Below are 144,179 nucleotides of genomic sequence, written 5' to 3'. Positions count from 1 at the left end.
GATAAAACTATGTTTTTTACTGGCAAGTTGCTAATAAAGTTTAAAAATTGTGTCCACAAAAAGAAACTGGTGATAAATTTTGAAATAAAAATTGAAAGGGGGTATTGGCGCCCGCGGGCAAATGATTTTTAAGGATCAAAAAAGAAATTTGGAAAAAATTAGAGTCCTTGGAATACTCAATGAAGACTGCAATATGTATTCTCAAGAAAAGTAAAAGAATGATAATTAAATTAGGAAAATTATGTTTTTTAGTTGAACATGATTTAAAAAGTTTGAAAATTGTGACCACATAAATAAACTAGAGCTAAAAGTATATTTTGAAAAGAGAAATGGAAAGGGGTATTTGTGACCGCAGGCAAATGATTTTTATGGATCAAAAAAATAAATTTGGAAAAAATTAGAGTCCTTGGAATACACAATGAAGATTGCAATATTTATTATCAAGAAAAAAAGGAAGAATAATTAAATCATGATAAAACTATGTTTCTTAGTGGCAAGTAGCTAATAAAGTTAAAAAATTGTGTCCACAAAAATAAATTAGTGATATATTTTGAAATAAAAATTGAATGGGGGTATTGGCGGCTGCAGGCAAATGATTTTTAAGGATCAAAAAAGAAATTTGGAAAAAATTAGAGTCCTTGGAATACTCAATGAAGACTGCAATATGTATTCTCAAGAAAGGTAAAAGAATGATAATTAAATTTTGAAAATTATGTTTTTTAGTTGAACATGATTTAAAAAGTCTGAAAATTTTAAACACAAAAACAAACTAGAGTTATATTTTGAAAATAAAAATGGAAAGGGGGTATTGGCGGACGCAGGCAAAGAATTTTTAAGGATCAAAAAAGAAATTTGGAAAAAATTAGAGTCCTTGGAATACACAATGAAGATTGCAATGTTTATTATCAAGAAAAAAGGAAGAATAATTAAATCTTGATAAAACTATGTTTCTTAGTGGCAAGTAGCTAATAAAGTTTAAAAATTGTGCCCATAAAAACAAACTAGAGGTGTATATTGAATATAAAAACGGAAAGGGGTATTAGTAATTATCTTTAATTTATTTTCGTTGAAAAGACATAGTGCAGTCTTAATTGTGTATTCCAAGGACAATTTTTTTTCCAAATAGCATTTTTGATCCTTAAAAATCATTTGCCTGCTTGTGCTAATACCAATACCAATACCAATACCAATACCAATACCAATACCAATACCAATACCAATACCAATACCAATACCTATACCTATACCAATACCAATTCCAATTCCAATACTGGCAAGTGGATGATAAAGTTTAAATATTGTGTCCACAAAAATAAATTAGTGATATATTTTGAAATAAAAATTGAATGGGGGTATTGGTGGCTGCAGGCAAATGATTTATAAGGCTCAAGAAAGAAATTTAAAAAAAATTTATACCCTTGGAATACACAATGAAGACTGCAATATATATTCTCAAGAAAAGTAAAAGAATGATAATTAAATTATGAAAATTATGTTTTTTAGTTGAACATGATTTATAAAGTTTGAAAATTGTGATTACAAAAATAAACTATAGCTACAAGTATATTTTGAAAAGAGAAATGGAAAGGGGCATTTGTGACCGCAGGCAAATGATTTTTATGGATCAAAAATATAAATTTGGAAAAAATTACAGTCTTAGAATACACAAGGAAGCCTTCACTATGTATTTTCAAGAAGAATAAATGAAATAAAACATGAAGGATTATTAAATCATGATAAAAATATGTTCTTTGTCTCAAGTGGCTAATTAAGTTTATAAATTGTGTCCACAAAACTAAACTAATGATATATTTTGAAAATAAAAATTGAAAGGGGGTATTGGCGCCCGCAGGCAAATGATTTTTAAGGATCAAAAAAGAAATTTGGAAAAAATTAGAGTCCTTGGAATACTCAATGAAGACTGCAATATGTATTCTCAAGAAAAGTAAAAGAATGATGATTAAATTATGAAAATTATGTTTTTTAGTTGAACATGATTTAAAAAGTTTGAAAATTGTGACCACAAAAATAAACTGCAGTTATATTTTGAAAATAAAAATGGAAAGGGGGTATTGGTGCTCAAGGCAAATGATTTTTAAGGATAAAAAATATAAATTTGGAAAAAATTACAGTCTTAGAATACACAAGGAAGCCTTCACTATGTAATTTCAAGAAAAATAAATGAAATAAAACATGAAGGATTATTAAATCATGATAAAAATATGTTTTTTGTCGCAAGTGGCTAATAAAGTTTAAAAATTGTGTCCACAAAAAGAAACTGGTGATAAATTTTGAAATAAAAATTGAAAGGGGGTATTGGCGCCCGCAGGCAAATGACTTTTAAGGATCAAAAATATAAATTTGGAAAAAATTACAGTCTTAGAATACACAAGGAAGCCTTCACTATGTAATTTCAAGAAAAATAAATGAAATAAAACATGAAGGATTATTAAATCATGATAAAAATATGTTTTTTGTCGCAAGTGGCTAATTAGGTTTATAAATTGTGTCCACAAAACTAAACTAATGATATATTTTGAAAATAAAAATTGAAAGGGGGTATTGGCGCCCACAGGCAAATGATTTATAAGGATCAAAAAAGAAATTTGGAAAAAATTAGAGTCCTTGGAATACTAAATGAAGACTGCAATATGTATTATCAAGAAAAAAAGGAAGAATAATTAAATCATGATAAAACTATGTTTTTTACTGGCAAGTTGCTAATAAAGTTTAAAAATTGTGTCCACAAAAAGAAACTGGTGATAAATTTTGAAATAAAAATTGAAAGGGGGTATTGGCGCCCGCGGGCAAATGATTTTTAAGGATCAAAAAAGAAATTTGGAAAAAATTAGAGTCCTTGGAATACTCAATGAAGACTGCAATATGTATTCTCAAGAAAAGTAAAAGAATGATAATTAAATTAGGAAAATTATGTTTTTTAGTTGAACATGATTTAAAAAGTTTGAAAATTGTGACCACATAAATAAACTAGAGCTAAAAGTATATTTTGAAAAGAGAAATGGAAAGGGGTATTTGTGACCGCAGGCAAATGATTTTTATGGATCAAAAAAATAAATTTGGAAAAAATTAGAGTCCTTGGAATACACAATGAAGATTGCAATATTTATTATCAAGAAAAAAAGGAAGAATAATTAAATCATGATAAAACTATGTTTCTTAGTGGCAAGTAGCTAATAAAGTTAAAAAATTGTGTCCACAAAAATAAATTAGTGATATATTTTGAAATAAAAATTGAATGGGGGTATTGGCGGCTGCAGGCAAATGATTTTTAAGGATCAAAAAAGAAATTTGGAAAAAATTAGAGTCCTTGGAATACTCAATGAAGACTGCAATATGTATTCTCAAGAAAGGTAAAAGAATGATAATTAAATTTTGAAAATTATGTTTTTTAGTTGAACATGATTTAAAAAGTCTGAAAATTTTAAACACAAAAACAAACTAGAGTTATATTTTGAAAATAAAAATGGAAAGGGGGTATTGGCGGACGCAGGCAAAGAATTTTTAAGGATCAAAAAATAAATTTGGAAAAAATTAGAGTCCTTGGAATACACAATGAAGATTGCAATGTTTATTATCAAGAAAAAAGGAAGAATAATTAAATCTTGATAAAACTATGTTTCTTAGTGGCAAGTAGCTAATAAAGTTTAAAAATTGTGCCCATAAAAACAAACTAGAGGTGTATATTGAATATAAAAACGGAAAGGGGTATTAGTAATTATCTTTAATTTATTTTCGTTGAAAAGACATAGTGCAGTCTTAATTGTGTATTCCAAGGACAATTTTTTTTCCAAATAGCATTTTAGATCCTTAAAAATCATTTGCCTGCTTGTGCTAATACCAATACCAATACCAATACCAATACCAATACCAATACCAATACCAACACCAATACCAATACCAATACCAATACCAATACCAATACCAATACCAATACAAATACCAATACCACAATACAAATACCAATACCAATATCAATACCAATACCAATACCAATACCAATACCAATTCCAATACCAATACCAATACCAATACCTATATCTATACCAATACCAATTCCAATTCCAATACTGGCAAGTGGATGATAAAGTTTAAAAATTGTGCGCACAAAAATAAAACAGCTATATTTTGAAAACAAAAATGGAAAGGGGCATTTGTGACCGCAGGCAAATGATTTTTATGGATCAAAAAAATAAATTTGGAAAAAATTTATCCCCTTAGAATACACAATGAAGCCTTCAATATTTATTTTTAATAATAATAAATGAAATAAAAAATGATGGATTATTAAATCATGATAAAAATATGTTTTTTGTCGCAAGTGGCTAATTAAGTTTAAAAATTGTGCCCACAAAAACAAACTAGAAGTGTATATTGAATATAAAAATGAAAAGGGGTATTAGTAATTATCTTTCATTTATTTTCGTTGAAAAGACATAGTGCAGTCTTAATTGTGTATTCCAAGGACAGTTTTTTTCCAAATAGCATTTTTGATCCTTAAAAATCATTTGCCTGCTTGTGCTAATACCAATACCAATACCAATACCAATACCAATACCAATACCAATACCAATACCAATACCAATACCAATACCAATACCAATACCAATACCAATACCAATACCAATACCAATTCCAATTCCAATTCCAATTCCAAATCCAATTCCAATTCCAATACTGGCAAGTGGATGATAAAGTTTAAAAATTGTGCGCACAAAAATAAAACATAGCTATATTTTGAAAACAAAAATGGAAAGGGGTTATTGGCGCCCGCAGGCAAATGATTTTTATGGATCAAAAAAGATATTGGGAAAAAATTAGAGTCCTTGGAATACTCAATGTAGACTGCAATATGTATTCTCATGAAAAGTAAAAGAATGATGATTAAATCATGATAAAACTATGTTTCTTAGTGGCAAGTAGCTAATAAAGTTTAAAAATTGTGTCCACAAAAATAAATTAGTGATAAATTTTGAATTAAAAATTGAATGGGGATATTGGTGGCTGCAGGCAAATGATTTATAAGGCTTAAAAAAGAAATTTGAAAAAAAATTATACCCTTAGAATACACAATGAAGACTGCAAAATGTATTCTCAAGAATAATAAAAGAATGATAATTAAATTATGAAAATTATGTTTTTTAGTTGAACAAGATTAAAAAAGTTTGAAAATTGTGACCACATAAATAAACTAGAGCTAAAAGTATATTTTGAAAAGAGAAATGGAAAGGGGGTATTGGCGCCCGCAGGCAAATGATTTTTAAGGATCAAAAAAGATATTTGGAAAAAATTACAGTCTTAGAATACACAAGGAAGCCTTCACTATGTATTTTCAAGAAAAATAAATGAAATAAAACATGAAGGATTATTAAATCATGATAAAAATATGTTTTTAGTCGCAAGTGGCTAATTAAGTTTATAAATTGTGTCCACAAAACTAAACTAATGATATATTTTGAAAATAAAAATTGAAAGGGGGTATTGGCGCCCGCAGGCAAATGATTTTTAAGGATCAAAAAAGAAATTTGTAAAAATTATGTTCTTAGAATACACAATGAAGCCTTCAATATTTATTTTTAATAATAATAAATGAAATAAAAAATGATGGGTTATTAAATCATGATAAAAATATGTTTTTTGTCGCAAGTGGCTAATTAAGTTTAAAAATTGTGTCCACAAAAATAAACTTATGATATATTTTGAAAATAAAAATTGAAAGGGGGTATTGGCGACTGCAGGCAAATGACTTTTAAGGATCAAAAAAGAAATATCTAAAAATTAGAGTCCTTGGAATATACAACTAAGACTGCAAAATGTATTCTCAAGAATAATAAAAGAATGATAATTAAATTATGAAAATTAAGTTTTTTAGTTGAACAAGATTTAAAAAGTTTGAAAATTGTGAACACATAAATAAACTAGAGCTAAAAGTATATTTTGAAAAGAGAAATGGAAAGGGGTATTTGTGACCGCAGGCAAATGATTTTTATGGATCAAAAAAATAAATTTGGAAAAAATTAGAGTCCTTGGAATACACAATGAAGATTGCAATATTTATTATCAAGAAAAAAAGGAAGAATAATTAAATCATGATAAAACTATGTTTCTTAAGTGCAAGTAGCTAATAAAGTTTAAAAATTGTGTCCACAAAAATAAATTAGTGATATATTTTGAAATAAAAATTGAATGGGGGTATTGGTGGCTGCAGGCAAATGATTTATAAGGCTCAAAAAAGAAATTTAAAAAAAATGTATACCCTTAGAATACACAATGAAGCCTTCAATATTTATATTTAATAATAATAAATGAAATAAAAAATGATGGATTATTAAATCATGATAAAAATATGTATTTTGTCGCAAGTGGCTAATTAAGTTTAAAAATTGTGTCCACAAAACTAAACTTATGATATATTTTGAAAATAAAAATTGAAAGGGGGTATTGGCGCCCGCAGGCAAATGATTTTTAAGGATCAAAAAAGATATTTGGATAAAATTAGAGTTCTTGGAATACTCAATGAAGACTGCAGTATGTATTCTCAAGAAAAGTAAAAGAATGATAATTAAATTATGAAAATTATGTTTTTTAGTTGAACATGATTTAAAAAGTCTGAAAATTGTGACCACAAAAACAAACTAGAGTTATATTTTGAAAATAAAAATGGAAAGGGGGTATTGGCGGACGCAGGCAAATGATTTTTTAGGATTAAAAAAGAAATTTGGAAAAAATTAGATTCCTTGGAATACACAATGAAGATTGCAATATTTATTATCAAGAAAAAAAGGAAGAATAATTAAATCATGATAAAACTATGTTTCTTAGTGGAAAGTAGCTAATAAAGTTTAAAAATTGTGCCCACAAAAACAAACTAGAGGTGTATATTGAATATAAAAATGGAAAGGGGTATTAGTAATTATCTTTCATTTATTTTCGTTGAAAAGACATAGTGCAATTATAATTGTGTATTCCAAGGACAATTTTTTTCCAAATAGCATTTTTGATCCTTAAAAATCATTTGCCTGCTTGTGCTAATACCAATACCAATACCAATACCAATACCAATACCAATACCAATACCAATACCAATACCAATACCAATACCAATACCAATACAAATACCAATACCACAATACCTATACCAATACCAATACCAATACCAATATCAATACCAATACCAATACCAATACCAATACCAATTCCAATACCAATACCAATACCAATACCTATACCTATACCTATACCTATACCAATACCAATTCCAATTCCAATACTGGCAAGTGGATGATAAAGTTTAAAAATTGTGCGCACAAAAATAAAACATAGCTATATTTTGAAAACAAAAATGGAAAGGGGGTATTGGCGCCCGCAGGCAAATGATTTTTAAGGATCAAAAAAGATATTTGGAAAAAATTAGAGTCCTTGGAATACTCAATGAAGACTGCAATATGTATTCTCAAGAAAAGTAAAAGAATGATAATTAAATCATGATAAAACTATGTTTTTTAGTGGCAAGTTTCTAATAAAGTTTAAAAATTGTGTCCACAAAAATAAACTGCAGTTATATTTTGAAAATAAAAATGGAAAGCGGGTATTGGCGCTCAAGGCAAATGATTTTTAAGGATCAAAAATATAAATTTGGAAAAAATTACAGTCTTAGAATACACAAGGAAGCCTTCACTATGTAATTTCAAGAAAAATAAATGAAATAAAACATGAAGGATTATTAAATCATGATAAAAATATGTTTTTTGTCGCAAGTGGCTAATTAAGTTTAAAAATTGTGTCCACAAATATAAATTAGTGATATATTTTGAAATAAAAATTGAATGGGGGTATTGGCGGCTGCAGGCAAATGATTTTTAAGGATCAAAAAAGAAATTTGAAAAAAAATTATACCCTTAGAATACACAAAAAAGACTGCAATATGTATTCTCAAGAAAAGTAAAAGAATGATAATTAAATTATGAAAATTACGTTTTTTAGTTGAACATGATTTAAAAAATTTGAAAATTGTGACCACATAAACAAACTATAGCTACAAGTATATTTTGAAAATAAAAATTGAAAGGGGGTATTGGCGCCCTCAGGCAAATGATTTTTAAGGATCAAAAAAGAAATTTAAAAAAAATTTATACCCTTAGAATACACAATGAAGCCTTCAATATTTATTTTTAATAATAATAAATGAAATAAAAAATGATGGATTATTAAATCATGATAAAAATATGTTTTTTGTCGCAAGTGGCTAATTAAGTTTAAAAATTGTGTCCACAAAAATAAACTTATGATATATTTTGAAAATAAAAATTGAAAGAAGGTATTGGCGCCCGCAGGCAAATGATTTTTAATGATCAAAAAAGATATTTGGATAAAATTAGAGTCCTTGGAATACTCAATGTAGACTGCAATATGTATTCTCAAGAAAAGTAAAAGAATGATAATTAAATTATGAAAATTATGTTTTTTAGTTGAACATGATTTAAAAAGTTTGAAAATTGTGACCACATAAATAAACTATAGCTACAAGTATATTTTGAAAAGAGAAATGGAAAGGGGCATTTGTGACCGCAGGCAAATGATTTTTATGGATCAAAAATATAAATTTGGAAAAAATTACAGTCTTAGAATACACAAGGAAGCCTTCACTATGTATTTTCAAGAAAAATAAATGAAATAAAACATGAAGGATTATTAAATCATGATAAAAATATGTTTTTTGTCACAAGTGGCTAATTAAGTTTAAAAATTGTGTCCACAAAAATAAACTTATGATATATTTTGAAAATAAAAATTGAAAGGGGGTATTGGCGCCCGCAGGCAAATGACTTTTAAGGATCAAAAAAGAAATTTCTAAAAATTAGAGTCCTTGGAATACACAATTAAGACTGCAAAATGTATTCTCAAGAATAATAAAAGAATGATAATTAAATTATGAAAATTACGTTTTTTAGATGACAAGATTTAAAAAGTTTGAAAATTGTGACCACATAAATAAACTAGAGCTAAAAGTATATTTTGAAAAGAGAAATGGTAAGGGGTATTGGTGACCGCAGGCAAATGATTTTTATGGATCAAAAAAATAAATTTGGAAAAAATTAGAGTCCTTGGAATACACAATGAAGATTGCAATATTTATTATCAAGAAAAAAAGGAAGAATAATTAAATCATGATAAAACTATGTTTCTTAGTGGCAAGTAGCTAATAAAGTTTAAAAATTGTGTCCACAAAAATAAATTAGTGATATATTTTGAATTAAAAATTGAATGGGGATATTGGTGGCTGCAGGCAAATGATTTATAAGGCTTAAAAAAGAAATTTAAAAAAAATTTATACCCTTAGAATACACAATGAAGACTGCAATATGTATTCTCAAGAAATGTAAAAGAATGATAATTAAATTATGAAAATTATGTTTTTTAGTTGAACATGATTTAAAAAGTTTGAAAATTGTGACCACATAAATAAACTATAGCTACAAGTATATTTTGAAAAGAGAAATGGAAAGGGGCATTTGTGACCGCAGGCAAATGATTTTTATGGATTAAAAATATAAATTTGGAAAAATTATGTTCTAAGAATACACAATGAAGCCTTCAATATTTATTTTTAATAATAATAAATGAAATAAAAGATGATGGATTATTAAATCATGATAAAACTATGTTTTTTAGTGGCAAGTTGCTAATAAAGTTTAAAAATTGTGTCCACAAAAAGAAACTGGTGATAAATTTTGAAATAAAAACTGAAAGGGGGTATTGGCGCCCGCAGGCAAATGATTTTTAAGGATCAAAAAAGAAATTTGGAAAAAATTAGAGTCCTTGGAATACTCAATGAAGACTGCAATATGTATTCTCAAGAAAAGTAAAAGAATGATAATTAAATTATGAAAATTATGTTTTTTAGTTGAACATGATTTAAAAAGTTTGAAAATTGTGACCACAAAAATAAACTGCAGTTATATTTTGAAAATAAAAATGGAAAGGGGGTATTGGCGCTCAAGGCAAATGATTTTTAAGGATAAAAAATATAAATTTGGAAAAAATTACAGTCTTAGAATACACAAGGAAGCCTTCACTATGTAATTTCAAGAAAAATAAATGAAATAAAACATGAAGGATTATTAAATCATGATAAAAATATGTTTTTTGTCGCAAGTGGCTAATTAGGTTTATAAATTGTGTCCACAAAACTAAACTAATGATATATTTTGAAAATAAAAATTGAAAGGGGGTATTGGCGCCCACAGGCAAATGATTTATAAGGATCAAAAAAGAAATTTGGAAAAAATTAGAGTCCTTGGAATACTCAATGAAGACTGCAATATGTATTATCAAGAAAAAAAGGAAGAATAATTAAATCATGATAAAACTATGTTTTTTACTGGCAAGTTGCTAATAAAGTTTAAAAATTGTGTCCACAAAAAGAAACTGGTGATAAATTTTGAAATAAAAATTGAAAGGGGGTATTGGCGCCCGCGGGCAAATGATTTTTAAGGATCAAAAAAGAAATTTGGAAAAAATTAGAGTCCTTGGAATACTCAATGAAGACTGCAATATGTATTCTCAAGAAAAGTAAAAGAATGATAATTAAATTAGGAAAATTATGTTTTTTAGTTGAACATGATTTAAAAAGTTTGAAAATTGTGACCACATAAATAAACTAGAGCTAAAAGTATATTTTGAAAAGAGAAATGGAAAGGGGTATTTGTGACCGCAGGCAAATGATTTTTATGGATCAAAAAAATAAATTTGGAAAAAATTAGAGTCCTTGGAATACACAATGAAGATTGCAATATTTATTATCAAGAAAAAAAGGAAGAATAATTAAATCATGATAAAACTATGTTTCTTAGTGGCAAGTAGCTAATAAAGTTAAAAAATTGTGTCCACAAAAATAAATTAGTGATATATTTTGAAATAAAAATTGAATGGGGGTATTGGCGGCTGCAGGCAAATGATTTTTAAGGATCAAAAAAGAAATTTGGAAAAAATTAGAGTCCTTGGAATACTCAATGAAGACTGCAATATGTATTCTCAAGAAAGGTAAAAGAATGATAATTAAATTTTGAAAATTATGTTTTTTAGTTGAACATGATTTAAAAAGTCTGAAAATTTTAAACACAAAAACAAACTAGAGTTATATTTTGAAAATAAAAATGGAAAGGGGGTATTGGCGGACGCAGGCAAAGAATTTTTAAGGATCAAAAAAGAAATTTGGAAAAAATTAGAGTCCTTGGAATACACAATGAAGATTGCAATGTTTATTATCAAGAAAAAAGGAAGAATAATTAAATCTTGATAAAACTATGTTTCTTAGTGGCAAGTAGCTAATAAAGTTTAAAAATTGTGCCCATAAAAACAAACTAGAGGTGTATATTGAATATAAAAACGGAAAGGGGTATTAGTAATTATCTTTAATTTATTTTCGTTGAAAAGACATAGTGCAGTCTTAATTGTGTATTCCAAGGACAATTTTTTTTCCAAATAGCATTTTTGATCCTTAAAAATCATTTGCCTGCTTGTGCTAATACCAATACCAATACCAATACCAATACCAATACCAATACCAATACCAATACCAATACCAATACCAATACCTATACCTATACCAATACCAATACCAATACCAATACAAATACCAATACCACAATACCAATACCAATACCAATATCAATACCAATACCAATACCAATACCAATACCAATTCCAATACCAATACCAATACCAATACCTATATCTATACCAATACCAATTCCAATTCCAATACTGGCAAGTGGATGATAAAGTTTAAAAATTGTGCGCACAAAAATAAAACAGCTATATTTTGAAAACAAAAATGGAAAGGGGCATTTGTGACCGCAGGCAAATGATTTTTATGGATCAAAAAAATAAATTTGGAAAAAATTTATCCCCTTAGAATACACAATGAAGCCTTCAATATTTATTTTTAATAATAATAAATGAAATAAAAAATGATGGATTATTAAATCATGATAAAAATATGTTTTTTGTCGCAAGTGGCTAATTAAGTTTAAAAATTGTGCCCACAAAAACAAACTAGAAGTGTATATTGAATATAAAAATGAAAAGGGGTATTAGTAATTATCTTTCATTTATTTTCGTTGAAAAGACATAGTGCAGTCTTAATTGTGTATTCCAAGGACAGTTTTTTTCCAAATAGCATTTTTGATCCTTAAAAATCATTTGCCTGCTTGTGCTAATACCAATACCAATACCAATACCAATACCAATACCAATACCAATACCAATACCAATACCAATACCAATACCAATACCAATACCAATACCAATACCAATTCCAATTCCAATTCCAATTCCAAATCCAATTCCAATTCCAATACTGGCAAGTGGATGATAAAGTTTAAAAATTGTGCGCACAAAAATAAAACATAGCTATATTTTGAAAACAAAAATGGAAAGGGGTTATTGGCGCCCGCAGGCAAATGATTTTTATGGATCAAAAAAGATATTGGGAAAAAATTAGAGTCCTTGGAATACTCAATGTAGACTGCAATATGTATTCTCATGAAAAGTAAAAGAATGATGATTAAATCATGATAAAACTATGTTTCTTAGTGGCAAGTAGCTAATAAAGTTTAAAAATTGTGTCCACAAAAATAAATTAGTGATAAATTTTGAATTAAAAATTGAATGGGGATATTGGTGGCTGCAGGCAAATGATTTATAAGGCTTAAAAAAGAAATTTGAAAAAAAATTATACCCTTAGAATACACAATGAAGACTGCAAAATGTATTCTCAAGAATAATAAAAGAATGATAATTAAATTATGAAAATTATGTTTTTTAGTTGAACAAGATTAAAAAAGTTTGAAAATTGTGACCACATAAATAAACTAGAGCTAAAAGTATATTTTGAAAAGAGAAATGGAAAGGGGGTATTGGCGCCCGCAGGCAAATGATTTTTAAGGATCAAAAAAGATATTTGGAAAAAATTACAGTCTTAGAATACACAAGGAAGCCTTCACTATGTATTTTCAAGAAAAATAAATGAAATAAAACATGAAGGATTATTAAATCATGATAAAAATATGTTTTTAGTCGCAAGTGGCTAATTAAGTTTATAAATTGTGTCCACAAAACTAAACTAATGATATATTTTGAAAATAAAAATTGAAAGGGGGTATTGGCGCCCGCAGGCAAATGATTTTTAAGGATCAAAAAAGAAATTTGTAAAAATTATGTTCTTAGAATACACAATGAAGCCTTCAATATTTATTTTTAATAATAATAAATGAAATAAAAAATGATGGGTTATTAAATCATGATAAAAATATGTTTTTTGTCGCAAGTGGCTAATTAAGTTTAAAAATTGTGTCCACAAAAATAAACTTATGATATATTTTGAAAATAAAAATTGAAAGGGGGTATTGGCGACTGCAGGCAAATGACTTTTAAGGATCAAAAAAGAAATATCTAAAAATTAGAGTCCTTGGAATATACAACTAAGACTGCAAAATGTATTCTCAAGAATAATAAAAGAATGATAATTAAATTATGAAAATTAAGTTTTTTAGTTGAACAAGATTTAAAAAGTTTGAAAATTGTGAACACATAAATAAACTAGAGCTAAAAGTATATTTTGAAAAGAGAAATGGAAAGGGGTATTTGTGACCGCAGGCAAATGATTTTTATGGATCAAAAAAATAAATTTGGAAAAAATTAGAGTCCTTGGAATACACAATGAAGATTGCAATATTTATTATCAAGAAAAAAAGGAAGAATAATTAAATCATGATAAAACTATGTTTCTTAAGTGCAAGTAGCTAATAAAGTTTAAAAATTGTGTCCACAAAAATAAATTAGTGATATATTTTGAAATAAAAATTGAATGGGGGTATTGGTGGCTGCAGGCAAATGATTTATAAGGCTCAAAAAAGAAATTTAAAAAAAATTTATACCCTTAGAATACACAATGAAGCCTTCAATATTTATATTTAATAATAATAAATGAAATAAAAAATGATGGATTATTAAATCATGATAAAAATATGTATTTTGTCGCAAGTGGCTAATTAAGTTTAAAAATTGTGTCCACAAAACTAAACTTATGATATATTTTGAAAATAAAAATTGAAAGGGGGTATTGGCGCCCGCAGGCAAATGATTTTTAAGGATCAAAAAAGATATTTGGATAAAATTAGAGTTCTTGGAATACTCAATGAAGACTGCAGTATGTATTCTCAAGAAAAGTAAAAGAATGATAATTAAATTATGAAAATTATGTTTTTTAGTTGAACATGATTTAAAAAGTCTGAAAATTGTGACCACAAAAACAAACTAGAGTTATATTTTGAAAATAAAAATGGAAAGGGGGTATTGGCGGACGCAGGCAAATGATTTTTTAGGATTAAAAAAGAAATTTGGAAAAAATTAGATTCCTTGGAATACACAATGAAGATTGCAATATTTATTATCAAGAAAAAAAGGAAGAATAATTAAATCATGATAAAACTATGTTTCTTAGTGGAAAGTAGCTAATAAAGTTTAAAAATTGTGCCCACAAAAACAAACTAGAGGTGTATATTGAATATAAAAATGGAAAGGGGTATTAGTAATTATCTTTCATTTATTTTCGTTGAAAAGACATAGTGCAGTTATAATTGTGTATTCCAAGGACAATTTTTTTCCAAATAGCATTTTTGATCCTTAAAAATCATTTGCCTGCTTGTGCTAATACCAATACCAATACCAATACCAATACCAATACCAATACCAATACCAATACCAATACCAATACCAATACCAATACCAATACAAATACCAATACCACAATACCAATACCAATACCAATACCAATACCAATATCAATACCAATACCAATACCAATACCAATACCAATTCCAATACCAATACCAATACCAATACCTATACCTATACCTATACCTATACCAATACCAATTCCAATTCCAATACTGGCAAGTGGATGATAAAGTTTAAAAATTGTGCGCACAAAAATAAAACATAGCTATATTTTGAAAACAAAAATGGAAAGGGGGTATTGGCGCCCGCAGGCAAATGATTTTTAAGGATCAAAAAAGATATTTGGAAAAAATTAGAGTCCTTGGAATACTCAATGAAGACTGCAATATGTATTCTCAAGAAAAGTAAAAGAATGATAATTAAATCATGATAAAACTATGTTTTTTAGTGGCAAGTTTCTAATAAAGTTTAAAAATTGTGTCCACAAAAATAAACTGCAGTTATATTTTGAAAATAAAAATGGAAAGCGGGTATTGGCGCTCAAGGCAAATGATTTTTAAGGATCAAAAATATAAATTTGGAAAAAATTACAGTCTTAGAATACACAAGGAAGCCTTCACTATGTAATTTCAAGAAAAATAAATGAAATAAAACATGAAGGATTATTAAATCATGATAAAAATATGTTTTTTGTCGCAAGTGGCTAATTAAGTTTAAAAATTGTGTCCACAAATATAAATTAGTGATATATTTTGAAATAAAAATTGAATGGGGGTATTGGCGGCTGCAGGCAAATGATTTTTAAGGATCAAAAAAGAAATTTGAAAAAAAATTATACCCTTAGAATACACAAAAATGACTGCAATATGTATTCTCAAGAAAAGTAAAAGAATGATAATTAAATTATGAAAATTACGTTTTTTAGTTGAACATGATTTAAAAAATTTGAAAATTGTGACCACATAAACAAACTATAGCTACAAGTATATTTTGAAAATAAAAATTGAAAGGGGGTATTGGCACCGCAGGCAAATGATTTTTAAGGATCAAAAAAGAAATTTAAAAAAAATTTATACCCTTAGAATACACAATGAAGCCTTCAATATTTATTTTTAATAATAATAAATGAAATAAAAAATGATGGATTATTAAATCATGATAAAAATATGTTTTTTGTCGCAAGTGGCTAATTAAGTTTAAAAATTGTGTCCACAAAAATAAACTTATGATATATTTTGAAAATAAAAATTGAAAGAAGGTATTGGCGCCCGCAGGCAAATGATTTTTAATGATCAAAAAAGATATTTGGATAAAATTAGAGTCCTTGGAATACTCAATGTAGACTGCAATATGTATTCTCAAGAAAAGTAAAAGAATGATAATTAAATTATGAAAATTATGTTTTTTAGTTGAACATGATTTAAAAAGTTTGAAAATTGTGACCACATAAATAAACTATAGCTACAAGTATATTTTGAAAAGAGAAATGGAAAGGGGCATTTGTGACCGCAGGCAAATGATTTTTATGGATCAAAAATATAAATTTGGAAAAAATTACAGTCTTAAAATACACAAGGAAGCCTTCACTATGTATTTTCAAGAAAAATAAATGAAATAAAACATGAAGGATTATTAAATCATGATAAAAATATGTTTTTTGTCGCAAGTGGCTAATTAAGTTTATAAATTGTGTCCACAAAACTAAACTAATGATATATTTTGAAAATAAAAATTGAAAGGGGGTATTGGCGCCCGCAGGCAAATGATTTTTAAGGATCAAAAAAGAAATTTGGAAAAAATAATAGTCCTTGGAATACACAATGAAGACTGCACTATGTATTCCCAAGAAAAATAAAAGAATGATAGTTAAATCATGATAAAATTATGTTTTTTAGTTGAACATGATTTAAAAAGTCTGAAAATTGTGACCACAAAAACAAACTAGAGTTATATTTTGAAAATAAAAATGGAAAGGGGGTATTGGCGGACGCAGGCAAATGATTTTTTAGGATCAAAAAAGAAATTTGGAAAAAATAATAGTCCTTGGAATACACAATGAAGACTGCACTATGTATTCCCAAGAAAAATAAAAGAATGATAGTTAAATCATGATAAAATTATGTTTTTTAGTTGAACATGATTTAAAAAGTTTGAAAATTGTGACCACATAAATAAACTATAGCTACAAGTATATTTTGAAAAGAGAAATGGAAAGGGGCATTTGTGACCACAGGCAAATGATTTTTATGGATCAAAAATATAAATTTGGAAAAAATTACAGTCTTAGAATACACAAGGAAGCCTTCACTATGTATTTTCAAGAAAAATAAATGAAATAAAACATGAAGGATTATTAAATCATGATAAAAATATGTTTTTTGTTGCAAGTGGCTAATTAAGTTTATAAATTGTGTCCACAAAACTAAACTAATGATATATTTTGAAAATAAAAATTGAAAGGGGGTATTGGCGCCCGCAGGCAAATGATTTTTAAGGATCAAAAAAGAAATTTGGAAAAAATAATAGTACTTGGAATACATAATGAAGACTGCACTATGTATTCCCAAGAAAAATAAAAGAATGATAGTTAAATCATGATAAAATTATGTTTTTTAGTTGAACATGATTTAAAAAGTCTGAAAATTGTGACCACAAAAACAAACTAGAGTTATATTTTGAAAATAAAAATGGAAAGGGGGTATTGGCGGACGCAGGCAAATGATTTTTTAGGATCAAAAAAGAAATTTGGAAAAAATAATAGTCCTTGGAATACACAATGAAGACTGCACTATGTATTCCCAAGAAAAATAAAAGAATGATAGTTAAATCATGATAAAATTATGTTTTTTAGTTGAACATGATTTAAAAAGTTTGAAAATTTAACCACATAAATAAACTATAGCTATAAGTATATTTTGATAATAAAAATTGAAAGGGGGTTTTTTGCACCCTCAGGCAAATGAATTTAAAGGATCAAAAAAGAAATTTTGAAAAAATTATAGTCCTTGGTATACACTATGAAGAATGCAATATGTATTCTCAAGAAAAATAAATGAAAGATAATTAAATCATGATAAAATTATTTTTTTAGTAGCATGTGGCTAATAATGTTTGATAATTGTGAACACGAAAATGAACTAGATTTTTTATAGTTTATTGAACTAATTTTGATCAGACTCTGATCATCAGAGGACGCATTATTTACTGTGATTGACATTAGTTCATATGAATTACTGGTATAACACTAATACTCGTATGGCATTAAAACCGTGATCCAAATTATGTCACTATTAATCAGGTATATATAATATTTTAAGGATTAAGTATTCATTATAAAAGCTTAAAAAAAAAGTACGTATAATTCACAAATATATAAGTATGATATTATATTTTAGTATAATTGTAGTATTAATATTTTCCTCGTTAATTTTTAAATATTTTTCTTCATTATGTCGACAATTTCGAATACCTTGTTAGTTAGTAAGAAAAGATCTATGCAAAGGTCACGACCAGTGATGATAGTCATCTATCATCACTTGAGCTCAACTTACCATTGTCGATAGGTACCTAACCTAAACTAACCTTCTGATGACTTATGTAGGTAACCATCTACTTGTCCGCGGGGAAGGCAGTGCCGTAGCCAGGGTTAGGATTTGAGGAGGGAATAAGTGTATACAGTACTATACACCCAATACCCCTCCGGAAGGCTGACTACGACACTGGGTTTAATAAGTATCAATCTAAAAGATCGTAGAACAATAAATGCTATTTGGGTAACGCGTGACAAACGGATGGTTAACTAGGACACTTTGAATAAAAAGATTCTTAGTTGATTTCCGATATAAGTGTTTACTTATCAAGTTGTTCTATTGATTGTTAACCTCATAGAAATAGCTCTTATTATTAAGATGTTGAGCCTCTTGAAATATTTTTCTCCCTACTAGATTTTTAGGACTTCGGTTCAACTGCTTCTTAGATAATATATTATGGATAGAGCCATGCCCATTTTTTTGGTGTATATAACTTAAAGCATATATTTATATGACGAGTGTCTGGCCGCGATGAGTGCATAAATGACTATACGTGATAGTACATTCTATTAAGTCCAATTTAAAAATTGTCATCTAAACTCGCAAGTATGATTGGATGTAAATTGTACAAGTAATAACTAATAATTATTAAAGATTTATGTGTTTGTACTGTCTCCGACTTACAAAAGTCCTGTTGAAGAAAATGAGAGTGCGACAGAAATGGTGTAATATCTAAATTATTTCCCCTTCCAACACACTAAAATTATAGTTATCATGCTTTTCCGGGAGCAAAAACGTCGGGTGGTACCATAATGGTAATTTTATTTTTATTTTTATATGGTACTTAATATAAACGACGCTAAACACCAGAAATTGAATTATTACGATTTTGAATATTTTTTAAAGAAACGATCTAAAAAAATATTTACACAATCTTTTCTACAATAAAATATTATTATTTATTATTTCAACATAATATTTTGCAGTGTGATTGGTAATCTTTACATCACAGTGTCTGTACATTTTTGTGACAAAGATCAAGTGTCCAAAAGAAAATTTAATCATCTAAAATATCTCAAATTACATACTTATTGTTAATTATTATTATTAAAAAGTTATAGTATGAAGTAAAATATCTCATATAGACTTAAACAATGTACAATTGGTTTCTTATTATTTTATTATTATATAATATAGGTTTTTTTTTTTTAACAAATCCTTCGGCAATTATATGTCCATATTGCGTGTGTTTGTTTAGAAACACGTGAGTATGTGGGGTAAGGATTCGTCACTAAGAACCCAGGTGGTCACCCATCCAGGAGCTAGTGACGCCAGGCGATGTTTGACCACGGCAAACCACCGCGCCACACCATACCCCAAAATACAGTATACAACTATAGTGTGCAGTGCATAAACCAGGCCAGAGGCAATTTTTTTGTTTTCAATATATCAACTGCATAACCTGATTTTACAGTTTGGTTTTAAACACATGTTAATAAGACGAGGATTCGTCACTAAGAACCCAGGTGGTTGCCCATCCGGGAGCTAGCGACGACAGTCGATGTGTTGACCTTTAGGTCCAAAATTTACTTTTTTAGCATATAGAAACCATATCTATAATATGAGATAATTCGTACTTGTACGTCTATTTTTTATCAAGTTCAAAAATGCTTTTATATTTTTATAGCTAATAATAAAAACAACACGTATGTCACTTAAAATATTGAATACCTTAGGTAATAAATACAACAAAAAAAATTTGTTTTTATTTCTAAAATCTAAAATTTAAAAATTCCATTAGACTAGTCGAAAAAGTATACGATTAACACTAGTATAGATTCCAACACTCAACTAAAATAATACTTTAAAAATGATTGTATTTCTCAGAAAAATTATCTATCACCAGATCTTATTTCTTCTTTCCAGCATTAGAGATTTGGATTAATTTTATAAAAACTAGTATTATAAATTGCTTTCAATTGCATAATAAAATTCTTTTAACTCTTAATCAACTACAAAAGTTGTTTTTCTTTTATCTGGACAAATTGCTATTACAAATTTTTATTTTAAAACGTTTTATGTTTTCTAGAGCAAAGACTTTTTATGCTTTTTATATATTTTTCTTTTTTATAAGCTTTATTGTATGCTTATTTCTAGGTTAGTAGTAGACAGTAATACACAGCATATTTAAAAACTTATGTGATAAAATTCTAAATGTTTTTAGTGCATCTTTTGATAGTTTATCGAAAATCAAGCACTTAGGTAAATATTTTTATGGGTCGAAATATAATTATATTAAATATGAAAAAAAATGAAATTTTTACCAGCACTTTAATTTTTTTTTTGTTTTTAATATATACAATATATCATGTGTCTCAAATAAGAGGGTACACTTTATTGCTCATTAACCTGTAAATATCTTTAATTCTGTTTGTTGGACATTAAACTAGACAAATTAATCATAAAATTATTATAAGTCATGTATTTCTTCATTCTTTTTAAATGGAAATCCCTATTTTAAATATCATTTTTGAATATCATGAAATTCTCATACAAGGAAGGGCTCATCTGATCATACCAATCTAGTATGTCAGACTAGAAAAAAAAATTTAACTATCAATAATTTAAAAAATAAATAATGTCATTGTACATTATAAAAAAAAACAAATTTACTGGAGACCAAACTAAAAAACTAAGAAGTATAAATAAAATATAAATAATCACTCAGAGATGTTTACATTCAAATAAAATAAAAATATATTATAACTGTATTATAGTCCAAATGATGACTAATAATAAATAAAATATAATCCAGAAATGTATAACACATTTTTTATAAATTAATTAAACACGTCATAGTTTTTAAGATTCAAATAAAATTAAAATTATAGTCCAAGCGTTGAATAATAATAAATAAAATATAATCCAAAGATTAACACATTTTTTATAAAAGAATTAAACACAGAGATGTTTAGATTCAAATAAAATTAAAGTTATAGTCCAAACGACGACTAATAATAAATAAAATATAATCCTAAGAAGATTAATACAATTTTTATAAAATATTTAAACACAGAGATGTTTAGATTCAAATAAAATTAAAGTTATAGTCCAAACGACGACTAATAATAAATAAAATATAATCCTAAGAAGATTAATACAATTTTTATAAAATATTTAAACCCAGAGATGTTTAGATTCAAATAAAATAAAAATATATTATAACTATATTATAGTCCAAATGATGACTAATAATAAATAAAGATCAAATAAATTTATTAATATAATATCAAATAAAATTAAAATTATAGTCAAAGCGTTGAATAATAAAAAATAAAATATAATCCAAAGAAGATTAACACATTTTTTTAAAAGAATTAAACACAGAGATGTTTAGATTCAAATAAAATTAAAGTTATAGTCCAAACGACGACTAATAAATAAATAAAATATAATCCAAAGAAGATTGAATAAACCTAACAAATGAATAATGTCATTGAACACTATTGCCAGAATCAATCAAATATTCCAAAAGTCTAAAGAAAAAGACAACAAAACATCAAATAAGAATAATACATTAGAGATTCTAATATCCAATCTCATACATATTAAGTACGTACGTCATAAAAAGACGTTCGATATTCTACTACCTACAAGTTATCAAGAGAAGGCATTTCTACGATAAATAATTATACCAGGAAACGCTAGAAACTAACTTCATCATAAATATAGACAACAATAACAACATAATATACAAATATTAAAAGGCATCTTCACAAATCTTACTCAACTTATCTCGCATATACAGCATGAAAATTAATTTTAAAAAAAAACACTAAAGATAATAAATTTAAAGAAGACGTAACATTTCATCATTCAATCACAACAACAAAATGCCTTGATAAAACCAAAATCAAAAACATTCAATGAAACATCACCATACTAAACACAGGACTTAACTTATCCCTACTATACCAAACTTTTAATTGGAGTATCAAAATATTGGCAAGACATTTTACTAATCTAACACAATATCTAAAATATTTAATTAAGTAATTTTTATAGTGTAATAAAAGAATGTAATTTTTTTTTAAGGCATATTTAACTGCATATATTTGATGAATTATTAGTAAGTACATAAAAGTCTTAGCCCTACAGTTATTAATTATAACTTTTACTTCCAATCATGCCTACTTTTTATTTTTTTAATCACAATCATAATACAATCTTGTAAAGTAATATTAAACAAAAGTATTCAAATATTTTATTTTGAAATTGAAGTCCTAAGATGAATATTTTGAGAATGAGAATTTATAATATTTAAATTTTTTTACTTATCAAGCCACAACTCTAATACTTTTATTTTATTGAGCATTTCAATATTTTTCATAATAAGACTATTAACTATAATATGTTTAATGAAATTGTAAATTTGTATATAAAAATAAGATTTGTTATTTTAAAGATAATATTCATTTGATTGATGTGATATTTTAACAAAATATGTAATGACAAATTCATACTTTTTACAAGACTTATAATAATGTAAACAATCACAATCACAATCAAGAGCTTTTTTGACTTGATAACACTTAAGAGGATGTCAGTGCATTTCTTTTTTTTCTCTCTGACCCACGCACAACATAGCAAATATTACGTTCACTATAATCATAATAATTTCTAAAATTAGAGTGAAATGGCCTCTTTTAAAATTTTAAGATACTTATGATTAATACCTAGAGCATCTTATAGGCTATATTTGAAGCGAGTTATGAATACTTTAAAATACTCATAACTCACTTAATAATTTAATTATAATAAGCCTATGATATGCCCTAGATAAAAATCTAACCATTCATTTTTCTCTAATTTTTGAAATTATTAAGATTATTGTGAACATAAAATTTGATATATTGCGCAAGAGTCGGAGAAAAAAAATTCCACTGACATCCTCTTGATCGGCCTAACCAACCTTCTCTTTTTATTCTATCCCATAAGTCGAAGGTTGTAAACCTTACCTAACCTGGTAGTACCACTCAAAGGGTCGAGTGACCTTTGCAATTTAAGATCCTTTCCTACATATTCAGAATTGTTAACATAACTATTCTACCTAACTATCTCCCTTCCCCCCACCTAACCTAATTCTCTCTCTCTGCCACTACCCCTCTTTCTTCCTATCCCTATCACGCCCTCCCCTTCACCTATCTCACTGTCTCTCACAACCTCTCACAATTCTCTCTCGCTTTTTGTTCTGTTCCCCCACCTAACCTTATCATCTCCCTTTGACACTACCTCTCTCTCACCCTATCAATTTCACACCATCCCCCTCACCTATCTCTCTCACACTCACTCGTCTGACTTTCCCCCTCTACCCGTTTTTCTCACACTTGCACCCTCTCATTCACTTTATCCCCTTATCCTTCATCCTTATCTACTTCTCTCACTCCCTCTCACACTATCCTTCTCTCGCCCTCTCTCTACAAGTCACTATAGTACCTACCTTACCTAACCTAACCTAGTCTAACCTTACCTCACACTATATATCTCTCTTACTATCCCTCCTTTTCTTTCTCACCCTTTTTCTCTCAATTTTTCTTCTGCTTCTCTACCATCTCTCTACACTACTTCTCACTATCTCTCTCTCTCTCTCTCTCTCTCTCTCTCTCTCTCTCTCTCACTCTCACTCTCTCTCTTTACCCCCTATCTCTTTATCCTTCTCTGCCCCCACTCTCAGACTCCCAGTCCCTATAGTACCTACAGGTCATCGTACCTGATAATTGGTGAAAATATTTAAATATTATTGAGGAAATTATTAAAAAAAAAAAATTTTAAATATTATACCTGACCAATTTCCTAATTTTAATCACGATTTTATTGATAACTTGAATAGTATTATACCAGTGGATACAAAACGAATAATTTAAAAATTGCAACTAATCTATCCCCTGATCAATTAATAAATTAATAAAATAAAATAAACCTAATGAAAAATATAAAATCACTTACCCAATATCTGAATCTACTATAAAAATTCATCTTCGAAACATTGTTAATACATTTCACACAGGCTTCACAACGAATATGATATTTAGTTGACAAATCCTCACTGACGAATACCATCTCTGAAATTCAATAAAATATTCAACAATATTTTCTGACCTATTCATTTTAGATTCTGAACGAAGTGATGAATGTATTGATTTTACAATGATGTGTGTTTTGTTTTTTTTGTTTTTGTGTCTATATACAGCATAACTAGTCGAAATAATGCTTCATATTCAAACTTTGGGGGTGGTTTCCGATGTAAAAGTGAATATCCTTGGTGCATTATAGAGGTCAAAAGTAATCATAGATTATTCTTATAGTGATTAAAAAATTATAAGAAAACATAGGCACAATTTTTTTTTATTAGCTTGAAGTTCAAATATTGACAAAAATTCGTCAAAACCATGAATATATTTATTATTTGTGTCTGTCATCACGTTTTGGGACAGTAAAAGTACTTTGATTTTTGACTTCAGTACCTTATTCGATCAGAAAGTGAATCTAGTTAGTACATTGGAGGTCAAAAGTATTCTTAATATTTTTCTAAATAATCGGGCTCAACAAACTAAAAATTATGGGAAAAACGGGAAATTTTACGCACAATCAGTTTTCGACAAAATCAATTTTAATTTTTAATGTAACATTAAAACAAATGACCATTGATACATGAAATCTTCACCGAATGTTTATATAAGTATATATAAGTATACTGATATAATATAAGTATTCTATCCACCATGAAATTTTCAAAAATTTTTTACTTCAGTTGAACTATTCATAGGTATATGCAATTTTCGATCATTATTAGTTTTTTTTTAATTAATATAGATAAAAAAGCGGGTAAGTCGTGGATGTCGCTCTGCTGTACTGTAGGTTACTGTAATGGATGGGATTAAATTTGAATGCAATGATAGGTATCATTGTATACGAAAAACGATTCTGAACGAAAATGATTGGTCAGTCTAGGATATATTTAAATATTGTCATATATTCTATTTTGAAACAAATATTTTATTTTTCAATTAAGATGCATTTTGCATATGGCATGGTTAATCAATTAGTGTTGTTATCACGGCTTAAGATAGAAGTCTTCTATCTTAAGCCGTGGTCGTTATCATCTAGTTATCATAATTCATAATACCTTATATTATCATAGATATACATGTACCTGGTTTGAGGATAAATCGTTATCATTACGCGATTTCATAAAAATTTAAAACTCAAACGCTCAAAACATTTTTCCTATAATGACGCTTCACATTTTCTCTATAGCTATTTGAAGCAAAACTTATGGAAAACTTGGTGTTAAATTTTATAACCTTAGATATAAATACAAACAATATTATGAATTTTGAACTACTAAATAATTTGCAAATATTCATGGTTTTGACGAATTTTTGTCAATATTTGAAATTCAAATGCTAATAAAAATTTAATTTGAATTTCCGATGGAAATTTTTTTTGTGATAAAGATTGACAAATTTGTAAGGAATGTAGTATTGAATTATCAAATCTTAGATTTAAAAACAAAATATTTATGAATTTCTAACTTAAAACAATTTGCGAATTTTTGTGATTTTTACGTATGTTGTCAAAATTAAAATTTTAATGCATGTAAAAAAAAAATGTGGGTATATATTTCTTTTATTTTTCAACTGCTATTGCAAAACTATATTATGAGCCTTGTCGTATTAAACTCTCAAATCTTAGAATTAAAAAGAAAAACTTTTATGAATTTCTATCTAAGATAATTTGAACATTGCCGTATTTTTTATGTATTTAATCAAATTTTGAACTGTAAATTCTTATAAAAAAAATTTGTGACTATGTATTTCTTTTATTTTTCAACTGCTATTGTAAAAATATGTTAGGAGCCTTGTATTAAATTTTCAAATCTAAGATCTAAAAAAAAAAACTTTTATGAATTTCTATCTAAGATAGTTTGAAAATTGCAGTAATTTTTACGTATTAAGTCAATATTTGAACTTCAAATGCTATAAAAAAAAATTGTGCCTATGTATTTTTATAATTTTTTAATTACTATAAGAATAACTTATGAGGAACTTTGTATTCAATTTCCAAGTATTTTGATAGGGCCAAAAGTTTTTATCGACACTTAAAAAAAAATTTTTCAGACATATTGAAAATTTCAGTCGCCTTTAAATATCTCAAAAAAAGTCAAAATATTTTGAAAATTAAATCATGTAAATAAAATGCCAATCCTAGTAACTGGTAAAATTTACAAGTATCTAGGACTTATACTTTTTGAATAATAACAAATATTTTAAATCGTTTCAGGATAAATCGTTATCGTTAAACTATTTCGTAAAAATTTAAAATTTAAACGCACTTAAAATTTGTCCTATAATGATGCTTCGAATTGTCTCTATAACTACTTTAAAGGAAAACTTATGGAAAACTTAGTGTTGTAATTTTAATCCTTAGTTATAAACACAAAAAATTTTATGATTTTTCAGCTTCAAAATTACTTGCAAATTTTCGCGTTTTCGACAGATTTCGTAAAATTTTGAACTATAAACGCTTATTAAAAAAAATCGTGACTTACGATTTTTAATTTTTTTTTAGCTACAATATGAACAACTCATAAGGAACCTTGTATTAAATTTTCAAGTTTTTTTGGTCATCCAACATTTTTTTACCGACACTTCAAAAAAAAATTCTCAAAAAAGTCGAAAATTTCATTGGTCTATACCTACATAACTCAAAAAAGTCAAAAATTTAGATAGCACTACCATAAACATTTGGTGAAAATTTCAAGTATTTACAGTGATTAGTTTTTGAATTACAACCATATAAAAAAATTGATTTGGTCGAAAACTGATTTTGCGTAAAAATTCCTGTTTTTCTGTCATTTTTTTTTTTTGTTTTTCTCGATTTTTTTGAAAAATGTTGGAAAATGTTTACTTTTGACCTCTATAATGCACCTAGGATCTTCAGTTTTACATCGGAAACCACCCCCAAAGTTTGAAATCGAAGCATTATTTCGACTAGTTATGCTGTACACAGACACAAAAACAAAAAAAAACACACATCATTTTGGGTAGAAAATCTTGAAAATTTAATACAAGGCTCTTAACATATTGTTACAATAGCAGTTGAAAAATAAAATAAATTCATAGTCACAATTTTTTTTATAAGCATTCAAATTTTGAATTTTGACAAAATACGAAAAAATCACAAAAATTCGCAAATTGTTTTAAGTTAGAAATTCATAAATATTTTGTTTTTAAATCTAAGATTTGATAATTCAATACTACATTCCTTACAAATTTGTCAATCTTTATCACAAAAAAAATTTCCATCGGAAATTCAAATTAAATTTTTATTAGCATTTGAATTTGAAATATTGACAAAAATTCGTCAAAACCGTGAATATTTGCAAATTATTTTGTAGTTCAAAATTCATAATATTGTTTGTATTTATATCTAAGGTTATAAAATTTAACAATAAGTTTTCCATAAGTTTTGTTTCAAATAGCTATAGAGAAAATTTGATGCGTCATTATATGAAAAATGTTTTGAGCGTTTGAGTTTTAAATTTTTATGAAATCGCGTAATGATAACGATTTATCCTCAAACCAAGTATATGTATATCTATGATAATACAAGGCATTATGAATTATAATAACTACATGCAATGTTTTTGAAAAAATTGATTAACCATGCGTCCATGCCTTATGCAAAATGCGTCCTGATTGAAAAATAAAATATTTGTTTCAAAATAGAATATATGACAATATTTAAATATAATATACCCTAGACTGACAAATCATCTACGTTCAGAATCGTTTTTCGTATACAAGGATACCAATCATTGCATTCAAATTTAACCTACTCTTGACAGAGGTCCACCCCACCCCCTAACCTGTACAGCAGAGGGACATCCACTTACCCACTTTTTTTTTATCATTACAGATAATATATAGCTAAACAATCCGTTTAATGTTATTATGTGTTTTGATTATTTTATTCAAGAACTTAATAATTTTATATGGCTATAAAAACATTATACCTACTGTATGGCTACAAAAACTCTAGTACCGATTCATTTTTATTTTAATAATTTTTTATACAAACTTTAATTATTATTGCGTATTTTAGTTTGTTTATTTATTTTATTTCAAGAATTCATGAATATTATAATTATTATTCTATAATGATTTTTGAAAGATTGAGTTTTATATAATGAATAAAAATTCGATTGCAATAAATTAGAGTTTGGTTATTTACCTAACCTTACGTCCTTACGTAACTTCATAATAAATAATGACTGTACAATTTTGAAGAAAATAATAACTCCTGTGTGTATGTATTAGGTAGATACACTATTTTAACAGATATTTATTATATGTATGATAACTAAGTTATAATATATTTTTCATAACCGCTTAGTTCACCACTCAGTGATCAATTCTTTTAGTCTTTTGGTCATAGGGCTTTATAGGTGTACCTACAATGTAATAACTTAACAAGTACCTATGATATTAGATATAAGATAAAGAATAAAGGTTATGAATAACTATAAATATCTATAATATACATAATTTATCAAAATAAAATATATTTTATTCTAAATTCCTGACTTCTAACGTTGGATTTGGAACAAATTACCATTTACGAATTTAAATTGATCCCTATGAGTTTTGGAGACTGGAGTTATCAGTTAAAACGGTTATTACAATTAACTAACTAAACAAAAATTGAAAAATGTCGATTACAAACACATACTTAGGTTATAATTATGAAATTATAATTATTATACGTCTGGCAACCTGAAAAACGACGCAGCGCGTTTATATTATTCGATCTCGCGTATTTCTTAATTTCGCGCTTAGAAATAAAATATGCGTCAACGATACTTGGAACTTGGGAATATATTTTTCGTGACGTTAAATATTTATTTAAAGCCTAACATAAGATTCGAACCTCAAAAGAATATGAAAATAAACTCACCTCAAACATCGACTCTTATTCGGGGTTATGGTGAAATCCGAGACGTGTATGGGTACACTCCGATACCGACGTAAGAACGCATCAGATACTTAATTGAAGTCTGAAAATATTATTAATTATGAAATTAAAATTATACGGAATACAGAATATTTTTAGTTCATGTTTGCTCTATAGTGTTCATTGAAATTATAATTTTAGAATTTTTAATCGACTGCCACTTCTGATTCTGAAAAGGCAATTGCCACAGATTATATTATGTTACGCTAATAGGATAAATCCAAAGATGTGTAATATTTCAATAAAACTTCTATTACCAAGGAGGTTCACGCTTATGAATAATGTCCATTTAAATAATTAAATGTGATACAACAATAAACAAAAAATATTTGTAATTTTAAATTTAAATTATAATATAATATATTATTTTTCTTAGCCTATTTTTGTTTGATTATTGATTACGATCATGCTTCTTTTATGCATTACAGGTATTATATATCTAAAATAATCCGATTAATGTTTAATTTTTATCTTCTCTACCTAGTTATAATGTGTTAATTTATGTTTTATTTTTTTTGAATATTTTATTCATGATCTTATTGTTTCTTCACTAGTTCACTAACCACAACGAGTTATCTACTAAAACTCGGATACTTACCGGTTCGTTTTTATTTTAATAACGTAAAGATTAGTTATAATTACTTGTATTAATGTGTATTTATTTTACTTCGATAATTTTTAAAAATATTATTCCAATTTATTATTTATTAATTTTTTGATATATTGTTTTTTTTTAGAATATAAATAATAAATGCAATTTTAATAAATTATTGAATTAGGTACCTACGTAAAATATAAAATAACATATTCATGAAAAAATCTAGACATAATTAATTTTTTAAGAAAAATATATTATATTATATTATATTATTCTATGTCAGTTGTTGGCTTATTGTATATATTTTGTATAATATTATATACCCAAATAAATACCGAATGTAATTCATTCTATTAATCATTTTCTGATAATTTCTAATGTACAGAACCTTATCAACCATAAATTTTAATATAATTGTGTTATTTTTCTATGAAAATTTTAACAGCTATTAAAAATGCAGAATTTAATATTACAAATAAAGTAATATTGGATGGTTAAATACTACTTCTTCAGTGATAAGTACATGAATATGAGAACAGTAAGTAGGTACTTAGCAGCTACACAGTTGCAATTTTTTACAAGCTATATTATTATAATATTTTTTTAGACGATTTACCATTGAAAACCACACATGACACATTCAAACAAATCAAATGAAAGTTCACAAAATTTCATTGAGCTAGTTACTAGCTGCTAGTAGGTGCCAATGGAAACTTAGTGTGATTAAATAACTGACTAATAATAAAGAATAATTTTATGTTGATCTCAATGATCTCGTGTTTATATGAACTTTATGTTACAACACAGTTTGTATTCTGTTTACAGATTTAGATGATAGTATTAAAGACAGGGACTGGAAGGAAAATAAAAGCTCAGGAACATCATAACAAAGGTCTAAAATCAGAATTTGATGACATTTTAACTAGAACAAGGTGTCATAGTAAAGATTTTTGTAACAACTTTAATAAAAATAATATCGGTCAAATGGTTTTATAGAGAGATATTAAATTAATTAAAGTTAAAAAAGAATTCCCTGATAAATTGTTTTTACAACAATTTAAACAACTTACGGGCAAGCAAATTATCAATAAATTATAGTTTTAAAGAAAAATAGAAATTCAAAAATAAAATTACCAAACATACATTACATATGAAATTTGCATTTATTGAAAAGCCTGGAATCTTACAAATAAAAAAGATTTAATTAATCAAAACTTATTCCAGATACTTATTATCATTTTTATAAAAACTTAAAAATATCTGAAATTGATAATACTTACAACAAATACTAATAAAATAATAATAATAATAAAAAACTATATGAAGATGGTGATTAATTTATATAATAAAATGAGACTTTTTATTTATTTATTTTCAAAGCCATAGGTAGCATAATATTATTAAACATAAGGCCATGATAATTATAAAGAGTACCTTTTTTTTTAAATTGTATTTCAAACAAGTATTACCTATATTATTAAAATAATAATAAATTATTCAAATTTGTACATAATGTTATAGTCTTGTACTCTTGCTGTTCAAAAGCATTTGATAATTTTATAGTCATTATCAGTTTAAAGTATATTTTTTTTTAATTTGTCATATTATTTGTTACTTTGATACATAAAAATAAGCTTATTGACTTAAAGACAAGTAGTATTTTATTTTTTATTTAATGTTTTATAATAAATTGTTTTTAAAGATATCGATTACATACCTACAACTATTAAATGATTAATTTTCATCCTTATATATAATATTACCTGTACAATTATAAATTATAACACAACATTTTAATCAAATTTCAAAAAAACTAACAGTTAATAATATTGTATTATTCATCAATACTGCCATAATTGGATATATGACGCAAAAATAAACATGGCTTAAATTCAATACTGCCATATTTTGGTATGTCTGAAAATCAATTTCTGTATGCAATACAGCCACATATCAAAATATGACAGTCTTGCATTTACTTAAAAAATTTTAAAAGGCCATAATAAGTCTGAATTTTAGGGTTCAAGGGAATATTTTATTATATTTGAAAAAGTCACAATATAAAGTATGTTTAAAGTACCTATTGTAGTTTTTAGTTTCAAATACATAGGTGAAGAACTCTTTGCAAACATCACCATTGTAAAAGTGTACGAACTTGTACCTCAATTCTTTTATAATATTAAGCCGCAAAAGAAATGGTATTAAAACAAGCTTACCTTAAATATCAATTATTTTGGGCTTTGTTAGAGTCCGCGACGTGTATTCACTCCGACGCTGAAATGGAAACGCATCGGATACTGCTGAAATGATGTCTAAAAATAATGTTATTTATCAAAAAAAAGATTAAACGGAAAGCAGGATGTTTTTCATTTATGTCTACTTTGCTATCTAATTGAAATGTTAGAATATTTAATAGAATGCGTCCTCCGCAACGACTTTGACAATCGCCATGGATTATATTGTACTAAATCAATAAGAGAAATCCATAGATACCTAGGTATAATATATTATAATACTACTTTTGTATCAACGATGCCCTTGTATACAATCTGTTCATTGCAGAGCATCGGCAATAATGAAATGAGATAACTATTCCGAAATAATGCATAACTTTAAATTAAAATTATGTATAACAAAATAAAGTACCTACCATGGTATTATTTTAATTATTTTTTTTAAATTTATTTATTTGATTATCGATTAAGAATATTTAAGATGGTGTTTAAATGTTAAAAGCACATGTATATTTTTACTAAAATATATTTCTTCATGAACTATTAAATAAACGTGATTACTGCTTTTTAAAGTTAAAATTAAGTTAAACAGTGTATACATTAATTTTCCGTGCCGACCATGTCGGGCGACAGCTAGTTTGTAAAATTCCAAGTCAAAAAGTTTCTCCGAATACGAAACTAATAATTAATTACGAATTTGTTATTTATTATAATAAATTAATTATCTACGGCAAAAGCCACCAATATGCCAATCATGTGCCACCACAATCTCATTAAACACATCTTCGTAACATAATAATATTGTTAATCATAAGGTCATGACAATTATAATAAGTAGGGTTAGGGTTTTAAAGCAAATACTTCTTTTTTCATATAGGTACGAGATAGAAATTATAATACCTACTGTTAGTATTTCTTGTCTGTAACTTTTAAGCCTAACTGCAAAGTGCAAATCATATATATATAATGTATATGTTACCGTAAATGCCCGATCACTAGGTAAACCTAGGTTTTACTAGTTAATGCTAAGTTTTACTGTTTGTACTCAGTAAATGCTGAAATTCTTAATTTTATTCGGGCTTTTACTAAACACGTTGTGTACATCCTAGGATATACAAATTGACTTGGTAAAAGCTGATCAATACACGACACACAACATTTAAGCGATAAGCTGCGTAAAACTTATGATTATATATATTAAAACAAAATGCTGATAGTTATTTTATATGTATATATATATATATATGTATGTATAGGTATATAATATATACATACATTTTTATACAAAATAAAAATGCCATAATAGTACATGTGCAAATAAATAAAATATTGAAATAATACATTTTTTTTTTTTATTTCTTAATTTTTATCTCCACAATCTGTTACATGAATTTTGAACAATCTGCTGATGAACGAACCCAAAACTCACCCGAAAAGAGGAGACGGTTCTTAACCGACTTCGCATAGGACACACCAGAATCACTCATGGTTTCCTTATATGTCAAAAGAGGATCCCCCTATTTGTCAAACCTGTGGTACTGCATTAACAGTAAAACATATAGTAGCCGACTGTCTAATTTACAACCAAGAGCACGCTGAACATAAAATATCATTCAACCTCGACTCCACACTCGGACCTATGCATGATAAAAACCTAAATATAATTAACTTTTTAAGAAAAACAAAATTGTTCAATATTATATAAAAAAAAAAAATGTTTTATCCAAATTAATAACTTTTCATTATATCAATACATATGTATTATATTATATAATCTCTGTAAATAAGTGTAACTAATGGCCTTTGTTGTCGATGTAAAAATGATCAATAAAAAAAAAAAAAATTTTGAACAATAAGTGAAATTGATGAATTTGATAATTATGGCGTGAAGGACGGATTAAAGATACCTTCCAGTGAAGGCACTTTTATAGTTAAAACATTTTTTAAAAAAATGATAAAAAATGTTAAACCACAATGTTAGGAGATATACCTATTAGAAGGGGAAAGATAAATAGGAATAACAGAAGTAGATATAGAAAGAAGAACAAAGGGTATTAGATTGGTCTAGACTAAATTATAAAAATTTAAATTATTATTTCTAACTACCCACCAGTTTTACTAGTTTTTATGAATATATAAATAATAATTCTGTTTTTAAATTAATTTTTATTTTGTATAAAAATTTAAATAGGTAACTGTCAGTAGTTTATTTTAATAATATATAATTATAATTTTTACGCAGCTTATCGCTTAAATGTTGTGTGTCGTGTATTGATCAGCTTTTAGTTTAAGTCAATTTGTATACCTAGGATGTACACAACGTGTTTAGTAAAAGCCCGAATAAAATTAAGAATTTCAGCATTTACTGAGTACAAACAGTAAAAGCTAACTTTAACTAGTAAAACCTAGGTTCATCTAGTGATCGAGTATATATTATAGCATACATATATTATATACCTAAATAGTATATATGTCCATGTTGCTGACATAATGTTTTAAATAATTGTTTAGTATGCTATCAACACCAAAAAATACTTTACTAGTAACAATCACTGATAAATAGATTTTAATCACTTGGAAGGATTTTAATTTTTCTTTGCTCTCAAATTTGACATCCAGCGTACTCACCAACCCCTAAATGTTTCACCAAACATGATTCAAAGTTATAACAGTAAATTATAAAAAACAGCAATTTATATAAAAATAAGTATAAAAAGCGGGTAAGTCGTGGATGTCGCTCTGCTGTACAATAGGTTACTGTAATGGATGGGATTAAATTTGAATGCAATGATAGGTATCATTGTATACGAAAAACGATTCTGAACGGAGATGATTGGTCAGTCTAGGATACATTATATTTTAATATTGTCATATATTCTATTTTGAAATAAATATTTTATTTTTCAATTAAGTCGCATAACTATGCATAAGGCATAGTTAATCAATTAGTGTAGTTATCATGTAGTTATCATAATTCATAATACCTTATATTATCATAGATATACGAATACCTGGTTTGAGGATAAATCGTTATCATTACGCGATTTCATAAAAATTTAAAACTCAAACGCTCAAAACATTTTTCCTATAATGACGCTTCACATTTTCTCTATAGCTATTTGAAGCAAAACTTATGGAAAACTTGGTGTTAAATTTTATAACCTAAGATATAAATACAAACAATATTATGAATTTTGAACTACTAAATAATTTGCAAATATTCATGGTTTTGACGAATTTTTGTCAATATTTGAAATTCAAATGCTAATAAAAATTTAATTTGAATTTCTGATGGAAATTTTTTTTGTGATAAAGATTGACAAATTTGTAAGGAATCTTTTATTAAATTTTCAAATCTTAGGTATAAAAGGAAAATTTTTTATGAATTTCTAGAATAAAATAATTTACGAATTGAAAATTTTTAATACACGGCAAACATTTTATTTTAATAACATTGCCATATGATTATAAAAAAAAAAATTTTTTAAATTGCAATACCTGTTGATATTATTTAATATTTTGTATTTATGACATTTATGTACATAGACAAGGAATTTCATTTGGTTGATTTTACATAGATTATTTTATACTTCTTACCTATTATTTTTATACTAATAATTAGGTTATTAGGTACAATAATATTACAAAATTGCTTGTTCATCGGTTTTGTTTTATATCATACATAAACTATATTATAAATTTTTATTGTTTGGCTTGGTGAGGCGCGGTCGTACGCTCAATCTTCGTAAACGCACTGAGCGTACGTACCGGCCGCAGTTGCTAGCTCCCGGATGAGTGACCACCCGGGATTTAAAGCAACATATCCTTGCCACACATACACAAACACGTGTTACAACCCTATCCACTTAAAACTTACAAATAAATATACAAAAAATAATCTCTACCGTACCACCCCACACCCAATGGCCTAGTTGTCACGAGTTCCTCTTAATAAAAAAAAAAAAAAATGTATTGTTATTTGTTTCACATCAGTCATCAATATTCAATACGTATTAATTACATAACAATATGACATAAAAAAACTAAAAATTTAATGAAATATTTAATTTTGGAGGCTAATATAGGCAATACGACTCCACAACCAACCATTGATTAAAATCAATGTAACCAACTGTCAAATTCTAGTTGTCGGCTAAAATACTGTCAGCTGTAATATTGTGGGCTGTAATATTTTTTGGCTAAAATATGTTCGGATGTAATAATTGTCGGATGAAATACTTTTGGCTGTAATATTTTTCAGCTAAAATATTGTCGGCTGAAATATTTGTCGGCTAAAATACTGTCGGCTTTAATATTTTCGGCTAAAATATAGCCCCTCAGCCCCTCGTTCCGCTTAGTTTCTAAAAATAAAATAAAAATTGATATTACTCATCTTATAAAACCGTTATAGGTTGTTATCACTGAAATTAAAAAGGTTGAACGCTTTTGTAAACAACTGAAGATTATTAAAAAGTCATTGAACTGGGAGTCTGGGAACGTTTTAATTTCACGAACATAAACCTGAAATTTGATGACCGACCATCAGGTTTGTAAGAACAATTTGTGGCCATATATAATATTTTTACCTTTTTTTCAATATTGTAATAGTATTTCGCCATTATAGAAATACAACAAAAATCATATGCATTTAATATTTTGATATGGATATAACGTTATAACGATATTATAGTTATAAGCTTATAACAAATTTAATTTAATTTGCTTAATCGTACCATCGTACATTTTTGCATTTTAGTCAATAATGACAATAATATTATATTATTAGTTTTGTACACGCAGTTGCAGTATCATGAAATTTGGTAGCTCTAATACTGCTATTACCACTATTACCAGGATATAGACACTGTAATTTTATTGTGCTATTACCTCGCTATTGTTCTGCGGTAACCTGAGTGCACGTACGGTTTGAACCGACTTGTTACCTAACGGTTCTACTGATACGTTCGTTGATAACGTTTGCTTTGGTCAACTTTTATCGTCTGCTACACTGACCACTGCCTAAAGGCTACAGCTACGAGTACATTCTACAGTTTGTACTTTTTATCATCACAACGACTACAATAAAATATGATATTGTCGAATTGTGGATTAGTTACTGGTGTTACTACTGTTACTTGCTAGCACCGTTATTCAGTTTTTGACAGCCTACTCTTTGTTTACTGTACTTCGCAATTGACCTTCTCGCTGCGCAAATAATAATATTCAATTTCAGAAATATTTACTACTACCACGACAACAAGGAATGATATGATGCTGGACCAAGAAAATCAGGTAAATTATTGTTGTTATTGACTTCGCTTACTCAATATGTGTTGCCATTATATGTTGTTTTTGTTAAATGCTGCAACGCCAAATAGGGCTAGGATTATGTCAACTCCGATGTCAAAAGGTAAGGTTAAGGAAAAATTATATTACAGCTGTAATATTGCAAAGCTTTTAAAGAAATATATTTATATGTAGCACTTTTTAATTATATGTTTGCATTCTATTTGGAATGGTGTCGGGTCAGACTGATTTGTTGATAAATCTTTAATTTATACTAGTGTTGATTACCTAAATATATTATGTCTCCTATAGAATTTGTTGTTTACAATAAAATCACAAATTATTCTGCCATTTACGAATATACATTTTGTGAATAAGATAAATATATATATCATAAGATCTTTATCCTATGAGGGCATATAGGTAGTAATGATGTGGCATAGATATTCCATACCTGTCGACTTGATCATGTAGGCGGATACACTTTTTTTTATCCATAACCTTATGTAGAGAATGTCATTATTCCATTAAAAATTCATTAATTTTACAATCACAAATTAAGATGCCATCGAACCAAATTTTATGTTTTTACTGAACACTACTATTAGTATTTAAGTTGTATAATATGTATTATTATACAACATAATCACTAAGAATATAAACAAAACATTGTATGGCTACAACTTGATTTTGAATAATATTATGGTACTTACATTTCAATTATTGTTAGAAGTATAGTACCTATTCTTTTTTTAAAAGAAATTTCATAAAACTGTGATAATTTGAGATAGTATATTGTGTTGTAGTTATGCTATGTTATAAAGTACATAATGTGGTATACTAGTAATTTTATTCCTTTATTACAGCCTAATCTTCCAAATGGAACAGAATCGTCTAACAGTTCATTTCAAGACAAGACAGTCATAAAAAATGGTAAACATTTACATTTTTTATCTGTTCTATAACTAACAAATATACATACAAAAAATGTTTACAGATGGTTCAGACAATATTTTCAGTAGTCATGAAGAGTATTTAGGTGATGTATCATTGGGTGGTTTTAACATTTCTCAGCTCACAAACAAATTAGAACGTCTTGCTTTAGCTACTCCACAAGTTTCAAGGATAAGACCTGATAGTTTAGTGATTGAAGAAGATTTTGATCTAAAAGAACGTCCAGATTCAGCTGATTCAGATAGCGGCAGGCCTGTAACTTCAAATGACAGTTCTATTTACAGGTCATTTGTTACAGATTCTGTTGAAAACCAACAGTTAGATAGTTTAGACTTTTCATCAACTATATGCAACGAAGACATTAATGACTCTGGCAGTAATATTGAATCAATACATGAAAATTTAACATCAGTAAATTTGGATTTAGTTAGCTCTGATTTTGAAGATTCTTCTCATAATTTAACTCCACATTCTTTCTCAAATAAATCATCTGAAGAAATATCACATCAATTAAATTCAGACTTGAACAATTCAGCACAGAAACTAAATATTTCGCTAATGGATGGTATAGGATCAGAAAACAAATTCCAGGTATGATTAATAATTAAACCTAGTATTATAAACTATAAAATATTAACAAAAACAAGTAACAATAGATAATCTACCACATTCTCTGATCGTTAAAACTGTTAAAAGAAATATAATTATATTGCTAAAATATATTCGATATGGTTTATTAAATTTGTTATTTGTAACTTCTATATACTGAATTAATAACAACTACAATAAATGCCAAATATATTTATAAATGATTGCAATGATTAACTGTATCTGTAATATATGATTTTAATTGGTTTATAATGCATACATTTTAAGGCTAAAAATTATCACATTTTTTTAAATGTTTGTCTCTTAGAAATCATTAAATTAAACATCAAACTGATCATTATTATTGTTAATATTTTTCAGTCAAATATTTTTGAAAGTGAAATAAAAAATTCTAGTGAAGCAGGACCTGTAATAGCTGAAGGTAATTTTACTTACTATTATTACAATTAAAATTGTAACCATGTTGTATTAACCATATTTTATATATTTAAATTTAGGTATTATTTGCTTATTTTATACTTATTATGTTAAGATATCAACAGGCGTATTGGTTAATTAAGTTGGCATGGACCAATTGCACATAAAACAAAATTTGTATTTTAGGGTCAATATACCAATTGCGCTGCATATATTTTAGGGTCAGTGTACCAATTGCGCTGCATACATTTCAGGGTCATTGTACTAATTGCGCCTCTTATATTTTACGGTTAGTATACCAATTGCGCTCTTTATATTTTACGGTCAATATACCAATTGTGCTTGTATTCAAAGTTACCTGATATTTATTGATCAATTGATTACTGGCTAAAGTGACTGGTATAATATATTTTATAACAGTATCAGGTATAATGGCTATTAGTTCCTCAAACTTGGGCTTAGGGTCAACACGCGGGTCATAGGTCATGAGTTAAATGCTCCATGATTCATATGTGGTAACTAGTGCAAATGTAGTAAAAAACTAGAAATCTCAATTACACATTAATACTCGCAAAAATATCGGTTAGTAACTAGCTAATAAGTTTTCCTTAGGTAATGTAAAATGTATAGAGCGCAACTGGTCTATCAACTCTAAAATTTTTAGAGCTCAATTGGTATATCAACCCTAAAATTTTTGAGCGCAATTGTTACATTAAAAGGTCATTTAAAGTGCAATTGGTAAACTTTCAATTTAGTCATCTGGTTTTATGATGTATCAAGTAACTTAAGTTGATCAATTTAAATTATCTGAATACAATTTAATAAAATCAACATTTAATACTTATTTCCATAAAATAATGTACACATTTTTATAAGATTAAAAATGAATCTTAATAATTTGATAGATATTGTAAAATATCATTCTAGTAATGTCTAGTGTAGTCATTAAATTATGTTTTGTTAATAGGTTTCAATTCATCTTCTGGGTTTAATTTTGATAATTTAGAAGCTCTTGAATCTGTGAGATCTTTAAATGAAGAGGATATTAGAAGGTTAACTATTTCTAGAAAATCTTTATATGTAGCGTTTGACCCTATTGTGAAAAAAGCTAACGAGGAGTCCAATGCACGGTGAGTAAATATGTCTTAATGTTGTGTTGATTATAATTGTATTATCTTAAATCATTCAAAGGAATACAAACATTTTAATCCTCTTATACACAATATATATGTCATATTTTATAAAGAAAAAAACTTAAAAAACTCAAGTCACTATTCTTGCATATTTATGATTTTTTAATGCGCCTCCCAATATGATTATTATTTTTAATTATTATTACTAATGTGTAAAATTGTTCTAAATCTAAAAATTAATTTTTTTTTTATTTAATTAATACCTACCTAATTAACTTTTAAATAAAAAGCAACTTATTCAAATTTAATACAATTTATGGATAATCTGAAATTAATTAAATATCCATTTTTTCTCACAGGAAAGAAGTATTTGAAAATATATTAGTCGCAGATAAAACGATATTGACTAATTCTCCACAATCTAGTAGTGGTTCTAACAAATCTCTGAATGTACGTAACCATATGTTAAATAAATATTTGTATTTTTCAAAGTGATGATAATTATTAATAATCAGTCAGTTAATGTCTTATACATTTTTAATTTTCAGATTTCAGATAACAAAATGAATCAGTCTATTACCAAAGATGAAAAGTTCAGTAACAGTTCCAATACCAAAACTAATGACCGAGAAAAATGTTACCAAGTATATAAAATAAATTTTGTTATAAGTCAATAAAATACTACCTTAAGCTAAATTTAAATTTAGTATAAATTATTTGAGATTATGTATATTATTACAAAATTATAGGTCTATCAACAGTTACAAACTATGCATATTCTGTAAAACTCCCTTATCTTTAGCTTTACCTATTAAAATGTCTAATATTATTACTGTTACTTCTTTTGTGCGTAGGATAAAATAGAAAAGTTGGAATGCGAAATCAAGAACCTAAAAAATGAATGTATTGCTGACAAGGAAAAAATAAAAAACTTAACCAACTCATTGATATCAGTAACTAAAAGCAAAGATCAATTAAGGTACATATAATTTAATACTTACATTTATATCTTTTTTACAATTATTTAATAAAGTTTGTATAATGGTACTATAATCTGATTAAATTATATATTTATGTGTAGTACTGTGATTGGAGAATATGAAAAAACTATTTCTGATATGGTCTCTAAAAAAGAAGATGTACATAAAGAATATGAAGCGCGAATTGCGTATATCGAAGAAGAAAGAGCAAAAATGGAACGTCACCTCCAAAATTCAGAAATGGCATTTAATGATGTTCATGAGTAAGGTTTATTTGCTTTCTAACTAGATTATGTAAAGAGTCTATACTATTACAAGCTAATTCAATTTTTAATTATTGTAGTTTGGGTTAGGTACATAGATAATAGTTATAGGATTTTGATACAATGTTTTTTCTTGTACTTGTAACTCAGTAAGTGGAAAATAAGTCTTAGGTAATTCAGATTAATCTAATGTAAACTTTATTTTTCTTATTTTTTGCCCAATTAAACTTTCAAATATTTTTTCAATAAATTAAAAATATCCTTTTTCTTTGAACTAAAAATACCCCTTTTCTATGAATTAAAAATAAAATATTAGTTATTACTAGTGCTGGGATTTTTATCAATATTATTGTTATAATAAAAATGTTAAAATCATGATGCATTACATACTTACATCAGTACATTTGAGTTGCTGTTAGTTTTAAGTTAATTATCATTTCAGATAAAGGAGCAAGTGTATAAATTGAAACTTATCAAAATAAATCATTTATTAAAAAATTACATTATTTAACCGTTTTTTACATTATTTAAATTTTCAATGTTTCAAAATATATTGACTCACTTTAAAGTATTTATAGATATTTTAAATTTGAATATTTTTTTGGTTTTTTTCATTAAGTCAAAAAACTTGAAAATTTTAAACAAGGTACCTTATAAATTATTATAATGACAATTAAAAAAATATTGAAGATCCATATTGACAATTTTTTTTTTATATAGCCATTTAAAGCTTAAAACTTGTCATAATTTATCTTGTTCTTACAAATTTATAAATATTTTAGTTTTTACAACTAAAGATTATGAGAATTTAAAGAAAGGCATCCCCATAAGTAGTTCATACTGTCACCAATATATATATATATATATTTACATTGATATTTTAAGTTCAAATTTAGACAAAATAAGATTACAAATGATCATAGTTATTTTGTTTTAATTTAAAAATATCATCATATTAAAGACTAACTGGTGAACTGTACCGCTCTGAATCATTAATTGTATACAATGATATTTTATCATTGAGTTTAAGTTTAACATTATCCATTATAGTGACCCATTTGTAACCAACTGTACATCAGAACAGTATCCACCTTTTTTCTTTTATATTTAAGATAAACATTTAATTCATTTTTATGATTATATAACGCCAGATCTAAGTGACTCAAAATGATATAAAAACTTATAATTTTTATAATATATTATATTATATATATATTATGAGATTATTTATTATACATTTTAAGTTTAGAAAACTGGTTAAAATTTGTTCACTGGCTCTGATGTAGGCTGCATGGACTAGGTGTATGCACTAGGTCTGGTTTTTAAGACCTAAAAAGTTTTTAGAAGGATAACATTTACAATAAAACAAGTTATTGTATTTTATTTGTATGGCTTTTAGTTGATAGTTTTTTCTTTGGTCTAAAGATGTATAATTAATTTGTACATTTTTTGAGAAAAGCCATTTAAAAAATAACTAATTTGTATTATATGTAAATTATACTAAATACAGTACTAATTTAAATATTTTTAATTTTGATAGTACATAAAATAATTTCTTAAATAAGTTCAATTAGTTTTATTTGACTTACATTTTTTTTTTTATAGAAAATATAATTCCTCAAAACAAGTAATTGAAGCAATGAAAGAAAATGAAACGAAATATAAAAACTGTATCAAAGAATTTGAAGAATCTCTCAAAAAGTATGAAGACAAATACATGAGGTTAAAAATACATGCCACTGAACAAATGAATAAGTAATAATATTAAAGTTATTGAAATTGTTGTGATTTTTTTAATCACTAAGTTTTTTAATTGTTGTGTATATTTTTTAGAGCCACCGAAGAAATAAATGAGAAGGAGAGGTCATTTGAGGCAGAGACTTCAAAAATGAGAATAATGAACAAACGCTTGGAAGTTAAAGTTAGATCATTACAAGAGTCTTTAGATAGGAAAGACGTGGAAAACGCTGAGCTTACTAATCTTTGTGACGAACTCATAGGCAAACTTGATAGAAACTGAAATACTTTAGTTACATCAATATAAAATTTTTTAGATCTATTTATCTTATTTTGTACACTTAATACTTCCTGAATTATTATTTACTCACTATGTTTTGTTAGTAAATGTAAATACATTTTTTATATTACTTTATAAACAAAGCGTAGATCACATACTAAACTATTGATTACAATTATAATTTTACATGTTATGTATCTGTTAAATTTAAATTTCAAATATATTATTTATTATTATTACAATACCTTCTTTTAAATATGATTTTTAAGAATGAAAAATTTTCATTTGTGTATTTATATATTGAATAATTTGGTTGGTAACAATCTATCAATTTAATTTGGATATATACAGTGGATTATGTTTTTTTTTTTTTTTTGTATTAATTTTACAATACACTTAAAAAGTGACATTTTATTGTTATTCCTCTTTCAACAATTAAATTATATGTTTTCATTGTAAAAAAAGTAATCATTATTATTTATAGTTTAGCTATAAAATATGTATAGGATTAAAATAACTGAAAATGGTTGTATGTCATATCTTTATTGTTTGTAATTCTCACCTTTAAAATGTTTGTAATTTTTAAATATTTTGAAGATGAGCTATTTTAATCAATGAGTTTAATTTGTAAATCAAGATTCTTGAAAATTAAAATATATCAATTTATTTTTAACTAAACTTATTATTATGCTTTCTAATTTTTGTAAGCAGTTATTTATAAATTATAACACATGCCTACTAACTTTGCATTAAGTGTTTCATTCTATAATTATTATTATTATTTGTTTTTTTTTTAAACTATATAACTTAGTGGATTTGGTTTTAACCTATCTTTATGTTAAACATTGTGTTTCTAACCCTTATATTATTCCATCCTAATATATAGTAAATTTTATTTTTAAATTTATCCAAGCAACATTATATTGTGTTATATATTTTGAGAATTAATTAATACAATACCAAGGCACGTGTTAGTTGTAATTGTTTAATTTTTTAACATTGTACTTTGTAAATATATCTAGTGAAATAAATAATAAAATAATATTGTAAAATATTCAAGTCGTGTTTGTAAAAATTCCAATTTTTTTCAGGCAGCGTTATGTTTAAGAAAAGTGGTCAAATTTTAATGACTTATGATTAAATATATTGTATTGTCTATTTAACTTTTTTGACTAACTTCTATTGTAATGTTTTATGGTTGCTTTTTTTATTATAAATGTAAATTTATAGAACATTTCCAACACTTAAGAGGGCATCAGCGCATTATTTGTTTTCTCTCATACTCATGGCCAATACTATTTTAAGACTTTTTATGGACTCCCGTGGCCAGTGTATTGAAAAAATTTAATCCATAAAAATAAAGTGGAATTTTGTAAGTTTGTTTTTAAAATCAGAACATAATATTCAAAAAAATAGGCCTTAAATTAGGTCCCATAAAGTCATAATAACATGGAACTTAAGCGCCCTCTTAAAATATCTAATAACGACGATACAGGTTCCTGACTAAGAACTTATTACGTATTAAGAGATCGCTATACTTGCATGTGTTGTTTCCGTCTTACAAGTTATAAGTGCGTACCACAGCAATTTTACGCTCAGAAGATCACGTTTAGCTCCGTCAGTTGAAAAATTAAAGTGAATTGACCTCCTATAAAATGTAAAGCTAATAACGTTATCCGTGTTCGTATATGTCGAGTTTTTACGATAGTTCAGTTTTGTGTTATGTGCATTTTTAATTTACGCTATGCTATAATGTTATATACCTACGCAACACTTCTAAAAAATTGAGCCATCGTAAAAACCCAATATACGAACACAAATAATATTCTTGATTTAAGTTTAAGAGGAGGTTAATTTACTTTAATTTTTAAACTAACATTATCTGCTGAGCATAAATTTAATATGTTACGCACTTGTAAGACGGAGATAACACACGTGATGGCTATAGCGTAGTCGTCTTAAAAAATATTGTAAAAAATTAAAATATTCACACGATAGCATATTTACATGAAAATCAAATTTAACAGCCATTACACGAGAAAGTCCTGTGCTGTCACGTACCTACGATGTACTTTGTACAATTGGTTTAACATAAATCCAATTAAGGTATTCGAGTTGTATATATAAGTCTATCAAGTTTTCGCGCTCAAAATTTGAAATTACGTATATAATATTATAATGTTATAATGCAATGCAGTAAGTTGTGTTTCAATCGAATTCTATCGACGAACGTTTTTGATAACGACGATAAGTGTGTTGTTATCGAATTAATGGTTCGTCTTAATATGTCCGGTTTATAATTCTATGCGAGTATTCGATAATAGGATTTATTATTGCTAAGACGGAGTTACAATATAATAATTATGATATGTCATCATGCACGTACTCAAATAACAGTCTTGTCGCAGTTGAAAACGAATTCCCGATAAAAGCGATCGGGCTCTGACCATGGCAAATTTATCATCGACGCGGTAAGTGAATAAAAGTTATTTTTTTACCTAAACGAAAAATAATCCGAAATTATTGTCATTTAAGTAATAGTGATAATAATATTATATTGGTTGACGTATCGATCGCGTTTTGCTCTGCAGGATTGCAAATAATGTGTTCGGAGGACGATCGTTTGGCGGAAATGAAGAAATACGTTGTGAAGGTTTTCGAAGAATGCGTAAAATCGGTGTCGCCCAGAAACATCGTCAGAAACACACTGAGATTTGATTCAAAAAAGCTCTCCGTCAACGACTCTTCGGTGTACAGCGTGCCAGGCGACGTCTATGTGGTCGGTTTCGGTAAAGCGGTGCTGAACATGGCGCTTGAAGTGCACAACGTACTCGACGGTCGTCTCAAGGAAGCCGCAGTGAGCGTTCCGTTCGGGACCCGACGGCCCTCCTCCTTGCTGGACAATTCCAGAATGTGCGTCATGGAGGCGGCCCGGAACAACATGCCCGACCAGCAGTCGGTGGAAAACACCGATCGCATCATAAGTACGCTAGCCCGTCTGGAAAGGGACGATTTGCTAATCGTACTAATATCGGGCGGCGGTTCCGCCCTGTTGTGTTCACCGACCGTGCCCCTCCGCGACAAAATCCTCGCCACCAACCTGTTGTCGTCGGCCGGTGCATCGATCGAACAGCTGAACGCCGTGAGGAAAGCGCTGTCCCGGGTCAAGGGTGGCCGACTAATCGGGACGGTCCGGGACGAGTGCACCGTGATCTCACTGATCCTGTCTGACGTCGTGGGCGACCCGTTGACCGCCATCGCCAGCGGACCCACCGTGCCCAACGACGACCCCGACCATCTGCCCATCGAAATCGTCGACCGCTTAGGTCTGCGCGATAAGATGCCAAAGTCCGTTGTCGACGCGCTCTTGCGAAACGAATCGTTCAACGGCACCTCGGCGCGGTTTGACAGAGTTCACAATCACGTGATCGGTAACAACACCGTGGCGTTACGGGCGGGACTCGAGTACGCCAGTCGAGACTTTGAGGCCGTACTCGTGACTACGTCGCTCCGCGGTGACGTTGCTCTGGTGTCCACGTTTTATTCAGATCTCATAGCGTACGCGTGTGGCCTGTACTTGGGAGCAACGGACGAGAAACGCAAACAGAAACTGAAGGTATCGTCTTCGGTAGTCGGCGGCGGAGTGGACGTTGAGGGCCTGACGGACAGGGTCGTCGAAGCGTCATCCGAAGGCCGTGGCTTGTGCATACTGAGCGGCGGCGAACCCACGGTCGTGGTCCGTGGTAATGGCCTGGGCGGCAGGAACCAAGAGTTGGCGCTGAGGGTAGCTTTGGCCTTGGGGACGGCGAGACGCCGTGACGACGGTCTGCACCGGTTCGACGTGCTGTTCTTCAGCGGCGGCACAGACGGCATCGATGGCCCTACCGATGCGTGCGGGGCGTTTGGTTACCCGGAACTTGAGGACTTGGCACTGTCCCAAGGCCTGAACCCTTCGCATTATGTCGACAACAACGACAGCTACGGATTTTATTCGTCACTCGATTGCGGTGGTAATAGCGATTTACTTAAAATCGGACACACCGGCACGAATGTGATGGATCTGCACATTTTGATCATCAAACCGAAATAAGATCGTAGCACCAAATGATAATCGTTTATCTGTTGTAAATAATTGTAATAGACGATAAATTGAATAACTGAAACTTTTATTTTATACTTTAATTTTTATGTTGATAATAAAGATTTTTAATTTTTGATAGTACTATCTAAGAAGAATCCTTTCATTGCAGAGAACGTTTTACAATAAAAACGCTAACGTTTGAAGCGTTTGCAATGTCGAAATTCATACGATCATCTAAAGACAGCTTAAGGTAATATATACTACGTTTACATGATACGAGTTGAACCGTTCTTAATTGAAACTGATTTTATTATGAGTCGATCTAATTTCCTGACCTGTTTACATGTGAGTCTTTTATATTAAATTGGTATGTTATAGTTGTATCGTATTTAGGCAATACAAGTATATTGTGAACATTATACAATAGTGTGTCACTTAACGATCAGATATCTACTAGATGGCGTTATTCACGCCTACTCTTGATTATCAAGTACAAATGAATACTGAAAAATTTTTAGTAAATTATGTAAACAATAAATATTACAAAGTTTGATTGAATACATTTTGAACTTTTGTATTTTAGATTCTGAACGAAGTGATGAATGTATTGATTTTACAATGATGTGTTTTTTTTTTTTTTTGTCTCTGTACGGATGGGCAACTCAAAGTAACTAGCGGGCCACTTTTAAGTTCTTTAAAATCTAGCGGGCCGCAATGCATAGGAGAAAGCAAAAAAAAAAAAGGTCCATTAAATTTACTAACGGCAGTACGGATATGACTAAACCGAAAATGAAATAAATACTATGTTAGCTACGCCATTATAAATATATATTTAGACATTTAATAATTTAGTTTCGGTTTAAAACTAGATAAGAATTTATATACACATTTTATCGAAAAACATAATAAAATAAAATAAAACACAGATAGTCGCTAAAATTATATGAAGTAATTTGAAAATGTAGCGCGGGCCAGATAATAAAGGTTCGAGGGCTGCATGCGGCCCGCGGGCCGCCAGTAGCCCATCCCTGGTGTACAGCATAACTAGTTGAAATAATGCTTCAATTTCAAACTTTGGGGGTGGTTTCCGATGTAAAAGTGAATATCCTTGGTGCATTATAGAGGTCAAAAAAAAACATTTTCCCACAGTTTTCAAAAAAATCGATGAAAACAAAAAAAAATGACAGAAAAACGGGAATTTTTACGCAAAACCAGTTTTCGACCAAATCGATTTTTTTATATGGTTGTAATTCAAAAACTAATCACTGTAAATACTTGAAATTTTCACCGGTACTTGTTTGTTATCGCCCCGCCAGTACGCCGTATAAAATTTATCGCCCCGCCACTCTTGTTTGTTATCGCCCCTCTATAAATAAAAAAAAATATTTCAATGTATAATATTATTTTATTTTAATAGTTTTAAATATATAAATGTATAGTATAAAATTTAAATTCAAAAATGTATAAAATATAAAATATGTATAAAAATGTAGAAAATATATTATGAATCTATAGTTATAATGGAGTTGAGATGTTTGAAACAATTGTAAGTAATTCAGTAAAATTCATTTTAACGTATTAAATTTAATTTTTCGAATTTCTCAGTAGTAGGTAATAAGTAAATGAAATGGTAAACGAATGCCAGCAACGAACGAATATCTTATATCATAAAAATGATAAAATGTAGTTTTCTCATCTTCTAAAATAGCTCACAAACGATTAGCAATAGCGATAAATTGTATGCGATGTACTGGAGGGGCGATAACAAACAAGAGTGGCGGGGCGATAAATTTTATACGGCGTACTGGCGGGGCGATAACAAACAAGTACCTTTTCACCAAATGTTAATGATAGTGATATATATATACAGTTTAATTTTCAAAAAATTTTGACTTTTTTTGAGTTATTTATAGACCACTGAAATTTTCAATTTTTTTTAAAGTGCTGGTAAAAAAATGTTGGACGACCAAAAAGACTTGAAGATTTAATACAAGGATCCTTATGAGTTGTTCTTATTGTAGCTATAAAAAATTAAAAATCATAAATCACATTTTTTTTAAGAGCGTTTAAATTTCAATTTTTTACGAAATCTGTCGAAAACGCGAAAATTTGCAAGTAATTTTGAAGTTTAAAATCATAAAATTTTTTGTGTTTATAACACTAAGGATTAAAAATATAACACTAAGTTTTCCTTCAAGTAGCTATAGAGAAACTCGAAGCATCATTATAGGAAAAATTTTAAGTGCGTTTGAATTTTAAATTACGATACCGATTTATCCTCAAACGATTTTAAATATTTGTTATTATTCAAAAAGTATAAGTCGTAGATACTTGAAAATTTTACCAGTTATTTAGATTGGCATTTTCTTTACATGATTTAATTTTCAAAATATTTTGACTTTTTTTGAGACATTTATAGACAACTGAAATTTTCAATTTTAATGAAAATTTTGTTTTGAAGTGTTGATAATATTTTTTATTAGCATTTGAAGTTCAAATATCGACTTAATACGTAAAAATTACGGCAATTTTAAAATTACCTTAGATAGAAATGCATAAAAGTTTTTCTTTTTAGATCAAAGATTTGAAAATTAAATACAAGGCTCTTAACACATTATAACAATAGCAGTTGAAAAATATTAAAAACACATGAACACGATTTTTTTTTATAAGCATTTAAAATTCAAACTTTTACTAAATACGTAAAAATTACGGCAATGTTCAAATTATCTTAGATACAAATTAGTAAAAGTTTTTCTTTTTAAATCTAAGATTTGAAAATTTAATACAAGGCTCCTATCATATTTTTACAATAGCTGTTGAAAAATAAAAGAAATAGGTATATAAGCATAATTTTTGTTTTAAAGCATTCAAAATTTGAATTTTGACAAAATACGTAAAAATCACAAAAATTCGCAAATTGTTTTAAGTTATAAATTCATAAATATTTTCTTTTTAAATCTAAGATTTGAAAATTTTTAATAATCTATAATATACCCTAGACAGATAAACCATCTCCGTTCAGAATCGTTTTTCGTATACAATGATACCTATCATTGCATTCAAATTTAACCTACCCTAGTCAGAGGCCACCCCACCCCCTAATGTACAGCAGAGCAATACCCACTTCCCGCTTTTTTTAAAATTAATATCTTTAAATTTATTTTTTGGGTAGAGAATATTGATAACAAGGCTCTTAACATATTGTTACAATAGCAATTGAAAAATAAAATAAGTTCATAGTCATAATTTTTTTTTATAAACATTCAAATTTTGAATTTTGACAAAATACGTAATAATCCCGAAAATTCGTAAATTGTTTTAAGCTAGAAATTCATTAAAATTTTCTTTTTAAATCTAAGATTTGAAAATTTAATATTAGATTCCTTACAAATTTGTCAATCTTTATCACAAAAAAAATGTCTTCCGGAAATTCAAATTAAATTTTTATCAGCATTTGAATTTTAAATATTGACAAAAATTCGTCAAAACCATGAATATTTGCAAATTATTTTGTAGTTCAAAATTCATAATATTGTTTGTATTTATATCTAAAATTATAAAAATTAACACTAAGTTTTTCATAAGTTTTGTTTCAAATAGCTATAGAGAAAATTTGATGCGTCATTATAGGAAAAATGTTTTGAGCGTTTGAGTTTTAAATTTTTATGAAATCGCGTAATGATAACGATTTATCCTCAAACCCGGTATATATAGGTATATCTATAATAATATAAGGTAATTATGATAACTACATGCAATGTTTTTGGAAAAATTGATTAACCATGCCTTATGCAAAATGCGTCTTAATTGAAAAATAAAATATTTGTTTCAAAATAGAATATATATGACAATATTTAAATATAATATATCCTAGACAGACAAATCATCTCCGTTCAGAATCGTTTTTCGTATACAATGATACCTATCATTGCATTCAAATTTAATCCCATCCATTACAGTAACCTACTGTACAGCAGAGCGACAACCACGACTTACCCGCTTTTTTAAATTCTTGATAAGTTTTAATGTATAAAAGTGTAATAATAATATAATAAACCATAATGCCAAATTTTTATTTGTTTGTTTTGTATATTTTGTTATATATTATTACAATATTATGATATTGGAATAATAACTATTTATAATATATTTCTTTTCTTTTTATTTATTCTTTTATTTTTTTTTTTACAGTAATTTAAAATAATGCAAAATGGAACGAATATTTTTATCGAAAATAATAAAAATATATAAGAGAATAAGTAGTGATCAGTAAAAATAGTGTAATTTGTTCAACTCATTTTGATTAATTATTTCAAGTAATAAAATTTTTGTTTTTGTTTTATTATACTAGGTACTCTACAATGTTTTTTGCGCCATCGGTCCCGTACAACTTATATCCTATTTTAATTATTATTATTTATGGGACATTAATTTACTATACAAAAACGCATATTTTTTTCCTCATTTTAGTTTATTTATTTGTTTTTTTTAACTTTTCTATTGAGCCAGTTTAATTCTTTTATAATTAACATAACTTAACTGTTATACATGCTTCATAGATATAACTTAGCTTTTTCCGGTTGATTTGAAATATAAAAGTCAGGTTTAAATCATTTGTCTACGCATATATTATCTAATATTTACAAATGTCCTTAACACTAATCAATTAAATCACTACAAAAATATATTAAATTAACAAATTTTAATTATATGGAAAAATTAAATAGTTAATAAATTTGTCTTTGTTTAAGAAACTTTGTTTATACCTTAGTTCTAGATAGATTTTTCGAGTTTCATCTTCATCAACCAGATCTCAAATTCCATTAGTTTCAAATACAGTTTTTTTTAATGAAGTATTAAGTCACATCGCTTATGGCCATCATACAATAAATTGTGAAGTACTTTATTATACTGTATCTATGCTTGGCTTTTAGAAATGAAAACAATACTTTTAATTCGGGAATTTCAACATAGGCACATGTTCATCAATGCATTAAAGAATATGAAAATAGTATAGTTCTCAATCACAACAGAAGTACTGAAGTATATTTTTTGACTTACGGAAAATGTTTTATGTTGTAAATAGTAACACGGCGTCCTGGATATGCAATTTAATAGCACGAACGGCATGTGTACATTCAGTTAAATTGCAGGGCTTCAAAACGATTTTATAACGTAATTTGAAAACAATAGCCAATAGGTAACAAGTGGTTTTTTTAAATTTTCGAGACCAATGCATTCTTAAAGATTATTTTTACTGTTGTATCTTGGATAACTATTAACGTAAAAAATACTCAACATTTTCAAATTCAGATTCACATTTAAGATTCATTTGCTTTATAACAGATATTAAATATATATATATATATATATAATAGCATTAAACTGCATTCAATTTTAAAAGTATTTAGGTGGTTGAGAGGCTGTATTACAATAAGATTTTATTTGTAGAATAAATGAATTTGTGGGCACTGTTTAAGTTAAAACATGTTCCCCCATTTTTTATGTAACTACCATGTTCAATTTTTTTTCATTTTATAGGTCATAACTACATGATGCATATTTAATAGGGTTTTAGGGTGTATATATATTTACCCTAATGATAACACAATAACAACATATATTGTAATTTGAGATGTAAATATAATTATAATGGAGATGATTTAATGTATTAAAATTTAAAAAATTATAATAATATATTAAAATAGTGAACTATAATATGCATATATTGTATACAATATGATACACGATTTCAGATTAAGTATAATTCATATAATAAAAAAATTGATCTTTGAAACAGCTAATATTTTGATATCATAGTATAAATAGTAATTTGTCATCTAAATCAAAATATAAGTTACCATAATATGATAATTATATCATTATTTTTGCATTTCAAACTTAAATATCTATTCTGTATATATAATTTATAGATAAATGTTTTTCAGCATAATCTGAAAAGAAAAAAAATTGAAAATATTAATAAATTGTGAAACCTACACGCAACCGAGTTAGGCGTTAGAGGTGTGCCTAAACCAAAAGGTTTAGCATCCGGAGGCAATTGTGTTTCAAAGAGCAAATAAAAAAAAATTAAGAAAAATCATACACTAGAAATACACACTGAAGACTACAATATGTTATCTCTAATTCATGACTATATTATTATTATTATTGTAGTAGAGTTTTAATAATCAGCCTACTTAAATTAGAAATATATATATTTATTATTATGTTATACTACGGTATACTCTGTGTATGCGTTACCTATGTAATTATATAATTATATATGTATACATCAGTGTCTTGGGGGTTCCAGACCCCCCCCCCCCCGTAAATCCGCCACTGATTACAGCAGTAACCCACTTGTAACTACTGTACAGCAAAACGACATCCACTTTCCCGTTTTTTTTTTGTATTTGAAATACATTTGACTGCAAACGCCAATACTTCCTTATCAATTTTTTATTATAATTGTGGCTATAGTGCTCATATTGTGTGCAATTTATATCTCGTTCAGTCGCACGGTTTAACCGCAATCACCACTGATTTTGGGATTTTGAGTTTTTTGACAGTGATAACAAAAAACAAAATTCCAGTTATTTTTAAAATTAAGATTTTAATTTTAAACTGGGTTTTAAAATAAATATAAATATAAATTTATTTTTTAGATTATTATTTAGAAATAACCATTTTTTTAAATGTATAATTTATACAATTTTTCTATAAACATTAAACATATATTAGTATAAAACTAAGTATTAAATGGCATTATTATTACCACAGCATAGTTTAAATAGGTACCTACGACCTACAAAATTATCTGTAATGAATTATGAAATATGAATATTAATTATTAACTGTGGACAAATTTTGAATTCACGTAAATAGTATTAATAGTAAATACGTAATCACATATCATAATACAATTAATACATATTTTTACTTAATATTATAATGATTACGCAATATATATCAGTCATCATAATGTTGTCTTCAACCCGTGGTACACGTTTATAATGTAGTAGCTCTATCCATTCCATTGTATAATAATATGATCTAATAGCGTTTTCCACCACACTGCACTGACTACACCAGTACATATTTTTATGTTCCATCAGCAAGATTAATGTGCACCGAGTGGACTTTTTTTATGTTTCACCTAAATGCACTACGTCAGTTTTTTGCACTCAGTGCAAAGATAATCGCACGAGCTTTTGGAGCTCGTGCGCATTATCATTATCATGATAAGTACTGCAATACCACGGACTAAGAATTAAGATATACAGGACTGGTATCGAAAACATTAGGCAAACTTTTTGCAAAATTATTAAATTTGATGTTTTCTTTAAAATGAACATACATTATTTTAATAACTAAGGGTATATTTATTTGATGCTTACTACTTAGTACAAATTACTGAAGCAATTTAAAGTTTGAAAAATGTTAATATTTCATAACATAAATGATCTTATGTATGTAGGTATAGATCATAGACATATTAATAATTAATATGCATATGGTAGAGATGAAACTATTAGAATTAATAAAGTATTTGTGTGATATCCAATGCAATGTACTTAAAATTTAAGGTTTTTTATGACTTAAATTAATAATATCTATTATCTAACTACTGCCTTGACTAAATACTGTAAGGCCATACTTTTACAGTCACTTAAGTCTGATGATACGTCTACAAAATATAATAGTCAGTAACCACTAAGATTAGGTTTCATAAATACAATTTCAATAATTATATTAATATACTATTATTTCAAAAATAATTAATTAGTACATTGCCAATATACGCTACTAGAATGCGCTAGTAACCACACCTGTACCATTAGAAACATTTGAGGACCGGCCTTCTACTACCCCCAGGCCATGTCGATTCCAGTCCTGTATATCTTAGTCCGTGTGCAATACCCATTAAATATTTTATTATCTTTATATATCAGTAATAAGTATAGATTTTATGTTTCATCTACATTTGCACCAGCCCGTGTTGGGACGATTATCAGTGAACTGTACCAGTTCTACCTTGCTGCAATAGTGTGGTGTGGTGGAATGGTGGAAAACACTATAAGCTTATACATGATCCTAGATTATGGTTATCATGAAATAAAATGATAATTTTTATCAGAAAAGATTCAATCGGTGTGATAAGAAAATTATCAACGAATTACATGTGTTTTACAACTTAAAATTTAAATCAACAACAATTTAATATATTTTAGACTGTACTGTATATAATAGTATTTACTATTTAGCCATTTGGTATTTTAGTGACTAATGATTAATGATTGTCAATAATAATTGTATGTTTTAATAGGAAATTTGTAAGTACAGGCTCTGTAATCTGTTCTAGTGTTATTCAAGTAGATATACTACACAAAATAGTAAAATATACTCTATTGTCATTACTAATATTTCTGTGTAAAATTTATTTTGTGCATCAGATAACTCTCATGGCCGAGGGCAAAGAAGACAAACACCAAACAACCTCACAGTCCACAGATAACTATGACGGATGGGGATTTGATTTATTCCCTGAGAGAAGGGGTACCTATAAACCAACCATAACAAATGTTTTGTTTCAAGGACGTGGAAATGAAAACTTGGAAAGAGTTAAGTGTGAAAAAAAAGTGGCTTACTGTATAAACAAAAGTATGTATCAGTATTTATAAATTTTTCAAACATCATAAACATTATAAGCATAACTATATATCTATATTTTATATTTAAAAGGTCCTTTGGTAAAGATCATGATGGGTGCGTTACGCAGATCTGGTTGGTGAGTTGTGACATCTTTAGATAATAACTGCTTATACTGATTATATTGTAGTTACATGTTTTTTAAAGTGGCTGAGCTAGACAGGGCCAACATAAGGGTGGGGGAGCGGTTGGACCTGGAATTTAGGAGTCCATTAAAATAAATTTGTAATTTTTGACATCTTGAAATATTTATAGGAACACTCTTTTTATTAAATAATATTTATTGGGGCCCGCAAAACAAAATTTTGTACAGTTGCCCAGAATTTGATTTGGAAGGCCAGAACCTTAGTGTTGTCAAATAATGTATTTAATTAACTTCTTATACAATTGGTCGACATTTCTGTTATATGACATAGACAATATTGAGATGTTATTAAAAAATGTGATGTAGCATTATATACTATCTATTAGTCATTACTATGTTATAAAACAGTGCCAGACATTGCACAAATGCATATTAATTATGAAATAAAGACACTTATGACATTATAGTTAATAATGAATCAAATTTAAATTGTTTACTTTAATAATACATACTTCACAGTAAATTTGGCCTTTTTTGTTTATATTAAAATTTGTATTGGATTTTTTTTTACGTGTTTTTAGTCATTTAAAAATTATTATAAAAGAAGAAAATTTTAGCATTATATCACACAAACCTTATAAACATTCTACTTGACATGTTTAATAATTTTTTATTCTGTATATTATTGTGTGTGTGCGTGTGTTTATCACCGATAGGGTCACAAAATAATTGGCTATTTTAGATTAGTTAATTAAAGTTTATTTATTTATTAAATAGTTTTAGTTAATTATTATTAAATTAAAATATATAATTGAATTAGTCATACTAGCGATAACTTTTTGATTTAACTAATTATGTTATTGTATTGCAATTCTTTACTAAATTTTTAAGCTTAAATCTACTTGTCTGAATGAATAAAATTTTATTAACATTTATAGAATAAAAAACTAAAGAAAAATTTTAAATGTCTATAAATAAATTAAAAAGATTTGAAATATTTTGAAAATTTTATCAAATACAGAAAATGCCAATATGAACATTCAGTGAAAATTACATATGTCTTCGTTCATTTTGGAGTTACACCAATATATAAAATTGATTTTCTTAAAAATTAATTTTGCATAAAAATTCCCGTTTTCCTTTACTTTTTTTTGTTTTTTCTGGTGCTTTTGAAAACTACTTGGAATTTCCCCAATGCACTGACTAGATTCACTTTCCAACCCGAAAAGCTTGTTTAAAATATAAAAATTCAAAATTGTATTAAATATTTCAATATTTAGTTGAGTTAGTAATTATGTAGTAAATAATAACTAGGATTTTTTTTGCAGGTTTCTCGAAGTTTATTAAAAGTTTTAAGTTTATTAAAAAAAATATTTTTGTTAATAGTTAAATTAATTGAGTAATTTAATTGTAAAACAAAATAAGATTGGTAATGATAAAAATGATAGTGAATGGCCCTTAAATTACCCTTTGTACAAGTGCAAACAATTTTATATTATATTCAAGTTAAAATAACCATACTTCACGGTTGACTTATGCCTTGGGCCGCTATGTTCTGGCATAATAACTTGTATAGATAAAGGTAAAAAAATGGGTGTTGCTTGACTGCCAGCCAACAAAAATTGTTAACCACTGAATATGATTATTAATTCGAGTATAATAATATTGCAGCATTGTAAGCATTATTTTTGGTATTAATATAACAATAAATTATTTTTATATTTTCAGTGAAGTCAACCCATCTCGTCATATTGTATGTGAACTATGTGATACAAGCGTCCATGGGGGATATGATCCAATTATGAATCAAGTATAAAATAATTATTATTTTTGTTTTTACATTTTTTATTTATTATTATTTTTTAAACAGGTTGTTATATGTCAAAACACAGCTACGTCAAAGGGTACCATACAAGGTGTGCTCACACATGAACTTATACACATGTTTGATAGTTGTACACGCAAATTAGACTTCCGGAATGTTGAGCATTTAGCTTGTACAGAAATCAGAGCAGCAAATTTGACTCATTGTGGACTTGTATCGTCTATTTTAGAAGGGCATTCATCAATATTTAATTTTAGAAAAAAACACCAAGTAAGAATTAAAAATTATTAGACTATAATTCAATTTTGTTAATTGATATATTCGATTGACTATTGAGAATAATCCTAAACATTTGGTATTATGGCTCCTGTAAAATTTCTATTTACTTTGTTAACTAAAGCAAGAATTCATAGATATTCAAGTTTTCTTTCAAATTTAATTTATCATTTATTATTTGTGTATAATTATATGTTCTTAATATTTTTTTCCTTTCAACAATTAAAATAGATTACTGACTTTTTAAAACTGTATTTCATGTATTCCTTTTTTATTGATAGTTTTAGTTGAGTATAGCATAGACATATTTATTAATTATAGAGACTGCTAGTTTAAATTTTATACTTTAATTTGTGTCCATTGATATTTTAAAATTAAAAATGAATAAAACAACAAGTTAGTTAAATTATGTAAGTTTAATTGAATACTAATTACCAGGGCTCGTAAGTTCATGCACTGAAAAATGCATAAATAAGCATGCATTCATGCCCTAAAAATTAGCAAAATATGCATTAAAATATGCACTTAAAAGTTCGAAAATATGAATTTATATGCCCTAAAATTATTAAATAATGAACTGAAAATATGCATTATGTAAAAAACCATGAGCAAATTTTAAAATAATAAGAATATATCCATTAATTTTAAAAGCCTTTTATTAATTTTAATTTTTATACATTTAATTAGTAAAATAAAAAAAAATGAATAGGTACTTGTGAAGTTCATGATAATATGTCTTTGTTATCTAATTTTTGTACACCATTATTCTGCACCTACAATTAAAAAATTTGGAATTTAATATTAGGTATTTCATTTTCAGATATATTTGTATAATGTTTATAAAAATTATATTTACTTAAGAAATTACACTGTATTATTAGCATTTTTTTTATGTTTTCCAACTTAAAAGATCGGCGATTGTCTATCAATAAGTTTTTGAGCATAGAAAAAGATCTTTCTACATCTGCTGAAGTAAGGGGTGCATATTTGAAGTACAATAAATCGTTTGCAGTCATATCATCAGGTAGATCTAAATTTGCAATATTGTCTTCTTCGCCACTCAAAACTTTGGAAATTTTACAAATTATGTTGTACCCAATATTTTTGTCGAAAACATATTTTAGTTTTTTTTTAATTTCAATTCCGTGATGTCCTTCTAATTTTGTAAATGTGTCTTGGATTTCTTCGACTATTCTAGGTAGTCACAGGAGAATAATAGGTAGGTAATAAATAGAAATACTATCATTTTGTAAACGGGAAAATAAATAAGAAACAAGAAACTCTTCAAATATTTGTCTAAAAAATTTTTTTATGAAATAATATGCACTAACAACTCTAAAAAATCGACTATATGCCAAATATGCCTTAACACCCAAAACATGCACTATTAAACTTTATATTATTGTTACTACTGTTATGAAACGGATTTGTATCTCAGTTAGCATGTTTTCCTGTGTAGCAGAAAAAACATGCGGATGCATGAAATTACGAGCCCTGCTAATTACCAAATATTAAATTAAAAAGGTTATTCGACTTGTATACTCATTTTAAACTATATTTTATTGGTTTTGTATTTTATATTTTTAATTTATTTGATTTGTTGTTACTTTTATTTAGGATTGTGTAAAACATAAAGCCACTATTTCTGTGTTGGCTGTTAGAGATGTCACTTATGAACAAGCAAAAGAAGCAGTTGAGAAAGTATTTGATCGTTGTTATGCAGATTTAGAACCTATTGGAAGAAGAATTAGAGGAAAAAAAGTTGATTTCGAACTTGCATATGCTGAAGCTTTTTTAATGGGCTATGATTAATAGTTATTTATTTATATCATTGTGTAGAATATAAAAACAATATTAGGTGTACAGAAAAATGTATTTGGAATTAAGAAATTTTAAACATTATAGAAAATATTGTCACTTATGGAATTCAAAATCTTTTTTTATTAATTTAATTTATTTACTCGCCATCATTTTCTATGAATATAATTTTAAAATAGACTTGTGTTAAAAATGAGATTGGTAAACAACATCTGTAAAAATGTAATAGTATTAAAGTGAGTAATTACATTTTTACACTGGCTCAATAACACTATATAGGTATAGCTAATTTGACAATGTACACAATGTACTTACACAAGTTAAAATATCTAAATATTATATTAGTACTATAAATAATTATAAAAAACAAATACGCTTGAAAATACTGTATAATAATATCTATAGTATGGTGTACAAACTTGACACTGGCTTATATTAAAACACAGTGGTCCAATTCACAGACCACATGTAGCCCTCAAGTCTTTTTTAACCACTCTTATACCTGTATAATCAAATTCTTAATCAACAGCAAATTTTTTTTGTGTATCTGACAGGTATTCATTAAAAAACATTTTGACTTTTTGCTTTTGATTTTTCATATGGAAATTGAGCTTGGTTCAAAACCTTGATAATTTAATGATAATCATATTAATAATAATAATAAAATAATTATAGGTATGGGAATAAATTCCACTAATTCCAGTTTCATTGTTAAATTATATTACAAATTATAATATATACAATATATAAGTGTATCTAATAATAAAGTTATAATATTAATATAATGTTTAAGAATCAAGAATAATGAATACTATACAAAGAATACATGCTATTTAGTATACAATAACATATATATAAATATATTATACTATTAATTTAATGTTTGGTTGAAGAACAATTTCTCATGTTAATGTAAATATGTGACTATGATTTTTTAACAACATTTTAGACAAGTACTCTTAAAATGAGTTATAGATTAAATTTGAATATTAAATATTGTTTCCTAACATTAAAACATTTTACGGGGGAATCATAACAAGTTCATACATTTTTAAATAAAATATTGACCAAGTTATTAGGGAATTCAAATATAAAATGTTATTTATTCTTAATGAATATTTTTCGTAATTTGGAAATATTGAAGAATCCTCCTTCTACATATCATAGATGATAAATTATATGAATAAGGTATTGATAAGGGATAAAACGTAGATATTATAATATAGGAATATTGTACTATAATTTCTCATAAATTGATTTTCTCATTTTGTAGTACTCAATTTAAAACGAGTAACCGTAGACACATGGTTGAATTGTTTTCCAAATGCTTGACTACTAAATTTTCATAATATTTTTAATCATTTTGAGCTATTTAAAGATATTCACCATTTAAAATTTTTTTTTTTCTATATATATATAATAATAAAAATTAATTTTACTCTGTTAACTTATAGTAATACAGTAGGTAGGTTGAATTAATTTTTGCCTTAAATATATAATTTTAAAATGATACTGTTTATATAATATATAATAATTAATAATATACCTTAAAAGCGTCAACAAAAAAGTACCAACAAAAAATATTTCTAAATTACAAAAAAATAACTTAAGTTATTCTTCATTTAAATATATTATTTTATCCAAATTTGAACTTAAATTATACTTATTTACACAAAAAAATATGCTTATCTATTTTTTAGATTTTTGTTTTTATTACCTATGAACTATATTATTAGGAACTTAAACAACATAGTATTAAATTTCTAAGTTTTAGCTATTACATTCTTTAACTTTTTAGCTACAATCATTATTTTATCAAAATTTGAACTTCAATTACTTTTAAAAATAGAATCATACATATGAATTTTTAATATTTTTAAACAGTTGAAAAAAAAACTAAAAAATTAAAATTGTCCATGTTAAAAATAGCTTAAAAAAAGAATCATTTTTTTATTTATTGACCGTGGCGTTATTTTGGTGAAAATTTCAAGTATAAAGGATCTATGGCTGTTCATTTTTTAATTAAAACAAAATGTCAAAAATTTGAGGATAAATAATTTTAATATTCAAATTTAATACACATCCTTTGTATATAGGATATACACTCCATATCTATACAACTATACCAATTATCAACAAGCACTGTATTAGGTATCTAGCTACTTGCCTTTTCAATATTATAATGAACTGACCATCAAACCCATAAAACTAATATCAAATTTAAAAGTAAGAATATTATTTAGTATAGTGATTTTTGTTATTTTCATTTTAAAGTTATTTATAAGTAGGTCAACGTTTAAAAAAAATTATAATTTTTAAATGCTCGCATACAACTTGTTTTAATATTAATCTATTAAGAATAATACTACAACAACAGTCCCTAAATAATGTTTAATCTACTCTTACAAAAAAACGATAGAGCAAAATAAGTTAAAATTTGCTATTTTGTGCGTATTAGTTAGCTGGTACATGGTTATGGATAGATCATGGACAATGTTAATCATATGTTAACAAAATATAATACAATATAGCTTATTATATGTAACTAATTGTAAGTAAATAAGAATTGTTAAATTGCATGTATTTATTATGAATTCATCACTCACATATTAAGCAATTTTAATATTTTTGTTTATTGATGCGATCTGAAAAAATAGTTCAGTTACTTCAGTTATTTTATTTTTGCATTCGTTCAGACGACGGACGCCAACGCTTTACGCTTAGACTCAGTAATGTACGATATCCAGTACATAACGGAGAAAATGACAAAGCACAACGGGAACAGTGCCAATGAAACCTGGTCCAGAGTACCCCTCGGCGAACCACAATATAGTATGACATGTCTGGCGATCAACTGGAATCGCAGCTTCCCGGTGGATGTAACCACCACTGGTCCACTGTTCGTCGTCACCCTTTGCTGATGTGATGTAAGGAGTTGAGGTTTTACAATCTGCAGCACAGTGAAAACAAACAAGATTTTGTGGAACGTAATTACTTAAATTTTAATTATTCGGTCTTGTCATCGTCATATTTCACAGTCTATATTATCACATTATATAGTTCATTTTAATATTGTAACCAGTGGCGTATGCAGTGAAAGGGCCATAGGTTCGACCGGCCCCCATGAATTTCTTCCTCGTACAAAAGATCTTATTTACTAGGTATCATAATCAATTTACAGAGACACTAAGTAAGTACTAAGTAACAGCAGCGTATGTAGGATTTTTAATTCGGTTAGGCCAGTTAGGGTTTTACACGAGTAAATAATTTAAATAATAACAAACAATTTAAATAATTTGCTTAACAGTTTTTGTATAATTCATTTTAACAAATTATTATTAATAATAAATCAACAATTTAATTTATATCTATTAAAAATTACCAATAATTTATCAACTGTATATTGAAATAGTAGTAAATAAGATTTTTTTGTAAAATGAAAAAAATTCAGGGGGCGGTCAGAACCCTAGAACACTACCCTTGCGTACACCACTGGTAGGTAGATAAGCTCGTGACACCTCGCATTCTACGGCTACACCGGGTTCGTCAAATTATACATATATACTGATATATAAAAGCTTTTTTTGAATTTTTTTTTTGTAAGTTGAGTTTACATAAGGTCGAGGTTTAGTAATTTTACATCAATCGTACCTACCGAATCTTCGTCGCCAGCCATATCGTTTCCGGATGTTGTGTGAACTTTGCTGGACCCGAACAATGGTGGTTTGCTTGAAGTGCCTCCACTATCGTCTAGATTGTGTTTTTTATGCCTCCAATGTTTATCGTACCGCATGCCGAATAGCACGATAAAGTACTCGACCAGCGCCAGGAACACGAACAGCGTGCATGATATTAGCCACACTTCGATGCATTTCAGCTCCAGCGCACTCGGCGAGTTGTTCCTGCACGATGGCGGTGTAAAAACGTATAGTAAAACGACTTGCCAATAATATTTTAAGTTCTAGACATATATTGTTTGCCGTGTTTGTCATTTTTATCTTGAAATATTTATAGAGATCAAACATTAGTAGGTACCTACCATTATAACAACCTCAGTGGCGCTCAGATAATAGGTTAGCATGTATTGAAACTGCATGTGCTTTCGAGAGGAGTGGCTGTAAATTACTGGCCTCATACATTCATAATATAAACTTATACTTAATAATAATAACTTAATAATTGATTTCTGTGAACTACAGTGGTTAATAAGTTAATAGTTATTATAATTGAATAAATTGAGTATCTAAGTGCACAATTGAGTAGAGTGCAACAAAAATATTATTTTTAAATAAAAAAAAAATTGGGTGAATGGGTAAATTTTTTTAACTGCGTGTGCTCTCAAAATATCTCTGTGCGCCACTGAATTAACAACCGTCATACAATGAGTTTTGGTGTTTTGGTTTCAAGTAAATCAATAAAAATGTTATGAATTTTAATAATTACCGCCAGATCTTTGCGGTAAATTAATGTTTTCGAAAATCGTTTCTCAATAACTTTAAACAAACACGACGTCAAAATGTGGGATATCTAAGCATGTTATAGTTTAGCGCCTGGTACTATAATATAAGTTTTAATGTCATAAAATATGCATAATAGAGCTGGGAGGAACGTGGATTGTCGATACTACAAAAAATAAAAATAAATTTAAAAATGCGAAATGTTTTCTGTAGTAGGTTGTAACGCGTATATATAAATATATACCTAAATATACTTAAATATACCTATATATTATCGTATAAATACAAAATTCTTAATTTACATTAAAAGCTTACTAAATAGGAAATATATTAAAAACGATCACAATTTACATTGTTAAACCAGTAATAGGTAAAGCCTAAAGGCAATAAATTATATTGTTTGTGGTACTTTGGAGTTTTGCCTTGGTTCCCTAACTTCACTGTACCTAACTATAAGGATTGTATAGATTAAATTATTTTATAATACGGGGTGAACCACGAACTAATTACATAAGATAGTAATTATACAGATTAAAATGAGTGCTAAACGGAAACTACGAACTTGTTTATTGTAGAGAGAATGAGGGTTCGGTGTTGGCAATGCGCATGAGACGGATAATTGAAGAGCAAAGTTATAGACCTATTTATTTGACGAAGAGAATGGAATATGGAATGAGACCGATGATCGGTTATGGCAAGAGGGAACATTGATAGATATGTTGAAGATCAGGGGAAATTTCCGAAAATAAAATACGTGGGACCTGAGTGTAATCGTGAAAGGGGATGGCAGGTATATAGATAGTTTATTTAATTTGTAGGCAGCACCAGTGTACGTCAAAGAATTAGGTTAGAATTTTATCACTAGGAATGGGGCAGTATAATTTGTATCAATGAAACTTGGACACTTTATTATTGCCTATATAGTATATTGGTAATATTCAATATTGTCGTTCTTTAAATGACGGAGAGTGGAGATTGGAGAGATTAGCCTTGTCCCGCTAATTAAGAGGTAGAACTTGGCAACTTTAAGATCGTCAGTTTTATAATTAGCATAGGTACTTAGATACATAATTAGTTACCTACTAGCGATAATACATTATGTATTTAGAATTTAATTTAATTGCAATTATTTTTAGGCAGCGAGTTACTATAGGTACATAGTTGTAACACTTAAGTTATAACCGAGATGAAGTTTAATACTTCTATAAATTCTGTCATTTTAATATCATTTTATGTTTATCCTGCCGCCTGTCGACAATCGATTTCATAATACATTGGTATATAGATATTATGGTCATATATTAATATAATAGGCATAGCAGAAAAAACAATTAAATATTAAACATTGTTATAAAATACAATAATTTAATTACTGATGGAAGTTATTATTTTTATGAAATTAAATAACATTTTAATTTTTTTGAATACCTAGTGCATTGACAGTAATCCATTATAAATGAATAAATACTTTTTTTATTTAAATAATTTTCATAATTCATTTATGTTTTTTCCATTTTATAATTATTGATTTTTCAAATTTAATGTTTGTTCAAATTTATGATATTGAATAAATGAAGACTGTTTTCATATTTTTGGATTAAGTTAATATTTGTTACATTAATTTAGGTAGTATTACACAAAATCTTTTTTTTTTTATTACTAATATACACAATCTGTACACCCGCACAATAAGAGTATGAGCTAATTGATAAAATGTCAAAATGGTATTACACAAATAATACATATGTAATATATTACATATATATATATATATATTAATAATATATGAGTTAGAAGAATCAACGTATAAAAATTTCTGCAGAAATGACACTCAATAGAAATCATTATACTAAGGGGGCACTGGTTATACAACAGACAACGGTATTGTATAGATTAAGCTAGTAGTTGTATGTCTTAAGGAAATTATCGGCCCCATCATTGGTGACCCTAAAAAATTATAGGTAAAATAAAGTGATTTTAAATTTACTTGTTAATCATCGTAAAATTAGGGAAACTTTTTTTTTTATCTTTATTTAAGTAATTTACAATCTATACAACATTATGTACAATGAGCAAATTTGATAGATAATATAATTTAAAGTAACAGAATTTAATATTTGTGTGGCAGGCACTCAGCAGCACCACCCGACTGAGAACATTTTAGATGTCATGGTTTTTTTTTCAATTTTTTTTATTTAAGTAGGTTCCTAGGCCACTGTATTTTGAGTCTTCTAATTACATTGCCAGGAAGTGAGGTGGAAGAAAGTTGCTTTAATAATGGATTACTTGTGAGAGTTTAAGTTGGAGTGAAATTTAGAGAAATGTTCTTTTGCTAATTGATTGAGTGTAGGAATTTTTAGGTCTTTGTGAAGATTATTGTTTATGAAATACCAAGGAGAAGATGTTATTAGTCGTAGGCAGATAGATTAAAAAGCTTGAAGCGTGTTGGTGTTAGAGGGCTTTGCAGAGCCCCATAACTGGATACCATATGTCCAAGCTGGTCGAATTATTGATTTGTATATAGTAAGTTTATTGGAAAGGGAAATTTTGGATTTTAAGAGTGGTCTGAGGATATGAAGTCTAGAGTTAACAGTTTTACGTTTAAGTTTTATGTGTGGGCTCTAGGTTAAGCGTTTGTCGAGAGTTAGCCTAAGGTATTTAACTTCGTTTGCCTTAGGAATTGTTATATTGTTCAACGTAGCAGGTGGAGAATCGAGATTACGTAGTGAAAAAGTTATTACTTGAACAGATTTCGTTTCGTTTATTTTGATTTTACATCTGTTTGCCCACAAGCTAATCATATTTAAATGGTTTTGGATCATTTCACTGGCTGTGACGTGGTTTTCGTGGGAGGCGGTTATTAGCGTGTCATCAGCGCATGTTGCTAAAGATGTATAAAATGTCTTGGGATGTCACGAGTGAAAATCGAGTAAAGGAATGGAGCGATGTCGCTTCCTTGTGGGACTCCTGCTCTAATAGTGTAACGGATTGAGTAGGTGTTGTTTAGGCGAACAGTAAAGAAACGATTTGACAGATATGATTTTATCAAGAGGAAAAAAGGGGCAGGTAAGAACTTTTTAAGTTTGTAAATTAGTCCATCGTGCCAAACCCGATCAAAGGCTTGGGAGATGTCAAGGAATACTGCTGTACAGAACTGTTTTTTTTTCCAGGGTGCTGGATATGATATCGACTATTCTGTGTAATTGGTGCAATGTAGAATGTTTTGATCTGAATCCGTATTGTGTGTGTGGAATTATGTTTTTTGAAGAAGCAAAACGAATGAGTCTTTTTAAAAGAATTTTCTCAAAAATGTTATTGGGTCTGTAAGAGGCAGGATCTTGTGGTGGTTTATTGGGCTTAGGTATAACGACCGATTATTTCAGGGAAACTTAAAACATTTTTTAATGTATAATTTAATTTAAATTGCATATATACGTATATAATATTTTTTTACTTATATAATAATACATATAATGATTAAAAGTAACTAGTTGTAAACGTTATATTTTCTTTTAATTATTTCGGTACCTACTTATTAATTTATTAATAATAAAAATGTAATACCCCGTTATATCATTCTACATAATGTAATACGAGTAGAAGGATTCGAAATATGAAATAACTATTTTATATTTATTGCTTCATTCAATATTTTTAAGCTTTTTTTTTAAAGTTATTTTTATAAATTATTACGAATAAAAAGCGTATCTAGTTACTAAAAATTAAAAATTAAATGTCTTGAGGATGAGAAATTATTTATAAAGTTTCAAAATTAATAGTTACTTAAACGTAATAATATGTATGTGAAAACAGCTCACACTTACATTGTTACGTTTAGTTTAAGTTTTTCAATAAATTAATAATTTTAGTCTTTATGACCTACACTTTCACATTAAGGTCACACTAATAATTAGTCTCTCCTTTGTACGTAAAAATATTAATAACAATAATAACCAAGGTTTTAAAAAACATTCAAGAAATATACCATAATATATATTTTATCCCTAAAAATCATTAGGTACTTTTTATTTTTATTTTTGTACCTTTAAAAAAAAAAACTTGGAAACCACCCAAAAATTACCTAGTAATTATGCTTATTTTACGTCTGCGCTACTTTCAAATATTATGTTTTTCTTACTTATGTCATGAACACGTCACACGCAACCGTCGTCGTGACCACGCGATTTAAACAATTTTGATTTAAAGAGTTTAAGATCAAATAACAGATTGATTGAACGATAAATCAATATCTCTTAAATTTATTATTAGCTAGTTATAAAACAAAACAACATTTTAATAAATATTTATGGACTTAATACTGATTGTTAATTCGTTATTAGCTTAAGTGTTATATCTATATGTATTATAAATCTACTTAATATTAGTTATTAATTATTATTATAGCCACGCCTGTCACCTGTCGGTGCACTAATTATTTATATACAAATGCAATGGTTAGAAAACGTTATAAAATCAAGCTGCTATAATCGATTGACTCAAATAGAAAGGCTGGTTGCACCTATGAAATTCTAGAGTCAAACCGTATGTGTAACATATATATTATATATGTAACAGAGCTACACCCTATACCAATACACTTTCTAGATACCTGCAGCATAGATATGTTATACATAAATACACTGCACCACAAAAACGTATTAAGATCATACTACCTACTCTGATAGATTTGTAGCCCATAGGACAAAATATTCAGACAGATATACTCATCGTAATGTTCACGGCGAACGAATCGGAATACAATGTATAACAACTAAGAATCACAATTGCTTAAATGACGTATTTTCAAGGATGATAGGGGGAAGGGCTAAGAACTCACAAAATATTTGGATATAAATTAGTTTGAGAAATGTAAAGAACTTAAAGAAAAATATGAATGTTATTATTTGATCGGGAAAATAATATTTTGATTTTTCTAATATTCGAGTGAGAAAATAAAATAATTTTATTGTTAATTAATAAATTCTGAAGTACCATTAATGAATGCAGCTGCTTCTTTAAATTTTTAACGTATCAATTTATTTAGCCTAACATCCTAACATAATGCTAATATATAATTATGCTAATCATTCTGATATTGTGCACCAACTCATGTAGTTACGTACTTAACTCAGAATAGGTACTACTGTCTACTAATGTCCATAAAAGTATAAACATTCCATAAAAAGTACTATTATAGGTACCTTTAAAGTATTATGTATTCATATAGTAATAAATAATAGCTAATATAAATAGGTATCGAGTATTGAGGTATCTATATGATATAATAATATAATATAGCAGTATCACATATCATATTAAATTACACATATATCTACAATCTTCGGTGATCACGCCTACATTTTGGTTGGTAAGACTATTGGAAAACTAGTTGAAATAACTACGCAATGAAAATGTCTATACCTAATTGTATATTATATTACATTCAGAGATTACGTGCATGAACATTGTTCACAAGCTTTTTATACTTAACAATATTTTGTAGTTTTAATTCCTAGAGGAAACTAACTTTCTTACATTGCTCCATTTGTAGGCAAAGGCACCATGTATGCTAAAAATTTAGATCACAATGTTATAGAAACCTATTTAAAACATAATTTGGTCTATTTATTATAAATTCTAAGACAACCTATGAATTTTGTATTTGTTTTATAATGTATTTTTTTTAAATTTTGTGTCGTATCTAATATCATCTTTAGGTGCTACAATCTTCAACTTTATGGTGGTTTCTGATGGATAATTTTAACTAACTGGAAAGGGGAGCCTCAAAATGTTGTTTTTCCAAACAAACGAGAAGAAACAAAAAAAAATAAAAATAAGGAAAAGCTGGAATATATAATGACGGAATACCAGTTTGACAAAATCAATCTTATTTTGTTAAAATGTATTCAAAAATTAAGTATCGTAGAATATAACTAATAAATAATTTTTTATCGAATAATTTTTAAAGATATTTCAGCACCTTATTGTGCTATTTATAAACTTTTTTTATTTTTGACTTTTCTTTTAGTTTTTTCGATTTTTGTTAATGACGATGGCTTAATTATTTTTACATTTTTTACTTAAAATACCTAAAATACCTAAATTTATTGGAATTATGTAACTCAATTATCAAATAATAATTTATAATACATTATTAAGAATTTAATGTCTAAACTAAATAATAATTACTAGTTGCGTTTATTCGTATATTACAATAAATGTAGACAGAATGTAATTATTATTTTGTTTAAGACATTGAATTTCACTATGAATAATTTTTTTATTAAATCAACTTGGATTGCATGTTATTCTAACTTTTTCTTTGCAAAAATATGGCTGTTTTAATTTGTATAATAGTTGAGCAGAAACTGAGTCGATTTAATAATTTGAAATTCATAACACACCCTTTTTATTGTGTAGAACACGAAATAGTTTTTAGAAAACACTGCAATTTATCATGCTATTTCAAATAATTTCAAAAATGGATATTGCATATCACATTAATTTATATCAGAATAGTGAACTAAAGAGTAGATAAATTAAGTTGTCCTTGTATATTATCCGAAAGAAAACGAAACGTAACCTAATATTTTATTTAGGTCTTTATATAAAAATCGAAAGACTTAGAGTGTAGAGTTCTACTTCTACTGCTAACATAATAAAATATTTCAAGTAGTGATATTGTTGTAAATAAGTTTGTGATATTTTTTCAGAACCGTATTTAGGGTGAGGCTCGGGTGGTTGAATACTCAGGTTGCTAAAAAAATAATCGGTAGTACCTAAGACTCACTTATATATTTTGTAACTATTTTAGGAATCATGTTTGATCATTATGAGAAATAAGCAATATGATGGTGATGTAATGCCAAATCATGAAATGAATGACGAACAATTAAAAAAAATTATAAATACACCAGAAACACATTTAATGGTCAACAAAAAATTCATACGTTTCTTGTCATATGTAATTGTAATCCAAAAGTATTCTTTCCAAGAGTACTATGTTTTTTTTTTAAAGAAAAAGTACTTTCTTCTCTATTACCTACATAAATATTATGACACGAATGTTTTTTTGACCTTTGTACGCCGGCTTTAAATTATTCTATACAGGAAGATAATTTCAACTTTAAAAAGAGTGGGTTTACTTTAGGTTAATTATTTTAATTTTTACTAGCCAATGTGGGAAAAAGGGCGTAGGAAAGGACGCTGAAATAGTTTTAACTTGGAGGTTCCAAATCACTAAATACGGTTCATAGACTTTGTACTAGCAGAAGACAATGAAATAATATAACCGATGTACCTATAATGTACCTACGTATTCGAATAATTTGATCTGATAATGGGTTAGGTAGTTTTAATCATCAACAAATGTAATATATTAAAATAATTTGAAAATATTATTCACCCAAACAATTTAAATTATAATATGTTACAGTATTGTGCACAAAACACAATAATTCACATATATTCACATATAATTATTACTTAACATTTTAGTACTTAATTCATTTGATTAACAATACAACTATAAAATCGCTATAATATATCATAACATAATATACCTTATGGTATCGAACATGGTGACCAGTGACAGAAGTGTTGTGACCAGTAGAACCATTCGACCAGGCACGACTTCGGGCATTACTACGAAGCTGCCCCAAGACATGATGACGAATAGCGTGCTTGGCAAGTAGCTTTCTAGCAGATGACTCCTGAGTTCACGGCTAAGTGTTATTACCAACCGTGCCGTGGAATGATTACCTACTCGGATATAAAATAATTATGTCACAATAATTGATGTTTTAGTAATGTGTACAGACAACAGGCATATTATACAAAAATAACCCTGACGAATATAATGGTGATATGAAAAACGTCGAGTAAAAATAATATCATTGGATTCAAATTTAACTCTATCCATTACAGTAACCCATTTGTAACCTACTTGCAGTACAGCAGAGCGACATCCACGACTTACCAGCTTTTTTGTATTTTATAAGTGTTCTTTCTAAGAGCTCTTTTTTTTTTTAGTTTTCGTATTCTGAAATTGGTATGGTACATTTAATGTGTGTTTCTGTTTGTATTTATTTTAATTATTTATGATTTGTAGATTAAATTATGTCATGCTTATTATATTTTATACCCGTATGACCTAGAGTTTTCGGGCCGATTTCTCAATCTACCTATTTTATAACTTAAAAATTTCGAGCCAAAATTACAAAAAAAAAATTAACCTATAGAATCCAGTTTATATTTGCCCCTATAAAGTACTAAGTTCTTGTATAAAATGTAGGCATTAACCAACGCATAACTATGCAGGAATATATTCACGTGTGTTAGCACTGTTAGCAAAGTTTAAACTCACCATCGCCATAATAAATCACATTTAAACGATTATCAGTGACAAACGATACGACGTAACGAGGCAATCGAAATCCATCTCCAAAATCGCTTGGGAAAATCAGCGGATCGTCTCTCCAATGGAATTTCATGTCTGTCAGTGTGTATTTGTCTAACAGCAGTCAAATGAAAAATCCAAAAAAAATAAACACAGAAAAATTGTACCAAATGGTAATAATTTTTGTAAGTGCATTAAAGTGTTAAAACATGGAACGTGTCAGCAGGGTGATAAAAGCTATGTGTACTCGGATTTTTAAAGCATATTCTATTATTTGTATTATATTCAGTTATATATTATTTTAAAATATACTATGCAAATGTACAGGGCTGCTGTATTTTTTTTTTTTAAGTGTTCAAAATAATATAATATCAAATTGCACTTATACTATTTTATAATATACAAAAGTATAATGTCTATATTACAAATGTCCTGTTTAATTTAAGACTGCAAATAATCAATAATTTTGTCACGTATTGTCAGTTGTCACCCACTATCACATGCGAATGCTGGGACGTTCGCAGAGAAGTCGCTCATTAGGTGTAAAATACATATTAATATAGTGTCAATATAAATCGTGGACGTTTGATTCCCCCACACCACCAATCCTAAATTAATAACGTCTCTATATATCAACGATAAGTATGACAAGATATATTTAAAACATAACCAATTTTTATTTATTACTTCTAATAAAAATGTATTTACTTATTTACACTAATTACTAATACATTATTTGTAAATTAATTGTTAGGGAAAATAAGCTATTTTATGAATTATCACAACAAGACACACTAATGACTCGTTAGTTTCATTTTTTATATTATGTCCAAGTAGAGCTTTAGAGTTCCAGGAAATGCATTTTTGTTTGTTGTAGTGCATAGCTATTTTTATAAGTTCATCTCTATAATAAATTTTAAAATTTTAATTGAAATTTTCAGCATTTACTGTAATTGTTCCAAAATGCAATTAAAATATGAATACAATTTATATTCTTAAATGATCGTACCTAAGTAGTCAGTACTAAAGTGTGATAGAAGCCGGTTTCTCAGAATAAGTATTTAATATTTACTATATTGGGTATAAGTATACAACCATGGACAGAAATTAAGACAGAAAGCATTTTTTATTTCATTATTTACTTGAAAAATCAAAATTAATACAATTCCCAGGTGGTGCATTTGAATTCCCTCCGGGCGTTCCTGCACAGAGACATAGATCTATGGGAGACTAGACATTGTCTCAATGAACTTCAGCTGTTCCATTACATAAAAATTACTACCTATTTACTTACATCTATTGATATGGATCTGCTGTATCTTGTATAGATAGAAATACTTTCTAATTTTTTGGGTTAAATTTATAACAAAAGTGTAAGAGGAGGGCCTCGATTCCATTTACAATAAAAAAGTTTTTTTTGTTTAATTTTGGTTAGGAACTCCTCTGCATGCAGCTTTCCACTTATCATCTATTGTTTCCAGTAATTATGAGTTTAAAAAAGTCCATTCTAAGATGCGTAATACAACAACCCTGCGAATACATGAATTAAGAATAAAAAAAAATTAAAAAAAGTTGTGTTTACAGCTGCCGAAGTCTACAGCGCAAGTCTGTACGTCCAATGGATAAAGTACGAAGTCCATGTCACATTTGATTATTATGGTCGCTCTGTAGAATATAATACAATGCATGTATGTATATATAATTTATATACATAATATATATATATACAATAGATATTTGAGATAGAGACTAGGTGGTTACTATTTCGTATATCGTTCGTGTCCGTTACCCAATGCTAATCCGGAGAGTGCTGTTGTCGTACAAACGTATCGACGCTAAGTCCTGAAACAGCGTAAGCACTTTCATCTCCCTCAATTGCCTGATGTACAGGTCAGGGATCCAGAATTTCGGGTCTTTGTCCCAGGTCAGCTCCACCTGGCTCGCGTTTCCCAAAATCCAGATCCGAGGGTCTTCCCAGTACACGTGCAGAAATACGTCCAGCGCTATTTCCTGAAAAATACTTACTATAATTATTATTGTCCACATGAAATCAGACACAAATACACTATAATATATTATCGATATTTTAGCTACTTGGTGATATACTAAAAATATCATACTAGCGTACTCTACACTCTACAGGTTGAATTATAAATACATTTATTCAAATGTTTGAGTGTGTATTCGTATGAAGACCATATTACCAAATATAATTACAGACTTACATCTAATATGTGTCATAAATTTCACCTGATAATTTACTTTGCGTAAAAAGAAAGTTCTTATTCGAAAAAAAAACAAACTTACAAGGTATAGTTCAATTATATTAAATGTCGCGTGTCGTAAAAAATCCAATATTTTTAAAATAAGTTATTTAAACGTGAATACAATACCAGTGGCGTGCCCAGAAGTTTTCAACAGGATAGGAGATATTATAATTAACTATATATTTAAATTACGCTATAATAAAAACAAAAATAATGAACTAAAGGGTTTTATCGGACAACGGAGCGGAGATATAACCCTAACCTCCCCACCTTGGGCATGCAACTGTATTAAACAATTCCAATAATAATAATTTTGAATAAATTATAAATACATATATTATAAATAATATGAGCATGCATGAAAACGGGGAATCGCTTTTTGTAAAATAAATATAAATTATAATAATTAACTATTATTTTATTTCGTAAAATGTTTACCTCTTTGCTCTCATCTACGCCAGATATTCGATTGATGTGCAATGATAGAGAGACATCTACCTCTTTTCCTACAAAAAGAAAATTAATAAGATAATAATATTACGTCTTTTTATTTCATGGGTAAATAGGATTAGAAGAAAATAAATTAACAAAAATATTAATCTTTAAACTTTGGTAACGTCGTAGTGATTAGGCAATGTACAAGGTGTTCGGATAGTTTTTTAACTTCCCATTGATGTTCTGAACAGTATATTTTAATAAAAAGTGAGTAGCTAAAAAAATATAACCGAATATTTTTCGTACACTTAAACTATCCGCATTCCTAACATTTATTTGAATATTTTTCTATTTGAAATTTATGGTTATTTAAATTTAAATATTTATTAACTGAATTATTTTTATACACGAGTTGAGTAACAATGATAACTAACAATGATAATTCTTCCTACACTACAACTTGCAGGTCACTAGATATAAAATAATTTTATTGAAAATATTGGTCTATAATGTCTATACACTAATAAGAATCTCAAACACAAATTGAACATATTTTATTGAGAAAATATAACCTCGTGTACGTATTATAAATGATTGTTTTAAACTTTAAAAGACAGTGCTTATACAAGTAGTGTGATTACTTTAGATAGTCAAGGCCCGAGGGTTAGCTTAGGAAAATAAGTTTAGTATCTTAGTGACTTAATAGTTAGTACCTATACCTATAATAGAGTAATCTTATTCATGGAAAATAATATTATAAATTTAAATATTTTATAAATGCTTCATGACATCGATAATAATGGTATTATAATATATACAATGCACATTATAATATACAACAGTAAAATTAGTTTTTAAAGTTTTAAAATAGTTGAGAGGAAGGTGAAGGCGAAGAAGAAGAAGAAGAAGAAGAAAAAGAAATAGTATCCAGTGTACTACCGAATCTCTAAGATTATAAACATTGATAGCTCTGCACTGAGTTGTTCAATAAAAATATATATATATATATTTTAATCATGATTTTCATATCTTCATCAAAATACTAAAGAGTGCACATACTTATAATATTTGTTATTTTTAATGCGAAATACTTACTATTAAGATTTTAAAAGCAAGCCTCTCATTTAATTGGTGTACACGAAAAGTAGAAGAAAAAAGCTTCAATTTTCACATTTTGAGAGTGGTTTCTGATATCAAATTAGATCAGGTTGATGCTTTTGAAGGACGAGAATTAAAAATTCTTAGTACATTTTTAAATAACGGGGAAAAAAATATGGAAAAAGTGAATATTAACGCAACTTTGTTGAGTATTTATAGACATTTGAAATATTCAATTTTTTTATAATATATTAATATCATTATTTATACTTAGTTATATATAATGGCTGACGGTCTTATGCTATAGAATCTCAGCTTCTAAAGTATATGTATTATCAGATTTAAATGTATACACGGCCAATGTCTATACATTTAAGAATTTTTATTGTTTTTCATATGTTTTACTGCTTGAACCAAAAGAAAAAAAAGAAAGTTTTCACGCTCCTTGTAAATACATTGATACTTGTTTATGTCATGCGATCACTGATTTCATTCGGCACAGGAAGTCTGAGTTCATTAATATAATTATTATAAACTATGAATTATTACCGTTATGCTTAGAATCTAAAAATTATAATGAGGTTGCTATGTATACAAAATGATCAAAATGATGTAATTGTAAGGCTCTCGACGTCACATCAATTTATAGAATGACTTAATGACTCCATCCATGAGACATAATATACATGTCAAAAATGACTGTGTAAAATATTAGATATTTTAATATTGATGAGTGATTGAATATTAAATACCTAAAATTTTAAACCTATCATAGAGTAAAACTATATTTAATTATAATTTTTAGCATGATTGAACTAGGTTTTTTAAGAGGACGCCACACTTACATTTGTTATTTCCGTCAATAAATTTAAAACATATAGCAAAAACTGTTTTAAAAGGGAATACGGGATTACTCTATTTATTCTGTATTTATAGTATAATTATTAATTACCTACTAAATTCCCACATGCATATGGAAGAACTTTATCTGGGTCGTAGCGATTTTATTATTTGGATAACATAAATACAATTAAAGTAATCAATTTGCGAAAATAATAGTTTCTTTTTTATTTAATTATTAAAAACCATTAGTTAATGCTGTGAAAAAAAAAACACTAAAACACCTTATGCGTTGTGTAATTTCAGTAATATTCTACTATATTACTATAAATATAGAGGGAGTAAAGTTGTCCCGTGCAAAACAGTTTTTGATTTATATGTTGGATGTTTGTAAGACGAAGCCAACGCATATGCGGCATAATGTCTTTTTTATATAAGAATATACTAAAATACATTGATTTTACTTTTGATAATTACAAACTTTTTTGATATTATCAGAACTATAGTACGTAGATAGTAAATTTTTACAACTAATTTTTAAATTTAACTTTTTCTTCATATATTTTTTGATAGATTATTTTGAAACATAAACTAATAATTTCACCTTATTTTCATAATGTTATTTGTAGGTATTTATATAGGTTGCACAGTCAAAACGAAAACTGTACGTTAGAAGTTTGTTCGACCACATTCATGAGAAAATACTAGGTGGAAAATAAGGGGTTTTAAAAAAAAAAGTATAGGTTACTATGCATGCGTGAAACTTAAGTAGGTATGGGTGACAGGGCAAGTTGGCTACGGGGGTAAGTACTAAGTTGACATACATCAAATAAAAGATATAATAAAATATATGTTGGCCATAATGCAACACCGTCTATATGCATCAATTGTATAATTATCCATTTCAAGTATCATGCACAAAATTTGAAATTTGTCTATTAAATACCACCACATATAGTATGTATCAATATATAATAAATTTATTCAAAGTAATTGATTATGTGTTAAGTTGACACAGACATTTTTAATATTTTTATTTTTGCCTTCATAAAAAATTAGAATGATACCATTCAATGGATCCCCTTATTAGGTGTAATTTATTATATTTAGGTCCAGATTGTCGTGAGTTTATGTGGCTGTGAAATTATTGGAAAAAATAGTGCGATGGAATATGGAAAATAACCTGGAAGCATGTTTTTGTTGTACTCAGTTTCCATTTCGTAAAAGTCCTTTGAACGCACCAAATGAAACATTCTGAAAAAAAAAAATGTTTAATAGGTATCTTGTATAATTTATACTTACTTTAGGTTATGTCATTCGCTTTCTAAGTGTCTAACTGTTATATAGCAATTCTATTTTAGCTTGATGGTAAATATATTATACAAATGCGGTGGCTGTCTCATACAATAACAATATACGCAAATATACCTATAAATATCTACATATCTGTTACGGTTTAAAGTTTTGATGTAATATATAGAGTAAACGTTTGAATTATTTGCTTTGATAATGGGTTTGGCATTACTCAACGAAATGATTGAATAACATCATAATATCATATTATGCTATAACTTGTAAACTTACACCAGGCACCATACAGAGCCATAGACATGGTGGAGGGGATGTTATGGGATTTACTTCCCTGACAATATGAAAAAAGGGCATACGATATGCTAGGTATTAACATATTAATTGCTAAAATAGGTATACAATAATGACCCCCCACACATACACACGGACTCATCATATCATTAAATTTCTGTATATGGCACCGCTATTATAGTAGGTGTACAGAGACTATACACTAGTATAAAGTATATATAGTAATACGCTAGTCACTAGTACTTATACAAAATATAATACACAGCCCAATTAAATATTATTGTAAAGAAATAATGAAATTGCTTACGCGACTAATGATAAGGAAGCACTCGGTCTCATATTGTGCAGTGGATCACAGCAAGCAATACAATCTCAAAAAATGATTCGTTGTTATTTTACTCTTTTGTACGCGTTGTCGATTTGTATTCATAAAATATTATTTTATTTATATTATATCGCACAGTTGTCTCGCTTATACAGTTATATTTATGTTTAATAGTATAAAGACGACGATTCGTCGACTCGAGAGCGAAACATTTACACCGTCGGAATGATTGTATTCATGGGGCGATTTCATAAATAGCTATAGTAAACAACACCGCGAACTCTGCTGTATTTGCATTACACGGGACTACGAGAGTTGTATTAAGGTGTATGTATGGGCTTTGAAAGGTTTCATAAGTCTCGTGCAAAAACCGTTTGTTGATCGCGTGACTTATTTGAACGCGAATTTCACCAATGGCTCACCAAAAATGCACTAGCGCCAACGGTATATAATATACATATAGGTTCATTTATATACATAGGTTCACGTTTACAAAATCGGCTAGGAGACCATTGCACCTCGTGCTTATGTATATAATAATAGTATATATTCGCGTTACGCATAGTTGGCAGTGTTCGCACACACACATTAATATGTAGGTAAATATAATAAATATATATTTACATAATACATCATACACATACTGTGACCTTATTATAATATAATCCGAGTACGATATATGAAGCACCTACTGCCATTGAGTATATTATATTGCATACAATATAAGTGTAATAAAAATTGTAGTGTCGCCTCAGTAATTAATATTGCTTCACTGGCCTTACCGTGCTTAATTATATTATACCTAATTGTTAAAAAATATTATTCTTATATGTTCTACATAAATATAATACCATTAAGTTGATATGACTATATATAATATAGATACGACACTATACATAATTAGGTGATTATTGATTGTAGTATAATATTATTATGTATCGAAAAATAACAATAATGACTGTTTGGTAGACAAAAAGTGCCAATATTAAAAGCAAAATTCGAAGCTGTTATTTAAATTTATGTGTTATTTATTATGTTATTACTTATTACACGGTATTTAGGGTTTATTACGAGCGGACTTCGAAGGCCCCAGCCACCCAGTTCTCACCAGAGACCGAGGCTGACACTGCCATGGAGACAGACGCCGAGGATTGGTCGAAGGTCGTCAGAAGGAACTCCAAACAAGCGAAAACAACAACGACTGCGGCAGACCTGATCCCCGCCGCCCGCCCGCTCTCGCAGCCGTCGGGGTTTTCAAAAAAGGCACCAGCTATTCTCGTTAGGAACGCTGAGGGTAAGACTTACCGGGACACAATCCTGGCGGTCCGCAACTGTAGAAGACATCGGGACAAACGTCACAATGAGGCAGACGCGTGACGGATGTCTCCTCCTCGAATTCCCGAAAGGCGCGAATTCCACCTTTGCCGCGAAAAACATCGTTTCGGCATGTCATCCAGGCTCGGTAACTCCGTTGGCAAGGTACAGCAGCTCGGACTACAAGTAGAGGTGGAAGTCCATGATATCGATGCAACCGCCACAGCTCTAGTGTTTCCGCCACGTTGGAAAAGGGCACGCCTAGTGCTGATCGGGAAAGGCGCGGACAAGCCCCCTGACGCCCCATCAAGCTACAGGCCAATCTGTATGTTGCACACGACAGGCAAGCTCCTCGAGCGGCTGTTGCTCCAACGCCTGGAGAAGCACCTCGACGAGCATGGAGGCAGCAGGAGAGCGCCCAACCAGTTTGGATTCCGCAAGGGCATCAGCACCGAGTCAGCAGTTGCCAATGTCCTCAGCCTCGCTGCTCAGGCAGCCGCCACCCCTGTCAAAAAGAGTTTGTGCATTCTGGTGACTCTTGATGTTAAAAATGCCTTTAACTCCCTGAGGTGGCCAGTTATCGACGCTGCTCTTAGAGGCATTCAAACGCCTGAATACCTGGTGGAGATGTTCAGGTCATGGCTCTCCGACAGGATGTTGTTAACCGGAGCAGAGAGGATCTCCAGGTCAGTCACGTGCGGGGTTCCACAGGGATCTGTCCTCGGGCCGTCTCTGTGGAATGTCGCATATGACGCTCTACTGAAAATGGACGTGCCTCCCGGGGTACAACTCATAGGCTTCGCCGACGATCTGGCCGTCGTAGAAACGGCTTATACGGGCCAGTTGCTAGAGGATCTTGTCAACCCCACCCTGCAAAGAATTGACGATTGGATGACGAACCACGGCCTGGAGTTGGCTCACCAAAAAACGGAAGCTGTCATCCTGTCCAGGAGATGCGCGTACATTCCCCCGAGGCTATCAATCGGAGGACACCCGATAGTCTTGTTCGACAGGATCAGATACCTCGGGGCGATCCTGGATAAGAGGCTCACCTTTGCGGCTCATGTGGACGTCGTGGCCAAAAAAGCCGCACGCACGGTGGCTGCGCTGGCAAGGCTCATGCCCTATATCGGTGGCCCATGTCAATGGAAGAGAAAGCTGCTCAGCTCTGTGGTCGACAGTCAGTTGCTCTATGACGCCCCTGTCTGGATTAGCAGGGTGGCCGCGGTAGCCAGGACCAAAACAAACCTGATTCTTCCACAGAGATCATCGGCGCTAAGAACCATCCGCGCATACCACACCGTCTCCGAAGAGGCCTCCCTGGTCCTGGCCTCCACGGTTCCTGCGGACCTACTCGGCCTGGAACGGGCCAGGATCCGATCACGACTCCTTGCTGACATCACACCTGGCGAGTCACGGCCATCAAATCAGACCGTAAAAAGAGAGGAAAGATCCCACACCGTAGAGGAGTGGCAACGGAGATTGGAATCAACCAGGAAGCGTCTTGGACCCGATCCTGCATCCCATACATCAGACGTTGGCTGGAAAGAACGGTCCCGCTAGTGCCCCTGACGTTCCACAATTGTCACAGGCACTAACGGGACACAGCTGTTTCCAGTCATATCTCTACAGGAGAGCCAGAGCCGCCAGTCCAATGTGCCCACAGTGCAGAGGCGGCGAGGACACGGTGGAGCATACTCTGCTTGAGTGCTACTACTGGAACGTCCTCCGTGATCCTTTGTCCATCCACCTGGGGCACAGACCGCGTACAGCCGACATCCAGGATATAATTTGCGGGCCGCCATTTGACCAGCTTCCAGCAGACCCAGATGAAAAGTTGGATATACTAAGGTACGCGGAGGAGTCCTTTCGGCTGTTCTATGGAATGGTCGAACGCATCTTCTCACGCAAAGAAGAAGAGGAGCGAGTCCACCAGGCTGCGGAGGTGCGGTGATAAGAAATGTTGTTCTAAAAATTGTTGTTGTAAAAATAGTTATTGTAAAAATTGTTGCTGTAAAAATTGTTATTGTAAAAATTGTTGCTGTAAAAATTGTTGATGAAAAAAGAATGTTGTAATATTAGCGAGTGGGGGATTGTCCCACCACTAATAATTTTCGTTGTTATTGTTATCAATAAACGATGGGAGTCAGAGGAGAAGTAATACTAACGCGGTTCCTTCTATGGCTCTTGATACAAAAGGAAAAAAAAGGGTTTATTACGAGTTTTATTCACAGTTTAATGCAATTTAAATTTTTTTACTTATGTTAGTCATTATTTTATAATTAATATTTTATTTTCACAATGACATAATTTTAATATACTTTGATTTAATTTAAAATGTGTGTTGTACTAATATTGTTGAATTCCAATTAGTGATCAAAATAATATATATAGTATTTTAAGTAAATTATATGTAAAAATGTTAAACGGAAAAACTGATAATAACAGGTGTTTGGATAGAAATTGGAATTGGTGCTCTACTAATATTTGGATGGGTGACCACCTGGGTTTTTAGTGACGAATGCTTGCCTCACATCGGCCATATCCTCACCTGTTTCTAAGCCAACCTGTAACCTACAGAATGATAATAACCATAGTTACCGATGCTAATGTTAAAAAAAAAAGAGTATTATGTAACAATTCAAATAATACGAATACGATTGTACATTGCATAAATGTATAAGGTACTATAGTTAATAATTGATAAAATGTAAGTCATTTGTTTATATATATATAATATATATAAATATAATATATCATATTATAGATGATATGATGTTATATTCGTCTGGACACTTTATCTTTATTATTTAATACTTTAATATCTCATAAAAATACAGGAACCGTGATGTAAAGACTACCAATATTATCTAATGATTCTATTGAAGAGAAAATTTGTGTAAAAAAAACCAATGTTTAAATTATTTACCTTAAAAAATATTCAAAATTGGTGGAAAGGGGCAGAATTTATCTTCCAGATCTTTCTTCGAGAAGTCTAAATTAAAATTTGAATACGTCATGCAATTTCTCAAAATTTCCAAATCATCCTAGTAATTTCATTAAAAATATAAAGCTAAAAGAAAAAACTTTTATAACAACCATTTTTATGCGTATACCTGAGAGTTGTTTTACTTTAAAGAGGACGTCTCGCCTTTCTAAGTATTCAGTTTTTCTTACAAGTGCGAAACATAAAAATGTTTGCTCAGCAGCTATCATTAAGAATCCTTAGTTATTCTCTAGAATATTAATTTAAACAATGGTAATAAATCAATTACTACTATAGCTATAATAGGACTTGTAGGTCAGATACAATTTAAGCAGATCAATCATTAATACTTATTATTTACACTTGTTAATACTTATTATTTTTAACATTGATATCTAATCATACTTCCAAATTTTGATCACAGTTATTGTGTCAACCTTAGATCATATTATACTATAGATGTATGTGTTTCAAATTGATTACGCGAATAAGATTCACATGGTTTTATCTATAATGTATGACAGTGGCTAGTCCTATGCTGCTATATAAAGTCCTAAAAATCTAGTCGGGTGAAAAATATTTCAAGAGGTCCAATATCAAATATTATCAAATATGGCGTATCGTTGCAGAGAGGAAAGTAGTCAACATGAAACGGCCCTATCCAAACTTTTAAAATATTTAAGGCCATGGCTCGAACTTAACATTTGGTTCGGCGCCATTGATGTATGGTCTAAATTCTAAGAGGTTAACAATCAATAAATCAATTTGATAAGCAAACATTTATATCGGAAATCAACTAAGAATCTTTTATTCAAAGTGTCCTAGTTAACCACCCATTTGTCACGCGTTACCCAAATACTATTTATTTTTCTACAATCATTCTGATTCATAATTCTTAAACCCAGTGGCGTAGTCAGCCTTCCAGGAGGGGGTATTGAGTGCATAGTACTGTATACACTTTTCCCCTCCCCAAGGCCCAAATCCTAACCCTGGCTACGGCACTGCCTTACCCGCGTGACAAGTAGATAGTTAAGTAAGTCATAAGAAGGTTAGATTAGGTACCTATATAGACTATGGTGAGTTGAAGCACAGGTGATGATAGATGAATATCATCACTGGTCATAACCTTAGCATTGATCTTTTCCTACTAACTATCAAGGTATTCGACATTGAAAACATAACGCTGAAAGAAAATATTTAAAAATTGCAGAGGATATGTAAATTATTTTTACTATTTATTATTTCATTTTCATATTTATTATAAACTATATTATTATTTAAATAAAAATTAATATTCATTAACGTAATTTTAAACGTGGTTTTACAGCCATATTAGTGTAATACAAGTTTCATATACCTAACTATTAACAATCATAATTAATAAAGAGTGCTCTGATTCATTGATTATAGTTTATAATGTATAAAATACAATTCAAGTACCTATGTCATTCACAATTGACTGTAGACCATGGCAACGAGCCTTATTCCTCATTATTAAAACTTGACTGCAATTTGAAAAAACAACGGAAATTTACACAAACTAACTTAACTCAACATGACTTAAACTTGACACAACTTGACAACAACTTGACTCACCTTGATTAAACTTGACTCAACATGACTTAAACTTGACACAACATGACACAACTTTACTTTAATTTTACCCAAATTTTCAAGCGTGCGTCAATAACCTTTTTCATGTTTTTGATTTTTAATTTGTTTAACATGTACCATTTTGTGAACACAATCTTTAAACATTAGACATTAATAACCATTTCCTTTCTTAATCTACAATTTATTATCAATTTATTATTTTTTATATTTTATTGCTTTCGATCTTATGAGATTACATACCGTAGTCTTCAGTATGTATTTGTAAATCATAATTTTAATAAAAAAATTTTTTTTGCTTCTGGGTGTACTCATGCCTGCGGTCGCCAATACCTTCTTCGCATTTATTATTCATTTTACACATCTAGATAGTATTTAAAACATGTTTAAACTGGACTAAAACTTGACACAACTAGACACATCATGATACAACTTGAAACAACTTCACAAAACTTGACATAACATGACTGCAACTTGACTTGACTTGACTACAACTTGACCCAACATTTCTTAAAACAACGTGACTTTAATTTTACCCAAAGTTTCAGGCGTGCGTCAATAACCTTTTTCATGTTTTTGATTTTAAATTTCATAGATCATAGATCCATGTGGTTAGATATGGTATTCCAGCGGCATTGTGGAGTTATTGTTTGGCATGTACAACGGGCCTTAAAGATCTATTCTGACTTTCTGAGAAATCTGTTTTGTATCGTTTGTAATTTTTTAATTTTTGTTTGGGATGCGACTGCCCATATTGGGCTTGCATATGTAATTAATTGTCTTATTATTGATGTTTATATTAAAAGTAAGCATTTAATCTATAGTTTTAAACTGTAATTTATTAGGGGTATAAGATTTTCAATCGTGTATAGGCTTGGTTTAATTTTTATTTATATGCATTTTCCATGTTAATTTTTATCAAGGTTAAACTCCTAGATATTTAATTGATTGATCTTTATTATTCCATAATATAGGCTGATTTTGGATTTTTATATCTCTACAGGGTAAATATTTTGACAAAACAATTTCAAATTGAATGTAATTAATACTGTCATATCAGTCCTAGCATTGAATAAAAATCTGCTCGACAAACATTTTTTTTCCTGAATTTACTTATTTATCATAATATCTAACAACAGGGTTCCTGCATAATACCGGCTATGAACTCAATAACAGGTATTTAAAAATTATTTGAGGTGTCCATGGCCATTTCCAAATTTCGAATAATTGCCTTCTAGTATCAGTTGCATCCTTCAATTTTTCCCACTTGGAAATCCAATTTTAGATAACATAAGGACTACACGTCTACACCCAAATACTAGCTGGACTTTATTAAATCACCAGTTGTACTCCAATAATTATCAACCTCGCTGCTGTTGTTTTACTTAAATATTTTCCACATTTAAATGCAAAGGTTTTATAAGATATTATTAAACTAATAGTTTTAACTATAGAATACCTGCACTGCAAACATTGTTTGAAAACCGCTTTCATTTTATTGCACTATTCAAGTAATTACTACCTAGTGGCTAGTACCTATAATATTGTTAATACAATTGTATACATAAGACATACTTGTTTAGCCTATTCCCCAATACATTATTTATGCTTTACATACTGTGTATGTAACAAAAAATACAATAATTGTTATTATTATTATTATTATTATTTTTTAATTTAAATTTTGAGTTTTGTATGATCTAATAATTTAAGTTAAAAATAATGCTAACCAGGATTTTCTAAAATCGTATAGTCACTAGCAAATGATAATATTATTAAATGCAGGATATTAATGCCAAAATCATTGAAAGGGTTAAATACTTTTTCAAGTTATATTTTCAGCATTAAAATTTATCGTTATGATTTTTGATTGAATTGGAAGCATCTCGATTGTGTTGTTACCAATTTACCATGTTCATATCTTTTATGATATTTTTTTGAATGCCTCATCCAACATTTGAAATGAAAGTCAATTTTGGCTTGGTTTGTACATGGAATCATTTTAAAACATACATAAACATCTGAAAATAAATATATTTAAGCAACATACATGTTTACTAATGCTACAAGCATTTAACATAGAAAAATAAAGGAAACTGCCTTAGCATATTAACAATGCAATGTAAGCTTAGAGAAGTTGAGTTTGTCAGGAACACCTCATTCCTTGTTTCTATTTTTTTAAATAAAATATGTGTAGACTGTAGATACCTAAAAATATATTAGGTTTTAATCCTATATAAACATAATATTACATATTATTAAAAATATATTTCAAATTTAATTCACGAAAGATTCATAAATATACATACAACAAATCATATGTGCACTTAAATCTGAATTTATGAAAAATACATATGTATATTTTTTTTTGTAACAAAATTAGTAATAATATTAACAATATAGAAAAATAATTGAATATAAAAAAAATGTAAAAGATTAAATAGCAGTAGAGCACCAATTCCAATTTCTATCCAAACAACACCTGTTATTATCAGTTTTTCCGTTTAACATTTTTACATATAATTTACTTAAAATACTATATATATATTATTTTTATCACTAATTGGAATTCAACAATATTAGTACAACACACATTTTAAATTAAATCAAAGTATATTAAAATTATGTCATTGTGAAAATAAAATATTAATTATAAAATAATGACTAACAAAAGTAAAAAAAATTAAATTGCATTAAACTGTGAATAAAACTCGTAATAAACCCCAAATACTGTGTAATAAGTAATAATATAATAAATAACACAAAAATATATGTTATAAGAACTAATAATTTTTATGGTAGTATCATTGGTTTTGATCACAAACTAATAGAATGGAATGGAAATGTGAGCCATATCACCATGCTACTTATGAATCATAAGTCTGTTACAGCATAGTTAATTTCATCATATAAAAAAGATAATGCGTATAGAGTTCTCGAGTTATCTATACATGATTACCATTTATCCCTTCTTCCATACAAAAATCTTCTTAAGCAGCTATCTCCATCAAATACTCGTCTTTTTGTTTCTAGTCTATTATATCTTAGTCAACAAATTTAATCATATACACTGCTTTATCTGTAAAGTTGTTAATAAATCTTTACATCAAATCATACAACAATCAATGAAGTTACAAAATATAATAATATATTGTTTATAGCATATTTCAATATTTGTATGATTTATAATATTATATTATACAATGGAAAATTGGAAAACTAATATATGATGATAAATCATTTTGGATATGTATGAAAAATAAACCGGTAATTTTCTGGCAGTCATATTATTTACTATCCCAATCACCAATGTTTACTCATTTCTCATTGAGTTTAAAGGTTTAAACTGTTTAGAGTTTTGGTTAGACAATAGAGCAACTAAAAATTAAAGCCAACATGACAAAATGCAAAACCAAAATTGTGTTATACTAAATTACAACATGTTGTTCATAAAATTATGAATTACAATTTTGAAAAAAGTTATACATAATATCAAGCTATAACTTCAGGCTCCCAAGCAAACTTTTCTTTGTGCTTGATATTATTAATATCATCGACATCTTCCTTAGTGAGTTCAGTGTCAATATCAAAATTTGTTTTTATTCTTTCTGCCGTAATTGACTTTGGTATGATAGCTGAAAATTTGTATAAACATAAATTAGATTGATAAATAATCTATATTATTTATTATTTATTTACAGCTAGTGAGCTCAACATAATTCACAGCAATATATATATATATAACCTAATTCAAGCGTTACACTTGCCCAACTTTGCAAGTAACAATTTTTAAATATAGTGGAGATTGCATAAATAACATGTGTAATATAAGATATATAAATAATTAAGAACGATATAATAAATAATAATAATTTCAGATTATAATAATATCTATTAAATAAGTGATAATAATAATAACTAAAAACAATAAAAACCTATTAATTGATAATATGACATTGAATTTAAGTTATAGGTTATTTAAGTTCTCTAAATTGTGGTTATAATAAATTATTATGTAATCTAGTATGAACAATTTTAATTATTTTACGTTATTAAATGAGAAACAGTCTGAAAACTCTGAACTTTATGAAAATAAAGAACAAAACCAATGAACCCAAACTTAATTTGGAAATCGCTAAAATAATCTGTTGTTTATATCTATAAAAAATATCTGCTATTTAAATACAACTTTAACATTTTTAATTTAATTTTTTTTTTAATCTTAATTTGATACTCACCATAATTTCTTTGAATAGCCCATCTCAATAACACTTGTGCAGCACTTATGGAATGTTTTTTAGCAATACGATTTATTACTTCATCATTTAACAATGAATTTTTACCAGCAGATCCTCCCATAGAACAATATGCTTGTAGAACAATTTTAGCATTTCTGCATAGGTTATGGAACTCTGAAGATTGTTGAAAATATGGATGGAATTCAACCTGAAAATAATTATGAATACATATAAACAATATTTCGAATGACTTATGAGTTTGTAAAGAGTAAATGTAATTGTATACAACATGTTATTAACATTTGGGAAACATAAGTTTATACTTTTCCATATTATTTATTAAGAAACAATACAACATTTTTTAATTTCATTCGATATAATTATGTTATCATAACTACTAGATTTTAATTTAAAAAAGTTTAATTATTAACTAACTTTATTTCAATGTCTTTTATTTAATAATTATAAATTTAAAGATTAAAGTTATTTAATCATGTTGTTTAAGCTAAATTGTATGTTTTACAGAATAGAAGAAATAGTTAATATTTCACTAAAAATTATTTTTATACAGTTAAAAATTAACATAATATATCAGTTGGTTTCCAAAGCAGATTTATATGGATATTATATAATTCATGTATTGATATTTTATTAATATTTTCTATATTTATGATCAATGATCATTCAAAGGAACAAATTCAAGTGCAGATAAATTTTTTTAGTACAGGCGTATAGCTAATGGTTGTGATTCTATTCACTTTAAAAATATACATTATAAATTATTATTACTTGATTAACAGCTGGAACAATATTAGTTGGATCGGCTAACATTTCTTTTATATGTTTTACAGTATAATTAGATACTCCAATATTCCTAAGTGAACCCTTGCCATTGTCGTGCAACTTCATAAGAGTCTTCCAAGTTAAATTACGAAGTTTAGAATTTTCAGGGCTTTTTGCATCAATACGCCCAGCTCCTGGCCAGTGTATTAAATATAAATCCAAGTAACTGGTACCTAAATTGTCTAATGACCTTTGCACAGCAGCTGTTACTTGCTTCTCATCACCATGGTCTTTAGGAGCTATGAAAAAAATCAATTGATTATAAAAATAGAATATTGTAATCATCTCCAACATAAATAGTATAAAACTTAATGTAGGTATAACTGAAATATAATTTGTTTTTTATAAACCCTTTATGACTTTTATCAATAAAATATGATCTTTTCAATTTTAAGTTTAAAAAAATGCTTCAAATAATGTTCAAAATAATATTCATTTCATTGTAGCTGTGAATGCGTGTACCATGGATTATTATTAGTTTATTAATTATTATAATTTGTATAGAAAAAATCTTGCTGAGTTCCTACATATAGATTGAAATAAAATGTCTTAGAGTAACTAATAACTCAAAAAATACAACAAAATAAAAAGGAGATAAATTATACATACATCTATTGTACCTCTATAAATAAAGATTTTTTAATTTATTTTAGACAGAGCAAAGCAAAAAAAATATTATTTTTTGTGTTTGGAGACACTTTATGCAGCAAAAAAAAATGTTTTAATATTTCAATAGGTAATTCAAAAATTATTAAGGATAGAATTTTTTGTCATTAAGTATATTATTATTTTTTATATAGGTACAATGTAATATTTAAAATATTTAGACTAAATTTTAAGATATGTACATACAATGAACCTATTTATACTATGCAGTATTGACAAAATGTCATAATTATATATTATTACATGATGATTTGGAAAAAAATAGTTCAAAATGCCTTTCTATTAGTGGAAAAATAAATTACTGAAAGTTAATAAATAAATTATATAATATCTTAAAAAATAAGCAGACACACTGCTCTCAAAATCGTTTTTTCACATAGAATGATTAAACAGTTAAATTGTATTATCCATGCTTTTGTTATATAAACATCAACAACCAAACATTTGGACATTGCAAATTTATTTACCTAATTTTGATGTAATAAACAAATCCTCACGCTTCAGATGATACTTAGGTAATAACACTTTCAATGCTTCTTTGATGTAGACCTCATTGTTATACACTGCTGCTGTGTCTGAAAAAACAATATTAAATAGGTACTAAAATACCGAGTAAAATGATTTATTAATAAATAGATAGCAGTTATTGTAACTAACACAAAAATATATATTATGGTTTTAAGAAATATTTAAATTTATAAGTAAATAGAGAAAGTTAATGAAAAAAATTAAAAATAAGTAATTCAAATAAGATTACAATAAACCAATAATAACACAAATTATTGAAAACAAAGATAATTATACAAGATTTAGGTACTTTTGTATATTTATATTACCGAAACTAACATGAATATTGATATTATTTTATAAAACTAATTCAATTTGTTGATTATTAATTTTGTTGTTCTTATATTCTATAAAGTAAAGAATTACATAAACTTATACAATTATTTGTGTAAATATTCAATCAATTTACCAATAAGGCGATAGCCAGCACCAAGTGCCACATCCAAAACATTTAGTATTGTATTTTTATCGCTAATTGTGTATGTTCCAACTAAAATTAAAAAAAGTTTTAAATAAATAGTTATGATTGAGAATCAAGACAAAAGAACAATTTTTATTTATGACTTACATCCGATTATAGGTAGTTGGCTGTTTCCTCCTTGTGTATTTAATGGTAAAAATGTTTTAGAAATAGAAACCATTTTAATAACTTTGATGTACACTTAAACCTATATTTGATTTAAAATGTAGACACTAAAAAATGTATTTACACAAGTCCCTAGAAAATAAATGGCTACAAGGGCACTAGGGCACTAGACTATATTATACAGTATATTATACTATATTATAAAATTAATAATTATTATTAATAAATCAAAATATTGATAATATCATCAAATAAATGTAAAAACAGTATATTGTTCTGTGGAATAACCACAGATATAGATAATAAACTAGATTGCTAACTTGTATAATGTATAAATTGACAAGCAATCCGGAAGACGCTGATTTTCTGCCATGTTGCTTGTGGGCTATGGTATTTTATCAATTCTTATCGTTGTGATAATATCATAACATATTATTCTATGATAATACTAAAGATATCAAATAATTAATATTATTATTATTATGGTTCATGAACTCAGAAATATTTACAATCATTATTCAAAATTCAATATTCATACATCATTATTCATTATTATATTTGATTTACCCATAAAAAAAAACTTTGAGTATTTATATACAGGGTGTCCCACAAAGATCTGACATTCTGACAAATGAAATAACTTTTGTTATAATATTTTAAAAAAATTTCTTTTAAATATAATTCATAGACACTTGCGCTACATTTTTAGAATACATTTTTGTAAATCTGATTTTTAGAAAAATTTATATGGTAAAAACACTTATTTAAGTCAAAAAGCTCATTTTTACAATTTTTTTAAATATTAATATTTTCGTTAGGTAAATTATAGTAATTTATAGTTTATGCTTTATGCATAACATATTATTAAATTAAATACAATAAAAAAAATAATTAGATTTTAACATGTTCTTATAAAATATTTTTAAAAAACTTTATTATTATTTGAAATTACAAGATTTCTAACATAAACTAGACCGTAATTTACTTAACAAAAATATTGATATTTAAAAAAATTGTAAAAAATCAGGCTTTTGACTTAAATAAGTGTTTTTACCATAAACATTTTTCTAAAAATCAGATTTACAAATTGGATAAATTGAATATTTCGAAAAAAATGTTTATCAATTTTTAAATTTTTTATTTTCAGTATTAAAAAATAAAAAATGTAGTGCAAGTGTCTATGGATTATATTTAAAAGAAATTTTTTAAAAATATTGATTAGAACAAAAGTTATTTCATTTGTCAGATCTCTGTAGGACACCTGTATAAGCAATATAATACACAGGTAATATTTATCGATTTCCGATGAACAAAATATGTATAACTACAAGTTATTAAACAAAATTGACTTATGTAACTTTGTCTTTTGTTGATTTAAGCTTTCAGAATAGAAGAACTTAAAATTTTGATGTTAGAGTGTATACGAATATTTAAATACATACGAATTTCTAGATTAATAATATTTATCTTGTGTGGAAGTGAATGCACATCAATGTCTTCAAAACATTTATTTGTTTCTGCAAGTATCTATATTTGTACATAATGCAAGTGAGTTTTGAACCATTACCATTATTTTTTGGTCCATATTTTTTATAAGTAATTGTCTTTTGTCAATAATTATACACCTAAAGTATTGTTCAGTTAGTTTGACAATTTTGATAACATTTTCTGCAGATGTTAGTTGAAGACCTCGGTTTTTTTCATTTATTAAGTTATTAAATGCTTTTTTATTTTTTTGACAATAGTCATGGTCATTTATGTTATTTGATACATCAAATCTTACACCACTTATTTTTTATCCAAACATATTTTAATTTCATTTTAATTAATGATATATAATTATACATGACATATTATGTATAATTCATTTTTCAATATATATTTTTAAAATATTATATTTATGATTGGATTTTAAATACCCGCCAAATGATATATTAGATGGGTATCACGTTCATATTCTATGATAACAATACAGAGCCCACAACTTTCTAGTAGTAAAGTAAATCTAGTTGGTATTCTGAGAAATCAAGTGTAAATTACTTTTTCACTGGCACCACTCATTTACTTCGAGACTCGACGAACTCGAATGTCAGTAATAATTTTTAAAAATTTTAAACTACCCTCCGCTTTTTTCTGGTATCTCACAAATTCGTAAAGATAACACAAAATTTATATTAATTAATTAATATTAATTTTATAAATAAAAAAAATATTAGACGCGCTTATATGCTCCTTGGTGAAGAATTGAATTTGGATTTACAAGGACTGTGGTATCGGAATTTATCGAATTTATATGCGTAGGTACCGAATTCACTTGCGCGTCGTCAGTCGACAATGAAACATCGTACTTCGTTACCTTATTTCTTTTCTTCTTATACGTGTAAAAATAATAGTTCAATTTTCTCACTTAAAAAACGTACTTCTTCGTCAAAGTACCATACCTCCAACAAGCCACATACAGCAGCTTCCCTTCAGTTCTGGACACCGTCACAGTTATTTTGGTAACTTCTTTAGTTAATACTATAATCAGTAAACAGCTATAGGACGTATACGGCGGCCCACTCGGTCGGCTCGCTAATTACCTTTTACGCAACTCCACTATCAGTTCTTCGACAATACCAATAATAAACTCATTATGAACAGCTGAAATACTGTTCCATCTTTAATCATAGGTACCCAAGGCTCGCATACAGAGCGTGCCAAATAAAACCCCGAAGACTCCGACTACAACACCCGACTCCAATGGATTCAGCTCTCCAACCAATTACATAAACGTCTCTTCTCCCCTTCCCAATCATCTTCAAATAATCATAAAAAAAAACAAGCTACTTATTTATCAAAAAATCGTTTTTCTCCACTCTCGTCAAATGTGGCGACCAAAACCGCCGACCAGGCCCACCTAAACTCCTCCATGAGATTTAGATCTGGACAATGATCCTAATATAATCAAAGCCAAACCGCCTCCGCGTATCTTAAGTTAATGACTTCGCATTCTTCTGTGCACAACTCAAAGAAATAATGAAAAATGATGAATTTTCATGTAAAAGTTCGATCCTAATATAATCAAAGCCAAACCGCTTCCGCGCATCTTAAGTTAATGACTTCGCATTCTTCTGTGCACAAATCAAAGAAATAATGAAAAATGATGAATTTTCATGTAAAAGTTCGATTAATGGCGTTAAACTTACCACTAGCACAGTCGATTCGTACAGAACCATTATTAAATTTTTACAGTCTAATAACGCACGATATACGTATCAACTCAAAGAAGAAAAACCGTTTAGAGTTGTAATTAGAAATCTACACTACACAACTCCACTAGTCGATATAAAAAATGAACTCATCTCTCTCGGCCATAATCCAAGAAACATAACTAATGTATTACAACGCAACACCAAACTCCCTCTCCCACTGTTCTTCATCGAACTTGAACCTAATATCAATAACAAAGACATTTTCAAAATCGATCTTCTATGTTACTCAAAAATTAAAATAGAAGAACCTCGTATAAACCACCAGCCAGTTCAATGTATTCGCTGCCAAAACTATGGTCACACGAAATTCTATTGCAACCACCCACCAAAATGTGTTCGTTGCGACGAACCTCATTTCACAAAGAAACCAAAAGATTTGTCAGCAAAATGCGCTCTCTGTAACTGTCCCCACCCAGCAAACTACAAAGGCTACCCGGTTCACAAATCTGTTCAAGCTATCCAACTCTCAAGAACCAAAAACCATCCAGCTCAAGATAATTACAATCTCACACGTAACAATTACAATCCTGGTAACAACAATATTTTAAATAATGTAAACACTACTTCAAATTCTAACTCTTTCCCCTCAATGTCATATTTCTCGGGCTACCAAAAAAAATAAGGCTACCGCAAATCACTCTAACGCCTCTAGTGAGGTTAATGCAGACCAATTCTCCTTAAAACTATCATCCTTTATCGACGATCTAAAGTCTCTGACCTCCCTAATCTCTCTTTTAACCACTGTCATAGACAAGCTCATTATTTAGAACAATGCCAAATAGACGTAACAATATTAATCATCCTATCTCAATACTCCTCTGGAACTCAAATGGAATAATCCTCCAAAACAATGAACTTAAAAATTTTATTTTATATAACTCTATAGATATACTTCATGTAACCGAATCTCATCTAACTACTAACTCATCCTTCAAAATTCCTAGTTACGAAACCTACCACTGCGATCACCCTGATGGTACCGCTCATGCCGGCTCTGCAATATTAATTAAATCTATAATCAAACACTCGATTGTGCCATTCTACCAAACTCCTAGTCTACAAGCCACTAATATTACATTAGTGCTTAACAATATTCCACTTACTATATACTACCCGTATATTGTCCACCTAATCAAAAAATAAATACTAATATTTTTTACTCAATTATTTAATTCTCTTGGAAACAACTTTCTTGCTGGGGGTGATTTTAACTACAAACATTCCCTTTGGGGTTAAAGATTAATTAACACCATAGGCCGTATATTACATAACTCCATATCAAACAAAAAACTAAAAGTTCTCTCCCCCCCCCTAACACTACATATTGGCCATCGCACAATAACAGACGTCCGGACATACTTTATTTTTTCGTCACAACACTCCCAAATCATATCAAACACAGCATAACCAACTCTCTAGATCTCTCCTCTGATCACTCTCCAGTCATCCTAACTCTAAACGATGTTTCAATAATCAGAAAAACCCACCCAACTCTTACGCCTGGTCAAACTAAATGGAAAATTTTTTCAAAAATCATCGAAAACAATATTAAGCTTACCATACCCCTAAAAACAACCTTAGATATTGAAAATTTAGTCCAAACACTTTCTACCGTCATCAAAAATGCAGCACTTGACTCATCCTCAGGTAATCCAACTCCCCAAAAATCGTATAATCAACTTCCTAATCATATATCTCAACTCCTAGTTGAAAAACGTCGAGCTCGCTCAATATGTCAAAGATATCATCTCTAAAATGACAAAAAAAAACCTATAACAATCTAGCATGTTCTTTAAATAATGCTCTCCGAAAATACAATACAGATAATTACCAATACTATTTAAATTCTATAAACAATTCCACTAACGCACTCTGGAAAGCAACAAAAAACATAACAAAACAAAAAAACAAAATACCCTCATTACGCAACCCAGATAATTCACTAGCTATAAATCAGACCTCGACAAAGCTAACTTATTTGCCTCCGATCTCGAAAACAGATTTTCGCCTAATTCTGAAGACATCATTCTAGATCATGTAAATCACATTGAATCAGCATTATCCAATACCCACCCATGTGCTTACCAACCAAACACACCACTCCCTCTGAAATCCAGTATAGAATTAAAAATCTACCCACAAAGAAATCCCCAGGACAAGATCTTATAACCAACTCAATCATTAAACACCTACCCAAAAAAGCTATATTATTTCTAACTCGGCTTTATAACTCTATTCTCAGACTATCCTATTTCCCTGATTCTTGGAAACATTCAATTATAATACTTATTCACAAGTCTGGAAAACCTCCGGACGTTACATCTTCTTTCAGACCCATAATAAGCCTATTGCCCACTTTTTCAAAAATCCTTGAAAAAATAATTCTTTAGAGAATCTACCCAATAATCCTCGATAAAAAAATCCTTCCAAACACCCAATTTGGTTTTAGAAATAAACATTCTTCTATTCACTAAATCCATAGAATAGTCGACACAATAGCATATTATAGAACAAAAACAATTCTGTTCAGGTGCTTTTCGACGAAAAAATAATTCCTAAGGTAAACTCGGTCAAATATTTAGGTGTTCATCTCGATAAAAGGCTAACCTGGGCGATACACATAAAAATTAAAATTAAATCATTAAATATCAAATTACATAAACTTAGACCTCTTCTCAGTTCCAACAATCTCACTCTCCAATAAATTGCTAATCTACAAACAAATTATTCGCCCAGCTATGGCTTATGGTATCCAACTTTGGGGCTCAGCCAAAAAATTCAACGTCAATATATTTTAAGCGTTTCAATCAATTAATCTTAGGCTAATAACCAAAGCTCCGTGGTATGTTAGTAATCTTTCCTTACATAATGACCTAAAAATTTGCACCATTCCTACTCTCACTCGTATATATTATTTGAATTTCCACGCGCACACTCACAATCACTCTAACCTTCTAATTTCTAATCTTTCCTCTGCCACCATTCCCAACAATCCTCCTCACCGCCTTAAACGTAACTGGTCACGTGATTTACTTTTATAATCAGCATAAAAAAACTTATTAATAAAATCAGAAATCAAAATTTATTATTGAATAGTGTCACTGGGTGCCCCCTTCTATCACGCCCACGTGCCTAGTAAATAATATTATAAAATTAACTTATTGTATCAAATGTATACAGATTGTAAATATATTGTTGTTTTTATTAAAAAAAAAAAAAAAAAGGTACCAAATTAGAATAAGAATTAAGCCTATTCTTACTCGTGGAATTCGACTTGCATCGAATTTTCTTTTTTTCTCCTCGTCTCATCGAGCAACTTGAAACTCGTGACTACATTACAATATGTAGTGCTTAACATTTTGTTGGTAATCCGAAATAGACAGTAGCCGCCAGTATTCGCCGTCCAATACGACATAATGTGTTGTCCGGCGTATTATATAGGCAAATTAGGTACACCACTGCAGTTTCCTGAGAAAAAAGCACTAATTCCCGGTATCCCGCACAAGTTTTAGTATTATCCATAATAATTACATTTCAACTGATCGTAAAGATACTCCATTTACCGGGAGAAAGTGGTTGCACATAGACACACAGTCCAAAACTCGTCGTACAACACTGCAACCACCCAAATCTATGGTCTTCGGCTACAGTCGCATGTCAAAAGTAACTACATTGTCTCGGAGAACGATGTATTACAGTTATGAATGTATGATATGTGTATTCGATGTCATGCACAGTATACACTATACACTATCATATGATACAATATCTGAACACAGTGAACACAACAAAAAATCGACAAGGTGACGAGGGGAGTCTATGAAAAATGTTTTAAATAAAACAAAGTATACAAAAAATCATCACATTAATTCCAAAATACTATATTGTCTATATTAAAGTATCAAATAAAACAAAAAATAAAAATGTTTTTATAATTAGGAGCAAAGTATTCACATGTTTAATCACTTGTTTAGAATAACTTAAGAGTTAAGATTATAAACAATACAGATGATTAACTATTAAAGTAGTAATACTATTCAAAGCTATTACTATTATCGATCTAGGACAAATGGACGCGGCCGTTTGAACGCGGCCATTTGGACGCAGCATTTTGGACGCGAGGTCATTTAAACGCGGCCGTTTGAGCGCGGGTACATTTTGACGCGAAAAAAACATAAATTATTTTAATACACTAATTTATTTAAAATGTTAAACCAATTAAAGCCTGGATTAAACCCGACTTCAATATCTTGTGATTTTGAGCAAGCAATTCTAAAATCAATAAAAACTGAATTTCCTAGAACTGAAATTTATGGTTGTCTTCATCATTTTTCCAAAAATGTTTATAAAAAATTGTGTGACTTAGGGATTGTGTCTAATTATCGAAATAATTCTGATTTTTCAATATTGGTTAAAATGGTTCTAGCATTGACATTTATTCCAATTAATGATATTGATTGGGCAATCGAATCTTTGGCAGAATACTTACCAGACGAATTACGGCTGTCATATAGTATGCGGTCTACCGGCAAATGCGTTCTACCAGCCGCTGTAGGATGCGGTCTACCTGCGGTTTTTACCGGTTTTATTTTTAATAGATACACTTTAATCTTTTTCTATCTTTTAGATATACTTTATCTTAATTACATTATACACAGATAACAATACTTCAATATTTTGTAAAAGTATTGGCTCAATAGCTCAGTATGTCATTTATTGCGCGACACCATATTATATTTTATACACCCAATATGTTGGCAAAAGATTTTTATTCAATAATTAGTAGTGACGAATCAACCACAAATTTTTTAATTAGCAAAAAACTTGTGGCAAATAATGAAAATGCCGAATGTATTAAGTGTGGAAGTGCTATGAATTTATACCTACGTAAGGAGAGAGGTAAGGAAAGGAGAGTTTTACGTTGTAAGAGAAAGGGATGTCAAACAACACAAAGCTTAAGGTGAGAAAATTATTTTATTAATAATAATTATACTACTAATAATTATACTATTATATAGGAAAGATAATGCTTTTTGGACTTATATTGACAACAATGGTCGTCTAAATAGTGGACTAAGCCTCAGTCAACAGTTAGAACTAGTGTTCTACTGGACTCAAGGTTTATCCAATAAAACAATCATGTCCTTAACTGGAAGATCGTCCAACACCGTATGTGATTGGATGAATTTGTGTCGGGATATACCACTAAAAATTTTCGAAAAACGTAATAAATTTGGAGGACCTGATGTCATCATACAAGTCGACGAATGTTTGTTAAGAGGATCCAGAAAAAATCATAAAGGTATTTTATAATTATATAATTGAATACATAATAAAATACAATTTTAGATTGAATATTAATATTATAAAATATTATAAATCATCATTATGTTGTTACAGGTCGATATCGACTTGTAGATTTGCCGAGTGAAAACATCGAAGACGAAAATGACGACCCTCTTGAAAATGGAAAAAGAAATTATGGTAGACGAATGGATGGTCCTTGGGTGTTTGGATTATGCGACGATAGTGAGGCACGATATTTTGTTGTCGAAAAGCGAGACAAGCAAACTCTGCAGGATATTATTAAAAGAGAGGTTGTATTGGGTTCTATTATACACTCTGATGGATGGCCAGCGTATAATGGGATCGCCCAATATGGTTTTACGCATAATACAGTTAACCACAGCGAAAATTTTGTTGATCCACTAACACAAGCTCACACTCAGAGGATCGAAAGTTTATGGAGACCATTACGCTTAAAAGTAGTTAAAAATATGTGTGGTACAAGTCCTGATCTCTTTCCAAGGTAAAATTATTATAAGTTATGTTTAATAAATTTAATGCAATATTATATTATACATATTATTGCAGGTATCTCATGGAAACATGGTGGCGAGGAATAAATAAATCAGATTTATTTAATGCATTTTTAAGAGATATGGCGGAAGTTTTTGTATAACGTATTATATTATATTTATTTATATTCATTGACAACAATTTTTTTGACCAACAAATTTTTAATTATTAATTTTTTACTAGACATTACTACTACAATAATTATACTATAATAATTATACTATAATATTATGATATTTTTAATTTATTTATTCGCGGTAGACCGCATACTATACTCGTAAATCGCCGGTAGACCGCATACTATACTCGTAAATTCACCGGTAGACCGCATACTATATGACAGCCCGAATTACAACCCTTACTAGATTGGTTTGAAAATAATTATATGGGACAAATTAATAGAAATCGAAGAGGTCGTCGATTACCTTTATTTCCACCTAATATTTGGAACATGTATAACAGAGTTTTGAATGGAAAAAACAGAACCAACAATCACGCCGAAGCTGCTAATCGAAGACTAAACATGGAGACGGGCGTTAACCATCCAAGTTTATGGTCTTTTATAACGTTTCTTCAAAAAGTACTGCAGTCAGGTAGAGACTTTTATTATAGTCAATTAGAAGCTGGAAATAGTCCACCTAAAAATAAAAAAAATATATTGATGTTGATAAGAGGATTTTAAAAATCGTTCAAAATTATGAATAGAGTGGAATTTTGTTATTTTTGAGAGGGATAGCCCAAAATATTTCTGTACAGTAACTTAGTAATTATCACATTTTTAATTGTATTGTAATTTGTATTTTTAATAACTGTTTTAGATTTTTAATTGTATTATATGTATACCCTAATATAAAATTACGAATAAAATAAATATATTATAATTTATGTTTTTTTTCGCGTCCAAATGTACCCGCGCTCAAACGGCCGCGTCTAAATGACCTCACGTCCAAATGGCTGCATCCAAACGGCCGCGTCCATTTGTCCTTGTTCGTACTATTATATAGTATATAGCTACGACCCACCTAGTAAATTATGTTTTTCGTATGAAATGATTTATCATTAAATTCAATATAATATTAAGTCAATATAATCAACAACATACTCAAAGACTTGTTGACAAGTTACTTGATGAAACAGCAGGGTGATTTCCAGTTTTTACACTAGAAGATACGTAAAAAAATGATTTAAAAAAAATATGTGCAAGTTTTTTTCACGTTGATTACGATGAAACAATCAAATTATGGCCATTTTATTTACTTTTTAATTCAAATTTACAACTTATATAACGCAGCACTTTGAGAAATTACATTTAGTTTGAGGTCTTAGAGCCTTTCAATCTCCGGATAGCTGGTAAAAGTTAAAAAAAAAAAAACTATGCAGTATACAAAAATCAACTAGTTTAATAAATAAAAAAAGGGAAGAGAGCGCAGCTAGAAACTCACTGACGAAAAGAAATATACTTTCAACATTTTGAAACCCAAAAAATTATTGACTATAATATGCTGGACCATAATGCTGGTTAAAGAATGATTATTCAGACTTTTCAGAGAAAACCATGTGGTCAAAGTTCAAAAAATTATATAAAAAATTGAAAAGTATTATTAGTAACACCGTAAGTTGTATTAATATTTTACAAAAATATTGTGTGTATAAAATATAAAAATATAAAAATAAACTTTATAGGTTTTATAAAAGTATATACTCATGAATAATATTTTTAAATAACAAAAAAAATAACTAAAATTGTACCTAACTTCTTCTTAAATTAAAATTAAAATTTCTATCACAAGAACAGTGTATATATTTTTAGATATATTTTTTTACAGTATACGCTACAGGAACCTATGAGAATTAATTTTGTTTAAAAAAACTTTTCAATGTCGGTTGAGTAAACGAGAAGGGGTGAAATGTTTCCTTTCAATTTACAATAAACTACCTACCTACATACTTTTCTTTATAGAAAAATAATATATATGTTCGAATCTTGTAATATATTTGTGCAGGACGTAGCGATATAATAATATTCATATGTTTATTATTTATTATTTCATTAGTCAATAGCCATTAGGTATTTATTTCACATTAAATCATCGAGGTTGTTATTATATAACTATACTGTATAGAGTCTCATTATATAGATATCCACGAGGCTACACCCGCCAACCAATTTGACTGCTGGCCAGATGACTTGCGACGACGACACCACTCATCGTACACATATGCATATATAATATTTTAATTATTAAAATTAGTTAACAAAGGTAAAACTTTTTTTTTTAAATTTTAATTGAGCCTCAACAACAAAGGTTATTGGCTTTAAACATTAATATTTTTTTACACAAGTATATGAAGCATTAACAATAATATATACATAACAATAATAATAGTATAAAAAAAAAAGATTGAAATATATCTAGATTAAATTAGTTGGTTTAGTTTAGTTAGTTTTAAATAATTAATTAAATGTTCTATGTTGATTGGCTGTGGACTTAGAGCTTCTTCCAGGTTGTCTTCTATATTGAGCTTAGCTCTGATGTCGGTGAATTTACGGCAGTGGCATTTTAGATGTTCAACCGTGGAAGTTTCACCGCAAGTTTGACATTGGTCAGGTTCAGATCTGTTCATAAGGTGTTAATGAGTCACCCATGTGTGACCTATCCGTAATCTGTTAAAAATTACTTCCTGGCGTCTTGGTAATGAGAAGAATGGCCATAGGGAGACTGTGAATTTTATTTTATTTAGCTTGGTGTGGAGTGTTGGCCAAAAGATCTGCCATTGAGTTAAAATGTGGTTGTCAATGACGGATTTTAGATCTTGGAAAGTATAGGTGTGAATTTAAAGGTAAAACTGTAAAAGTATTGTTTACTTATTTAGATCACGTCCAACACTCACAATATAGATGATCAAATGATCAATGATCATAATAATTTATAGAAACCCTACCACAACGATATACATATTATGGACAATGTACACCTATAGCAATATCATGTCACATCTTTCAGTTTTTTAAATGCAAAAAAAAATTTATAAAATACGCGGGCTTTAACCATTTCAGAATATTTTCTTTCAATTAGATTATAACACGTATAATATTATCTATATTACTCATTAAAACGGATTTGTAAATAGACCACATAAAATTATTATATTTTGTGTGATCAGAAGTGCTCAAGGACTACGGAATGATAAACCATATAAACAAGTTCGTTATTTGGAACATAATATTATGTAAATGATCATTTAGTCATTATTTCGATGAGAAAGTAATCACGTAGCACGTACGCATATAAATGAGATAATATTATAATTGTTTATTCGTTTCGTGAAGATATTATGTTCTCCCTCAGACAATTATATCGAAGTGTAATATCGATCGCATTTAACAATTTCTAAGTTTATCAGAACCAGTATCTCGTGCATATCTTGCATATATGTGACATATAACGGTGTATACGATATTTTGGAATAGTGAGTAATAATAAAATAACACAATATTAAATAAATAACAAACTAAATGATAAAAAGATTTACACCGACCTCAAAAGGTCAATGCATGCATATATTATAAATTACAGCTTATTAATAATGTATTTAACCTAACTTCGATAATGTCCAGCGCTTGAATTGGAAAACAATTTTAATGGGATGTAAAGAAAAAAAGATGTGTAAAAAAGGAATTATCATAGATATACAATATACATATACCTAGTTTGAGGATAAATTGTTATCGTTATCGTTATCATTATACGTGATTTCATAAAAATTTAAAACTCAAATGCTCAAAACATTTTTCCTATAACGATGCTTCGAGTTTTCTCAATAGCTACTTGAAGGAAAACTTATGGAAAACTTAGTGTTGTATTTTTAATCCTTAGTTATAAACACGAACAATTTTATGATTTTTCAACTTCAAAATTACTCGCGAATTTTCGCATTTTTGACAGATTTCGTAACAATTTGAATTATAAACGCTTATAAAAAAAAATTGTGCCTATGTATTCTTATAATTTTTTAATCACTATAAGAATAACTTATGAGAAACTTTGTATTAAATTTTCAAGTATTTTGATAGGGCCAAAAAAATGTTATCGATACTTCAAAAAAAAATTTTCAGAAAAATTGAAAATTTCAGTTGTCTATAAATATCTCAAAAAAAGTCAAAACATTTTGAAAATTTAACTGTATATAGATAACACTCACATAAATATTTGCTGAAAATTTCAAATATTTACAGTGATTAGTTTTTGAATTACAACCATATAAAAAAATCGATTTGGTCGAAAACTGGTTTTGCGTAAAAATTCCTGTTTTTCTCGATTTTTTTTTTAACTGTTAACTTTTGACCTCTATAATACACCAAGGATATTCACTTTTACATCAGAAACCACCCCCAATGTTTGAAATTGAAACATTATTTCGACTAGTTATGCTGCACACAGACACACACAAAAAAAAAACACACATCATTGTAAAATAGATGTAAAATCACTTCGTTCAGAATCTAAAATTTATTTAGGTATAGGGCTATACACATAAATTTACTCTATGTCCATAAATGTTTGAATTGATGAAAAAATCTTTGATTAATTCGTATGGAATCCGGTATTTAATTTGCACTTCTATTTTGCCATTTTCAACCAAATCATATGCGTCCGACATAAAAAGTCAAGTGGAGTTGTTAGTCCAACAACTAATACATTTTTCATTGAGTTATTAATTTATTGTTCACGTTTGGATGATGATTTGACAGTATCTTAGTTATAGAATTATAACAGTTCTTAGGTATATAAATTTAATGTTGGCTAAAAATTGTTTATTTTAAATGCTACTTTAAAAAAATCTTTTGTGCCTTTAAATTTTCGATTCCTCAAATAGTACATATTTAAACTAACTAAATCATTTTACCAATCTTTGAACACTATTATCATCATATTTTATATCAACGTTATTTGGCCAATTATTAAAATCGTCAATGCATTTTGTTGAACTTCAAATTTACCATAAATTTATTTTTATTTGTTGACACATACTGTGTTGCTTGATTTGTTAAAGTGTTAATACCATATTTTAACAAGATTTGTAAAGAATTTTTATTGAACATTTTACTTTCGATTAATCTTTATTCAAACAATAACTTTGTAAAAATGTTCTGAATGTTCTTTTTTTGGTGTCCCTAAATGAAATGTTGGGAGGGATATGAAAAATTGTCGGTGTAATATTCCCGTTGTTTAGTACATAACGGTTTTAACACAAAATTCGTTTTTTCTGCGTTCCGGGCATATTGCACACTGCTACACGACAATACCTATCGTTTCAAATGTAATTCACTCATACCATTTTACAATATTGATGTAACGTAATCGGTTTTTATCTGCTGTAATCGTGATCTCTATCACCCAAACCAGTCCCTAAAATTTTGTGTATTACGAAAAATTCAATGTGTAGTACAAAATTTAAAAGTGTGTTATAATAATAACCTTTACAATAATATTCTATAAAATTTTAATATAACAATATTTATTCAGGATATCAGAAAGTTCTTCGACCACAAAGAATAAAAAAAAAACTATAATTTACATACTTAATATAGGTAATTTAAATTTATTTTTATTTATTTACTAATATTATGTATTATTTTATGCATTTTGGACACTTAAAACGGTTTATATACAAAAAAAAATTTTTTTTCAACAAAAATTCTATTTCACAAATATCTTTTTTAAAGAACCTTTAAATTTGTTTATTTGAGGTACTACTTTATTTAAATAAAATTATATATTGTAAATACATATTATCATTAATTGATAGGCACTATGTATAATTTAAATTTGACTGATTGGAACTATGTGTGTAGTACGAAAATTTGGATATTTTAGGGACTGACCCAAACCAACACCAAACAATATTAAGTATTGCAAGTGGACCCCAAAACAGGTGGCTGAATATTCGGTACTCGATATTCCCGATGAGAATTCCCCGCAATTCTCATCATCGCATACATACATATACTTTAATTTATTAAATGAAATTTCGGATGGTTCACAAAATCGTCAAAAAATTAAATACTTAAATTTATAGAGATGTTGATAACACATGTTGAGTGGTCGTGAAAAATTAAAATAACACCAATTCATACCAGCTGAACGTGATGCGCACTAGGTATATAATGCGCTGCCGTGTATATTGTGTGGTGACGTGAGTACGTGCCGGCGAAGTAGCAATGGTGTTCAATTTTTGTCATTTCTACCTTTGGTTTTTTAAAAAAAAAACGTAAAACACAACATTACTAAACAACGGATTGAGTTTCGAATAAGTTAATAATAATTCGTGCTGTGACCCGCTCTTATATAATAACCATTAGTTGACATTTTATCGTTATTTCTTTCCCGAATCATTACAGCGATTTGCATTAGTCGCAGAACGGTTTTCTCCGTTACCATAATATTCATGTACCCAAAATATATGTATAAACATAATATTTATCTGCGAAGGAGTTACACAATCCAAACGGTTTTTAGTGTTTTTACTCGATGACCCGTAAAATATATGGCATATACAATTAAATATTAATCCGTATCAAAAATGTTGGTGTTGTTGATATTTTCAAAGTCGGTTGAAATGAACACTTTTTAATAGGTACCAAAAATATAATTTCAAATGCGGTTAGGCTATAGTAAGCACTAAGCAGTTTAATTAATTTGTATTGACTGTAATATATGTTATAAATAAAGAAAGTGATGAGTCTTATATACTTAGGGGGCATACTACTTTAGATATTAGATAATATCTACTTATTGAAGTATAATAATATTATTTTATTAATAAATAATTACATATTATACAATTCGGTAAAATTATAGTTTATAGTACAGCAACTAAGTGTTTACTAATTAATATTTATATAAGAATTGAAAGTATCATTGAATTATATTGTACCAGATAAGGTGAGTATCACTTTATGTGTATATTTTGATAATACCGTTTGAATGAGTTAAAAAAAAATATTGTTTCATGTATAAACAACTTAAAAATCAAAAATTTCAATATTTTTCTTTTTTAAGAACTCTCAAAGAGTCAGTTAAAATATGAAATTTATATCTCTGGTCCATTATCACACAGTTTTCGGTTTTGTCTTACGTTTCTGACGTTTCTCTCATTGGAATTGATATTAAATATTATAGTTTTTCTTTTATTCGTAAAAGGCACTTTTTCTTACTATGTTTTAATATATACATTTAAATATATATATATAATATTACATATGTTTATACATTTAACATAATTAAACACGCCAGATAGATAACGCTGCATCGTTTAAACGTAGATGTATTACGTGGGAATAATGACGATTAAATATGAAAGTTCAACAGTTATCGTTCTATACTGCCACCTTCTGATAGTACCTATACGGTTATATATTATCGTCATTATCAATACAAGTGCGTTAACCTACTGGTACTTTTTGATGGTTTGCGTCTTGTTTATGTATATATAATATATATAAGTAAATCTATACCATTATACGTGTTACGAACCGAATACAATAATAATATTATTTTCTTATCTGGCGGCCATCTCGTATGCATGTAAATTGCGTTTATGTTGATTTCGTCTCGTACGTTTTTCATGTTTATGGACAAAGGATAAATCCGAAGTCCGACCGGCGATGAATTTTAATGTTTTGTACTGTCTGACATATATAGGACTACCTATATATATATATATATATTACATATGTAGGATATGTATCACTTAAGTCATCTGCAGTATGTATTGGTAGTCGTCGTTACACAACACATGAGCACCTCTTAAAAAGGTCATGCAACCCCCGTCGATTACTGTAATTTAACTCAGTGGTTGGATAAGCCAAAACGAATTAAGGCAAAAAGCTAAATTTTTTAAATAGGTATTCTACATGTCCCATCCTCTTAAATATTATTTTTAATTTAAATGTATTTTTTTCAGGACTCTTTTTCAGATCACTAGATCTCTACACCATATTCTCTATTTCCTTGGGAATCACCATGTATTATGTCGGTGTTAGTTATAAAAATGTGAAAATATAAAATTGGAGAGGTGAAAAATTAAAACTAAAAACGTAGGGGATGACGTTCGCCTTATCCGGCTTACCATCCCACAACACTGAACACAAATTACACTATGTATTATAGACTGCAGTAACTAGTTGTTTTCGATTAAAATATTAGTATAAACGTTCGCACTTCCAAAAATCCGATTTTATTGTGTTAACTACTACAGATAAATACGATTTTTTCTTCGCTGCCGTGTCTCAGTAAATGTATGGCCACGACGGACGAGGATAAAACTTCCGAGTTCCGACTGATATTGATGACGATCCTGGCTAACAGGTGCAATAATTTTCACCCATATGGCATAACAATAACGACATATTTAAGAGGAACTTTTATAATATTATGACTTCCGGAGTACCTATACCGAAATAGTATCATCGTCGTCACTTATATATACATATATATATATATATATATTACGTATAAATGGTATAATACGCATGTAACAAAATATTATACATACAAGACGCGCATGCTTAATTATGCCCCCACACGTGATTTCACGTGTTTGTACGAGAGCTAAGAGTATAATAGTATATTATATCAGGAAAAGCTCGTGGACGGACCAACATCGCAGCACGTTAGGCTCGCATGCGTATGTATACGGAAAGAAAAACGCACACGCAGGTTATCATGTGTAGACCGGATCGCCTTGACCTTGGCAATAGACATCGTCGCGTCATTCGCTAACATATGTTTGAGTGCGATTATGAGTGTAAATGAGTGTGTACACAGCACACATTCGCAACAATTTTATGGTAAAATTAAAACACGCACAAGGGCGTATACCTTACCAGAGGAAATTATCGTTGTATACCACAGAACCTCACACGACTGTAGTTGGACTGTTCCGCGATGTTCACACACATGGCAGTAATAACACAATTTTTAAATTTGAATCAATCACCTCTTCTTTGAAGAATAACCCTCAAAACCAATAAACTCCAGAATTAATGTATAATATGCAGCAGTACTGCATTATCTTGCTAGCTACTATAATACATACATGGTATAACTCAGTGTAGATTTCGGACGTCGCAACCAAAAAAAAAATATCATCAGTAGTAAAATACCTAAACAACGCGATCAACGAAATCATTTCAAAATCACACCGTAAATATAATTAACATAATACAACGCGCCACGTGCGATAACAATCCCGGGTTGCGGAGCAATTAGACCGTCACCATTCACCAATTAGGTAGATATATGTACCACAGAATAAAAGTTGTAATAAGACATAACAACAGTTTTGCAATTGCTATGAATTGGGTGAAAATCGAGAAAATACGAAAATTAGAATTAACATCACAGAAAATAATATTTAGTTGTTTTTGTCATCGGTTTTCACGGTCATCAAGAAAATATCTGCTGTTTCTCCAACCGGTTATTCCGGTAGTATCGCGCGTATCGTCATTATGTAATTCACTGGAATTGATTTTGATTTAATAAAACTTGAAAAGAGAGATTAAACAAAACAAAAAGGGGGGAAATTGCTATTAACGATTAACATTTCCGCACACTGGCTTTTTAGATAAGTATAAGCGAACAGGCGGAGTGCCTATCATCTTAAGTGTTGCTTAAGTATTTTTTTCAATTTTTAGTACATGCCAAACAACAACTTCTCTACCAATACTGTTAATTTATATGCGTACAATAATAAATGATTTACATACTGGTAAATCATATAGTTTAATGTCATATTGCCACAAATTTAACTTTTTTTACTAATGTGTACCTACCTATACGAGTATATAGAAGCTTACATAGTTTACTATAGGTACATTAAACTTGCAGTGTGATTCAGACGCGGAAACATGTTGGTTTATAGAAACTATTTAAAAGTGATCTTTTTTACGTTCAGAAATTTTGATCTTAGAGAAAGTTTTTGATTAAGTATTTATTTGTTTGTTATATTGTAACAGCGATAATATTAAAATATCGCAATATCTGTAAAACACAATTTTTAATAATGTGGGCATTAGTTGTTACTCATTTGGCGTTTGCGCTATAATAGTACCTACGTTTATAGGTACACCCTACTTATTTAACATATTGGATTTATTATATGTTTGAAATTAAACTCGTAATACCTACAGGTTTTTATCAGGGAACAGTTTCTTAAATGGTACCTTAAATAAATTAAATAATGTGATGTGTATTATAATCTAAATTTTAACCTATCTCAAATGAACATATTACAATTTACTTCCTTTTTGACGAAGGTCATTGATATTAGTAAGAACATTCTTAAAATATACTCGTTTTACTTACAGCGATTTCTCTAAAATAATAGTTCAACCTTGGCAAGATTAAATATATTATTAATACTCAAGTTGTTGTCGTAAGGACTAGGGGAATTTTAAGCAAAGGCCCTAAGGAAATAATGTTCAAGGTTTGACATTTTATAATGTCACAAAGGGCAATTATATATAAGGAAAAAAATTGATAATTAAAAATTACGATAATAAAATAATATTTTAAATAAGCACTTTGAATAATTTTACAATTATAAAATATAGACTATATCTAATTAATTATTGTAGTTCGTAAAAAAATTCAATTTGTATCAGTATGATTTACCGAAATATTTTACTAAATTCTGAATAATGTTGTTTTCAATTAAGAACAAACATAAAATAAACGGAAATTATGCAGAAATGAATTAAATTTATAAGTGATAAAAACGTTTTTAATTCATATTCCATTTAACAGTGGTATAATAAATTGTCCGATAATTTAATTTTTAATCTCTTATTTAATCTTTAAAATAAAATAGCTAGTACATTAGTACCTAATGTATCATATTTTTAGATATTTTATTTTTCATTTATTACAAGCATAATAGTTCTGAACTCAACTTGTGAATATTTGATTTTAAAATGTAGGTATGTTGAAAAATGTTAAACTAAAAATTGATTAATTCAATAATTTAAGAACTTCAATAATAATCTTAAGTTGATATCGAGATTCTCAGAAATATTGTATAATTTTATGAATCACTAAATATAGTGTTTCGATTACTGAAAAAGAGAATAACAATTCAAACAGAACATTATTGAAATTGAAATTGAGTAAGTACAGGAACAGGCATGATGATTGGTGCCGGTGTATTTGGTAATAGGTACAGTAGATTAGAGACGACATAATATTTTTAATTTCAATATTATTTTTAATACTTTCTTACCCCCATAATATCTAGCGGAACACTAGCGAACTCAAAAGTTTTTGAATAAAAATTTGTGAAAAAAAAATTTTATAAAATATACTTAAATATAATATTCTGGTTTTGATAATATTAGTAATGCTACGGCGACGAATATGGTTGCAGTACACTATACAAGGAAGGGGCGAAAGTAGGCGGCACGAAATTGGCCAAAAACATCATCAAACGCTGTGCGATCTGCTTCCCGATCAGCATGTGGCCCGAACGCGGAAATCGGATCACGTGCGCGGATTTTTTAACGCGCAAGGTCAAAAATAATTACTGCCAAGGTTTTTTTTTGGAACGGATCGACGACGGCAGTGCTCTATGTTTTTGTTTCACATTACTAAATTACTTGTATTATTATTATTTTCTTTATAGGTATAATAAGTTCACTATATTATGTATTATTAAAAATGCTTATACGATACAACGACACGACGGCCGAATGAAGACGATCCGATAGCTGATTGTCATTTATTATTATTAATAATATTATTATATTTCCATTTTTGTTTTGTTAAGGTTTTTTGTTTTTCATCAGTTCTATACTACTAGATATTGGGATCTAAATAAAGAACACAATGACATATGAGGGAGGCACACAATATTAGAATAATGTATAATTGAAAACAACATAGTCGCCTTGTCTGTACCGCACAATATATTGTTAGACGATACGTGCGCGCGCGTGTGTGTTTATATGATTATTCGGATTATTATTTACGTTTCATTTGTTTGATACCCGGAAGTCTAAAATATGATCGTTCGCATAATGATCACGTCATAAACATCATCATAGATCGATTGATTTGCTCATGCGGTTAAAATAAACTAGTTTGCCGTGGCATAAGTTTATATATATATACTAAGTATATTAATATTAATACACGACGAGAAAATTGTCAATAATTTTTGTTTTTACACATTTCTATAGTTTCAAATTCCTATTTTTTTAGCTTACCATGGTTTTAAATAAGATGCACATAAATTGCAAGTAATGATAATAAAAAAATAAAATAATATTATTATTATATAACATTGATTTTTGGTTTCAGTTGAAATTAGTCAATTTTTGAATTTGATTTCTATGAAAAGGGGACAGTAATAATTTAAAAGTATTTTATTGAGTATACGTAATCGAATAACATATTTAAATGTACACCTGTGCAATTTAAATAGTTTCATGATGACATTCTCAACTATACAAGTTAGTATGGTAATAACTAAGAGAAAAAACAAATTATAATGAAACTCAATGATTGGTAATTTTCTATCTTCGTATAGTAATAATGGTTTGAATGAATAACATGAGAAACAGTTGGTGCTCCAAAAATGTGACATGTCTTGTTCAATTAATGCCTATTAATATAAGGTATTATGAATTATGATAACTACATGTGATGTTTTTGGAAAAATTGATTAACCAAGCCTTATTCAAAATGCGTCCTAATTGAAAAATAATATATTTGTTTCAAAATAGAATAGGTATATGGCTATATTTAAATATAATATATCCTAGACTGACAAATCATCTCCGTTCAAAATCGTTTTTCGTATACAATGATACCTATCATTGCATTCAAATCTAACCTACCCTAGTCACAGGTCCACCTCACTACCTAATGTGCAGCAGAGCGATACCCACTTTCCCGCTTTTTTTTTTTTGTTTTTCTCGATTTTTTTGAAAACTGTTGGAAAATGTTTGACCTCTATAATGCACCAAGGATATTTACTTTTACATCGGAAACCACCCCCAAAGTTTGAAATCGAAGCATTATTTCGACTAGTTATGCTGTACATAGACACACAAAAAAAAACCACACAAATCATTGTAATATCAATACATTCATCACTTCGTTCAGAATCTAAAACGCATCTATTGTTTAAGAGTGTTTCTTGTAATAAAAAATATTGCAAGACTATGGGCTATGTGAGGAGTACCTATTATGTGGGCAGTAAAACAAAAAAATTTTAATATAGAAATTAGAAAGAATTACACGAAGGATCAGTTCCAAATATGAAATATACATTCTATAATATATATATAGTTCATATCTGTTTTCTTTAGGGTTAAGAAGTATATTAGGAGATTCACGGCATTGCAAGTAGCCTTTATCTATTCAACGATTTAATATTATAATTTATAACGAATGATAACATAATGGTTTTTACCTATCTGTAAACAGTTCAACTCATAATGCTGTATTTAAGATACGTAAACTTTGACGAATTAGAAAAACAATTAAGTCGTCAACATACAATGAAAATAATAATACTTCCTAGTTTAACGCTATTTAATCAGCACAAATACGTTTTAAGAATATTTTATTAATTAGGTAATAAATATTACAAACCAATACGGTTTCATTTATGAGTAGGTATACATAGTGATATACAAGTAGTAAACAAGATAAAACAATACAAAACTATATATTTACTTCCATTTTATTATCTATCAAGTGTTCAAACTTTGGAGCACATTAAGTATAACTGTATAAGTGCGTATAAAATATATAAGTAGCTAGTATACACTTAACTACTTAAGTATACCTATAGTATAAAAATATAAGAAATAACTATAATAAGATTTGATATTTTTTCAATGTTATTATAAATATTTATAAGTAAATTGTCATGCAATTTAACTATTATGAAACTATATTAATTGTGTTGTAACGGCGCAATATATATTTAAATATTAATTTATTTTAATTATTTTAGAATTACCTACATTTATTAAAAACTTGAAGAACTGTGAATAAATTATAAAAAATAAACATCAGCGTTTCCAATGCCTCATCGCTCCTTATATTTATAAAATTTCGTATCCCTCCATGCCCAATCCACTCTATTGTTCCTTTTTTATTCCATTATTCCTAAATACTCTACAAATTACAATCAGAAGGATTTATTTGGCTAAATAGGTGCTGACCTACTAGCTCCCAGTTGGGTGGCTGGAGTTTTAGCAACAAAATCCTTGCCAAACAGCACACATACAATAGGTGTTCCAAACCAACCGTTCCCCTTATAAACTAATGGCCACAGTAGCTGGGCTTAGGATCAATAAAAAAATATACATAAATATATATATATAAATAATGTTAAATTTAAAAATCTACTATACAGCTAAAATACCCATTTAATTTTCATAAAATATTTATTTATTTATTTTATTTAGAACATTGTACATTCAATTTTCGGATTAAATTTAAAATTTAAAAATGTTTATATGCTAAAATAATAATAATACTAATTACTAAAGGCAATTTATTTAATCACAATTATCATTATGAACTTATGAAGTAAAATACAAAAATAATATATTTTTACTCCAAATAATGAATAAAGCATTTTGATAAAATCCCTGGTATTTTAACTAACATTTAGTGTATATTGTATAGTCCTTAAATCATGAAGGTGATTGTCAAAAATCAAATAATTTCAAGGTATTTATGTAGGTATTTTGGTGTATTGATTATTAACCACAATATGCATAGTACGGATTAGTGATTAATATATTATTATTCCCTGTGAGAATAAATATTTGTAAAATATATTGATAAATAAATGTGCGTGATATAAATATATTAGAGCTTAGTAAAAATAACCTTCCCATGCCAACGAAATTAATTTTACGAGTATGATTGTATATTTCAAATATTATTATTTCCTTCCTGAACTCAAGTCGATTACATTTTAAATAAACCGATTCATTCCACTTATATATAGCTTAAACAACAATGATTCAGTCACCGTGATTTTTCATTCGAAGTAGGTATATTAATAATAATTTAAGCACATAAAAGTTAGTAAAATATATAAATATATCTATAAGCAGTAAGCATTGACAGCGATTAATAAGTCATTTTAAAATGTTGACATTGTGAAACAAATGCCTATACGAGTATATTGACTATTGTTTTACAATATACAATTTAAAACAATAAAGCTATAAAGTACCGATGTAATAAATGTAACATTACCCGATAGAGGGAAGGAGTAAACACGAAAAGTATACACTGAGTTTTGTATACAGCCCGATGATTTAAAATGAAAATAAGTACAATAATAACATAGATTTAAAATTAAATATACAATTACAGTTTTTTTTATTTACAGTCAAAATTGTTGACATTTTATACATATATATAGACGACTTCCAGTTTTTTGTAATTAATCATAGTAGTTTTTAAAATATTTGGTTAAATAACTCTACACAACAGTTGTAAGTAATGTAATATCACTAATATCATTCTGAACTGAATGATTTCCATACTGCAGTGATGATTGATTAGAAATTACACTACACCTAAATTATTATATCCTTATTCATATGCAATATTTTATCTTAACATTTTCAATTATGTGATAAGTTGATAATGAATATTATAGCCAGATAATTATAACTCTACAGCTGTTTGGTAATGACACGCGTAAACGGTAAATCGTATACTTAAGTATTTTGTAACCCTTCAGTAAATATGCTTAAGCCTTAATAGAAGAAAACCATTGTGCTATTATAGGTGTAGGTACACACGCTCGCGAACACACGTCACACACACTCACGTGTATACAAACTCAAGCTTAGACCCTATAATAAGACCAATAATACGATAGTTTGGCTCAAGTCCCGACTGGAACGCGTCCAAACACGTTTTTATTCGGCCATCACACAAAAACACTACTTACATATGAAAATCTAAACACATACACATTCAGTCCGCAGTCGGAACTCTGAATGTTTTAAGTTATAATATATATTATGTGCATAATATGTACATAATATAGTATAATATTTATGGTTTAGTATTATAGTGTCGTTGACGATTACGCGTATGAAAATAATATTTTAATATGCGATATTTATTTTTATTTTGAAACCTCACCACACGTTGGTTAATCTGATACACCAGTCTATTTAATAGATAGAAACAACTGAAACAAGTGACAGCGATCAGCGATGGCGATCACCACGGTCGGTAGTACAACTGCTGTAGTTGTAAAAATAAAACAAAACTCTATAAAACAACGGACATCCTTGAACGTCATCGTAGCATCGTCGTTGACAAAGGGCCGTTTGAGGTCGCGAACGCGTTCGCAAATCCTTTCTTTTTGTTTAATTATAAAGATCATAGTGACCGAAAATAGAAATGACACCCACCGACGACGTTTAAAATTGTTTAAAATTAATCGGTTTTATATGCGACGAAAATAATTACGCAATACTATTGTACATACTACGACACTCATAATAATATATTATTCACGTGAAGGTGCGTGTACTAGGCGTGTGTGTGTACTTTTATATTGTAAAATACATTATATTGAATAATATAAGTATAATTTTATTTTCTCCGTCTCCGGCGCCAATCTCAGAAAGAAAGTACACATGTCGTCTCTTTAGCTGATGACTGGTTGGTAAAAAAAAAAAATAAACAAATTAATAAAGCAAACATCAAATCCACTCTCTTCTCGCCACTGACCGCTATTCGCCGTCGACCATTAGCGGAATTATTTTCGTGGAAGATTTTATTTTGAAAATTGTTTGTTTAAAGATTATTTACTTTAAATGGTGATTGGTGGCGGTGCTACATATTTGGCGAAACAGGCGGGTCGATCGACATTAAATTCGCCTTCGCCGTTCTACAACCAGCCCTGAACTTTGCAAACGCTCGCGTACTCGTTGACCTTGTTGGCTCTCTCGAAAACTGTTTCCGGGCGTTAGCAATGGTGACGGCCGCCATTTTTATCTTTTTTTTTAAAGTTATTTATTTATAGAGCCATGCAGTTTTTAAATTACACTGAACTCTGTATAGTTTATCTAATACTATTATGATATTATACCGTCTTAGATCGATCACATAAAATATTATGGTTGTTGTAATTATTTATATATTTGCTATAGGTATAGGTACCTAATATGATACCAGTAATATAAGCATTAAATAGTGCTGTAATAAAGTATTAAAATACGATAAAATTTCGAAGGTTGTTGTGATTGCGGTAAATGTATAGGGGAGGGGGGATGGTTGTATAAAATGTAATTTTGGCTGTGGAGCGCACAATTTTTAATACCAAATAAATGTTATTTTAAATTTCGAATAAGACGGTGCTAAGTGCTAAACTGCAGAGATAATTTAGTTGGCCAACATGAATACAGAATAAATATTTAACAACTAAAAACTAAACAATTTAAAATAATTATGATTTACTACTATGTGAATATAAATATATAATATGTCTTTAAAAAATTTAATAGATAGCATTGTTTTAGAAGCATTATATGAATATAGAGGGGAGGGCTATCAATTAAGCCCTCAAAAATTTCAATAAATCTGTTTAATTTACATCTGTTGACAGTGTATGAATAGAAATCAGGGTACAGATCACAAAATTATTATATTTTACCTCGAGATTAAATGCATCAAATTTACACACTTATACAATAGGTAATATAATAATATTATAATACGAATAACGCCTTTTATTATAAATGGTCGAGTGTAGTTAGAATATTATAATGCCATTATTTTTTGTTAGATTTAACATTTTTGTTGTTTTGTTTTCGACTCATTATTATACAGTCATCTGAGCCAACGCTGTAAATAAGCAAAGTAGAAAAAAAAGATAGTGGTATAGTCTTGTTTATAGGAAGTCGAGAGTACGTTGAGTAAACGTGTTTCATGAATCCGGAAACAAATTTATTTCATATACACAGATAGGCATTCACTTTTCATGCGGGTAAAATGTTTCGTAACAATATAGGTATATCTATTCTATATATTCGGCGCCTCACGTTTGATTTCAACTGGACAATGTAATCTTACACTCTCCGGAGGACATGTACATAATATAATTATTGTATTAGTTACACACGGCAGCCACCACTCAGATTTCGGTTAAAAAAAATCAGAATTCTATCGATTTTAAATTGATTCTACTGTGGCCTTAAATTATCTACGCATTTCTCTAGATCTCATGAAATCTGTATTGCCGTACGAGACATTTTTTTTCTACTATTTATTAATATTACCATTTAACTCAATTATAAAGAAAAAACCTCCTAAGTCAAAGGAAATATATATGTACCTACAATATGAACTTGTTAAACTGGGTTTTTGGGACATTTTTTGAAATGTTATAGCTGATTGTATATGTTACCATTGTGGCATTGTATCAATAACATTACAGACTATTGAGTAATATACTATTATAATATACACATTTTAAAATCGGACGACAACGGTAGCTGCACTGCTGCAGGTTGCTGCTGCTACCATAATTGCGTAAACTCGTTCGGAAAATTACGAAACAATTTATAATGTTTATATGGGTATAATAGGTGAGAGACTTATGAAAGGTCCAAATTTGTATTATCAAATACCATGTTTCAAGAAACTAAAAAAAAAAATGAGTTTTAATGCAAATTAGTAATTACTTCCTGTGCCCATACATCATACCGTATTTATAGTGTTACTTTCTATCGATTGGTTTTATTTTTTTCCATCGAAATGATTGCTTTTAAAAAATTTACTTTTATTTTTAGCACAAATTTATAAAGCGTTTCACTTGTTCGTATTTTCTTAAATTCAGTGCGTGAATCGAAGACATAACACCATTACATGTGAAAGTTCGCTAGAATAAGGAGAGCCAACGCAAGTCGTCGGTAACGGTCACATAATAAGTACCTAGTGTCAGATTCATCAGCTATGCTGCATAACCTACAATGATAATAATATCATCTTTATGGAAACAAATTGTCTTAATCTTTATTTAACATCATATCCTTTTACAGCTATTATTTCATGCTTTGTGTTTAAAATATATAATATAATAATATGTCCAGACTTTTAAAAACATTTCATACTACTAGCTATACAAGTTTTTTAATTGCATCGATTTTTTTACTTTCATTAAAGAAATATTAAGTTTTTTATTATTGCACCTAATTAATTAGATAAAAATATTATTTTATTCATAAATAAACTTTACTATACATATTTTATTCACATAATAATGTATTAAACTACTAATATGTATAGTGTTTTCGCATAAAACTAGATATTGCGTTATCCTTATCTTCTATGCAATTTATTATGAATACATTACCTATTAATTTGCAATTTGTAATAAAATTTTCTATAGACTATATTTCTGTTTATTAATTTAAAAATAAGCACTTTATAGTACAATATAATATTATGAATTACTACATTATTATAAATACAAAACAACTTCATCTTTATATTCCCTTTTCAGGAAGGATATTACAGTCGACCATTGTCGACAACAAAAAAATAATAATTATCTAAACATTTTGATGAACAAGGATCATTTCCTTAACCTTCATAGCAGGCAATTATTATATAAACACAATTGGATTTCATATTGGTTTATTTATTGACGCATAAAATATTTAAAAAATATCTACATTAATTACAATTTATAAATAAATAATAAATATGCATTATAGGTTTAAATGTTATTGACTATTGACAGAGTATTATAATTATTTTTTTTTGTTATGTATAAATTATTGCGATATTGTATAGATACTTTAATAAATAAGCTTATATTATGCGCATGGTAGATATATTCGTATATCATGAACACTGTATTTATTAAAATATTACATAATATATTAGTATCACACTGTCAGAGTAAAGAACCAATATATATATAAATATTTTTTTTTGGAGATCTTAGTTTAAAAATCCAGACATTGCATTATAACGATGAATGAATCATATTGTAATTTTTAAACCCTAGGCAAGTAACAAATCACGTAATATTATTATTATTATGTATAATTTCCTCTTTTATTTGGTTCAATTAAAACGATACTTATAGAGAATGAGAAACAGAGAAAATAATATAATTCAGTTAATTGTACGCACTTTTGTCCACCGCTCGTATATAATTGCCACGCATTAGGAAAGAGTGAAATTCGATGTATAATCTTGTGCAACGGACAATGGGTTCGCCCGCGCAACCATAATGTTATTTCACACACACACAACAATTCAGCATATTAATATACAGTAAATACACATACAGCAAACATTTTCTAATCCATTGTGCTGTTATTCGTCTTGTAATGTATAGTTACCTACATAAGATGAAAAAATCACATTTAAATAAAGCTGACAATTAATAATTAATAATTATTATTATGGACATCTAATGGTTAATTGCCAATTGGTGTGTTTTTCATAATATAATAATTATTATTATAATCCTGCAAAAAAGATTATTGTATTTTGTTTTGCTCATCAGAAGTATGATTCGTTAAATACTATACACAATATAGGCACAGTAACCAAAAGGTTACATTTTATAGGCTCGAACCTCGATCAAGGTCGTTTATATAATGTGGGAGAGGTGAAATTTCTATAAATCGGAAGATCAGAGTTTAAAAACGAATTTATTTATTTAAAAATAAATATTAGAATAATATGAATATAATTTATTGATCAATTATATTTCAATCATTCATCATAAATCTTTTAATGATATTATGTATCAATGATAGTGTGATCCATAAGTAACTATCTAAAAGAGAGTCAATAACTGTTAATAAATTTATTTTTTTAAATGTAAGTAAACCAAATGAAATACTTATATAGATATTAATATATATATTATATATTTCTATTTTTTTCTCTTCAAATAACCGCTTTTATTTTTCTACGCGTTTACTATTCACGGCTTTCCTACTCTTTGTACGATAAAATGAAATATAATAGAAGAGGTATCTACATTAATATAACAAGAATTAAGAGATAAATTGATATAAAAAAATATTATCATAGAATTATATAGTGGTTAGGATAGATTACAATTAAAGAAAATTCCAGATAATATGTTAAAATATTTGTAATGTATGTAAAATATATATATAATATATTAATTGTTAATGGTTAATATAACTAATAATTTTAAAGGTATATTGTTAATGGCATTACACTACTTACAGCACACTTAGTAAAGAAAGATGTCAAGATTACTATTTATTTATATAAGTTATTAAGAAATCAAGGTTAAAGAGTTATAGAAAATTTATCATAATAGCTTGATGAAAATTATAAATTTTATAAAAATGTTCTACATACAACCAATATAATACCATCGTAAATATATTTTTAAATGAATGATTATTTTTAAATTAGAAATAATTAACTATTGTGAAATACTAATACGTATTGTAGTGATTTTTCTAATATTAGTTGGAATTATGATTTATACTTATATTTATACTTAGTATCAGTGGCGTATCCGGGAGTAGGGCTGTAGGGTTCTGACCTCCCTGAAATTTTTTCATTTTATAAAAAAATCTTATTTATCCCCATTTCAATATACAGAGTCAATCAATTGTTGGTAATTTTTAATAGATATAAATTAAATTGTTATTTAATTATTAATTATAATTATTTACTCGTGTAAACCCCTAACCGAACTAAAATCCTGCGTACGCCACTCTTTAATATAATCCAAAATACAGCCCAGAAGTATTATGATTTATGAATGGTTATAATTTATAACTTATAAATTATGAGGTATAACTTATATTAAGTGGTAGAAATAGGTAAAATCTAATATATAATTTTTGAGAATCTTAATATTTGTACTTTGTACTCTAATATATGTATAAATGTTACTTAAACAATAAATTTATTATACTGTTATTACGATTTAACATTGTAATTGATACGTACGTATATGTGTTATTATTATATATTATGATGTATGAATGTTCCAGAAGTCCAAAATGCACATCAGACGCATGGTACTTTATCGTGACATAAAAAAGAATAATAATAAATTAAACGAATGCTCAAAAAGTTTAATTTTTAAATAAGTATAAAGTTTTATTGTTTTAAATGAATGCATAAAATGATAAATTTAATATTATTATTATTTTTAAATTAGCTTCTTGACTCTATTAACACTATTTGAAATATCTTGTATTACTTTTATTGTTAAACACGCTGTATATAAATTATAATATTGTAGAGTTTAATTTATTTGGTAGCGTTATGCCTTATGATACACAACTAAATTACAATTTTTAGATTGCATAACTTCGTTAATGATAACAATATGAAAAAAATATAAGCGATGACCTTATACACTTAAAAGTTAAAATAAACCCGGAAATTGAAGTAGTTATTTTTAAAAATATTTTATACTTTTGAATACCTTTATACACACATTTACGATTTAATTTTAAACTGTAATGGCAGGTAATCAGTTGCATGGATGTATGATGTAGCCATATAAGTATTATAAAATGTTATAATTGTATAAAAATTGATATTATATACGTCAAACGAATACCCGAATACATTATTATATAATTTAATGCTATATTTGTACGTATTTGATTAACTTTGTATTTTGTTTTATATGAAAGCTGAATAACTTGGGAAGACCTTTACAATATGCTCAACAGAATTGCCGAAACTATAATAACCGTAACAGGCTATAGTTGTATGGCATCGTTTTGTTCCAGCCTTCTAAAAACAATACATTATCCATTTGTAATTTGTACAAACCTATAGGGCTATAAATCCATTGCAATAATAATTGTACACCATCTAAATTGACGGAAAAGTAAAATACTGCATACTGATAATCTTAACTCTTAAGCGTAGGCGTGTTTACCAGTTTACCTATCTGACCCCTCCAGCAAACATAACTTTTTTTGTCCATTCATACAAACACGGATACTTGTAATTTTAATGGCAAATACAATTTGTAGCTCAAACTATCAGTAATAAAGTTATATTTGTATATTTCAAATCATTTTAATGCCATTATCATTTATAAATTATAAATATTAAATGTACAATAATATGTGTCTATGCAACGTAGTCGAACTTGCTGACGAGATTGCCGTGTGAGAGTTTCGTGAGATAAAAGAGCGGTTGTTATAAACTTATCATCGTAACAATAATTATTATAATAAATCATAAAAATGGAATTAATGCAATTTTATACCACCAGATTATTATGTAATCATAATACCAGCAGTCACCAGTCGGCATAAGCAGCGACGAGCACTTAATTTTCGTGAAATACACGTGTGCAAGCACTGCAAGCGTTGTTATGTGTAGCGTGCATTGTGCGCAAAATAATAGCGTAAATTGGTGTTACAAAACAGTGTTGTAAACTGTTTTTTAGATTCTGTATTTAGACGGTATACCTTTATTATAATATATTACATACACTACATAAATTATTATATGACACGCATGACAGTACGTACTATACGTACACTATAGTAGGTATATATTTTATACTCATTTCTCAGCAGTCACCACTCACCATTCGCCAAAGTCACCATAATCATTTTTCACGCTGGTCTCATACTAGGTACCTAATACTCTAATAGTTTATTCTGTCTTTAATAATTTATAATTTATAATAATTAATGTAATCGTGGCCTAACTGCATTGGTATAAATAGTGGTGCCATGAAGCCATGAAGGGCTAATAAGTAATAAGGTATATTACCTAGGTAACTCTCCACTTAAAAATCAGAATACAGTTTTTAAATTTTAAATTATATTTAGACTACTCTACAATCAGTTATTGCCGTTTGCCTACCTGTACTAGTATTTATTCATATACCTGAATACCAGAATACCTGATGGACGATATTATAACTTGCTTTGAATAATTTTGTTTTATTAAAAGGACACTGTACTACCCGCATGTGTTGTCTCCGTCTTACAAAATATGTAAAACATGGCAACAACTGTTTTGCGCGGGACAACTTTACTCCCTCTGTAATTTTGATTTTAGATATAAGTAGTGTTTTAAATGTGTCTAATAAATATAAAAATACAATATTATTATAGTATAATGTGTACACGACTAAACACAATACCCATATAATATGCAACAATAATAATCAATGATGCGTCTAGTGTATATACTGACGTAAGTTGTAAGTGCGAAATCGTTATAGGGAGAAAAAAGATTTTTAAGGGTCAATCGCTAGTATCTAACCTTTCCCGCTTTCCCCAAGGTGCGCGCGCGGTGACCGATTATGATAATATATAACATCATAATAATATATAATATTATAATATATTATACGTGTCGGCGGTGGTGGTGGTTGACGTAACGCCGGGCGAAAGGATTCAAGGCCGATCGCGTTGGCGATGACCACTGCTGCTGCCGCCGCCGCCGCCGCCGCCGTCGTGTCGTCATAATTGCTTTCTACTATTGTACACAATATTATAATATTATTATTATTATATATACGCAGACGCTGGTCCGCCCGTACCTACCATGTGCTCGTGATGCCGTGTTGTTACAATGCGTTCGTCGCTCGGTGAAAGCGAACGCGGTTATTTAGACGTGGTTCCGACCGTGTGGCGCGTGTGTGTTTTATGCATACATTAAATACTGACTATTTACTATTTATTATTATATTATTATAATTTATAGTATATCAAATTCGAATCTGTGGGTGATTACTGATTCGCCGTCGAGACATCCACGAACTCTGGCTTCCCTCTGTGCACCTAATCGTTCACGCTACTCATCTAGTCATTTATGTCTGCACATCACACGCACAATTATTCACACATGGTGTATATACAGCGTACCAATCGATACAACACGTGGGGAAAACTAATTTTCCTTTTTTTTTTTGCTTCGGGCAATCATTTTGAACCATAAACGTCTGAAGAATATATTTTTTTTTTGGTTCACTTACTTGTTTTCAATTAATTTCGATTCAATCACGATTCGAGACCTATAAGTTATCAGTTTATCACATACAAACGAAATCAAACAATGAAGAGATTACGAATTAAATTTTTTTTTCAATCAACTCAATAGAATTCATAAATCGATTCAATGACTAAATTATTATGTACTTTCTCGGAAGTTTAGGCATTTAGGTACCTACTTATTGCCGATATTAAGCTATTAATTTCCGTTATATCATTGTTCTTTTTAATATCATTAATATTATGTTTAACATAACAATTTTTAGACAAGACGTACACTGCAACGATAGTGACGACGACGACAATAACAACAACAACCGATGTTAACGGTTTGCAAACCACGCCGTCACTCACTCTCTCGCTCTCGCCCACACCGGTTCCACCGGCTTTCCATTCCGTTCGCAACGTGCACCCGACGCTCCTCACCGTCGTCGTCGTTACGATCGCTGGTGCACTTCCTCCATAATAATATTATATATTACTTTTTAGTTATTATATTACTTTGTTTCGCCACCGTGTTACGACTCACGCTGACCCGCGCGCAGATTTCTAACCTGGTAAACGGTATACACCGTCAACATAATAATGTTGGATATTACCTATACCCATTATTATATCGTTGTACGCCAACGCACACCACTATGGTAACCTCGACTGGGATTTTCGGCGAAAGTAATGATATAATAAATAATAATATAATTATCGTGGATAATATAGCATGGTATACGATATAGTATTGTGTCACGATTCTTCGTAGCAGGAAAAATGCTTAACGTCGTATGAAAATATTCTTTATCAATAATATTGATAAATAAAAAACGACACGTGAATAGTAAAAAAATTGTTTTTTGTACTGTGCGAAAAATTGTATATCATATACTTTTACAGTATTAATTTATTTTATAAAAATGTTTATAAAGACTCTTATTGTTACTTATTAATTTATTCCTTATATTAGTATCTAATATTTTTAAATATCTATTTGTACATACATAAGATATAAATTAACACTTTTTTGTCATAATTTACTCTAATTTCTTTCATTCATTCTTCTGAAATAAGACACCTAATTGAATAAATTGAATTTAGTTTAAATTTCGTCAAAAACAAATTACTCGTACCTAAATATTAAATTTCATATGCCAATTTTGTAATTATGAAAATGAAAATCTTTTATACGGCGTAAAAAATAATATGTAAAAATAAAACTCTGGAACTATTTATCACGTCTTCTTGATTTTTTTTTTAAACGAAAGAGTACCTATAATGTGGTGCAGGTTTTTAGCAAAAATGTAATCCAATAAAGTTACGGGTAAGAGGATGGCCATATACTAAAAAATACAATAGTTTTACGATCTTTCCATCAAAAAACATACTAAATATTAAATATTTTTTTTATATTTTAAGGTTGCTATTGGTTTCAAATCTAAGATGAATTATTTATTAATTATAATTATTTATTATTGTTTTCCCACAATTCATTTCACGTTTTTGAGTTTTTGTAAATTTATGAATTTGTAAATCCACGGGAATTTGTCATGGGAAGTTTTGAACATGGCCGGGTATTAAACACAAATTTTGAATCATATAGAGTTGGTATTTTTAACAGGCAACGAAGTGCACGGGGATCAGCAAGTATTATATATTTGGGAAATTGTAGGGCATAGCTTCGTTTAAGCCCCCCCCCCCTCTAACACCACACCGTTATTATTGTTATTACGAATATTATTATTAGATTACAGAATAATTACTTTAATCTTGTATATATTTAACTGAAATTATTAGCTTCCATAAATGTGATGTCACGGTATGATACTTGTTGGTCAAAAATTGTTATAATTTTGAGTACCTACTTCTACTTTTATAGTCGAAAACAATTTCAACTTGCTTGTAGTATTGTATATTATATGTTGTATATTTATTTATTTATTTACCGAGAAAAAATATAGTATATATTATACTATACTGTTTTATTTATCGTAGGCACTAGGCATACATCAGTTTTCTTCATGCGGTATCTGCATTAGTTATAACGGTCTGCAGACCGACTTCTAGTCTGTGGAGACGTGAAGTTATAATATTTACAATTTGATATCACATTTTGTTGTTTTCTCGTTATAACACGTATTTTGTTATTTTCGGTATGCATTCATGAGATTATAATAATTTATAAATTTATTTTCATCGTAATTGTCTGTACAGTGCAAAATAATTATTATTGTGAGATACGGCGCATGATATTAAGTGATGATATCACTCGTATTTTAATATTTTACGTCTCGACTGCACGTCCAATCGTTAAATACATATTTGTGTATAAAAAAAACTATAATCAATATTGTATAATGATAATAATAATATGTTAAAATAATTTTGATAAATTAAAATGATATGTAAATGAATGTTTTTATTTATTTCTCTATGTACCTATTATTTGAATGTTGTTAAGTTTACAGCTGCTGTATTACTAGATCGAGTACCTACATCGACTATACTTTGTTAGAAAATTGATGCTACTGAAACGCATAGGCATATAAAGATGGGAGGGCTACATCCCACCCAGGAATTTCGTTTTCCCCTCCTCCAATTTATTTTAAGTTACAATCTTAGAATATAATATAATATTGTGTAGGTACTTGAAACGCAATAGGCTATATCCTCCCCACACCCTCCATAAAAATTCATTACGCTTATGCTGAGACGTTTATTTATGATATTGTTAAAGCTTCGAACTTAAAATAGACGTTATAAGTTATTTACTAAGAAAGCGTTTATTATTATATAGGTACATTTTGGAACTATTTGATATTTATTTAATACAGCATAAATTATATAATCTTTATAAGCAACCAATTATTCTGCATAATATTCACTACCTATTAAATATTAGTCCATGAGCAATTATTTTCAAATTAAACGAAAAATGCTCTAAAATACTTGAGTTCAACAATGGTATATCATATAAGTTTAAAAAAATATGATTTACTTATGTAAAATATTGTTTTTGTTGTACGATTTGTACTTATCTTTTATAATTTAAATTTAATAAAACCGGCGCATAGACAAAATTTATTTTTCATAGGTAATTCTCTAATAAATTCTTGGTTATAGAACTATAGAAACTATTGTTTTTAAATACGATAAATATCCTGATGTTCATCAATATGCGATTATGAAATAACATACTTATCAGAAAAAAATGCACTTTCAGTTTTAGTTGACCCATTTAATTATGTTAATATCGTTAGGTATAGGTATTGTAGTTCTATATAGTATTCAAATGTATTTATCATACAACATATTGAATACCTATTGAATATTAATATACAAAAAACAACAACCATACAAAAAATGAAAATTTGAGATTTTGCAGTGATATTGACTCACTGGCTCACTCTTTCATCGTTTCACCATCATTGCAAAAAAAATAGTAAAACAAACATATTAATAAATATATAATTATATATTATATATAGTTCATCGAGTTTAAACAGCACTAAATGTGGGTAAACTTCGTTTTTAAATATAAATTTAACAATCGGAAATCAACAGAAACTATAAAAAATTTACCTATATATATGGGATATATGGTTTTATGCTGTATAATATTATGTTGTTTACCCTATATGAATTAATTTATTGATTTACAAGTATTGTAGCTTACAAATGTATTATTTATTTAAGTAATATTCATTTTGCAATCATTATAATTTATAACATATAAACGTTATAATATCGCAAATTATAACCACCTTTTTATTTGATCGTTTGATATTTTCATCAAAATAATCGGTAATAATGTAATTTTATCAATAAATTAATATACCTTCAATAACTATAAACATAAACCTATTAATTATAAAAGTTTTAAATTACACGTACCTATATTCAATGTCTCTAAAATGTTTGTTCATTTTACGTTCACGCTTGATTTTTATTTCATGAATTTTTTTTATTTATTTAACGGACAACACTATTTTCATTATAGTTATTTCTTTGTTAAATTATTCTTAGTTTAATTGATTTTCTCTGTATAGCATTTATTAATTTTGTATAAAGCAATCCTGCATCATTACCTCATGACTTGTAACTTATAATAAGTTATATGGCTATTAAGGGGTGATGAGGAGGATAGATCCCCCAAAACTTTTTTTTTCTGCTAAAATTTTATATTTGGTGGGGTAGGTTACTGTATGAGGCTTGCAGATTTTGCTAAAAACATACGATACCCCACCTCAAACTAAATTCCTAATTACGACACTGATGGCTGTACCTATATATACATAGATATTGAATATTTATCAATTTATCATAAATCAATATTCAATAATATATCATCGATTACAGATTACACACAACTTATAACTGTATTACACCTATACGTGTTACTAGTAGAAATGTAGAATTATTCTATTCGCTAATCATACGCAGCATAATTATTATTATTCCGTTAATGGTTAATCCATTGCAATTAGCTAAATACGTTCAATAATATCGTAAATTTAACAAAAAGTTATATATAATTAGTAGAACAATTCTATACTCTTCAAAGTTCAAAATCATGATATTTGTCGTTTTTATATAATCAGACTTGATAATAGTGTGATTCCATGCCTCAATAGTCAATGGTATTATTAGGTAGGTACCGAGGTGAACAATCATTTAATAATACTTTAAAACATCTATTGTATACACTATACGTTATATTATTTATAAGTTATTTTATCCTTAATTTAAGCGAATTCAATAATAATAACACGAAAAAAAAGCGTAACAACAATCATCACCGTTTTCATAGGTATATAATTACCATGGGTAATTACAACACTAAGAACAGTAAGAACACTTTATGGTTATTAGTATTGTATAATATAATCTGCAGTACGTGTTGACAAATGTCCAAATATATCATTGTTATTTATTAGTTATTAGTTATTAATTATAATAACTCATTATAATTACCCCAGCCCTTTGAAATAAATCGTTGGCACTGATGGTTAGGTGGGAGGATGACTCCATGTCGTGCTATATGTCTGCAGACAAGAGACTATGAGAGTTTGACTGTCAGATTATTATTTTTAACATTCATAACAACAGACTGTTGTCGACAGTTAAATGTTAATACATTATTGATTAATATTAGCTATAATTATCTAATAACTTACTAATAGCTAATAGGTTAGTTATAACTATAATATAGTTTTTAAATCTATTATATTACACATATCATACTCTATGCTAGGTACACTATGTTCATAAATTTAATATTTAAAATGTACGAACACCAACCCCCCCGTCCCAATAAAAAGAATTATTAGGAGCAATTTTGAACAAAGGACCAAATTATAAAACGTTGTAATTAATACTACCAAATTATGGAAAACGAATATTTGAAGAAACTTTTAAAGACTCAAAAGTTAGTAACAAATTATTATAGTATATATTATAATATCAGGGCCAACACCAACTTTAAAGAGATATTTTTCTACGTTACATCGATTTAAAAATTACCTATACTTTCAAAAACATTAGGATTTAGTATCTACTGCAGAGGCTATACAGTCCTAGAAAATAAATGTATAAAATAATCTATACATTCAAAATGTCCTTATTTTGTAATTAAAAATTAAAATATATTTCTAAAAAATCAAATTTAAATAATAAAATAGTTATATATTTTTATTTTATAGTAAATACATATAATATTAGATAAATATATAATTATAATTATTTTATATGCAATACACATATATTTAGAAATGAATACTTTAAAAAAATATTATTATCAATTATCAACATGATTTACCTTTAATCTTATAATATTCTCTTTCTGTATGTTTAATATAGCTAGATCACTGACTCTAAATTATTATGTTAAAATGGTTATCCATAATCTCTACATTTTAATTATCTTTATAAAAAAAAAATGAACCAATCATATTTTTTATTACATCGTTGCGATTATTTCTGCGAAAACTAAAATAACTAATAATCACCATAAAAATTCAAAATATTAAGAGGACGTTATTACAATATTACACACGTATTTATTGTTGTCTCCGTCTTACAAGTGCGAAACAAAGCAAAATTACTCTTAGAAGATCACGTTTAATTCCGTTAATTTAAAAATTAGAGTAAATCGACCTATTATGAAACTTGATGGTAAGAATATTATCTATGTTTGTATATGTGGGGTTTTTATGATAACTCAGTAAAAACTAAGTTATCACTTAAAAAATAGAGTTATGAGCATTTTTAATTTACATTTTTTTATATTACTTGCTACAAAATTGAACTACCCTAAAAACCCCACATAAAAACACAGATAATGTTCTTAACATTAAGTTTCATAATACATCGATTCACTCTAATTTTTAAAGTAACGGAGCTGAACGTGATCTGCTGAGCGTAAATTTGAAATGTTATGCACTTGTAAGACGGGGACAGCAAATATAGTTGTGTATATAGTGTCCTCTTAATATACATAATTTTTGTAGTTTTTAATTAAATTTTAATTGTTAATTAAAAATTATTATACACATTAAACGCATGATAAAGCTTTTTTCAAGGACTTGGGGTTAATTCCAAAAGTGAGGCTAAAATTGTCTATTGCGCCCCACGGCTAAGTTTCCCCTATAGTTACTCCAATGGAAATACTATTAGATAAAAAAAAATTATAGGGTTTAAGAACGCTCAAAGTATTTAAACAGGAAATTAATTTTGATCCAGTAATGTGTTATTATATAGCAAAATCTTCAAAAAAACTACTATTAGTCAGTAAGTTATTTTGTTCGTACATAAAATATATATTTATTACATACAACATAGGTTTTTATCTTGAAAATTTACTTATTAGAATAATAAAACTGTAATAAAATAATTTCGTTAAATGGTTTGCAGTACCTACCTGAGTTGTAATGGATATATATATATATATATATATATATTTATATTCCTAAATTGTAAATTAAGATTTGAAACTATCTTAAAAATAATTTCTTTTTGCGCCACAGACTGTATCAGATATTTATTATTTATGAGAATAAAATGTTATCTTGCACGGAAGACGGAACAATATGGCTCATAGAATTTTGATTACGTTTAGAATTCGTGAAAAGTATACAGAGTATCGTAATAATTATTTTACTCGCAAAATGATTCAATTAATGTAAATATAGGTACTTGCAGTATATATGATGCCGATGTACCTTCGCATATCATATTATAAATCCATAATAAATTGTTAAAACTAAAAAGCGGGTCTTTGATTAATCATTTGATAACAATAATTATTAATTATCATCAGTTACTTTCGATTATAGGTTTAAATAATTATTTTATCATTTTATGTTTGTACATACATAATACATATCATATAATTTAACATACCAATAGGTATCTATCATGTCTACTGACATCTATGACAATGTATGAAAGAGTTTAATGATTTACCCGAAATCTGCAATGATGCAATATAATCAAATTATTTATATAAGCGCCGTTAAATGTAAATAACTCTAAACTACCAAATATTTATACGACATAAGTGATCAGTGACCACTGATCATAAATACCAATTTATCAACATTCGGCATAGACACCTTAAAAGGCTAAAAGTACCCAAACATAATCTGGCAAATATTTAAATTCAAATACTACTATGTAGTACCTACTTATACTTACTGTGGTACTATATTCCAATGAAGCCAATTTTTGTTAGTCATAATACGAGAAATAGGTAAAAAATGTCCTAAGAAATTTTAAAATTGCATTAAAAATGCCCTAAAAAGTATAAAATTCACTAATAATGTCCCAAAAAATATTTATGGTTAGAACACGGAGTATATACTTAAAACATATTTGTAGCTTAAAAAGCATCGCGTAAGACATCCCAAAAATAGATGCAAATATTGCAAATACATTGAAATTTGAGCCCATTATAACATTTTGGTTTTCAATAGCTGTTTAAATATTGTTTTAAAGTTTTCTATAATATTTTATAATTTTGGTAAAAAAGGAATTAACTATCAAATAGTAATTTATTAAATTTCTCACATCTATAGCATATATTAATATTATAAATATTTGAGTACTTATTTAACTACCTGTTTAAATACAAATAATATAGTTTTATTGGGGTATGATACTTAAGTGTCTATTTATGTTTTTATTAAAAATTCAAATCATTTGACAGTTGTTAGACATGCATTTTTAGAAAATGTTTCTTTAGAAGGAAGCTGGAAAGTATTTTGATTTTAATAATGTATATGAAATAAAAAGTTATTTTCAAAAAATATTTGTGATTAAAAAGTGTGAAGAACTGAAGAATAAAAACATTCTCACGACCTACCTACATATATTATGTTCATTAATTTGTAAAACGTAAAAATTGTCCTGGACCCCCACAAAGGGAGGAGGTCTAAAGGAACAATTGTACTGCAGCCTGAACTTTCGAAGGACCCGGCTTTCGTTCATGTAAATAATTACTTAAATATATTATATTAGAAAAATGTTTCAAAATTAATTGTTATTTAAGAGGAGTCAAAAATATGATTTGGTAGTTAGTCTTAAAGTCATATTATATATATATAAATTTAAAAATTTTAATATTTACATTTCATAACAATTTACTTGTATTTAATCTGTAGTATAACATTTTTTTTTTTTTAATTGAGTCAGAAATAAATGTATAGGTTCTTGAACCTCGCTTTCCTGAAAAAAAATTAAAAATGAGATGAAACTTTTCCATTCTATCAGTTGAATTAATTATGGTAGGATAAAACAACGAAGTCATATAGTTGGTCTGCTTAATAATTGTTTGTCTTATTATTAATAGTCCGAGTGTCCTTAAATAATTACTGCAGCTGTATTGATCGCATAAGTTATGGTTTTTTATATATAATATTATATTTATATAAAGCCACGTATATTGTAGTCATGCTCCGACAAAGATCACCTTAACTATTTCACAACTGATTTTTGTATAAAAAAAAAAAAAAAAAAAAAAAATGAAAAATTCAATTTTTTAATCATTTCCGCGTTATACGTGCAGCCGACTGAGATTTTAACCTTGTATTAAATTCTGTGTAGCGAATTCCATCAAAAATACGCTGTATGTTGAAACTAACTCTATATAAACCGTTTACGGTTTTGTTAGTTTCGGTCGAATTAACCTAACAACTAGATAAAAAAATCCAAAATATTTGTTTGTATTGATTGATTATCATTTACGTAATATTTAATTTTGAAATAATGTTCAAATTTCAGCAATTATAACAAAAGTTTTGAAATCTAAAATGGTTTTCATAATATATTTTTAATTTTATGAACCAGCCGACGGCATGTTTATAAATGTTATGGACGTATGGCAGTTCCAATAATATAATATATGCATATACTCTATTATAAATTTAGGTGGTTATTGGTAGAAAATTGGTTCCAGGTATAGTTAGTACAAGCAGAGCTGATTCACTAAATATATGGTACAGGGCAAAATAAAAATTGGGCCATATGTAATACATTACATATTCAGTGTTAGTCATCAGTGGGCCCAGGACAAATGTCTATTTTATCCGTGCGTAAATATGGCCCTGGGTATAAAAGGATACATTACTCAGACAATTATTTTTGTTTTATTCATAATTAATACTTATCCTAGAGACTTCAAATGTTTAGCTTTTGCATATATTATTATTTTCTATCCATAATATAAGTTTGGTCTAAATTTAATATTTCCCAGTACTTTTCAAAATATAATCGGAAAAATCAAAAAAGATGGGCCACTAGGTATCGCTCTGCTCTACATAGTTTTCAAAAGTAATCACTATAATAAATGTACAATGATATTGAATATTTGAATCATTTGATGGAAAGTTTTGTTTATTTATTGCTGTAAGTGATAGTTACTTATTATTATTATATATTTCTTATTATTATTATAAAATATATCCCTGAATTATTTTTAAGTGTGCACTTCATAGTCCGTAAAAAATTCTACCTCTTATATTATGCCTCCCAAAAAAATATCAATCGGTAATTGTACATCTGACATACCATGACCGCTCAGAATCATTTTTGTTTGCAATAATTTGTCATTGATTTCAAATTTAACACTTACAATATTCAAAATCCATTTATAATTAAAACAAATAAATAAAAATGCATTTAAATATGTTCATAGTTAATTAGTGTTGTGTACGAAGGCAGCATTTAAAATAGCGAAAATTTAGAATAAATTCACTAATAGCGCTATAGGTATAATTTGACAAATATTTAGAATGGACGGATAGTTTTTTTAAAAGTTATTTTATATTTTTCTAACTTTGTAAGTTGGAAACGCAGGTAATCAATTCAATAATTCACAATTGAAAGTACATACACCATAATAGTTATTTATTATCATACCAATGTCTGTATGCGAGTTGTGAGTTTGTGACAAATGCTCCCTTTCCATTGTATAAATACATACCAAATGTATCTATATATAATACAATATATAGCTAATATTAATTGTAAATAATATCAATAACAAGTTTTACGAGTAAATGGTTTACGATAGTTATCACGAGAGTAACGAGTAATGTGTATAATATAGTGCTTTTTTTTTACAGAAATCGTCTATTATGACCGAAAGTCTGGCGGCGAAACTGCGCTCACGGCCGAATAAACAAAATATTTGAGTTTCATAGAAAGTCGTTTTATAGTCAGCCGTGTGTTGCTTACTTGTGAATCGAAATAAAAGAGATTAAATTTCCGACTTGACGACTGTCGTCAACTAAATAGGAATTACTGTATGAGGAAGCGTATTGGAAATAATACATACATTTTTTATCGCTATAAATTTGAGAAAATAAATTTTGCTCACGACAGTTGCTAAAATAAGTTTCTACTTATTTTGTAATTATTGTTCATTTATTTGAACATAATTCCATAGCCATGGGGGTCTCCAGGCTCAAAACCTCCATGAGCTTTTTTATAGTATTAAAACGATAATACATTTTAAATATTTTTGAAAGGATCTATATAGGTATCAATAACTATCATTTAAAATTAGTGATAATAGCTTATAAAGTTATAAATTATAATTTTTTCAAAACAAATTATCATGCATAATTACCAAGTATAAAATACATACGTAAACAGTTAGTTGTATTAAGTATATTAATATATTGCGATATATGTATAATATAGTTGGAACGTAGATAAACATGAATTTATAAATCATAATTACCTTCTATCTATTCAGGAGTGTAGATATTTATAGGGAATACATTTTAGATAACCACTCTCATAGAAAAATTGTGACTTGATGCTTTGGAAAGGTAGCTCAATAATAATAATTATTTGATTTACATATAGAAATTACATACCTATTTGGCTACCTATATTGGTATAATAAATTAATAAAGTATCTATTATTATATAATATAATATCTATAACGTGTACAAATAATATTGTGTGTGTATATATATATATATAGAGAGAGAGAGAGATAACTGGGAATTCTCAAAAAAATATTCACAGAATTCCAAAATATTGTTTTTACACATTTAGGTACCACAGTACATGTATGTTATATAAATTACACTTTGCATAATATATGTTAAGATTGCTATTAATAATTATCAACACTAATCTGAATTATTTCAACATTATCAACTAATAACCGAAATAATACACAAAAGGATTCACGAGCAAAATTATTAATGTGTGTTTTTAATAATTAATATTATATGTATATGAAAAACATATTCGTTTGAACTTTTGAAGTCGTAAACTACGATCAATAATCATACAAATTATAATAATACCTATTAATTGAACAGGTTTATTTATTTTTTATGTGGAAAAAAATCCATTACAAATTGAATTGAAGTTGTTATGCCTTATGTAACGAAGAGACAAGATAAGAAAATAAGATAATCGTAGTAATAAAATGGTAAGTATTTGGCTGTTATTGTATTCATATTTTTTTATTGAACGTCCATTTTTTTTTCTTGATCATACCCAAAGGCTAAAGAAAAGACAAAATATATCAAACGAAAACAACACACCATCACGTGTTGACATAAATATATATAAATATTATCATAAGTCTCGATGTCAAAATGTCTCAGTTATAAAACAAACAGAATAAATTTAAATTTGAATCATTTGAAATTAATTCATGTTTAATAGCCTGTACACGAATAAGTATACGTAACCTATTTATTAGATTACCGTCGCTATGATATTGTATCGTGTACAATAAATTCAAGAATATTATCGGAAGTTAAACGCGGAAATAAAATACAAATCGTGTTGCAACTATTGAAAGCGTCTACGTTTATTTTGTTGCTCAAGCCTGATGGTGATGTAAAAATAATGACTGTGTCCACGACTATCATGTCCGATGACATTATAACATCGTGATAAAATGTAGGTCGGCATTAGAAACAAATTGTCGATGGTCGTCTAGAAATATTTACAGATTTTATTGGAAAAAAAATATATTATGCACCTGCGTTTTATGCAATTTAATATTTACCTATATAACATCACCTGCATGTGTGGCTGTGTACTGTATTAAATTTATATGTGCATTATAAAATAGAAGATTGTCTTTCTGTTCCATATGTAGAATATTACATCGAACGATCGAACTCTATCGGAATCAGCAATAAAACTGGTTTTATTAAAAAATATTTCGTTAGGGACCAGAAAAAAAAATAATAATTTGGCGTCGATTCAATTTCCATTGTAACAACAACAGCCACTTGGTTGCACGTGTGAGTGTGCGACATAATAATATTACAAAGGAGCGTCTTTATTCAACAATAGAAATATGTAATTTCAATTATCTATAGAACCTATATGGTCTAAAAACTAAAATTATTAATGCAGCTGATTTGTCGATTGGAGAGTTTGAAAACATTTTTACATATTATATAGGTTAAATAAATTTTAGATTTCGATAAATATAATATCACTTTAATACTTTATTTGTATATAATATTATTTTAAATTATACACGTCATAGGAAATAGGTACAAGAAGTCAAGAATACTAATCGCATTTCACATCGATTAAAACAAGACGCAATATAAATAAACAAAAGATCTTTATCACAAATTCTGAAGTCTGATGAATAAATAGTCAAACTCAGTTGCATAATTTCTTATGGAGAGGGTAAAGGTATCATTTTGCCTCACAGACTTCTTTACTAAATATAGATAAGGTACTCTTATAATATTTACATTGTTATCAGTAAGTTCACACGGGGACGATCGCCATTTTGTTGGTTGTCAAAACATTGGTTGGCAATGCCAACTTGGCATACACAAAATTTATAAGGAATAAATGACATATGACATTATATATTTCTTTAAAGGTGAAGAATAATAATAATGACGAAATGATCCATATAAAATATTTTTTTTTGTTACAAACAACAAGTCTAGAAATAATAAAAATCAATACAACATCAATTAATATTTAACTTAATTATCTCTTATGTATTTAAGGGTATTTATCAATATGAGTACCTCGTACCTATACAAGCTACAATTTATATATCTTAAACATAACATGATTATTAAGACTTGTGTAAAAAGAGACAATTGAGTATAAATAATATAAAAATATACTTATATACAGTGTAGTGAGGGAGGGTGTTGATTTTGGTTAAGTAAATTATTTCTCCCCTAGCTTTTTACCCAGTTACGCTACTGGTTAAATGTGTTTATCATATAGTTATTTATTAATATATTTTGTTATTATATTATTTTGTTCGTCATCAGCATAAAATCAATGTTGACGATCTAATATAGTAATATGATATTATTACGTATATTTATGTAATATATGTAAGATATCTTATACTTGAAATTAACATCTTAGCCACTGACGAGATCAAATCTTGATATTCCTGGTAATCTATAAATGAAGTTCTGAACCCATTAAATGCAAAAATCCTTACCTATCTACCTTCTTAAAATCTATTAACATGTATAACTCAATTTAGCCAATATAATATTTTACTATACCTATATGTTAATTTTTATAACATTTTCAGTAATTTTTTTAAGCTTATTACTCTTACTATTTATAGACACTAATTCTGGATCAAGAACGAAAAAAAAAATATTAACTGAACATTTTTATTATTTTTATTATAGTTACCTACCTAATATTAATTGTATGTTTTTGTGATAAGAAACATAACTCGTAATTAGTGTTCTTTGGTATTGTATACCATGAATTAAATAAAAAATATAAATCATTTACGATAATTTATAACTTATAAATATATTAATATATTAAGGCCTTGTAAGTTTTAAGTACATATAATATGTGTGTATAAAATACACATACTAGCATTATGCATTAGTTATATTTCTATAAACGGACAACCGATTTTAGAGGTGAAATATAAAAGTTTTGTGTAATTATAAATTAGGTAGTAAGAAGGACAGTAGGTTATAGTGTTGTCCGCAAATCCGGTCAGTTGATTAGTTCATATTATAAAACTATTTCATAGATTTGTTCTAACGAATATGTTAATGTACACCATAATGAATGTAATTCAATTGTTCAGAATTATTTCTTGCTGCAATTATTCAATATTATATTTTTATAATTTTATCAGAACAATGACTATAATCAGATATTTAGATATGTAATTATTTTTATCTTTTATGGTTTCGACGAATAACACAGGTCATATTAATGTACTAAAATATAAACCAACAACAAATCATAGCTGATAAATGATAAACGAAATACGAATGAATATATTAAATAAGCACTGACAAATTTAATGATTCGCAATTTTAAATTGCACACTCTGTTTCATTAATTATTTTACTATATTATTATTTTATGATATAGACTATAGGTATAAAGTAGAATGCTATATTAAACTGATTAATATTCAGATAATATGTTAAATATTTTTGAATATAATGTATTATATATTATCATACTGGTACAATTTAAAAATTGTCAACATTTGTGTAGGTACTTATGTTGAAAATTTAAGTAGTCACCTCAACCACGTGTAATTTATGAACTAATCTGTTCCAAATTCCAATAACAAATTCAAAAGATTCAATCGCAATTGCACATTTTATTATTTTAATATATAGTTGATAGATTATACATTTAGATATGGCCGATATAGGTTCGTGTTAAAAATATTGAAAGTTTATCATAATATATTATTAAATGGGTTGTAAGTATATGCTTGGTGGCTGAAGCTAATATTTTTGTTTACTGTGAATATAAGTAATAATAATTAATCGTTATTCGTTATTCGTTACCTATTTAGATACAGAGGTCAAATACACTGTTGATCGCATACTCGTATACCAGCTTTGAATGCGTAATGAAATCAAATAAAACATTTATAATTTTTTTCGACAGAATCTATCAAACGCGTTTTCAGCCTGCACAAAACGATCATTATGTTTAATATGTTCAAAAAGAGTTTTGAGATAAGACATTTTAAGATGCTCATTGCCATTGCCCGTCGGAACAGTACAAGTTATCAGTGTTCAATTAAATATTGATTACGCAACTATTGTCATATATATACTACGTGACACCGTGACCACGTGAAGATCAACAAATGTATGCCAAAATATTCACGTTCGTCTAGTTGTGCAACACAACAGTGACAGTGTCTCCGTAATTATAAACAACGTACTTAATCATTCGAAAATAACGAGAATAACAAAAAATAGATACCCAGCCATTCAAAATATATATTATGATTACAATATATTAAAATATGTAAATATATCGTTTATTTCTTAAAACAATTTCAAAAATATAATATTAAATATTAAAATCGCTAAAGAATGTATATGCACATTTATAACAATGTGTCAATGTTGATGTTCTTTACGGAATCTATATCAAGCAAGTATAAAAGTGAATAAATTTAGTCGTCGCTTAGGGTTAGGATTAACTAGATTAAATCAGTAGATGAAGATATTTATTTGCAAATTCTTGCAGGGTACAAAATATGAAATGAAGAAATGCAATCTAAACATAATCTCTAATAAGTCCTTCCTATTTTATCATAATATGTCTGTATATTTTATATCAATTTGTATAAATAGCTAACATTAAGTACATTAATTTCGACGATTTATTTAATAATAGTATTTAATTTTTAACTATCAATGAAATATGCGTGCTTTAAATTATTTTATCAAGTCTTCAAATTTCCTTCTTTAACAACAAACAAAATGTACCTAGCCGCGGTATTGAGCGGTGCAAAATGAGCGGTTATGAACGGTAAGCGTGCCGGGGTTTTTGACGACACGTTGACACCCATAATAATTTGTATATTTATTTTGTATGCCTAAATGTTACGTTAAAATTAAAATGATGTACCGACGTACCATGTACCTACTAAATTGTTTCTTAAATTCAGAACGCTACTGAGTTCTTTGCTTACGCAAACATTAATAATGTAAATAATGATATGAAAAGACGATCAAATGTGGTAGAGCTATATCAATCGCCACTCGTGCTTACCTGTATACTATTTTTATTATATTCAGACGGATTTCGATAGTTTTAAATGTTTCAATAAAAAGTTAGCTCATATAATATTTAGTGAAAAATGCCTGTTTAATACACTGTTATAGCCCGTAATACCCCGCTCATCCATTTGCTGTAGCCTCTGTGTAGTTGGTATATACGCGTAGTACCTATAACAATAATAATAATAGTTATTACGCATGATAAATAATAATATCATGATCTGTGAATAATATCATACTATATGAAATGGATTAAATTTAAAATAATACACCACACGCGTAGGTGCCTATTTATTTCTTAAAATACACGCACATATTCGTCGTATGTATCCGTAATATACAATGTGTTCATATCGTGCCAATTATTTTTACGTTATTCAGAAAAGAGATATGTGAGGGCACTGTGATTTAAATAACAAGTGCACAACTTTTATAGTTGTATATATACGGTAAATAATATCGTGTGCGCTCATAAAACCCACGTTAAGGTTCAATCACAATAATAAAAAGTAATATTATAATATGATAAATTTTAATGCATCGAACGATTAACGTAATTTTCTTGTACGATAACATGATGGTAATGTGTAAGGAA

General features: G+C 28.2%; 6 protein-coding genes across 9 annotated transcripts; 4 read left to right on the top strand and 2 right to left on the bottom strand.

Moving 5' to 3' along the window:
• Positions 1–37,189: 37,189 nt before the first annotated feature.
• LOC107171080 (uncharacterized) lies at positions 37,190–44,916 on the top strand. The gene is made up of 11 exons (XM_015521309.2): positions 37,190–37,490; positions 38,351–38,417; positions 38,482–39,029; positions 39,408–39,468; positions 40,432–40,594; positions 40,957–41,047; positions 41,146–41,241; positions 41,452–41,576; positions 41,679–41,840; positions 43,446–43,595; positions 43,674–44,916. Exons 1-11 carry the CDS (start codon positions 37,467–37,469, stop codon positions 43,858–43,860), a joined length of 1,674 nt encoding a protein of 557 aa, XP_015376795.2. The 5' UTR covers positions 37,190–37,466; the 3' UTR covers positions 43,861–44,916.
• Positions 44,917–46,117: 1,201 nt separating this feature from the next.
• On the top strand, positions 46,118–48,076 carry LOC107171079 (glycerate kinase). Its single transcript, XM_015521308.2, has 2 exons — positions 46,118–46,328; positions 46,449–48,076. Exon 2 carries the CDS (start codon positions 46,460–46,462, stop codon positions 47,945–47,947), a length of 1,488 nt encoding a protein of 495 aa, XP_015376794.2. The 5' UTR covers positions 46,118–46,328; positions 46,449–46,459; the 3' UTR covers positions 47,948–48,076.
• A 1-nt stretch (position 48,077) lies between these two features.
• On the top strand, positions 48,078–60,765 carry LOC107169092 (mitochondrial inner membrane protease ATP23 homolog). Of its 2 annotated transcripts, none has more exons than XM_089225422.1 (6): positions 48,078–48,188; positions 56,398–56,605; positions 56,687–56,732; positions 58,467–58,548; positions 58,609–58,833; positions 60,457–60,765. In XM_089225422.1, the coding sequence occupies exons 2-6, from the start codon at positions 56,407–56,409 to the stop codon at positions 60,649–60,651; spliced, it is 747 nt and encodes a 248-aa protein (XP_089081548.1). In that variant the 5' UTR covers positions 48,078–48,188; positions 56,398–56,406; the 3' UTR covers positions 60,652–60,765. The 2 variants fall into 2 exon arrangements, with proteins under 2 accessions (XP_089081548.1, XP_089081547.1); XM_089225421.1 differs by lacking the exon at positions 48,078–48,188 and adding an exon at positions 55,878–56,277.
• Positions 60,766–61,544: 779 nt separating this feature from the next.
• LOC107171078 (glycine receptor subunit alpha-2-like) lies at positions 61,545–80,388 on the bottom strand. 3 transcript variants are annotated; one of them, XM_089227399.1, is made up of 10 exons: positions 80,062–80,388; positions 79,336–79,406; positions 76,218–76,285; positions 75,302–75,522; positions 75,095–75,177; positions 73,480–73,626; positions 72,677–72,875; positions 70,642–70,683; positions 64,309–64,559; positions 61,545–63,607 (listed from the first exon to the last, which is right to left on the bottom strand). In XM_089227399.1, the coding sequence occupies exons 1-10, from the start codon at positions 80,091–80,093 to the stop codon at positions 63,384–63,386; spliced, it is 1,338 nt and encodes a 445-aa protein (XP_089083525.1). In that variant the 5' UTR covers positions 80,094–80,388; the 3' UTR covers positions 61,545–63,383. The 3 variants fall into 3 exon arrangements, with proteins under 3 accessions (XP_089083525.1, XP_089083524.1, XP_089083526.1); XM_089227398.1 differs by having other exon boundaries at positions 64,313–64,559; XM_089227400.1 differs by lacking the exon at positions 70,642–70,683 and having other exon boundaries at positions 64,313–64,559.
• A 7,616-nt stretch (positions 80,389–88,004) lies between these two features.
• LOC107169089 (uncharacterized) lies at positions 88,005–93,231 on the bottom strand. Its single transcript, XM_089227484.1, has 6 exons — positions 92,873–93,231; positions 92,714–92,794; positions 92,205–92,312; positions 91,018–91,310; positions 90,229–90,436; positions 88,005–89,625 (listed from the first exon to the last, which is right to left on the bottom strand). The coding sequence occupies exons 1-6, from the start codon at positions 92,943–92,945 to the stop codon at positions 89,483–89,485; spliced, it is 906 nt and encodes a 301-aa protein (XP_089083610.1). The 5' UTR covers positions 92,946–93,231; the 3' UTR covers positions 88,005–89,482.
• A 7,328-nt stretch (positions 93,232–100,559) lies between these two features.
• LOC149056133 (uncharacterized) lies at positions 100,560–102,106 on the top strand. Its single transcript, XM_089227108.1, has 4 exons — positions 100,560–101,104; positions 101,163–101,446; positions 101,545–101,953; positions 102,019–102,106. The coding sequence occupies exons 1-4, from the start codon at positions 100,851–100,853 to the stop codon at positions 102,104–102,106; spliced, it is 1,035 nt and encodes a 344-aa protein (XP_089083234.1). The 5' UTR covers positions 100,560–100,850.
• The last annotated feature ends 42,073 nt before the right edge of the window (positions 102,107–144,179 follow it).

Source organism: Diuraphis noxia, unplaced genomic scaffold (assembly GCF_037042655.1).
Source record: "Diuraphis noxia isolate RWA-SAM2 unplaced genomic scaffold, SU_Dnox_SAM2 contig0004, whole genome shotgun sequence".
NCBI classification, from domain to species: Eukaryota; Metazoa; Arthropoda; class Insecta; order Hemiptera; family Aphididae; genus Diuraphis; species Diuraphis noxia.
This window is presented reverse-complemented; position numbering and strand designations above follow the sequence as displayed.

Coding starts and splice junctions, on each gene's coding strand:
- LOC107171078 (XM_089227398.1), bottom strand. CDS start 80,093: ATGAGACCGAGTGCTTCCTTATCATTAGTCGC. Junction 72,876..73,479: donor TGTGATTTATTATGGCGATG/GTGAGTTTAAAC, acceptor ATATCCGAGTAG/GTAATCATTCCACGGCACGG. Junction 70,684..72,676: donor ACCATGTTCGATACCATAAG/GTATATTATGTT, acceptor CTAAATTTTTAG/CATACATGGTGCCTTTGCCT.
- LOC107169089 (XM_089227484.1), bottom strand. CDS start 92,945: ATGGTTTCTATTTCTAAAACATTTTTACCATTAAATACACAAGGAGGA. Junction 92,313..92,713: donor TGCTGGCTATCGCCTTATTG/GTAAATTGATTG, acceptor TTGTTTTTTCAG/ACACAGCAGCAGTGTATAAC. Junction 90,437..91,017: donor TTGTTCCAGCTGTTAATCAA/GTAATAATAATT, acceptor AATTATTTTCAG/GTTGAATTCCATCCATATTT.
- LOC107171079 (XM_015521308.2), top strand. CDS start 46,460: ATGTGTTCGGAGGACGATCGTTTGGCGGAAATGAAGAAATACGTTGTG.
- LOC107169092 (XM_089225422.1), top strand. CDS start 56,407: ATGGCCGAGGGCAAAGAAGACAAACACCAAACAACCTCACAGTCCACA. Junction 56,606..56,686: donor GGCTTACTGTATAAACAAAA/GTATGTATCAGT, acceptor TATATTTAAAAG/GTCCTTTGGTAAAGATCATG. Junction 58,549..58,608: donor ATGATCCAATTATGAATCAA/GTATAAAATAAT, acceptor TTTTTTAAACAG/GTTGTTATATGTCAAAACAC.
- LOC149056133 (XM_089227108.1), top strand. CDS start 100,851: ATGTCATTTATTGCGCGACACCATATTATATTTTATACACCCAATATG. Junction 101,105..101,162: donor CAAACAACACAAAGCTTAAG/GTGAGAAAATTA, acceptor ACTATTATATAG/GAAAGATAATGCTTTTTGGA. Junction 101,954..102,018: donor AGTCCTGATCTCTTTCCAAG/GTAAAATTATTA, acceptor ATATTATTGCAG/GTATCTCATGGAAACATGGT.
- LOC107171080 (XM_015521309.2), top strand. CDS start 37,467: ATGATGCTGGACCAAGAAAATCAG. Junction 41,577..41,678: donor AAAAGCAAAGATCAATTAAG/GTACATATAATT, acceptor ATTTATGTGTAG/TACTGTGATTGGAGAATATG. Junction 41,841..43,445: donor GCATTTAATGATGTTCATGA/GTAAGGTTTATT, acceptor TTTTTTTTATAG/AAAATATAATTCCTCAAAAC.